General features: G+C 46.4%; 2 protein-coding genes across 4 annotated transcripts; one reads left to right on the top strand and one right to left on the bottom strand.

Annotated features, from left to right (window-relative positions):
- Window positions 1-59,163: 59,163 nt before the first annotated feature.
- Window positions 59,164-59,715, top strand: LOC144103268 (uncharacterized). The gene has a single exon (XM_077636031.1). The coding sequence runs from the start codon at window positions 59,164-59,166 to the stop codon at window positions 59,713-59,715; it is 552 nt and encodes a 183-aa protein (XP_077492157.1).
- Window positions 59,716-74,721: 15,006 nt separating this feature from the next.
- LOC144104126 (carbohydrate sulfotransferase 14-like) lies at window positions 74,722-116,766 on the bottom strand. 3 transcript variants are annotated; one of them, XM_077636952.1, is made up of 5 exons: window positions 116,705-116,764; window positions 116,394-116,594; window positions 96,767-96,961; window positions 94,437-95,089; window positions 74,722-75,308 (listed from the first exon to the last, which is right to left on the bottom strand). In XM_077636952.1, the coding sequence occupies exons 2-5, from the start codon at window positions 116,568-116,570 to the stop codon at window positions 75,047-75,049; spliced, it is 1,287 nt and encodes a 428-aa protein (XP_077493078.1). In that variant the 5' UTR covers window positions 116,571-116,594; window positions 116,705-116,764; the 3' UTR covers window positions 74,722-75,046. The 3 variants fall into 3 exon arrangements, with proteins under 3 accessions (XP_077493078.1, XP_077493079.1, XP_077493080.1); XM_077636953.1 differs by lacking the exon at window positions 116,705-116,764 and having other exon boundaries at window positions 96,767-97,046; window positions 116,394-116,569; XM_077636954.1 differs by lacking the exon at window positions 116,394-116,594 and having other exon boundaries at window positions 74,726-75,308; window positions 116,705-116,766.
- Between the last annotated feature and the right edge of the window lie 5,334 nt (window positions 116,767-122,100).

Genomic DNA, 122,100 nt, shown 5'->3' on the forward strand with positions numbered 1-122,100 from the left:
GCAGCCGGACAAAAGCGCTGGAACCTAACTTATACAGAAGGTATAGAAGATGCTGCCTCATTAAACCTCGTTATAAGTGAGAGGTTCGCAAAAAAAAAGCTGCGATAAATTCAGCATCCTCTCTAAGAAAACCATATTACATTGTTGCGCATTGTGGACGCAGGAATATAACATGAAAACACCCAGATATAGCACGGATGCACAGCCGGGGTGCGCATTATTTTAAATACTTAGCTGTGTAACTTAACCTTGCCTAGCAGCAAACTTCCGCCTGGCTTCTTCATAAATGTTAACAAATCGCAGAAAAACTAGCACGCCATACTGATATACAATTGCAACACGAAAAACAGCAAGAATATTTTTCAGAAAAGGTAGAAACATGATCACTTGAAAGAACGTCAAGCGTATTCTAGACAAATTTACTTGAAGTAACTTTTAATGAATATTATGAGTAATAACAATCTTTAAATGAAAGAGCAGGTGAATGGAAAGTCTTTGCGTTTACTATATTTCTTGCTTCAAATTATTCCATTTTCAAGTTATTACAGGAAGAGTGAATTTCGTATGCCTCAGTTGGATATGTATTGATTTATTGAGAACCTATAGCACCCGTGGACATTCCTGTGAGCAGCGCGGGGCGGGGGGGAGGGGGAGAATGAGGGGGCGACTAGGAATTCTTACATCACAGGTATAAAACAGGTCACCTCTTGTTACATGGGAGTGGAATACTCGTTATACGTAAACTGTCATGATCACAACAATAAACGTCGCAAAAAAGAGAGAACAAATACTAAGAGCCACCATTAGGAATTAACCACGATTTCATGACGTCTTCTAGATATCAGTTGAAAAACTGACGTTGCAAAATTAAGTTCATAGGTTGAGCTCTGAGCTAGTCGGTACATAATCCGTTAAAAACGGCAGCAGAAAAAAAAATTAAAGACCAAGAAGTAGCGCACAAACGAAGAAGACGATGCGGCTTCTCGTCGTGTGGTACCTCTTTGTATTTGTTCCTCTCTGCTGCCATTTTTAACTGATTAAGTTCATAGCTCTCAGTACACAGCAGGAAGTGTAAAATTGGAGGCAGCGCGTCAATTATGCTCTCGAATAGAACAGCCTAATACAAAACAGCGAAAAGCAAAAGCACCAGCTTTCCCAAAGTCGCTTTTCGTTTTTGTCTACATCTATTTTCTCTGTGACCGAGCTAAGACTGTGCATTGTTGCCTCCTTTATTTTAAATAAGCGACATAAGCTGCAGCGGTCTTTGCAGTCACGTTGCAATTACATGGACTAAATAACAGCTTCATAAATAAGGCTTCCTTTTTTCTGTTGATTACGAAACTTTATCAGTATTGGTGAGTACCAGCGGCAACCCATCACAGGCATAACATTATCGTCATTCTTAGAGTAACAGCTTTCAATGCAAGAGAAAAGCCTCTGCTGCAGAACTCGCAGTGTCGAATAGCACGCCAATGAAACACTCCTGTGAAATCCTAATTTGTACCGCCCTTCTTCATTCACAGCCATTTAAGATAAAGATCAATGCCTTACTCTACTATTATGTCATCCTCTTTTCGCATTACATGCTCTCCTCGTTTCCAGTTACCTTCATAAACTTGGTGTCAGCAATAGAAGTAAAGCGTAGTATACGTACACATAATATTGGCAAGTCCCCTGAGGCACCAAGTCAAGAACACCTCTAACCCATAAATAGGATAGCACTGATAGAACTGCCAAAGATAATAAACGTATCTAAGATAGCCGAGGCTCTGAAGTATATTACGGAAAGTATCGAGCATGCTCTGAAGAACTTATCTAGCCTAAACGCTGTCACGTTGAAACAAGGCATAAGCATAAGCATAAATCAAATGTACTGGTTATGGGAGAACGAGGGCAATATTATTACGAATATGAACAACATTGTTAAAGTAAAAGCCCCGATAATTGAAGTATTGTTGAACAGCCTCGAAAGGAAACTCTAGTTTATTGACGTTCATAGTATTCCAGCGCAACGGCACGTAGCCAAAGAAAACAAGACGGAAAAGAAGAAGGACGAACACAGCTGTTGTTGGTCTTACTTGCCCAGAGCACGAAAAGAGCTTTTGCCTCATAATTCATTCCACTCAAAAATTGTTAAGAGAGTGTTCGCAAATCTCCGCTTAGAGTCTGCACTCCCAAAATCTTGTGTGCATAATATGCAAGATAGTTTTGAGAATCAATTGGCTAGGCATCAGGCAGCCGGTTTCCCTGACTCGGCTGTTGCCGCTGTTGCAGAAGCGCTATTGAAGAAGTTGAAGCCCGGAACTCGGAAGGAGGCAATAACCCCTCCGCAGGCTTAAGTAAAGCCTGAAGTGATGCCCTACGTGCACAAATTATGCCATGGCCTCAAAAAGGTGGAAAACCGGCACAATGTGCCGTTGATCTTTCCAGCCGCTCGGAAGCGTGGCCAGTTGGCCCGACGCATCACAGGTGAAAACCAAAAACCTGGGTGTATTAAGAGGCACGGGAACCGTTATGCGGAATTCGCCACAGGCGTTGTGTACGAAATCCCCTTGACGTGTGGGAGGTTGTACATAGGGCAAACGGGGCGCTGCGTCAACGACCGCCTTAGGAAACACGCAAGAGACCTAAGGAAGAGGGAAGGTGCTAACCTTGTCGAGCACTGCGCAGCTTGCAAGGATTGCACACCGTTGTTTTCGGAAGTAAGGATTCTGAGCAGAGGCAAATTAAAAACGACCCGTGAAGCGATAGAGGCATACTATATTAAAAAATCTGGCTCAGGATGTGTCAGCGGTACCTCAGTTTTTGTATAATGCAGAAAAGGTGTTCCATTCAAACTTTTTTGCGATAAAGATGTGATGAGATTGTTTTCCCATTTTTTCCTTTTTGGTTCTTTTACGGTGTGCGCTTACGCTGGTCTAAGAGCATTTGAGCTGTGTGTGCGTCTCTGATTAAACGGTTGTCAGTCAGCGCTGTGTTCGTCCCTCTTCTTTTCTTTGGCTATGTGCCGTTGCGCTGGATTCCAAGAATGGATTCCAAGAGAAGGGAATCATAGTCGGTACCAGCGAAAAGAAACGGCGAGGAAAGGGGGGGGGGGAGGGGTAATGCGATTAGAAAGTTTGCAGGGAGTAGGTGTCGGCTGCAAGCACAAAAATGATATTCATAGGAGGAATCTACGGAATGCATTTGTCCTGCAGTGGACGTAGCCTGATGATGATGACCTTAATAGGGCGATTATTGTGAGGTCCTAGTCTCCCCGTGTCTTTTAAGGTTCCACCTACTCTCCTTTTAACACCTCGATGCGCCATTTTCACTTATATCTAACTCTTTCTTTTTTTATTTGCTGCCTAAACATTTTCCTAAGAGAGGGGTCAGGCTAAAGGCTAAGGCCAGCTGCTATGTCACTTACAAGCATAAAAACTACAATAGTGCAGCAAGCTGGCACGCAAGAGCATTCTTGATCAGGACATCTAGTCATAACTAAAATAGACAGAAATACAAGGAATGTACATAAATGGACATATTATGTTACTTTCTGGAATTGATGAACGTACCTCTCAAGAATTTACACCTGAGTACAACATATAAGTATATAAACAAACAGCACATTCTACACGAAGCTTAAAACACTGTATAAGTAATGCTGTACCTGTCCTGTACTCAGAAAGACATTGAAATGGCTTCCAAAAGATTCTGTTTATATTGCTGAGCCGCGCCCGCAAAGAACTGAATGACTCGTCGGCCGCGTAGCAGCAAGCATGGTCGGTGGCCTCGAACCGAATGGGTGCATCTCTTGGCCACGCTCAGTTTAAAGCTGGATGACAAATATAGAGAAGTAAGCACTTGGGGTGTATGTAATGATCCTACGTGTCAGGTACGAAAATACAGAGATGCGAACGGAAAATAACTGTTCGTTAGAAAATATGCTTCATCATAATTGGGCGGACAAAATTTTGATGACTAGCATTGGCAATAGCTACATGAAATAAATTTTTTACGATCGTTTTGAAAGGCGGAAAAGAGGTAATCTTTGTTTTTTGGATATATTTCTTCTGTAAGCATATTGTAAATGCGGAAACTAAGTGTTTGGCAGCCATAATTCGTTCTATTTTCTGACGACCTTATTTTGGGACCTCGCGGTGCATGAGCCTGCTCTCTCAGCACATGTGCCGTGCGAACGAATAATATGTTTCCGGTGTAGCAGCCTAGCGTACTATACTTTTTCTGCCGACAGTATATTGTCCTGGATAAAATGGTGGGGATGCCTGTTTTTAATTTCTGGTTCTCATCAATGTGACATTAATAAAAGCAGAAGAAAAACAGCCACATGCCACCGGAGGTATAATAACCCACGGCCTCCGAAATTCGCGTCCGGTGCTCAGAAGAGCACCCGAGCATCAGAGGTCACCTAGCCAATATATTTTGGCACCTAGTTGCAATTAGAGACTTGTAGCGGGCCATTAGTGATCGCCTTATCAGTTTTTAGAATTTCGCAAACTCGATTCAAGAGGCCTGTGTGTCGTATTCGACGCGAGGAATGAACGAAGAATCCCTTAGGTGCCTCAAGGATTGATAACTGGTGGGCCACCAGGTGCAATATGACAATGCAGTAAATGACAGGCCATGCTTTATTATCTGGAGTTAATATACTTTAGCATCTGACGATGGTCAAATGTTGGAATGGTTACGACAATAATTTTTTTAATTGATTATAGTTTGGCAATGTATCCAGCGCAGTGTGGGGACAAGACCACTGAAAGGAACTCAAGGAAAGGCCCTACGACGGTTTCATATGAAGTTAACCTGCCTATTTCAGTTCAATTTTGTAGTGTACGTTGTATGCTCTGAAGTTGTTTTTTTTCTTTAGCGTCAACGTTGGTGTAGCATTTTGTGAGATGAGCAGGCGACTCCCAAGCATATTAATGCATTGATGCCTGTTCAGTGGTATACGTTATTACAGTAAATGAAACGCAACAAAAACGTTTTGACAAGTAAACTTCATAATTACTGTTCTGTCTATATCGATAGCCATTTCCCACTTTTCACTGCCGTCGCAAAATGTAGAAATAGTGTCGTTTAAACTGCGGTGGTCTTCACCTTTCTGGATAACCAAGTAGAGGGCGCAATCGTCAAAGTATAAGCGCAGGTTTATAGGTGTTTCGTATACTATTTTTATGGCGTCACAAATGAAAATAATAAACAGAAAGGGATCCAGAACCTAGCCTTGAGGCACAGAAAATATAGCGTCAAATGTAACACACTGTTCCCGATTAAATGTAACAAACGAGGATTTCAATTATAGATAGTCTTTTATTCATTCTACTGATGTGGGGCTACCTCGAAAAACCTCGACTTTTTATTAAAAGTTTGCTGTGACGCACCGTATGAAACGCAGCGCCGTAATATAAGAAAATGTCAATCTGGCTCCTACGATTAAGCGCTGATAAAATGTCATTAGTAAATTAAATAAGCTGGCTGACTGTTAGACTCCAGCTCGCAAACCATGCTGGTGACTTGGATTATTGTTGCTGCATATCTCAACAGCGGTTTCCTAATGAATACAAGGCCTAAATTCGCACCTTTCCTGTTGGAGACATTAAAATTTTTGTTAACTCAAAAAAAAACAGCGACGTCAATTACAGTCATAGACTGCCTTATCGCGGGAGGTAGATGTAAGTGAGCGCCATTCGAGTTTTGGGACATCAAATTCACCAGCGATGATAAGTTTAAATGTGTGTTGCCTTACTTCTGAAAATTATTCAGTGATCATACCAAATGAAGCCGCCGCGGTTGCTGAGTGGTTATGGCGCTTGGCTGCCGGCCTGAAAGACGCGGGTTCGATCCCGCCCGCGGCGGTCGAATTTCGATAGAGGCGAAATTCTAGAGGCCCGTGTGCTGTGCGATGTCAGTGCACGTAAAAAAACCCCAGGTGGTCGAAATTTCCAGAGCCCTTCACTACGGCGCCCCTCATAGCCTGAGTCGCTTTGGGACGTTAAACCCCCATAAACCTGGTCATACCAAACGTATCCTCGCTGATATTAGTGGGATGGTTTATAGCATAGACGAACGTGACAAAGCCGCGGGCAGAAGTCTTACAGGAAGCACACTCGACTTTGCACTTTTAGGTGTGCAAGCAAAATTTTATTGTTTTTGTTAAGCAGTGCTACACTGCCATTACGTCCTGAAGAAGTAATTTTTGCTTCCAGCAGAATGGCGAGGAGGCAAGAATTCAGTGTGTAAGGTTGTGTCCTTGAACCAGGCTTCTGTAACAGTTATTAGTGAGGGATGGTTACATTCAACGAGCAAGCTAAAATAGACCCTTTTGTTTACAGGCTTCGCGTATATACGTGTTGAAGTGCTAAAGTAGCTGCAGTGTAGGGTCATTCGGTGTTTTGAGATTGAAACTGCTCGGCTGTGAGAGTAGTTTTGGTTGAGATGCTGTACGCAGATATTTTCTAACTAAAAAAAGTGAGGCGGACATCGAGCGTTTAGCGCGAATAATTGGGAAGTTGTGAATCATTTCGAAAAAAGTACTTTTTGCTATTGTTTCAAAACATGAATATGAATGAAACAAATAGTCGACAAAATACACTGCGGGAAATCGTAGCAGTTTTTTTTTTCAAAGACTACAGCAATGAACCTTCTGAAAAACCTTGGACGTGGTAATCTTTAGAGCTTCAGAGATATCAGTCATAAATATAAACATGACTTAGACCTAAAGGTGTATAATTAAGGGCACGAATGCATTGGACATCACAAAGCATGCGATGGCTTTAGAATCGTCATTATAAATCACGCTCACTGGCGCCTGCAAATCATGCCTCTGAGATTACTGCAAACTTCACAGCACTCTAAATTGTGCAATATATATCTCACCTTTGTTATAGATGACTCCGTTCCTTGGAAACCCGAAACTTCCCTGAGGCTTTCAGCGAATGTTTTGTATCAACTGTGAAACCAATGCAGGATAGAACAGGCGGAAATGCGCAGGGAGCCATGGAGAACATTGACATGCTTTTCCGCCTAAAGCGTGGGCGAAGCCATGCAAACGAGGCAATTTTTATAGCATGCGCGTACAGGATGTGCAGGTAAAAATTCAGAGATAACCTCAGCCATAACAGCCTATAAAGTTATGAGCTACCCGGATAGAGCAGTAACGCCGGAAATATTTGCTTTTTATGTTCATCGACGACATTTTCTTTATCAGCCAAATGTTTTAGTATTCAGTGCATTCTCGCAATATGCTAAATAACAGCAATGCAGCGCTTCGAAGTGTACAGTATAGTGTATAGTATATAGTGTCATAAGACAAACACTGTAACAAGAACCTTCCAAATCAAATGAGAGTGTTTAGAAGTAAAGGCTAAAAAAGATGGCATGCTGCCTTCAGCCGGAGTTCAGTCTGTATGTCCATGGATGAACGAAGTGTCATTCGCGACTTTGAAATCCGTTTCTTATGGAGAACGCAATCAAGAAATGAAGAAAACATAAACAAGCACGCAAGAAATTCGCGCCCTTCCTTAAGGAGAAAGACTGCCATTCCAAATGAACACCACCTGCTAGAAAGGGCTATCCTTATGCTCCTCAGAATGAAACCATGATATATTTCTTGAATATTGACAAAAGAATAGCAAGTACAGCGTCTTGAACGCAGGTTTAGGGCGGTAAAAATCGCAGGAACTATAAGGAAGATGTTGATAAGTGACAAAAAAAGAAAGGGCACACGCCTTAGAACCTCTTCTGTGCTGTAATAAGTACTGCCTCTCTCTTCTTCAGGAGTTGTAAAAAAATTGTGCTAGTTAGCGAGAACGGTTTACAGTTGCTATTGAAAAAAGCAAGTGGATTTTAGTTATTTTCAAAAGCTGGTAAAACCAGTTCACTCTTTTTCTTGGACCTTTAAGAGCAAAACAACATTCATAACCAGAAGTTTTAGCAAAAATCGAGCTCTCATTATCCTGTGTGATTTGAAAATTATCATATTTGGCTTCCACTGGAAAGCTTCCAGTAAGCAGTCAAAGCATAGAAACGAGTCAAGAGGTATTGCAATCACGTTTTGGGGCCGAACTTCCTATATCCGAAACGGCTGAAAGAAATCGCTAACCAGAATGACAGTCGGCATTTCCTGTAGGTTACACCGAACATCTTAAGTGTAGGTGCCAGTAAAAGAAGGCAGCAGAAAGATTATCGTCGCAATAAGAAAATTTTCTTGACTTCTTTTTTCTAAAGCAGGTGCTAAGCAGAAACAATCATTGTGTTGCGGCAGACCCTTCAGCGGTACTACAGGAAAGTTGTATGCCACTAGATACGATGCCGGTTCCGCAGACAATTTTCGCACTATGGCTTGCACGCCGCCGAAATCGGCATCTGACGTTGCACTTACCTTTCAGCGGCGTCATTTAAAGTTTAGTGCACATATTACTGCGTACTTTGATAAGAATGTACATTAAAAATGCGTTCCCTCGGGCTTTGTATCTTAGGTACAAAGACACGACAGTGAAGGCTGCGTGCTGCGCTGGCTCAAAGAGATGTGAGCGTCAAGAAAACGCAGTAAGGCGAAACCAACCAAAGCTTTCCCTTAAGCTAAAAATGCAGTTAACCGTGAAGTTTTACATGAAACCGCCCCTCCTGGGAAACTTTCTCTCACCAGCTGCTCGAATAGCTCGAGCTGTGACTCAAAACGATAGGTTCCAGTACAAGTGAAGTGGAACGTGGCTGGTCGCAAAGCTCATTTATGGGCACATAAAGATACAGTCAGAGCGAAATAACAGGAAAATTAGAGGGCGCATTAAGTTTTCTACTGAATGTGAAATTTTCTACGGGTGCGGGCGCACACATGTCGCTAGACCATTTTTGTCATGCGGTCGATAGAACTCGCTTTATAAGGGCATAAACGAGATGTTGAACAGATTGTAAAAGCAAAAATTCTTGTTTTTCGTTCTACGTGCTGGTGCCCTCTGTCTGCGGCTGCGCTCCAGTCGGAAGTTCGACCACATGGCGGCATTGATGTCCGGAAGGGGGGAGGAGGGCACCCCCCCCCCCTTAGAGTTTCGGATATATTTATGCACTAGAAAAACATCTACTGAGTTTTATTAACACGCTTAGGTCTCGCATATCCGTATGAAGCGTCTTCAGGATTGCGAGCCAAATTTGCATGTTACACACTATGACTAGACACTGCTGCTGACGAAGCTGTCATCGTGTTTGGTCCAGAGAAGAGTCGTCACATCGTGCCAACCGATTATGCATTTGTATGTTAACAGAATTCTATTGCTTTCACATATACAGTGAAGCCCACTTATAGCAATACCGGTTAGAACAATATATCCGATATAACAATGAACAACCGCAGCACCATCAGCTTCACCATGCCTTCTATGGCCAAATAAACCGCTTATAACAACACTGTCATAGCAGAATATCGGTTATAAAAATTTGATCTGTTCACTAAGAGCCAACCTTAAAAAACAGGAAGCCGTGGAAATGCAAGAACAACACCAGCCAAACCACGCTCAACGAAAACGTGCACATTGTTGTGAAAAAGCATAGACCTCCAGTTTCAGGAATTAACCAGGCCGCTCTTCTTCCTTTTATCCGGACGGCACTGGGGCCCTGAAAGACAAATTAGCCACTTCAGCGTCGACTGGCGAGTCACAGGGGACCGCTTCAACGAAAAAAAGCTTCCTTCCTTTCTCCAACGTTCTGGAATCCTGCTTCTGCAGACTTCCACCAAAACAGCCTAGAGTGTTCATCGCAGACCACCCCATTCAACGAGCAGCGCCGGCCATGGCGAACAAAATGTGTCCGTTTCAGGGTCGACACGTCACTAGCTCCTCTTTCTTGCTTCGCTGCCCACAATGCTCCTGCCCCTCCAGGAAGCTCGAGACCAGGAAAAATGCCGAGAAAAAAAAAACACAGCCAGATTTATTTATTTATTATTTATTTATTTATGTTACAGGTACTGCCAGCTTTCTGCAAGGGCTTGGGCAGGAGTGGGTGGCCCTGACCATACAGAATATATACATATGACAAGAAAGCGCACTTCTAGATAACAGATGGCTGGCAGCGACAAAATTCGCCCGGTTCTTTATACAGAGTTCGATGTGAGCGGAAAAAAAATCGTGTCAAAGGTGTAAAATGTGTACACGTGGCACAAGAACAGGCTCAGAGCCAGTGTTGGCGGTAACGCGTTACAAGTAACGGCGATACCGGTAACGCTTTAGTTTTTTGGTGACCGCGTAACGTACTCGTTACCATTTCGGAACTGTAACGGTAACGTACTTACGTTAACATTTCTCGGTAACGTGAGGGGTCAGGTTAGTAGTTACTTTTTTGTTCCAATTTTCCCCACTCCTTCCTTTTTTAGAAAAAACTCAGAGCACATAAAGTGATGTTGCAAACAAACAAAATGTGTAGATGCTCTCGAGGACCCTTATTGTGGCTCGCATGCATGCCAGAAACACCTGCCCTTGACGACTCACACAACCACAAAAAAAGACAGAATAGCCATAAAGCACGAACACGCGATCACACATTTGGCTTCAGCTACCTCTCCTTCCGAAACTACTCACACAAACAACTCTCTTAAATAGTGGAAGCATGCCGAGCATTTTGGAACATCATATTTTTCAGAATTTCTGCAAATGTGTTCAGAGTTCAGGGATGTTTTCTTTGTGAACTTAGAATTGATGATGAAGTGTCATATTGTGTTTATAATGTCAGCTAGAGAAAATGTCTTCACCATGTGCCGCACAGTAAGAAGCCATCACATGTAAATCTACAGGCAACTTTCGGCCACTATAACATTGCTAAGTTCCTGCACATTTCTGCAAAGTATTCTCGTTAAATCGGGATTTCGCGTAATATCGTATTTGGGGCTAGAAGTTTTCTGTGAAATATGAGCTTTATAAAATTGTTATCCTGAGTATTTAAGGCCAAGACACACGAACTAAATTTAATGACCATAAAATAAAGACATAGTAACGTGCGCTACTATTTTGCGGTAACGGTAACGGTAGCACGTTAACTTTTTTGCAGGTAACGTAGGGCAGTAACTCGTTGCTTTTCTTTAGCGTAACGAGTAACGTATTTAGTGACTTTTTTCGGTACGCCTACAACACTGCTCTGAACAGATTACAATACATTTAGTTTTTTTTTTACTCAGGAGTGCGTCCGTGAATGCATCAAGAGGAGCATTCAACAGTTTGGGCATCCAGTGCATTCCAGTTACGTATCGTCCTGGGTAAAAAGCGTTCTTGAAAACGTGGGTTTTACACGTTAAATCCTTAACCTTTTGCTGTGCAGGCAGGACAGGCAGCCGAGGAAGGAAGGAGCGCTAATACGGCTGGAGGAGCTCACCGGATGCGATGGTAGGCGCGAACATGGCGGCGTGAAGCTGTCAAAAACCGGGTGCGAACCGGGGGCGTGCAGCGGCAAGACGAAGTGGAGGGACAAGACAGGCAGGATTCCAGACCCGGTGGGGGCGACGTTGCGTGCGTCGAAGCTTTCGTCCAGTGCGACCAGATGTGGAAAGTGATCCGCATTTACTGCAGGTCCCGGTAGCCGCGGCTGGTGAGCTGGTGGAGCGGGCTGTCGACGTTGCTGGCCAGGCCGACTGCCGAGAGCGTTCTGTTGAGCGCGAGCGAGCTCTCGCTCCGAGTGTCGTATTCGGCATCAGCGCTGCGGCAGATACCAGCGCCGCTACAGAACGATCGGGTCATACGCGCATTTGCGGGTACAAAGGCAGAAGAGAATGGGGAGGGGGGGGGGGGGGTGTTTCAATTGAGAAGTTTATTATTTTCGGGTGCGCCGCTCATATAAAATGCGCCGATGCAATTTTTTTTTTGTATTCTGTACGGGCACTGGCCCTAAGAACTCAAGAACTGCCCAATCCTCCTTTCCTGGTTTCCCGATGCCACCACCGCCGACGGCGCGCGCTACGTTGATGCTCCCTATGCCCCATCATCCCGCTGAGGCAAGCAGTGTGTGCGCGGTTGCTCGGCTGCGTGGTCAACAGCGAGGAACTCTCCAGCCAGCTTTGCCTCGAGCAGTCCCAGATGATGGACATCGATGCTTCTTCGAGTGTCAGCGGGCGTCTGACAGAGTTTTATCCAGCTGCCCGGCCAAAATTCTAGCGTGCCACGTGACAGCGCTCTGGCATTTGACCAGAATTATGCAAGCGTTCATCAGCGGACAGCAGCCGAGGCCGTCGACTCCATGAAAGGGATTCCACCAACATTGAACTTCCGTGACGTTGTAAACCATGATTCTGGTGTCGGCCTCGACGGCCGCAAGAAGTGAGTCGGGACACAACGAAACATGACGAATGACGTTTTATAAATGGCGGGATGGGTTTTTATATAACACGATCACATGACAATCCAAAGTACCTACTTAGACAACGGCAAATCCAATCCAAGTAGAATGAAACTTAAACTGAAACCCAGGACACAATATACCCCCTGCCTTTGGGCAAAAGCAAACATTGGTAAAAAAGTGAAATTGAATAAAAAATTTTAAATACGAAGTTATACAAATACAGCATGAACAAATATCCGAACAAAGAATTAGCTTACTCATATGTAAACTTAAAATCTGAAAACAAAACTTCATACCTCATCCCGAAAGAACAACGAATGAATACTTTACTCTTCATCACAAACTAGCATTTCACACGTTACGAAAACAATGCACTTCATCAAACAACTGAATATTTGAAAAGAATAATGAACACTTCATAGAAAACAAGTAATATACCCATCCGAAATATATGTTCTTCCTTTTTTTAGAAATAATGAGGGGTCTTAAATGCATGGCAAGCAGAAATCGTCAAAAATGCTCATCAATTGCCGCTAGGGCAGTGTCACTGAAGCCCACCAGTAACGTCAGATACTGGAGCCCACGATATATCATTAAGGTTTCGATTAATTGTCTATTCCCTGAGCGTCCCCAGAGAATCTCCTAATGGGTGTCCCCATGACCAGTGAATCGTTCATCCAAATAAAATGATATCTTATAAAATGCTCCTCCTAGCTGTTTCTTTATGAAATTACCTTCAAAATCGGCTAGTTTCAATTGGCCGGAAGAATCTTCCTACTCAATGAAAACTAAAGGACCACACGACCATAGAACATCGGCGAGCTTTATTCAACCGGAATATACACACATGAACATCGGGCGATTCTACTAGACCGGAATAAACATACAAACGAACAGCAAGCCACCTTCTAAAGAAGTCACATGACACTGACTGAAATGACATATAATGTCTGACATGAAGCACTACTAAGTGCTTCTGTCTGCACGAAGAAAAGGAAATATGCATAGTAGCCTGAAATCGTGTTAGAATGAAGGAATGCAACCTCACAATATTATACTTAATAATCCTGCAAACACAATGAAAGGAATAGAAATATCGAAACATGTAACATCATAATATCAGTATAATATTATGCACTGAAATATATTACATTCACCTCCCATACAATAACTACTTGGAAGATGAAATTGCGAACGACAGAAATGACATATAAAAGCATGTAAAATACCCGGTTGCATTTCATGACGAAAGTTCGAATTATATTACCCAAGAATTGAAATCTCAATGCAATGCCCCTTCTTATCAAGAAAGAACAATGCAAGACAATTTACTGGAACACATAGTCCTTGAACCAGTATGGCTTGCGAGCGTTCTTTCTTGGTCGCTCCGGTGCCAAACTGGATTCTTAAGGAGATGTCCTCAGTCAAGGTTCCGAAGGCTACCGTCGGCGTCGGGTGCTAGTCGGAACAGCTGGGACTGGCCCACTTTCATCAGGCAGCACTGAACATTGGGTACGCAAGGCAGGAGGCACATCTTGCCTGCCCACAGACAAATCACTTGGACACTGAGCACTTGTTCCAGAACGCACATCACACCCGTTCACAGGTAAATCACTCATATCACTGTGGAGGTGAGACAACATGGATTGTACAGCTGGTGGCTGTGAAGAAAAGAGATTGTGTCACCATCACTCACTTGATGCCAGACTAACTGAAAATGTCCAACTAATACACAGTAATCTTATTTGAGCAGGACAAATAGGTGCGGACGCTACGTGGCGATCCGATCCACATCTGTAGCAGTAGCAGTGTGGTATGTTGCGCGTTAAGCATCTGTTCGCGTTTATTGACGGAACATTGCCGGAAAAGTTGTGTTCATTCAGAACGCTGGCGCAACGCTGCTGAAGCTGCGTCTATTCGTAGACGGTGTTACTATGTGTTGTTGCGCTGGACGTCTTGAAGGACGGGCGTGTTGAAACGGAGGCATGGTTTCTTGGCGTCGGGTACGAACTTGACGTAAAGACGAAATTTCCCTTTGTACTTGCGGAGGAACTTGTGGCAACGATGGCGTTGCCTGGCCCTGTGAACGAACTTCTTGTATTGGTGCTACGACTTCTTGAGCGTCGTGAGCCGTTTGCTCATACCACAAAGCAGTATTCCAAGCTTTAGAGAAGGAGATACCGGATCCTTCTAGCAATAGGCGTTCGCGTAGTGATGAGACGCCAGTCACTAACCTGTCACTCATTGCTTCATCTGGGGCGCAAAACTGTACGCGTTTGCCAGATCTCGGAGTGCGGCTATGTATTCTGTGACCGACTCATCTGGCTGCTGCACGCGGCTGTTGAATTTACGTCGTTCTACAACCAAACTTGTCAACACAGAAACCTCTTGGGCAAGTAATCGCACTACAGCCTGATACACATCTGGCGCAGTGTCTCCCGTATCTGTGGACGCTCCTCCGGTTGCGCCGTAGTACGTGAAAAGAAAATTCTGAGCCCTTCTTCCCCTAAATTGTACAGCAACATCAATTTTTTCTTTCAAGTGATGCTGAAGATCCACCAGATAAGTTCAAATACAGTTCAAAATGAAAATAAAATAAAGTTCTAAATAGAGTTCAAGAACGACGCAAGGGTTCTCCGGCGTTCAGGCGCCCGAGCCTTTCCTTCAGAGACCGGCATGCCCGGCGGCGCATTGGGCACAATAGATACAGACATTTTAACTTCATTTGAACTTCTCTGGTGGTTCTTCAGCATCACCTGAAACACTCTTCGAGCGTCTAAGAAACGCGGGTGATGAAAAAAGTGACTCGCTTTACAAAGTTTCAGTACTCCGGGCGAACGCGGCTCCTCGGCAGTGGCCCTGTCCTCAATAACGACGCAGGAGGCAAGCAGACGCCGGTCCAAAGATGAAGAAGTTGAGTTTGCCGCTGAAAATACAACGTGAAGAAAAGAACCGAAGACGACGCAACGTCGTCTCATTTCAACTAATTCATAACGGCCAACTCACGTTAAGGCAGTGGGCTTAATAAATCTCATCCTCGTCGCCAATGTGGTTTCGGCCTGGACAGCCGCAAGAAGTGTGTCGAGACTCAGTAAAACATGACGAATGACGTTTTATTAATGGCGGGATAAGTTTTTATGTGGAGCAATCACATGACGACCCCAAGTACCGATGCACATAGATAAGACCAAATCCAATCCAAGTAGAACAAATCTAAAACTGAAACCCACAACACAACAATGATGATTCCCTTTCTACTTGCTTGTAACTTAATTGTGTTGACAGCGGCGAGAAAGCAACTAACCTGTCTCAAGAATGTGGCTTGGAATAGTTTGTAGGCAAATGTAAACACACAGAGGTCCCGGACTGTTTGAAGTTAGGTGCCTTCTTGCTAACCCATGATCGCCAAATGTTAGACACGACTTCAAAAAAAAAATATATGACACCTTACAAGAGAACTTATCACTACTAATGGCTGGCAGATTACACTCCTTGGCTTGCGTACTCGGCGACAGCGGAGACGCCCTTTGTCGTTTTTGCGTTAATACTTATCCTCCGTACGTTCATCGGGGTATTCAAGGCAGTTTTTTCCGCGCGCGCTTTCGGTAACTACGAAAAACCGCACCAGGCATGCAAGGATCACGTAAAATTCCAATGACTGGAAAGAAACTACCCGTTGTACAGCAGATGAGCAGACCACTACATGGACAAGTTCAAAGAAACCGTAAGAAATTATTTACTATAGTTTTCACCATTATCTTTTGCACTTCGCATGACTTGCCAATTCGCGGGAATCCGCCTGACAGTGGAGTCTTCAATGATCACCTTAACTTCCGAATAGAAGCTGGAGATACTCGATTTCATTAACACATTGCTTCTTCTGTTGACAATGCTATGTACTCTTCCGCCCGCGTTCAGAACGCGATCATCACAATCTGTGGCGACATGCTGAGCGAGCAAATAGTAGCCGAAGCTGACGTAGCGTTTGCATTTTCCGTCCTTGCGGACGAAACTGCAGATATTGCAGGAGCAGAGCAGATGTCTATAGACATTCGCTTCATCGACTATGCAAGAACCGAGGTTTGCGTTCGGGAGCAGTTTTTGGGATTTGTAGAGCTGGAGCCAATGAACTCTGCTTTAATCACCACTGCTATCTTGAAGCATTTAACGAATTCCGGGCTGATTCATTCAAACCTGATAGGACAGGGGTATAATGGATGCTCTACAGTGGCTGGAAACAAGCTGAAGTGAACAGAATAATACAGAAAGAGCCTCCAAAGACACTAGTCTTCCACTGCGCAAGTCAAAAATTGAAACCTGTCGTAAAAGGTATGAACAATGTCTCCGAAATTCGAAGCACAATAGGGATCATAAAACAAACCTAAACTTCTTTCCTTAGAGCGTGCTCCGAAGGAGATTGATGCCTAACATTCCAGTGCTGTGTGAAACAAGACGGTCTGCAAAATACAAGTCAATTAGAACCTTCTCTCAGTACTGCGTGGCCATAGTCTAAGCACTCAAGGAGCTCGCGTCAGTGGAATCAAGCTCGAATGCTGCAGCTAGGCAACGAGCTCACAGCTTTTATTGCGCAACCACAAGCCCATCTTTCGTCGTTTGCTTGCACATTTTAGTGAAGTAAACAGCACAACTTCTACTAGTTACGAACGTTCTGTAAAGTGTACGCATGAACTTCCATTCTGTACACGACCATATCACTCAGTTACAGAATATTTTTCACGGCCCCCGGACTAACGCTGAAGAGCATATCTCTGACAACATGAACACAGCAAGTGAAACAGCCAATTGCTTAAACGTGTTGATATCGATACCAAGACAAGCCTCTTGTCAGGTCCACTGAGACAACTACTGGATTCAGTCTCCGGAGGCACACTATGGTGTGGCAATATAGGTGCCCTGCTTGGTTCTCTCACTGCCTTTTTGGCTCGCCGTTTTTCTGAAAGCAGTGCGAAGTGCTTCAATCTTCTTTAGCTGCTTTCGACAAAAATTAAGTATTTTGGCCCTGTTCAGCTTGTTGCCCTCACTGAAGCACTCCAAGACATTTAGTGTATCGAAAACTTTAAGGAAGAGGCTATCTCGTGGCACGAGATATGAAGCAGAACTAGGGACTCGTCAGAAATAATACACTCTGAACTTATGCTTGAGGCGAAGGCATTCTTCTCCTCGTGAAGCGGTCGTAAACGTCGAACTGTGTCCTCTCCTCAGTTCCTCGTCCGTATTTTTTGCGCTGCCTTCTTCACAACAGCATTCTTCCCCGCTGTTGCAAAAGCCATTTAAGTGGCTCTGGCTTTGCTAGTTAACACTTGCACTGTCGAATGCTACTTCAGCACAATGAGGAGAGCAAAAGCGTAAAAACGTTCTACAATGGCAAATTGCACGCTGGACGGCGATTGGTGAGTGTCCTTTGAGAGAGTGTAAAAAGTACAAGTATGACTTTATCACCCGTGTCAACACGTAATCTTACAAGAAAAAAAAACTTGGCGGTGTTTTAGCTCTGCTTAAACCTGGAGTGACGCGATAGCTACAGCTGGCCGAGTGGAACTTGCTCAGCTGAAATGCGAAGTAAGTCTTTCGCCGCTCCATTCCTCTGGGCGTTCCTTCATCATCTTCGTCCCACTTAACACGGCGCGTGCGCACAGCTGGGGCAGCTCGGTTTCGGGCGCGCCGCGCCGCCGGCAGCAGCAGCTGCCCCGCACAACGTGGGTGGTCACGTGACGAACCACGTGATCAGCCATGGCGCCGCGCCGCCGGCAGCTGCTCCGCACCACGTTACCAACCACATCACAGCATGGCGGCGCAGCCACAGGAAGGCTCGAAATGCTACCGTAATGTTGCTATCGCTAGAAAACCCAAGATGTCTGCAGCTGCTATTGAAGCAATACTGACAGACTGCAGTAGCATGCTGGTGATAAAATTGTGGTGTGTGCTGGTCATGAGTTCACGTTATCCGAGAACCGGCACGCAGCGAGACTGACGGTCCTTATTCACGAAGTGCTAGTAACTTTTCGCATTTTGCTTATTAAGTTTAATTCTTTGTTCACTAACAAACTCCAATGTATGCTCGCCGAGCCTAGCACTAATTTCCTGGTTGTAAGTTTTTGTCATGTGTTTAGTTTGGAACGTAAATAGCATCTTTTTTGGCGCTAACCTGCCGAGTCCCTTATCCACGGCTTCGGGTGCCCCCCCTGCAAGAAGTTCTGCGGACGCCCTTGCATGGCTTTATTCCTGCTCTCTCATTATTACATTCTCTTTGTTCCTAGAACAGGCTGCCAGAGCGAGGGGTACGTGCATACAAGATGCTTTTACTCAAAGCTGTCCTAAATATTACTTTGCATTATTTGTTAGAAGGCAGGGTGGGTGCTGCTTTCAAAGACTAATGGTCGCTAATTTTTTCCTCAATTTCTGCAAAAAAGTTTTCTTCGTTTTACATTTTCTTTTATGAACACGGTCCTCTATGGATCTAGAGGGACAAAACATTTGAAGAGAAGTATGCTGCCTATTATTTCTCATGAGATTTCTTATAAAAATTTGTCTCCTGGTCCACTATACTCACGCCAAATAGCTTGAATGAGAGCACCACATCCTATCGCCTACTAGATGTTACGATTACGACGACAGCTGTGCATAAAACTTTTATATCTGAAGCTGCCTTTATGTTTGAAACCTACGCTGAAAAGGATCGTGAAAGTGACTATTCAGTTCACGAAATAGTCAAAATTAAAGCAATGGTCTCTCCATACGCAAAACTTTGACCTCTGTTGACTTGTATCCTGGTGGCGTTAGCAGTCACGCTTCTCTGAGTGGACGGCCTTAAAGTTCAAGAGTCATCTACTGGTGCGATAAACAGGATAAGAAGGCTGTCGTGAGTGCACCCCGTGTCTTAAGTGACCTCCTTGTGTTATCATATGTGCCCCCGCTTACACTTACCCACACTTTCTAAGTGGACGCGGCCACAGGATACGAGCATGTTGCGCGGCATTCACGGCGCTTATTTTCCTGAACGATAGATACAAATCAAGACAAGTATCCTACTTTAGTGGAAATATTCAGGACCGCACTTTGTTAAGCTAGTGTTAAGAGGAAGGCATGCTACCAGATAAAGTTAGTTTCCAGACTTACGATACTGTAACCCTTTTTCCGGAGGTAACGAATTACCTCAATAACTGTAACACACCAGACGTCGAATACATAACACAGCCCCCTCAAACACCCGAATATTGTTCACAAAGATTATGTGATCACCGAACAGACACGGTGCAGGTGCTAAATTTGTGGTGAACTTAGTAATGTTAGGAACAAAGAAGGATGCGAATTAACAGAGTTGTGAATGAAATGCAACACACGTGTGTCCCCACGTTATTTTTTGCTCCATTCATTTCTTTTTCGTTATGCCGCGTATCAATCAAACAAATAGCCTTATACTATGAACTTATTTAACTGTTCCAGTGACCGCAATGGGAACATGAACACTTTTAACTTTCCTTGCTTTAGGCGCTCCAGTTAATTTCGTTTTCAAACTGAATAGAATTCTGCAATTTATATTTCTTAAGTTTTGAGCCAGAACATGTTATTCACTCTAATGCAATTGGGGCACCAGTGTTTAACACAGTGCTGTATCCCCTCCTGAAGGAAGCGTCAGCAAGATTTAAAAGGGGTTCTTTTATATCAAAACACAATTCAGCTTAGGACAATATAGAAACAAAAAGGCCGCACTGAGAAGGAGACCCATGTTACCTTTTTCCACAACTTCTATGCAAAACAGGATGTAGCGGCATGCTGGTACAAGCGTTGACTGACAGGATATCCATGCACAATAAATCCCTCATTAAAATAGGCACCGGTGATACTTGAAACGAAGTAATGTGGGGATAATGTTCGCCACGGCACATCCCTTGCAATCATCATTCACTATGTACGTTTCCTTTTCACACCATTTTTGAGTTATGTCTTCCGCCTGGAAGGCGTACGTTTACACTGAAGCAATATGTGCCTGAATACAAGTCCCAGCATCCCATTCCTATTCTTTAATTATACTACGATATGACTAACTAGCATCAGTGGATTAATGCTAAGGTAAGACTCAACAATAAATTGATTGTTCTACTTGTTCAAATAATGAATTGATTGTTCAAAGAATCAACAATAAACAATAAAATAAACAATTTTGAGAGTAGCAGATACAGATATGCTCCCTAGGGTTGTTCAACATTGGTCGGAGAGGTCTAAAAGTATAAGAGGAGGAGATCCATGTTATACGGGCTCCAGTTACTTCGCTCACAAATTTCAGCATATCAAGACGCAGGGAACTGCGTTGATCTCAGCGTCAACTATTTCTTCCCTCATCGCTGGCGAAGTAACTGAAGCCCGTATAATATGGATCTCCTCCCCCTATACTGTTAAAGCTATCCCACGAATTTTTAAGAACAGAAGGACGCATTGCTCTACCTGCAACACTCTCAATATTTTATTGTTGATTCTTACCTTATCATTAATCCCCTGATAATAAATCTTAGAGACGCCTCGGAGACTGTGCTGCGTAGCCCGTACCATGAGCGCCAGCTCCTCACCGTCCGACTGGCTGAAGAGGCCGCCGGGATTCAAGAAATCCAGGCCAGCATCTGAAACGCCGAGCCTGTTCACCCCAATCCGTCCTGGCCCTCTTCTCTCGACTTAAAGGAAGGAAGGAAGGAAGGCCTCAGACGTTGCTGGCACATACCCACTACGGGGGAGTGGCCAAGACACAGGCGGTTAATTACAGGATACAGGAAAGTTTTGACGGGAAAAGGAGTGGTAATAGTATGTAGTCTGAGAGATTGGAAGAGGGAAGGAAAGGGGTCCAGTTAACTTGGAGGTCAAAAACGGAACAATTGCTTAATGTGCATAATAGTACACAATGCCGGTAATGTTGCAATGTCGTACTGACTGAGGGCGGGAAAAAAATTAGAATGGGAGTCGCTGCGTTTCTTGAAGAAAATTTTGCACAGCAGAGCGCACACTCCTGTCGCTTCGTCCAAGCAAAGAAGCGCCAATGGAAAGAACAACCGCGGAAGACACAGGCAAGCCCAGTTGATGAAAAGGAATTTGCAAAAGACGCTTCCTCAAATGAGAAAAGCGGCGGCAGAACAGCAGGAAGTGGTCTATTGTCTCTGGTTCGGCACAAAAAGGGCACAGTGAGGAAGCTGCCAGGCCAGATCTGTGAAGGTAGAAATTTAGAAGGGGAACCCGGCAACGCAAGCGCGTGAAAGAGACCTCTAGTCTGCGTGAGCGCCAGTCTTTGCTACTCCAAGGATGCAGAAGATGCTGATATTCGGGAGATGATGTAAGAGCCGAGGCAGCAAATTCCTGAAATATTGTGTAGCTGCGAAACCTCACCGCAGCTGTATATGCAGACGATGGCAGGACAGCAACAATTGGGCCGCTGAGAGAGGCTCTTGCTAAGGAATCTGCAACCTCATTTAAGTGAAAGCCCATGTGACCGGGTACCCAAAGCAACCTTACCGAATTCAGATGGAGCGGAATCAGGAACTTAAAGAGGCGTAATGGCGGAGAGTCAGTGGGGGAGGATAAGGAAGAGCAAATGGACAGAGAGTCTGTCATAACCACGACCTGGGAAACGGTAGATTCTAATTTTCGTAAGGCTAAGATTACTGCTAATAATTCAGCCACAAAAATTGGAGTGAAGTCAGGAAGACGGAGAGAAAAAGACCAATCCAGTGAAGGCGAAAAAATTCCCACACCTGCCTTCTCGCGATCCTGCCAGGCATCGGTAGCAATAAGAACATGAGAGGGAAAGGACCTTAGGTGGTCCTGCAATAGACCCTGAAGAAGCGGGAAGGGCTGCAACTTTGCATTCGATGGGAAAATGTCATCGAATTCAATCTGGACAGACGAGGAGCTGTTATATATTTGGCGGACATCTGTGAAATGAATATTTATGCAATCAAGGAGGGACTGCACGTAACATATCTGCGGGGTATGAAATCGAGACCAGGCAGCACTAAAAAGGGCGGAAGGTTGGCTAAGAAATATTATACTGGAAGCGTGAAGAGGTGAGTCGCAAAATTTTAAAAATGTTTGAACTGTTAAAAGGCGAAACCTAGCTGATAACGAAGGAATTCGCGCCTCAAGGTGCAGAACAGCATTGGCGACATATTTTGGAAGCCCCAGACAAAGGCGCAACGCCTCATGCTCCAAAAGCACAAGAGGGCGAAGTTTATAGGCAGGAGCTCCTGAGAATAAAACACACCCGTACTCCAAAATTGGGCGGACGTACATTTTATAAATCATCAGAAGCGTATGCCTTCTCATGCCTGACCTGGCACTACAAAGCCTGCGCAGGATGCCAATAGCCTGAACTCCTTTTGCAGAAACTTGTTCAATGTGTGGCCGCCAAGAGAGAGTAGAGTCGTATATTACACCGAGATACTTCACCGTCTGAACTTGAGGTATTATGTTATTTCTATAGACCAGGCAGATATTTACTGGAACAGAAACTGGAAATACTAACAATGCGCATTTCTTCACATTAAGGGACAGATGAATTCTTCCTAGTCAGTTGTCAAGAACATTGAGGTAATTTTGCAGGGTTTGATAAAGAGTGTGAATGTCACCTGCTGATGCAAAAAATGCGATTTCGTCGGCGTACACATAAGTTTTCACATTTTGAATGCACGGAATTGAGCTTAGAAAAATGTTAAAAAGAACAGGTGAGAGAACTGATCCTTGCGGAACACCTCTTGTCTGTGGAAATCTCCTTGAGGGAACACCATTTTGGCAGCAGTAAAATTCTCTATTTTCCAAAAAAAAACAGAAATCCAGGCTACAAAATAGCTTAAGAAGTTGAGTTCCTGTAATCTTTATTAGAGTCGAGTGCTCCACGCGGTCGTATGCTTTACTGACATCCAAGGTGACAAGCGCAGCAAGTTTTTTCTATTGCGAGCTAATTTAATACGACTCTCAAGGTCAGTATGAGCAGAGCAAATTGAACAACCCGGCCTGAAACCAATTTGGCATGGATTCAATACAGCATTTTCTGAAATGAATGACCTGACACGGCTGAGAAGGACCCTTTCCATCAATTTCACAAGGTTCGATGTTAACGAAATAGGGCGTATATTGTCTAAAGTTAAGCCATCCCCTTGCTTTTTAAGCAATGGGACTATTTCAGCAAGACGCCACTCATGCGGTATCCAAGGACCTTTAATAGAATGGTTAATTAGAGCCAACAGGTCAGCAGGAGATTCATTGAACAATATTTTGATCATAGATGAAGGGACCTTATCGGGGCCAGGAGCCGCTGGGGATAAGCGCAGAACCATTTGCGACAGCTCAGGCATAGAGATCTCAGTGAAATCACTTGAGGTGCATGTGAATATAGTAGGAGAAGGTAAAGCAGATGTAAAGCGAAGCTCTAGGCCACACGCAATATCCTCTAAGGCCTTTGCGATGTCAGCAGGGGACTGAACAAGGGATTCCAGCCGGAGGAATCACCTTGATGCGCCTCATGAAATTAAACAAAGCTTGTCTATTTCCTGATTAGGAAAGGAAATCATAATGATTTGTATTATACTCCTCCTTTGCACGGGCAACAGTGCGCTTAAATGTTGCTGCAATATACCTATAATCCAGCCAATTTTTTGGGCATTGATTGATGAGAAGTTTCTTCCAAGCTGCTTTCCGTCGTCTATATGCACGCGTGCACTCAGCATTCCACCAATTGTTCGCGATTGCACCCTTTGTTCTGTTAAGCAAAAATTCAGAATTTTGCATTGCATGGTCCAGTACTGAGCATAACTGTGCAGCCTTGCTTTCGGCGCTTCTCTGAGCGCGAGTGTCTGAAGTGATTTGGAGGGCTGATTTTAGCGTGTCTTTAAAGCAATTGTAATTTATGAACGTGCGCTGATGTCGCTCAGGAAGAGTTAATTTACACGCAAACTTGAAACTAATCGGTAGATGATCACTGTTTGTTGCACAGTCAACAGGCGCTCAAGACATAACAGACTCCTGGGGAGGAAAAAGTTAAATCCAAGGCAGAGCGGCATTGACTGCGAACAAACGTAGGCAATCCGGGATTGTTGCAGATCAAGTTGTTGCCAGAAGCCCAATCAAATAGTCTAGAACCAAAGCTGTCTGTTTTAAACCCCCAAGTCACATGGTGTGAATTGAAGTCGCCAAGTAATAGAACCTGAGATCGGCTACTAGACATGAGTGAGTCAAGGGGCCGAGTGTCACGCACACCAGACGGGAAATATGCATTAGCTACCGTAAAGGGCTGTTGACCTGGGACACTGAGGTCAACCGCAAGGATTTCACATTCATTGTCCGCATATTGAAAAGAAATGCATGCCCTGTGGCAAAACTTTGTAGATATGAGCACTAACAACCCTCCCCCTCGTGATGACCGGTCAAGCCGGAACAGATGGTAATCCTTGAGATGATAATTGAAATTTGAAGTTAGCCATGTTTCCTGTAAAGCAACTAAATCTGGTAGAAGCTGATTGCATAGGCAATTTAAATCTGTTGAAGCGGAGAATATAGATCGACAATTCCACTGGAGTACACTTAAGAACCCTATCTTGGCGGAAGTGCCGCAGCCGCGACTGCCTTTTCTAGAATCCTGGTCTTAGCGTTTTGACTAGCGTTACTTTTCTTTGTCTCTGACTGGGGGCAAGATGGACCTGCAATATTCAGAGGAGACCCACTTCGTTTCTGGGCGCGGAGATCAGACCCCATATTCATACAATCCATAGAGGATGCGTCCATAACGCTATGCGAAGGAGAGGCCTGAGAGGTCTTTTGTTGCTCACATTGTTTGTGGCCCCGTGGAGCGGAATCGATTACTACAGAAGAAGGGGTAGCTTCCGAAGCCAAAGAAGACAAGAGCGGAGCGGTGGACGCCTGCAGAAGATTGGTCATCTGAGCAGCTATGACCTGCGAAATGCACGTGGACACGGTTTCCATAATGCGATCTATTGCATTTGCCACAGCTTTCTCAACTGCCGCTGTAATAGCCTGGGACCAACTAGAATCCATTATGGGTGGACATTTGGCGGCCAAACTAGAGTAGGCTGAGGCTCTCTCCTTGCCTGCGGCAAAAGCCTCTCTCCGCGTGCATCTGCGCTTGTCTATAAGCTCGAGCACCTGAACTTCTTGTGCTCGTGCAGGACAGTCAGGCGAATCAGCAGGGTGAGCACCGCTACACAAACTACATTTCTCTTGCTGTTCAGGACATTCCTCTCTGCAATGACGTTCCCCACAGGCACAGCAGCGTAAGGCCGATTTGCAGGCTTTGCCGCTGTGGCCAAATCGCCAGCAGTTTTGACACTGAAGGGGACGAGAGTTAAAGGCATCTACGCGAAATATCAATGGCCACACCTTAATCTCTGATGGGCAAAATATTCCTGCAAATGTGGCAATGACGGACTCCGTAGGAATTTTTTCTCCGTCAACCATCCTGCTGCATCGATGGACAGCAATCACTCCCGCAGGCGAGAGGTTCTCAAGCGTTTCCGCAGGGCTCAATCGAGAGTCGACCCCTCGGACCAAGCCCTTGGAACATGCTAGATGAGGCGGAATGAATGCGCTCACCGGGTGGTTGGCGAATGACGTACACTTCAGCAGGTCTTGAATACAGGCTTTATCCGGCGACCTGCACAAAATACCACCCCTGCCGAACTGCCGGACGTCGGTAATGTGCATGAAATGCTGCGATGTGGACCTAACAGCCGCCTGCACGGCCTCCGGATTGTTCAGTTGGATAGCGCCTCCATCGGAAGGCACTAATGCGACTGGAATGCTTGAAACACCGCTGTGGAAAAAGAGGTCAATTGGGAGCTGGTCTTTAGGAAGAGATGCTGACCAAGGGGAAAACCCCTGGCCAGGAGAAGAAGTAGACATTAAGCTCTCGTCCCGCACCCAATCACCCCAGAACAGGAGCAAACAGGCACAGACAAAAAGGAGAAATTTAGCAAGCTAGAGCAACACCGCCAGGTACTTAGCCACTGCCCCGCCGCCTGGGTAGCTGAGCCACGATGAGGTTACGATGAGGTCGTCTTCTTCTGTTGGACAGTAAAGTATTTCACTCACTTCCCTCATCGCGATCTTAATGTCGTCTTCTTCTCTATGTTATCGCAGGGCGTGGAGTCGCTCGCTGGAAGAGTCAATTAAAACGCCGGCAGAGCCCGACGCACGTACTGCGCTTCGCTCCCAATAGCACTTCTTCCTCAAAGCCGGCCTCCTCGGCAGGATGAAACCTGAATTTATTAGCCCTTTTGATCCAACTATTTCTTTACCTAGCTCCTAATTCTATCTTTCTGGCTCAAGATTTTCCCCTCCTCCCTGTCTCTCTCTGCGTCCTCCTAGTGTTCCGCAGAACAGAATACAGGGTCGCTGGACTTTCTTTCTGAGGCTTTAATCATCACTCCACGGACTGTATCGATAGATGTTTCAAGTTGTTGCCTTACCAGTCTTTCTAAGTGCTCCTTACAGTAGACGGCCGTCCACACTGCAGGCTGCCGTGCTGTTTTGAGGACCGCGCACAGGCACATGTTTGACGATATTTAAGCATGGCGTTCCGAATAGAGATCATACTTCATAGTTCAATATCAGGGATTGTGGACCGATGGTGCTTCTTTAAGTTCATCTTTATTTCTTTGCGCTAATAATCCTTATTTGTTCACGGCGCCTATTTTTAACGCGGGGTATTTTTGTGCTAACGCTTAGGCAGCAAAACATATGACCTTTGTCTTCCGGGAAGACGGGCATTCCTCCTGCCAACAAGCCGGAACACTTCCTGGACACGTAAGGGCAGCTGTAGCTATTTTACTAATTTGAATATCATGGCTACTGACATGTGTGCTTAGAAACTCATAAAGAGCTTCCAAACTGAAGTTCGGAGCGGTCGAGAGGCATAGCTATTTTATGCGGACTTACAGAGAACATCTCACTTTTATCCACATTGTCATCAAGTGTTCTGGAAGATTGCATTCTCGCGCAAAGACTATGGGCGGACACGCATTTCCCATGCATTACTTAGCGTGCTCCATGATTTAATTTTTAGGAACCCTGCCGGTAAATGTTTAAGTAATCAATATATATTTAATATTTTTTGTCAGAACTAATTCTTATTACCGTTAGCTGTGCGTTTGGGTTATATCACCCATGCTTGTAAACTGCGAATCCTGTTTAAGTTCTCAAATTTGTTTGTTCCAAAACTTCCTTCATTTTCACTATAAATATGTATTGTAATAGAGTACAGGCAACCGCCGAAGGGGAGAAAGATGGTTGTGACCAATGCTCGACACCTGCCTGCTGAACCGCCTTTGAACTAACTCGACATCGCGCTTACGCCGCCATGTGCGGTGCCTTGCCGCTGCCCTCTGGTATTCGCCCAGAACTCCCTAGCCCCCATACATCTGGTGAAGGTGTGACTGGATCCCCACCATGTAACTTCGTAGGGGAACCTTGCCGGCGGCAGCCGCTATGCCCGACGAACGCAGCCAGACCTCAACCATCCTTCCCGCTACCATCATCTGTTCCGGTACCCCTCGGCAACGCGACTCCCATCTCTTCCATGGCCACGCCGATGAAGACGTCGACGACTCGCTCTCCACGTATGACCGCGTGAGTCGCTATAGTAACTGGGACGACACAGTTAAACTGTCGACTGTCACGTCCTACCTGGCGGATGTTGCCATCAGTAGTTCTGAAACCATGAAGCGGTCCTTCCGACTTGGTCGGCGTTTAAATCTGCCCTTACGGACGCATTCGGCCGGTCTGCCGTTCGCAAGCTTCGCGCCGAACGTCTTCGTGGCGGCGCCCAGCAAACCGGCGATACATTCGGTGGATGGAAAAGTGGATGGAAAAGTGACCAATGTCTATCTTCAACCACTCTTGACGTATTCCTACACCTGGAAAAAGGACAAAGCCGGATTTTTGCACTGATAGAGACAATCCCACACCTTGAAGGGAAGCTTGTACCAAAAGTAGAGCCTGTCGAGCTATCAGGGCTAATCGCTTGTGTTGGTAGCCGGTAATCCGAGTACAAAAGTCGTCAGCGTATATTGATATGCCCACTTTCCTGCATTTTTTTGCAACGAATCAAGAAGGCCAGCCATCACGACATTTAAGAGCGTGGGGGAAAAACACTTCCTTGAGGCACACCTTGTGATAGAACCCTTTCGGTGCTTAAGGTACTCCCTAACCGTACACAATCCGCATGATCACTGATAAACATGTAGATAAATATTAACATATCGCTCTGTATGCCCATTCCTTGCAATCTGTTCACAATTGAGCTCTAAAACATGTTGTCATAAGCTTTTGCAGCGTTAAGAAAATGGCTAATGTGGATAGGCCGCAAGCTCTTTGGTGTCCATTGTGACTCACCAAGTCTAAGACGCTATCTTGGACACTAAGACCTCCGCGGAATCCTGTCATACATGTTTGCAGCGCCTTGCGGTCCTCAAGCCACCACGATAAACGTTCATTCACCATTTTCTCCATCAATTTATCTACACAGGAGGTCAATGATACATGGAGATAGGAGGCAAGGTCCGTCATGTCTTTGGCAGGCTTCAGTTCAGGAACCTAATATGCCACCTCTCATGACAGAGGAACATCGCGTCTCCCAAACTCGATTGATGAAGTTTAAGAGCTCCTTCTTGAGTTTCATGGGCAGATTTTGCAGCATTTGTTTGGTGATACCATCGGGATCTGGTGCACACCGGCGCCGCAGGCCACTGAGCGCAGTTTGAAGCTCACGAAGCATGAACAGGACGTCTATGGTAGACATGGAGGCCGCAGGGAGTGTGCATATATCAATTCGACAATTAGCACGTACAAGTGCGTCTGTAAATTCCTCTGCGAAGCGCGCAATAGGTTTTTCCTTGCGTATTGCAACAGCTTCAAAAAGCTTCCAAGGGCGAGATTCTCCAGCAAGGCTGCCAATAACTTACCATATTCTCGCCATCGATGTGAGCAGATTCAAACTAGCGCAGAATGAGGCCCATTGCGACCTGTAGAGCTTGTTCGTGCGCCGTCGAATGGCAGAATTCAGCCTATTCAAGGTCGTCTTCAAGTCCCTGTCGCCCTTCTTCCGCATGCGTTGTCGCTCCGCCCTTCTTCTCGCTGCACAAAAGTTCCCGAGTTTTAAATCCGGGGCCAGAAAATGATCACTTAACTTGACCGCCGTAGTTGCTACCATGTTACTAGAAATAATTTTCTCAATAACATCCCCAGAAACATGTGCTAGGGGCTCTCTGTACTTACCCCAGTTGACCACATTGCTGATTTTAGCATCACGCATATGAAAGTCGGCAGTAAACACAAAAATCGAATAATGATAACTTGCCATGCGGTGAGACGATGTTGACCACCACACGCGGACGTAAGGTGAATGCAAAGTCAGGCCTATAGCTGTCGCTGAGGCTGGAGGTTAGAAGGAAGTGGTGCTTCCGTCATTGGCAACACACAGCTCCAAACTGCCAATAACGTCTACGAGTTTGCATCCACGGGAATCTGTGTTTATCTCACCCCAGACGGCACGATAGGCTTAGAAATCACCGCAGATGATTCGAGCAGCAGGGCAGCGGTCGAATAGCTGCTGTAGAAACAAATACAGTGCTACCTTCTTCAGCGAGGACAAAGGCACGGATGCAATAAAAAAGGTTCGACGCTCTCGTCTCTTGTCCCTTGTTCTGCACTATTCCGTGACAAATGAGTAACCAACATGTCTAGTCTGATTCCCTGGCTTATTTAATAACGCGCCTGTGTCCAGAGATATGTAGTGCGTCTAAATGTCCAGCCTAAGCCATATAATCATAAATGCGAGAAGATGGCACTTAATATGAGGCTCCTGCCTTGTGTGACGCAGGTTTTGCGTATGGCGCTCGGCCTGATAAGAATATGGGGTTGCCTTCGACGGTGATATCTTTTCGTTCTTGACCACTTACACCGAAGAATCACTGCGCTCGTGGAGAGGGTCGAGCAATGTTTCTTTAAGCAGCTCCTAATAGTATTAGTGCTAAGAGTGGTGCCACTCGTGAGTGCGCATGCTCTCAGACGTTGTGATACCATACTGCTTGCAAAGAGCTAAAACGTTTTAACAATTGCCTGCAAGTCCAGTCTATCAAATCAATAACGTAGAAAACGTCCTGAATAGTCACTGTGGCAGTGCACACAGAGATGGGGTCAATGTGGTGGGAAGTTGCGGTGCGGAGGGAAACGTTGAGGACGGACGTAGTGACCTTGTGAAGCCGGCGACAGAATGCCTAGCTTAGAACCGACGCAGCAGCTGCGGTGCGAAGGAGCACGAAAACGGCGATACTTTCTAGATGTACAAGCAGAACGTTGGTAGGGGAAAACGGAGGACTTGTAAGGCTCGATGAAAGCGCAATGCTTGCTCCGGCGTTTCGGCTCTTAGTTTCATCGGCAGCTGGCTGGGGTCGACGTATCATGGTATAGAGTGATCGGCGGCGAGCTGAAGGTGGCCGGCGGGTGGCGTAAAGGTCACGGTCCGAAAAGGTAAACGCCGGAGGAGGGTCAGAGAAGGCTGGCGCGGGTTCATCGTAGCCACATGGTCGCGCTGAAGCCCGAAAGAAGTCATGGCCACGTGATTACTGTACTTGTCCCCCCCCTTATTTAATGCCCAACCCAGGGCCCTTAAGTGATAATTAATGATGATGTTGATGATCTTGATGGGCAGCCGCGGGCGGCACAGCCTGCCCACGTGTCCTGGTGGACCTCGTGCGTATAGATAGGGCGGTTATACGATGTGTGCCACGGGTTAAGAGTGGGAGAGCGAAGGCGAGGCACCAGTCGAAGAGGTAGCGGCAACAGTGCAGTGAAGGCTGGGGAACGAGAAAAATAGGCGTTCACAGAAGCGTAGGCGGCAGGCACGGGAGAGCGCCGCGGTTGTGCCAGAACTTCTGTGAACGGGAGCGGCACGCTCACCTGCGTGACATACGAAGTAGGAGGAAGCACCTCGGCAGGCATGTTAGCAGGCAATCTCTTCAGGAAAGAATTGCTTCTGTTCAGTTAGCAGTGAAGGCTGATAGAGGCCACCAAACGAGGAAGCAGCAAGGGGCTCCCCATAGTTGTAAAGGCGGGGTTGGGAGCCGTCGTCCTGGATGCCCTTCGTGATATGCGAATTTTGTCTGCTTCGGACATCTACGTTGCTACGCGGAGGACGTTGTAGGGTGCGAATGTATCGCCGGTTTGCTGGGCGCCGCCACGAAGACGTTCGGCGCGAAGCTTGCGAACGGCAGACCGGCCGAATGCGTCCGTAAGGGCAGATTTAAACGCCGACCAAGTCGGAAGGACCGCTTCATGGTTTCAGAACTACTGATGGCAACATCCGCCAGGTAGGACGTGACAGTCGACAGTTTAACTGTGTCGTCCCAGTTACTATAGCGACTCACGCGGTCATACGTGGAGAGCGAGTCGTCGACGTCTTCATCGGCGTGGCCATGGAAGAGATGGGAGTCGCGTTGCCGAGGGGTACCGGAACAGATGATGGTAGCGGGAAGGATGGTTGAGGTCTGGCTGCGTTCGTCGGGCATAGCGGCTGCCGCCGGCAAGGTTCCCCTACGAAGTTACATGGTGGGGATCCAGTCACACCTTCACCAGATGTATGGGGGCTAGGGAGTTCTGGGCGAAGACCAGAGGGCAGCGGCAAGGCACCGCACATGGCGGCGTAAGCGCGATGTCGAGTTAGTTCAAAGGCGGTTCAGCAGGCAGGTGTCGAGCATTGGTCACAACCATCTTTCTCCCCTTCGGCGGTTGCCTGTACTCTATTACAATACATATTTATAGTGAAAATGAAGGAAGTTTTGGAACAAACAAATTTGAGAACTTAAACAGGATTCGCAGTTTACAAGCATGGGTGATATAACCCAAACGCACAGCTAACGGTAATAAGAATTAGTTCTGACAAAAAATATTAAATATATATTGATTACTTAAACATTTACCGGCAGGGTTCCTAAAAATTAAATCATGGAGCACGCTAAGTAATGCATGGGAAATGCGTGTCCGCCCATAGTCTTTGCGCGAGAATGCAATCTTCCAGAACACTTGATGACAATGTGGATAAAAGTGAGATGTTCTCTGTAAGTCCGCATAAAATAGCTATGCTTCTCGACCGCTCCGAACTTCAGTTTGGAAGCTCTTTATGAGTTTCTAAGCACACATGTCAGTAGCCATGATATTCAAATTAGTAAAATAGCTACAGCTGCCCTTACGTGTCCAGGAAGTGTTCCGGCTTGTTGGCAGGAGGAATGCCCGTCTTCCCGGAAGACAAAGGTCATATGTTTTGCTGCCTAAGCGTTAGCACAAAAATACCCCGCGTTAAAAATAGGCGCCGTGAACAAATAAGGATTATTAGCGCAAAGAAATAAAGATGAACTTAAAGAAGCACCATCGGTCCACAATCCCTGATATTGAACTATGAAGTATGATCTCTATTCGGAACGCCATGCTTAAATATCGTCAAACATGTGCCTGTGCGCGGTCCTCAAAACAGCACGGCAGCCTGCAGTGTGGACGGCCGTCTACTGTAAGGAGCACTTAGAAAGACTGGTAAGGCAACAACTTGAAACATCTATCGATACAGTCCGTGGAGTGATGATTAAAGCCTCAGAAAGAAAGTCCAGCGACCCTGTATTCTGTTCTGCGGAACACTAGGAGGACGCAGAGAGAGACAGGGAGGAGGGGAAAATCTTGACCCAGAAAGATAGAATTAGGAGCTAGGTAAAGAAATAGTTGGATCAAAAGGGCTAATAAATTCAGGTTTCATCCTGCCGAGGAGGCCGGCTTTGAGGAAGAAGTGCTATTGGGAGCGAAGCGCAGTACGTGCGTCGGGCTCTGCCGGCGTTTTAATTGACTCTTCCAGCGAGCGACTCCACGCCCTGCGATAACATAGAGAAGAAGACGACATTAAGATCGCGATGAGGGAAGTGAGTGAAATATATATATATTCTTCTTACTGCGCGGTTCGTAAGACCAGCCTTTGCTTCCTTACACTTCCTCTCACACAAAACTGGTACAGCGTGCCGTAGCTATGTCTTGCTTCACCAGTGCTCTAAGTAAATCTTCCTTTCATTCAATACAAAACAGTTTCGATCACCAAACCCAACGTCGATTGAGGGCTGGGTATCCCAAACAACTGCTCGTCGCTATATCGGATTCCATCCTTAGAAGGTTGTTAGAAAAAGAAAAACCGACTAATCCCGTTAACAAGGAAAAATAAAAGACTACCGTGGTTCCCTACACTCAGCGTTTCGCACACAGGCTGAAAAAGATTGGCAAGCGTGGAAATGTTAGAGTCGTCTTCTCGGCTCCCGATAAGCTAGTTGAGATTTGTAAAAAGGATAATTTACCCTATGTCGCGCAAGAATGTACCAATAATCACGAGAACCGATTCGTAGCTTGCCAATAAGGTGTTGTGTATGCCATTCCGCTAACATGCGGCAAACAATATATTGCCCAGACAGGAAGATGCCTTAACGAACGCCTCAGAGAACACAACAACAATGTGTATAACACCGTGAAAGGACATCTGGCCATTCATTGTAGAGATTGCGAAAAGAAGAATTGCCGTCCCAACTTCAAGAAGACCAAGGTGATAAGTAAGCGCTTGTCCTGTGTCCCTTCTTTTCTTGTCCCTTGTAGTTCGCGCTGTTCAAGTCATGAATATCTACCAACTCGCCCAAATGAACGTTTTGCTAAACCATAAGTAAGCACACGAATCAGCTAACCTGTGAAATCGTCGAAGCCGAAAAAATCGCCAGATCAGCAGATACATGTGTCAGCAGCCCCTCATTGACAATTTCACGCAAAGAACTTGACTTTTTAACCACACGCAAGTGACATAGCGATGGCTTCCTCGATGATGTGAATGAATTGTGAGTGTGGTGCTTCTTTTTGTTGTTTGGTGGCACCTATTTATTTCCCTGCTCCCAGCAATAAAATTTCAGTTGTAAGTCAGCGCCCGTCTGTTGTCCTCCTTCTGTCCGTGTTCAAGCTCGCGCTGTTTTTCAGGAATCTGAAGCAGTTGCGCCACTGATTCTCAAATGATTAGCACTCCAATTTCAAATCAAACATAAAACAAACATTCCCCTGTGATTTTTTTTTTTGGCTTCAGTGACTCTGAACTTTGATGAACTTTCAGTGGCGCCAGTCGGTCTTGTGTTCGCGACGAATGTAGCACCTGTGAAGTCACATAGATTGATGAGGATGCCCGACGAGGACTTGGCGGCGGCTGTATTGTGATCAGTGTGTCGCCAACAAAGGGACCTGTCCCGGCCCCGCCTGCCCTTCCTGCAGCGGATGTCTTTGTTTTCTTCGCGCCGTCACGGGCATAACCCGTCTTGAAGAAGCTTAGGCAGGTACAGCGGTCGACATGTATGCGACGTCAAGGGGTGGCCGAGACTTCGGGAATGCAGGAGATATGTCTGAGTAGGATCGAGTGACCATGACGCGCTGACTTCCCTTGACGACTGTCTTCTTTTTTTCTGTAAAGAACTTCAGTAATCGTCTCTTCGGCATACGTTTCTCTCGCATCCACTTGTGCGAAAGAGAAAACAAATGTCAAAGTTAGGAATGTAACTTCTGTGCGGTGGGAAATGGTAGTGTTGTTCGTGCTATTTGTGTGTTTGTTTGCAACATTCCCTTTTCCAAATGTTTGTCTAGTAGAAAGAATTGCACAGCTCTGGCTTTCCTTTCCCCGACCATTGTTAAATCAATATTTTTTCCCCAATCTGTGAATAGTTGTGCGGAAACCTTACTTTCCTTTCCTTAACCACTGATTGGTGAGAGGGTCGCTTGTTACCTTATTGGCTGCTGTCTCCGGTAAAGGAGGAGACCGAGGGGTAAAAGTAATAGCTATGGGTTGAACGAGGGCTAAATTTGTCTGATCAACAGTTTACTCACGTTCTAAATTGTTTTCTCCTTAATCGTTTCTTCTTGTTTTATTCATGTCGTAAATATATACTTAACCTTCTCCTTCCCTACATTAACGTGAATGTTTGCAAGTTCGAACCACCGGATCATCACGAAATCTTGATTTCATCATCAACAAGGTGGTTCCTCTCATCGCCACCTGAAAGGAATTGCAACTGGCCAACACTGAAGAAGAAACTCAACTGTTACTATTAGTATTTTCTTATGCACGCAGCCACTAGCCCTGATTTCTTTGACCATGTTTGCTAAAAAGTTCAACCGATGGCACGACGCTGTACTGATGGAGATTGCTGTACTTGGTTCTTGAGCAAGGCCGCTTCTCTCGAAACTTTGAATGAATCCACAACATTTCTCACTCTCATACGAAGACACATATATATATATATATATATATATATATATATATATATATATATATATATATATATATATATATATATATATATATATATATATATATATATATATATATATATATATAGACGAAGGAACAATTTTTTTGCAGTTTGTATTGCAGAACAATCCGACAGTAATGCTTCGATTAATGTCTCGATTAAAAAAAATTTATTCTAATGCACCAGAAAAAACGCCCATACCGCCGATGAACTCCGCACCCGTGACCGCGATATATATATATATATATATATATATATATATATATATATATATATATATATATATATATATATATATATAGTTACGTAAGGGGGTTTATTCAGACCAAGACCACGACGGGCGACAAAAGCTGGTGGGGTCCGCTTGCCAACCACGAGACGCAACCAACCACCACGTTCTCCTCTTCTGCGTACTCAGCGATGCCGACCAAATAGACTACGCTCGCCCCTTCATGGGCGTCACATTTCCCACTACGCAGCCTAAGCCCGCAGGGTGAGTCAAAAAGCACCGCAAGAATGGTAGGGCGTCAGCAGAGCAACGTGAGTCACGTCAGCTAATACCTTAACGAGGGTCTCGGTTCTGGCAGTCTTGATGCCATAGTTAGCATAAGAGGAGTCTCGCACAGTTTCCGCCCTCGGCGTTAGATGACATTCCACGTCACACTCGCGGTAATACAGGACGTGCTACGTCCGCCGCTATTGACGAGGGTGGCGCTGGTGAACACTCTCAAGGTTCGCTAACATGCAAAAGCATAAATACGCACTAAAACAGCAGATTAGACAGCCGTCGCCGTAGCTCAGTTGGTAGAGCACCGGACGCGATATTCGGAGGTCGAGGGTTCGGATCCCACCGGCGGCATGGTTGTTTTCTCTGCTGCTCTGTAAGAAAATTTCTTTAAGCGACATATTAATTGTGCACATTGGTTTCGGTGACTGTTGGCTTCCTTATGTTTGTCAAACGAGCCCCTCATTTCATTTGCCTTGTCTGCTTTTATATATATATATATATATATATATATATATATATATATATATATATATATATATATATATATATATATATATATATATATATATATATATATATATATATATATATATATATATATTAGCAGACAAGTTAAAGGAAATGAGGGGCCCGTTTGACAAATATTATGAAGGGAGCCAACAGTCACCGAAACCAAGGTGCATAGGGGAACGTTAATTTTTTTTTTTAATGTGTTATGCTTATCAGTGGGATAATAATACTTAGAATAATAAATCGCTTAAAGAAAATTACTTATAAAGCAGCAGAAAAAACAACCATGCCGCCGGTGGGATCCGAACCCACGACCTCCGAATATCGCGTCCGGTGCTCTTACCAACTGAGCTACGGCGACGGCTGTCCAATCTGCTGCTCTCGTGGGTATTTATGTTTACTGGGTGTAAGCGAGCCTTGAGAGTGTTCACCAGCGCCACCCTCGACCATAGCGGCGGACGTAGCACGTCCTGTAATACCGCGAGCATGACGTAGACCGTCATCTAACGGCGAGGGCGGAAACTGTGCGAGAGCCCTCTTATGCTACCTATGGCATCAAGGCTGCCAGAACCGAGACCCTCGTTAAGCTATTAGCAGACAAGTTAAAGGAAATGAGGGGCCCGTTTGAAAAATATTATGAAGGGAGCCAACAGTCACCGAAACCAAGGTGCATAGGGGAACGTTAATTTTTTTTTTAATGTGTTATGCTTATCAGTGGGATAATAATACTTAGATTAATAAATCGCTTAAAGAAAATTACTTATAAAGCAGCAGAAAAAACAACCATGCCGCCGGTGGGATCCGAACCCACGACCTCCGAATATCGCGTCCGGTGCTCTTACCAACTGAGCTACGGCGACGGCTGTCCAATCTGCTGCTCTCGTGGGTATTTATGTTACTGGGTGTAATCGAGCCTTGAGAGTGTTCACCAGCGCCACCCTCGACCATAGCGGCGGACGTAGCACGTCCTGTAATACCGCGAGCATGACGTAGACCGTCATCTAACGGCGAGGGCGGAAACTGTGCGAGAGCCCTCTTATGCTACCTATGGCATCAAGGCTGCCAGAACCGAGACCCTCGTTAAGCTATTAGCAGACAAGTTAAAGGAAATGAGGGGCCCGTTTGAAAAATATTATGAAGGGAGCCAACAGTCACCGAAACCAAGGTGCATAGGGGAACGTTAATTTTTTTTTAATGTGTTATGCTTATCAGTGGGATAATAATACTTAGATTAATAAATCGCTTAAAGAAAATTACTTATAAAGCAGCAGAAAAAACAACCATGCCGCCGGTGGGATCCGAACCCACGAGCTCCGAATATCGCGTCCGGTGCTCTTACCAACTGAGCTACGGCGACGGCTGTCCAATCTGCTGCTCTCGTGGGTATTTATGTTTACTGGGTGTAAGCGAGCCTTGAGAGTGTTCACCAGCGCCACCCTCGACCATAGCGGCGGACGTAGCACGTCCTGTAATACCGCGAGCATGACGTAGACCGTCATCTAACGGCGAGGGCGGAAACTGTGCGAGAGCCCTCTTATGCTACCTATGGCATCAAGGCTGCCAGAACCGAGACCCTCGTTAAGCTATTAGCAGACAAGTTAAAGGAAATGAGGGGCCCGTTTGAAAAATATTATGAAGGGAGCCAACAGTCACCGAAACCAAGGTGCATAGGGGAGCGTTAATTTTTTTTTTTAATGTGTTATGCTTATCAGTGGGATAATAATACTTAGATTAATAAATCGCTTAAAGAAAATTACTTATAAAGCAGCAGAAAAAACAACCATGCCGCCGGTGGGATCCGAACCCACGACCTCCGAATATCGCGTCCGGTGCTCTTACCAACTGAGCTACGGCACGGCTGTCCAATCTGCTGCTCTCGTGGGTATTTATATTTACTGGGTGTAAGCGAGCCTTGAGAGTGTTCACCAGCGCCACCCTCGACCATAGCGGCGGACGTAGCACGTCCTGTAATACCGCGAGCATGACGTAGACCGTCATCTAACGGCGAGGGCGGAAACTGTGCGAGAGCCCTCTTATGCTACCTATGGCATCAAGGCTGCCAGAACCGAGACCCTCGTTAAGCTATTAGCAGACAAGTTAAAGGAAATGAGGGGCCCGTTTGACAAATATTATGAAGGGAGCCAACAGTCACCGAAACCAAGGTGCACAGGGGAACGTTAATTTTTTTTTTTAATGTGTTATGCTTATCAGTGGGATAATAATACTTAGATTAATAAATCGCTTAAAGAAAATTACTTATAAAGCAGCAGAAAAAACAACCATGCCGCCGGTGGGATCCGAACACCCAGTAAACATAAATACCCACGAGAGCAGCAGATTGGACAGCCGTCGCCGTAGCTCAGTTGGTAAGAGCACCGGACGCGATATTCGGAGGTCGTGGGTTCGGATCCCACCGGCGGCATGGTTGTTTTTTCTGCTGCTTTATAAGTAATTTTCTTTAAGCGATTTATTAATCTAAGTATTATTATCCCACTGATAAGCATAACACATTAAAAAAAAAATTAACGTTCCCCTATGCACCTTGGTTTCGGTGACTGTTGGCTCCCTTCATAATATTTGTCAAACGGGCCCCTCATTTCCTTTAACTTGTCTGCTAATAGCTTAACGAGGGTCTCGGTTCTGGCAGCCTTGATGCCATAGGTAGCATAAGAGGGCTCTCGCACAGTTTCCGCCCTCGCCGTTAGATGACGGTCTACGTCATGCTCGCGGTATTACAGGACGTGCTACGTCCGCCGCTATGGTCGAGGGTGGCGCTGGTGAACACTCTCAAGGCTCGCTTACACCCAGTAAACATAAATACCCACGAGAGCAGCAGATTGGACAGCCGTCGCCGTAGCTCAGTTGGTAAGAGCACCGGACGCGATATTCGGAGGTCGTGGGTTCGGATCCCACCGGCGGCATGGTTGTTTTTTCTGCTGCTTTATAAGTAATTTTCTTTAAGCGATTTATTAATCTAAGTATTATTATCCCACTGATAAGCATAACACATTAAAAAAAAAAATTAACGTTCCCCTATGCACCTTGGTTTCGGTGACTGTTGGCTCCCTTCATAATATATATATATATATATATATATATATATATATATATATATATATATATATATATATATATATATATATATATACGGGAAGCCATCAGCGAGTGAAACCAGGGAGCATATGGGGGGTATTGTTATTTGTGATGGTGATGAATGAAGTTTTTATTGAGTACTTTATTGCTTTACGATAATTGATTAGAAAAGCAGAAGAAAAACAACCGTATGCCTCCGATGGGAACCGAACCCACGACCACCGAATTACGCGTCCGGTGGTCTACCAACTGATCTACGGCGACGGGTGTCAATTCTCCTGCTTTCGGGGGTATATTAAATTTACAGTGACCTAAGCTTAAATATCGTTCTTATATATATATATATATATATATATATATATATATATATATATATATATATATATATTATAAATTTTTATATACAGACAATGCAAATGAAATGAGAGGCTCGTTTGACAAACATATTAAGCAAGCCAACAATCACCGAAACCAAAGTGCATAGGGGTGTAGGCTTAACGCCTCAGGAGCGAAGGAAACGAGACAACAGCATGACAACAGCTACGCGCCAACACCAGGACAGAACTGCCAGCCGTGGCTGCACGAGCCACGACCAGGTGCCGTCTTTATTCTCTTCGCAGGGTGGCGCGCGCTAGCCGGGTTGTCGGCGCCCCCCAAGAGAGGGTGCTACAGGGCCCCCCGCCTAGACTGGAAGTCGAAACGGACGGAGGGCCGGCGATGGCACTCGAGCACTAGGTCAGGCGGCGCTGGGAGTCGATCCAGGGCGGTCTCCATGTAAGCCGGTTTAAGGCGGTCTAGACTGACGGTCTCTCCGCGGCCGTTTTGGAGGATGGTGGCGGTTTTCGGGGTGCGGCGGAGAACGCGGAAAGGTCCGTCGTAAGCCGGTGTGAGTGGAGCTCGGACAGCGTCGCGGCGCACAAATAGGTGGGTCGAAGTGGCCAGGTCGGGGTGTACGAAAATGGTATGGTGGCGGGACGGACGTGGGGCAGTAGGCCGGAGGTCTTTAACGCAGTCCAGCAGGCGTTGGAGGAATTCTTGGGGCTGGGCTGGAAGCTGCAGGGGTGTAAAGAAGTCGCCTGGAAGACGCAAAGCACTTCCATACACGAGCTCTGCAGCTGAGCACTGTAAGTCTTCTCGGATGACGGCCCTTAGACCAAGCAGCACAAGGGGCAAGGAGTTGACCCAGGAGGCGCAATTGAGGCGGGCAGCGAGGGCGGCCTTCAATTAGCGGTGAGGGCGTTCCACCATACCGTTAGCACACGGGTGATATGCAGTGGTACGGCGATGCCTGGCGCCGAGAATATTATGAAGGGAAGCAAACAGGGAGGACTCAAACTGGCGTCCTTCTACAAAATGCCGAAAGTGCTGGATAGCGGAGTAGATGGCTAGGAGCTCTGGACCGAAGACGATGTAGTGGGTCTCAGCAGGAAGTAGCTTCCGAGAGTGAATATACAATGGCCTCCACTCGCAGTTAATGTACTGCTGTAAGACGGCTCCGATGGCCACGCTGGAGGCATCCACCATCAATCTCGTAGGGGCGTCGTTGCGCGGATGGACTAGAAGCACGACGTTAGCGACTGCTTGCTTCGCGGCAGTAAAGGCGGCCTGGGCTTCTGATGACCAAGAGATTGCGGAGGACGGGCCAGCGGTTGACCGGAGGAGGTCGGTGAGCGGGCGATGTAGCTCTGCACAGTGCGGGATAAAGCGGCGGGAGAAATTCACCAGCCCCAGGAATTGTCGCAGGAGGCGCAGGGTTGTGGGCAGGGGAAAATTCTCGATGGTCTGGACGTGGGACGCGAGAGGGCGGATACCCACTCAGGATATGTGATGACCCAAAAACTCGAGCTCAGAAGCAGCGAAAACACACTTGGAGGCATTCACAACCAGGCCGTAGTGCTGTAGGCGCTTGAACAAAGCACGTAGGTCTTGCTCATGATCATGAGGTGTAGGGCTGGCGATGAGGACATCGTCAAGCTACGCGAATACACTCGGTAGGCCCCGCGTGACCTCAGCCATGAACCGCTGGAAGGTTGGAACCGAATTGCGTAGTCCAAAAGGCATCCAGACGTACTCAAACAAACCAAAGGGCGTCGTGATGGCGGTCTTAGGTATGTCGGCGGGTTCAATAAGAATTTGGTCATACGCCTTAACCAGATCAACTTTGCTAAACATGCGCAGCCGGCGAGGCGCGATGTAAAGTCCTAGATGTGGGGCAGCGGATAGCTGTCGTGGACAGTGTTGGCATTCAACGCCCGATAGTCGCCGCAGGGACGCCAGTCACCGGGATCACGCTTGGGCAGTAGATGCAGCGGAGACGCCCACGCGCTGGACGACAGGCGTATAATGCCGAGCTCCAGCATGTGGTCAAACTCACGTTTGGCGATAGCTAGACGGCCTGCAAAGAAGCGGCGCGGTCGAGCAGCTGCGGGTGGACCCCGGGTGCCGATGTGGTGTGTCACAGTATGTTTAGGCGCCTGAGTTAGGTTGCATGGCTTAGTGAGCTCCGGGAAATCCGCCAACACTTTTTCGAACTGAGAGGAAGGTATCAGCGTGCGAATGCCCATGGGAGCAAGGTCGGACGAGACTCCCGAGATGGAGAGATGAGTCAGACCGTCGGTAAGGCGACGATGCCGCACGCTGACGTCTAAGTCGAAGTAGGAGAGGAAGTCTGAGCCGATGATCGGGCGAACCACGTCTGCGATGACGAAGACCCATCGAAAAGTGCGGCGTAGGCCGAATTCGAGGGTGGGAGATCGTAGCCCATACGTGGGTATAGACGAGGCGTTGGCAGCACGGAGCGACAGTCCTGATGGCTAGGAACGATCTGCCTTAGTCCGTGGAACCACGCTGATTTCCGCGCCCGTGTCGATAAGAAACCGGGTTCCGGAGAACTTGTCAGTGACCATGAACAGGCGGCTCGAATGACTGGGGGAACAACACGCCGCCGTTAGCGATCCCGGCGGGCGTTTCCCGGCCACGAACAGGGCGGTGTACACTTCGTGGCCCGGTGGCAAAAACGCCTGTGGTATCAGCAGAGAGATGTAGGGCTGGGACTCCGAGCTTGACGTGAGCGCGAAAGAGCGCGATGATCAAGACGAGACAGACGGGTCTCCAGAGGTTGTCTCCAGAGTGCGGCGACTGAGGCGGCAAGCTCCTCGAGACGGGCCTCAAGGCGCGAAATCGCTGGGTCTCTTGGCGGCAAAACAGCAGTGACGGACGGGGAGGTGGCCTCATGAGCGTTATCTGCGAGCTCAGCCATGCGGTCGAGGGTGACGTCACCGGCCGCCGCAAGGACGAGGGGGATGGGCTGGGGAAGGCGTTGGAGGAAAAGCTCTCGAAGCAACGCTGAGTGGTTGGGGATGTCGCGCTCCCCGAGAAGCTGTTGCATGCGGCGCAGAAGCTGGGAGGGGCGCCGGTCGCCAAGGTCTTCTTCGGTAAGGAGCTGCTGGAGGCGGGTGCGGTCCGACGGCATAAATCTCTCCAGCACCTTGGTTTTCAGGTGCTGATATGGTGTAGCACCCATGGGGGCGGAGAGAACGTCGGAGAGCTCACCGGCAACGTCAGGAGGCAGGCTTGAGGCAACATGGTAGTAGCGCGTCGTCTCCGACGTGATGCGGGCTAGGCAAAATTGCGCCTCAACCCGGTGGAACCAAACTTGCGGGTTCTGGGGCCAGAAAGGTGGAAGGCGAACCTGCAGCGACGAGACGTCCTGCGGACGCGAAGCCTGCTGCGTGGATGTTGCGGTATCGGTCATTGCTCGTCCTTGGTCACCAATGTAGGCTTAACGCCTCAGGAGCGAAGGAAACGAGACAACTGCTACGAGCCAACACCAGAACAGAACTGCCAGCCGTGGCTGCACGAGCCACGACCAGGGGGCCTTTTCTCGACAATTCGCCATTTTGTTCAAATTGTGACGTAGGCGTGACGTAACCATCAAGGCGATGCCAGGTTACGTACCCACAGAATCTAATTACGTGAAGAGAAAAAAAAGTAAAAACTGATCTAGAAATAAATACCGTCGTCTGCTACTATTGGCGCGAAGTACGGAACAGAACGCCGCTCCCGGAGCTTGCGCTGACCCTCTGCGTTGCAATCTTCGGTGCATACGCGTCGAGGGGCAGTGCGAAGGAGTGAAATATGTTGCGGCCTCTTGCGTATCATGTCGGATGTCCGGCAGCAGCCGACTTAGGCTACTCAGTGCGAAAGACTCGCACGTCGGTTGTCAAAGGATTCATCGAGTTCGATGCGGCGGTGCGAGCGAGGGCGCAGCCTAGACGACTTTGCAGTCGAGGTGAACTGATGGCGTACCCGCGAGTCACGAGCGGCGTCACACGCGTGCGTACTGTTGCGCAGAGAAGCTGGCGCACATAAGGAACGGGGCAGGGTATTCGTAATGGCGTACGTGCCGAATGGGAGCGCAAAGTGAAAGCTTTGGCCGGCATGATGCCTTTGTGGCATTGCTCCTCATAACGATCGACGACAGCTTCGCACATTCGCTTACCAGCCACAGTTGAATGCAGGAACTGAGACTAAGGCAGTTTTCTGGGGGAAAAGTAATCTCGTCCGGGACAGGAAAGGGAGCAACGAGAGCTATATTTTTAGAGTGGTGCCGCCACTGCTGAAAAGGCGCCCGAAGTGGCGCCTAAAACCGCGCAGGCCAGCAGTCCCTGCCCGAGGACAACGCTCGCATACTTAGCGTTGTAAACTCTGCGGAAACCCACTATTTCCTAGGCGCCGCGTCAGCTACCGGTCTTCAGGTCAGCAAGGGTGCTAAAGCTTTTAATCGCTACGTATCGGCTTTAACAGAGAGCGGGGTGCAGCGGAGTTGTATCTGTGTGCGCTTGGAAGGCCTCCAAGATGTGTTTAGTGCTGAAATGCATGCTTGGCAAGGCAAGCCGATATGCACATTTTAGACAACGCGTTGCACCAGACTCTGTTGTTAGTCATGTTTGCATGCACCTGCGCACGAAACGAAACTGCAAAGCGCGGAATATCGGAGTAAATCTCGTCAAGGAGAACGCACCGAGTGCGCATCCCTTATTATCAACTTCAATGTGCAAAGCCGGGGAAAAAAAAGATTCTTTTCTGACATTAATAACAAACAACTTGCTTCGCAAGCCTGCACGCATGCACTTTTGTGATGTAAGCGGCACATATATTACTTCATAAAAATTACAAATGCTGTCAGCAATTTTGCTTGTTTTTCCCTTCCTAGAAAGGCATGAATTTTTTCTACTTGTTCAAGTGAATGCGTAACACTCACGACCACCACACAGAAGCAGCTACACTATATGTGCGATGGAAGTAAGCACAACATTCTTTGAGGTGGGGCAAAATTATTTTCTTGAGCACTTACAGGCCGCCTCACCTCCCTTGCTGTATACACAAGCAACACGAGTGAGGCAGCGTCTTGAAGTTTCTTCGTTGTAGAATAACAGTTATGAACCTACCATAAAATCAAGCAGCTCCTTTAGATGCCTGATCAAGTACAGTACAGCACGCTTCCAAGTAAGAGAGAAAGATATATGCCAGAAAAGGTGGAGAGGTCGGATAAGGAAAAGTTCCTTCACTTGTTATTCCGCAAAGGGGCAGAGGAGGAACATAGAAGTAGAGAGTAAATATTGGTGGTGGACACCATATTACAGTTAGACACATGAAATGTGCAAGATACTTGCTTTATTTGCTTTGTTTTATGGGGTTTATGATCCCAAAGCGACTCAAGCTATGAGAGATGCTGTAGTAGAGAGCTCTCGATAATTTCGACCCCCTCGGCTTCTTTGCCGTGAACTGGCATCGCACAGTACACGGGCCTCTACCGCTGCGCCCGGGATTGAACCTGCGTCTTTCGTGTCAGCAGCCAACCACCATAACCACTGAGCCACCGCGGCAGCTTTATTTGTATGATGCAAGAAACTTAACTTAATGTTCATGTATGCACATTCATTGCCTAGTACACGTCATACAAAGCCCGAACATGTGCTTTGGGGCCAAGCATTCCAGTTGATCTTGCAAGCAGTATTTAAAGAGACAACTAAGTGGCACCATGAGCCGAAGAGCTGAAGGAGAACAAAAACATGACAGTAAACTTAAGAGCACTACAGACAAGGAGTAAATTAATTTATTTCCATACTCTTAAGGCCCGGAGGCATACAAAGAAGAGTGGGGGAACACATAAAATTGGTAACCACTTTTTCGAATTTAATACAGCCAGATATTGCAGCTATAGAGGCAGAAACATGGCAGGAAAAACAAAAACATAAGATTAGAGAAAAAATAAGCAAGGCATTCAATGTTGATGTCGCCCACAGGACAAAATATGGGAGGCACCAATACAGACAGCGGTAGTGTTCTGGTTAGGGTACTATTAAGATAAAAGTCTTCAGGATGCACAAAAAGCTATCTAGCCAGCGACGGTAGCCACTGGCTTTCGGTAGGTTTTTTAATGTGTGCACCACGTAGGATGTATACATGATAATTAATAAAACATAGGAGATTGTTCAACACGAAATAAATTATTCTCACAGCACCATACAATACACAGCTAAAAGGAGAAGTCAGCAGTAGGAATTGCAACGATACGGTGCATGTACACCCCTACGTGAAGACTTCACGCCACAGGGTTCACTTTTTAGCTGTGTAGTGGAGTATTCAAGGCACCCATCATGCTATAAACTTCTGCAAGGTGAGGAAAACCCTTATTTTAGCCTTTCAAGGCCCTTTAAGCTTCAAGAACACTGAGTGTTGCACTTCGGGGATCAAAAGCAGACCATGTGGCCTGAAGACTTGACTACAACCCTGCAATTCATTACAATTGAAGACAGCTGGCGCACCATTAAAAACCAAAACAGAAATGCCAAATACGAAGCAGAACAAGCATTCCAATTTTTGATCTAGGTATTGTTTACAAACATACATACTGGCGCAGTTGCTATGCTGTTGTATTCTGCCAGAAAAATATGTGCTGCAACCATAAAAAGCACCCTACTTAGAGAACGACGGACGCTAAATGGGATTGAGATGAATAAATCAGTGACAACTAACGCAAACCCCGAGAAAAATGAGTTCGCAATGTACGCAGTTGTGTACAAAGTGCCCTGAAGGGTTGAGTGCAATTTTCTCATTCATTTAGTCATTTGTATCTTTTTTTTGCCAAACATCAGCACAGCCACGCATTTACATATAATTTTACACAGAGGTGGGATTAGACATTGCTGGCAATGACACAGTTAATCACAAGGGATGGCCTGAGTACTGGGTAAAGTAGACGATAATCTGGTGATCAGGATAGATGTAAGTGAAGCTGGTGCATTTTATTGACTAAACAAATCAGCTGTAATACAAAGGCAGACAGAACTGCAATATCTTAGTGGGAATTGAGTGCTCTGGAAGATATATTGCACAAAATTTGAGCCCCCTGAAATATTAGCTTATTTTAAAAAAATAATTGCTTTGCTTCCAATTTGAAGCTCAAGCAAAATTTCGGAGCAAGTCAGCTGTAGAACAAGCTTCCTTTCTGCAAAGTATCACAACAAACACATTTGTTTTTGATACAAAAGAAAATTTCATGACTGCTGCAGTACATTTTATGGCAATGACAGTAATGAGCCGATTGCTGCTGCCACACAGCAAAAGTGCTAAAGTCCCGCACACATCAGGGTCACAAAGGCAGATTTCTCCGGTAACAAGACAAGTTGCAATGTGTGAAAGAAGTGTGATGCGGTATATGTGCGCATTGATAATGCCCATTTCACGAAGTGCCAAATCCGGTAGATTCCTGTGTTGAATCAAAAAATAGCAATGCGTCCATTGATGCCCCAGTGACACCAAAGAAACATAGGTTGAACAGATTGTCTAGAATTTTTGTCAAATTCGCCTAACAGCATTAGCAGCCGCCAAGAAGCAAAGTGCCAGCAACAAGGTTGGTAAAAGCAGGGCCTTACACAGCGAAACTGGTCGAACTAGCAGACAGCTGCCTTGTCTTTCATTCATACAACCTTGGCAGATGGCAAACATGAGAGAGGTGCCTAACTTTTTGCTCAGAGGAAAACTAGTGGATTGCTGTATCACTACACATAGCATTTAAAAGCAGCAGTAGAAAACAGGCACAGAGGCAAAGAAATGTCAGGAGACAAGGCTTGCTTTGCTCTGTGAGCACACACAGATGACACATTAGGGACCTCCTATCGGACGAACAGTTGCCTACAAAATCAGACTGCGCCCTGAGCAAGATGTGATAAATGACTGCATACACATCCCTATGTTTCGTGCATGTCAAGAAATTTCAGTGAAGCAGTAATCACGTCATGGAGCACAAACTTTTAACATAAATCAAAGAGAAGTACTGGTTCAAAGCTCTGCTGGCAGGAGAAAAACATTTTGGTGACTTCCTCTGTTTCACTGCCCTAAAGCACCAACATGCACATTCTGCATAAAGAGAGCACACAGCAATGCAGTACATTAAGTATTAGCAACTCTTCAGTAGCGTTAAAGCATGTGTTTAAGCACACATCCGGCCAATTTGCAGATGGTAGGAGAAACGTTCCGCTTCCTGTCACGTGAAGAACTGCAGCACTAGAGAAGAGCCTATTCTACACGTCAAACACACCTGTCATTACACACTCTAGTGACAAACTGAAAGTAAAATTTGGTCCTGTTTAAAGAGCAGCACAAAAATCACAGACTTGAACAGCTTTCTTGCTGTGTGCAATGAAACTTGAAGCATAAAAAATGTTTACATAGACTGATCATAGCATGACTACAGGTGAAAACTGTGGCAGTGAGTCCTGCAGCTAAGTGCGGATGCATGCAATGTGTCGCACAGTGCAAGTTGTGATCGCCTTTGAAAAGAATCCTGTTCAATATGTACAGCACTTGACACCTGTGAAGACATCCAATGCAACCCTTCCAAAGAATGATTCTTTGCTTGAGAAGCACTCTAGCTGAGAGGTGAACGATGTTGAACCTTGCAGCAGCATTCCTCAGCACATGACTTGCTAGGATAGCAGTGATGCATCAAAGAGGCACAATATACGCATGTCACCTGGAAGGCAATCAACACTGTCTTTAATGCGTGAGCTTGAGTGCAATGCAAGTTTCATACACACAAGAGAAAAGACTTTCAAATACGAGACATCACAGGGCTGTAATTATCAAACTAATGTTTCACGTATAACTGTAACTACTACTCAAATAAACTGCTTTTGTAACAGTTATATTTTATTGGTCATCTCTATCAAAATGACGGAGGAAGTAAAACAGAACTGTGAAAACAGCTTGACTACAGCCAGTCTGATGGGTATAAATAATTATTACATATTTATTTTTATTGTGTTGCAGTGAAGGCAACTGCTGCAAGGCACATTATAGGGGAAGTCCAAGGTTAACTTTACCTCAGAATATTTAACTGCACTAAAATCTCACTACACGAATGCTTTTACAACTGCATTTATCAAAATGCAGATGCCTTGAGCCATTGTGTTTGTGTGCAAAGAAAAAAAACCATAGACAGGCAGACGCCCTACGAGTCACCCACATCCGCATGTTGTAGTAATCTGAAAACTCATGTGTTTTACTTTACAGACAAGACTATTTTGAAATGCCGTTTTTATTTCCACAAGGCTTCCTCGCTTAATACGCTACAAATAAATGTGCCATGAGATTCATAGCTGTTTGCATGTGACCAAAAAAGGGTAGGAACATAAGGGACTTGTTATTACACACCCGACGAAAGCCAACAGCCATCTATATGAATAACCTTGCATGCAGCCATCTGAAGAAAGTCAACAGCAATTTTTCATTGCTGTTTCCCTTACCTCATCGATGCTCGAGACGATGTACCCGGCACATGTACGCTGCCTTGCTGACACCGCTGTTTTCCGAAACTGCCCTTATGCAAACAGACACTGATGCACAGAAATTAAGCACACAGATGATGCACTGATGAGCACAGTCCCGCCGACAAGCCGAACACATTCTCGAAGCATGTTGCTCAGCCGGCAGACAACCTTTTGTGCCACCCTCTCATCACTCACGCAGTTGAATATCAGGTCAGCGACAGCGTGCAAATAGAGGCAAACACTGAACTAATTGGTGTCCAGACGTTCACAGCTACCGATCGCGCCTTGAAACACAGGATCAGAGTAACGGCCGGAGCACCTACATTCTCATGTTTAAGGAAGACCAAGGTGCTCACGCGCTGCCTCTTGCCGCAAAGCTTCTTGCACAGCCACCACACCATATATCACTGGCCAGGCCGTCAAACTCACGAACCGTACAGTCCTTCGGAAACACTGAGGCGCACTCACGAATTCCTCGCTTCTCGCAGCCCGCGACAACAAACGTCAGCTACGGACGCCACCATATCCGCGCTGTAGCAACCGCGACCGCGCGGACCGATAATTTCTTAGCATGAGAGGCGTTTGAAACTTGAGCGCAGCTGGAGTCCTCACGCGGGTGTAAAATTACGCTTTGATAATTAAGGCTCTAAAAGGTTGCTTAATTAAGAGGTACCATTATAACACCGTTTCAATGCTTCTACATTCAAAACAACCCGAGTTTCTGAACAGTTTATTACTTCAAATAAGCGCCTACCAAACTACGGTGAGCTAACAGCCGTATAAATCAGTGTGGACATAATTCGACTATGTCCACCATAATTCTACCATCTTGCGGCCATCTCAAATTACGGCGGCCAAATGGGGCATTTTTGAGCAATGGCAGCATTTCCTTTGCGTCAAACGTCATTTTGACTTCACTGAATTACGCTTGCGTATCACGTGATTCACGTGACATTCCCCCAGCCAATCACATTCTAGGAAGCAGCCCTTCACAGTACGAAATTTTTTTCTCAAAATTGCTAAAACGAGCCAAGTTCTTTCTTTCCTGCCAGCTGTAGCTTCGTTCCCCTCCACAGACACTTAAATTTACCAACCTGGCACCAAGTATAACTGTGCTAAAAATCAGTCTTCAAGGGCACGTCATTTTGATGTCACAGCAGAAAGCGATTTCGAAGCCTGACGGTTTCGCGCCACAAATTTGAAACTCGTGACTTGCACGTGATCGCCCTATGAGCCAATCAGAGAGACAATATGGCGCCGAACGGCGGCCATGCGTGTCGAGAATAGGCCCCCTGGTGCCGTCTTTATTATTTTCGCAGGGTGGCGCGCGCTAGCCGGGTTGTCGGCACCGCCCAAGAGAGGGTGCTACGGGGGAATTTTTCTATTTTTTTAAATTTCTAGTGTCAATAAATTGATTTAAAGAAAATTACCTATAAAGCAGCAGAAAAACAACCATGCCGCCAATGGGATCCGAACCCACTACCTCCGAATATCGCGTCCGGTGCTCTTACCAACCGAGCTACGGCGACGGCTGTCCAATGTGCTGCTTTCGTGGCTATTTGTTTTTCGTGCAAGCGCACCGTGAGAGTGTCCACCAGCACCACCCTCGTCCACAGTGGCGGACCTAGCACGTCCTGTAATACCGCAAGTGTGACGTAGAACGTCATCTATCGCGAGGGCGGAAACTGTGCGAGCGCCCTCTAAGCTACCTATGACATCAGGACTGCCAGAACCGAGACCCCCGTTACGCTGTTAGCAGACAAGGCAAATAAAATGAGGGGCTCGTTTGGCAGGCATATTCAGGAAGCCAACAGTCACCGAAACCAAGGTGCGTGGGGAATGTTTCTATTTTTATTTTCTAGTGTCAATAAATTGGCTTAGAGAAAATTACTCTTAAAGCAGCAGAAAAAACAAACCATGCCGTCGGTCCGATTCGAACCCACGACCTCCGAATATCGCGTCCGGTGCTCTTACCAACTGAGCAACGGCGACGGCTGTCCAACCAGCTGCTTTCGTGGCTATTTGTGTTTTGCGTTTTAGCGAACCTTGAGAGTGTTCACCAGCACCACCCTCGTCCGTAGCGGTGGAAGTAGCACGTCCTCTAATACCGCAAGTGTGACGTAGAACGTCATCTATAGCGAGGGCGGAAACTGTGCGAAAGCCCTCTTAAGCTACCTATGGCATCAAGACTGCCAGAACCGAGACCCCCGCTAAGCTATTAGCAGACAAGGCAAATGAAATGAGGGGCTAGTTTGACAACCATATCAAGGAAGCCAACAGTCACCGAAACTAAGGTGCATGAGGGATGTTCGTATTTTTTTTTAATGTAAATAAATTGGCTTAAAGAAAATTACTTATAAAGCAGCAGAAAAACAACCATGCCGCCGGTGGGATCCGAACACACGACCTCCGAATATCGCGTCCGGTTCTCTTACCAACTGAGCTATGGCAACGGCTGTCCAATCTGCTGCTTTCGTGGCTATTTATGTTCTGCGTGTAAGCGAACCTTGAGAGTGTTCACCAGCGCCACCCTCGTTCGTAGCGGTGGACGTAGCACGTCCCGTCATAGCGCAAGTGTGAAGTAGAAAGTCATCTATCGCGAGGGCGTAACTGTGCGAGAGCCCTCTTAAGCATCCTATGGCTTCAAGACGGCCAGAACCGAGACGCCCGTTAAGCAATTAGCAGACAAGGCAAAAGAAATTTTCTTTAAACGAATTTATTGACACCAGAAATTAAAAAAATAGAAACATTCCCCTATGCACTTTAGTTTCGGGGACTGTTGGCTTCCTTAATATATATATATATATATATATATATATATATATATATATATATATATATATATATATATATATATATATATATATATATATATATATATATATATATATATATACTGGTGACCTAACCTGAAATATTTTTCTTATATATATTCTTATATATATAAAGTGCGGACCGCTTCCGGGACCTCATCGGCAGCCTGGCACTCCAGGGCGATGTCTTGGCCCATGTGGCAAGGTGCGCGGCAGCAGCCACCATCACCTGCGAGGTCCCCACTGTCCAGCCCGTTCCTGACCTCAGACTACTCCACCTAAGGGCCCAACGACGGCAGACAGAGAGAAGGGCCATCCGCACTGACAGAGCCGAGGACTGGACTGCATACAACCGTCTCGACGCCGCCTTCAGACGCCACCACAACAGGCGTCGCAACGAATCTTGGGAGGGCATCTGTGACTCCCTCGTGACTGCCGCAGCCCAGCCATTGCTTGGCGGCTCTTCCGCTTTCTCCTTGCTCCTCGGACCCAACTCAAGGCCCACCTGGCCATTGCTGTCTCTCAGGGTATCTCTTGCCACGAACTGGCGGATCGGCTGCCTGATGCCTTTTCCCCTGCGGGGACTACCGCCTACCAACCCAGGCACCGGCTCCGGCTATACCTGGCCTACACCAACGACTGCAACCTGGGGCAGCGGACAGAACATCTACCTGTACTGCGCCCTCCACCCACCGGGAGCTTTCTGCAGTACTCAGCCGCTCCAGGAGACGCACAGGCCCGGGCATAAATGTTATCACGTACCAGATGCTGCGTAGCCTCGACGAGGACCACCTGGCTAACCTGCTGTCCTCCTTCAACAAGGTGTGGCAGACAGGGATCCTCCCCGATGCGTGGAGAACAGCCCTGGTCGTTCTCGTCCTGAAAACAGGCAAGCCGCCATCGGCCATCAGCTCCTGCCGGCCTCTCTCCCTCACTTCCGTTCCTGGAAAGATCTTGAAGGTCATGGCCCTGGAACGCCTGCCATGGGTGGGCAACGTCACCGGCCACTTCCCAGAACAGCTCTCAGGCTTTCATCACCATCGCTGCACCGGTGACTCCATTGCAGACCAGGTGTCGACCCTGGAGGATGCGAAGCTAAACCGCCAGATAGTGTGCCTGGCTCTCCTCGACATACGAGGCGCCTTTGACCACCAGGCACGAGGCCATACTGGAGACCCTCAACATCATGGGCATCGTCAACAACCTCCTCCAGTATGTCCGGGGTTTCCTCGCTAACCGCCGGGGGTGTGTCCACCTGGGCAATGTCACCAGCTGTCTGCGGCACATCTGGCGTGGTGTACCACAGGGTAGCGTCCTTAACTCCCTCACTTCAACGCCGTCTTGGCCTTCCTGCCCAACTTCCCGCCTAAGGACCTCCGGCTACCCATCCACGTGGCAATCTACGCGGATGACTTAGCCATCTGGTGCCGTGGGCCCCGCAGATACATGGTCCACACCATCAAGAACGTCCAGCGGGCCATCGATGCTGTCGTCGCCTTCATGGAGAGTCCAGACCTCAGGATCTCGCCCCCCAAAACTCAGGCGATGCTCCTTAACACCAGGGTCGGTGCCCGCCCTGGCCGCACGTTCCTCCACGTTGGTGGCCGTGACCTCACCTGGAGCCGCCAAGTGAAATACCTTGTTCTCCTCATCGACGTCCGACTCACATAGAGCCCGGCAGTGCGCCAGTTCCTGGCCCAGTCCTCCAGGATCCAGTGGGTCATACGGTCCTCGTTAGCCAAGGGCAACGGCATCAACCTTGGCTGGGACTCCAGATCTGCCAAGGCATGGCCGTCCCGCAGTTCACCTACGCTCTACCCCTGTGCGGCTCACTGTGGCCCACCACTTGGCCATCGAGTTCAAACTGCGGGTGGCCACACGACTATGCCTGGGGCTCCCTCGCTCCTCTCCTGTGGCTGCCTCCCTGGCAGAAGCAGGTTCATGGCAGTTGGAGCTCCTCTCCAGACGCACTTCCCTCCACCACATAGAGCGCCTTCACAATGCGCCCAATGGGCGCCCCCTCTTGGACCGCCTTCTCACCAGGCCCAACTCCAAAATGGGTCACGTGGCCCAGTACTTTGAAGAACTTGCCGTGGGACAGCCTGAGACCTTCCCCCTTTCTCCTCGCCCAGACCTTGGAGACCTCTACGAGGTCGACCTCTCCCTTTCTGGTTCCCGGACGAGGCGGAACACTGCTGCTGTGGGCCTACGGCAGGAGGTCGCTGCCGTTCTCCAAGCCGAAACCCCTGGCACTGTCCCTATCTTCACGGATGGCTCCGTCCTCCCAGGACCCTGCCCATCTGCGGCTGCAGCCTGCTCTGCCCCATCGCTCCTCGTGAGCAGACAAGCCAGACTCTCATTCGTGGCCTCGTTCACAACCGCCGAACTGGCCGCCATTCACTTGGCTGCTGACATCTTGAGCGAATGCCTGAATTGCATTGAGCGAACGCCCTGGGATCAAGGAGGCAGCCATCTGTACTGACTCCAGGGCAACCCTCCAGCTCCTCCAGAGGCCCTTCAAGAGCCCACCCATCGCCCGCAGGCTGTCTTGGCGGCTTGACGCAGTTTGCACCAGGGGAACCCGCATCCGCCTGGCCTGGGTCCCGGCACATGTCGGAGTCCTAGGCAAGGAGCATGCAGACTCCCTGGCCAAATTGACACACTGCCCTGGAACTCCTCTGTCTAGGAACTTCTGCCCAATGGACATGGCAAGGAGCATAGTGGATCGCCACCTCCTCCTCGATCACCCAGATCCCAGGGTGGCTAGTGGCCATCCTCCATACCCTCTCCCATCTTTTGGCTTGGACTGCAAAGAGCGCAGCCTCCTCCTGACGCTCAGGGTAGGCTGCGCCAACACCGGCTGCCGCCTTTTCTGCCTTGGCCTCTCCGCCTCCCCTGGGTGCACCCTCAGCAATTACCCAGAGAAGACAGCCCAGCATCTCCTATGTGGGTGCCTTGCCTTTGTGCCCGCAAGGACAATCATAAATTCGGGCTACCGCTCCTTAGGCCTCGCCTGCAGCTCAGCGGACCACCTTCTGTTTCCCGGCGGCCACCATCCTGCCAGGGCCTTCCGGCACCTCCTCTTCTTCCTGGAGACCACCGGCCTCTCTAGCCGCCTCTAGGCCTGAGGGGGCAGCACATGTCACATGACATGATCATTGCGGCTGCGCGCCTACCCTGTCCTTTCATTCTTTTTCCCGTCCCCCTCCTCCTTCTACGACACGCCGGCAGTGGGCGTGGAGGCTAGCCCTCCAGAAGACAAGACCGTGTCTTCTCACTTTTCATCCTTCCTTCAACCACAGAAGATATATATATATATATATATATATATATATATATATATATATATATATATAAAATCACCAAAATTGAAGAAACATAACAGGATTTAATTCACGACCAGCCTTTTTCGAAAAAGGCTGGTCCTCCGGCCGAAACGTCGTGATTTAAATCCTCTTATGTTTCTTCAATTTTTGGTGATTTTATATTATATATACCAAATCAGCTGCCAGAAATCACTTTTGGTGTATATATATATATATATATATATATATATATATATATATATATATATATATATATATATATATTGTCACCCGCCTTCGTAGACGGAAGAGGGAGCAGAACAACGGTTGGACGGATTGGTTGAGGTAAAAGGGGAGAAAGGGCAGAAGGACGCTCGTAGGCATCGTTGTTCCTTTTTGCTTTCTTCTTCCTTCCATACCATTCATGTTATTTTTGTCCAGGAAATATTTATCTGAAAAACTCTCTGCGCCCCCAATTCTTGGCCAATTCCCTATGTGGATATGTGCCATAGTATGAAGATAACAACAACAACGCTCGTAGGCTACATCGCGGTCCTGCTTCGATCAATTCTGTAAATTAACCCGTGTGCGTGCTAAGCTCTTAACAGTTTTGGTGAGAGGTACCGGGCATCGACCACGGAGCGTTCCATCTATCGAAGGAACCATAGACTCGCTGGCTTACCACCAATGCCATCGGACATGACTGGAGACGACAATGCCAAGCAACCAGGACCATCCAACAACTGGCCACATAATCGAGAGCCCCGGACACTCTATGGAAAACGTGAGGAGGACGTTGACGATTGGCTGAGCACTACGAAAGAGTGAGCAAATATAAACGCTGGAGCGCTGCTGCTAAACTGGCTAACGTGGTGTTCTTTGCCGCCACTGCCTCCGACTGGTTCGACAATCATGAGGATTCATTAAGTACAGGAACTACCGTTACAAGCGAGATGAAGAAAAATTTTGGGGACGAATCGGCCTAGAAGAAGCGTGCGGAACAGACTGCTTCTCCGGGCGCAAGTACGCGGAGAAATTTGCACTGGATACATCAAACCTATCTTAAAGCTGTGCATGTTATTGAATTCCAGCATGCTTGAAGAAAACAAAGTCGGCCACCTCCTAAAAGAAATTGCGGAAGACGTTTATAATTTGCTGATAAACAGAGAGAGTCCGAGCACCTACGCAGACGTTATAAAACATTGTAAAACACTCAAGCTGCATCGAAACACTTCTAAATTCCATAGACTGGGAAATGACACCTCTGTAGACAGTGTTGAAGCCTGTTCTCTACATTCTATGACTGATATGATACGAGAGATTTTGCGCGAGGAATTGTCCAGACCCAGGGACACCTTCTGCTGTGCAGAATATCTGCGACACAATTGTGCACCGCAGGGAGATGACGCCGCCCTGTTCACTCCGTGGGCCCAACCTAGCGGCGTTACGCATATGGACAATCGGAGCAACTATGCCCAACGTTATGCCCACCAGCCGACGGGAAGGAGGCCCGCCTACCCTGAAGACGTGGTTCCAAGCAGCGAGAGCCTGCTACAACCAGTGTCGCGACTTTGTTCGCCAGGAATCTTATGGCGATCGCTGGCGCTCTTAAGATTTGTGTTACTTGTGTGGCATTGCCGGGCATATCGCTAGATATTGCCGCCGCCGTTTCCCAACTGCTCAAGACTACCGACCCCCGAATATTTACGCAAAGCTGCACACCGAACAGCAGCACTCCCCGACTATGTCCGCTTGGAACATTTATCATTCGACCCATCTGCAGAGTTCATCACCTGCATCGGATCGCAGACCGCTGCGCCTCAGCGCCAACGGCGGTCACCTTCACCTCGACGTCGAGATTCCCCTCCGCCTACGGGAAACTAGGAGGCGCGGCGGATGGAGCTGAGGCCGCCGGCGATTTGACGACCATACTTCTACCCGTGTTTATGTTGAAGAACAAAGTGGAAGTGGTTATTAAGGGTGCGAAAACAGTGGCTCTTGTAGACACTGGCGCTATATTATCCGTTATGAGTTTGAGGTTTAAGAACCGTTTAGGCAGAAAAATAATGTTTAGTGGTGACAGTGCAGCGTTATTCCGTGGTGTCGCTGGTGAACTTTTGGTTCCACTTGGTGTGTGTGGTAATGATTATGTTATTTATGGCCTAACGTTTCGAACAGAACTCGCAGTGCTGCCTCGGGGAACGCATGATGTGATTCTTGGAATTAATTTTCTGCAAGAGTGTAGTGCAGCTTTAGACTGCCGTATGGGAGAGATAGCTTTGAATTTTTCACAACTTTAGGCTCTTTTGGATGACCAGACGACTGATTTGGGAACATTTGCGGTGGAAGAAGACGCTATTCTATCAGCTCTGTCTGCAGCGTTCGTGCTGGTTTTCTCTATTCGCAATCAGTGCGAATCTTTTGAAGCTGTAGTAGAACCTATGACACTCGTCTGCTATAAGAAATGTATCCCAGTGCCTGGTTGCGCCGCTCCTGTGTTCAGAGGCCGCGCCCAGCTGTGGATAGTCAGCCACTCTTAAGAGCCAACTGTTTGCCTCGGGGCATAATACTCGACCGTTTCGAGGAAGGCGTTTCAGGTTCCGTCGCGTCTTTAACCAGCTCTGTCATTGAGCAGCTCGTGCAACGAGATATGGAGACCCAAGTTTAGGCTATGATTAATAAGTCTATTTCTACAGCCTAGCGTCGCATTCTAGTGGAACTACTTCTGAAGCACATGATCGTGTTCGACTTCGCCAGGGATGACTCAACACCGCTGCCTACCAGTCGTATTCACCACACGATCAACACCGGGACCGCACCTTCAATACGCAGGAAGCCCTATCGAGTCTCAGCAACTGAACGTAAGTTAATAGATGGCCAAGTTGAACTCATTCTAAAATGGGACACTTTTCGAGAATCTTCTAGTCCTTGGGCAGCTCCAGTTATCCTTGTTATACCGCATTTACACGTGCGACCTTAACCACAGTAAGGTAACTACGGTTCCTCGTAACTCTAGTTAGCCGCGCTCACACAGCAGACGAAACTGCAGTTAAGGCACGTAACGGCGTGCCCCAGGGCAGCCTTCTGGGGCCACTCCTATTCAACATATATATTAATGACGTATGCAACATCAGTAATTTAGTTAAATACATCATATATGGGGACGACACCAGTCTGTTTTTGTCTTCACCTGACATTAAAGAACTAACTAGCAGCGCAAATACAGTTTTGTCATCATTATCTGAGTGGTCATCTTTGAACTCATTAAAAATAAACAAACTAAAAACTAAAGCTTTATTGTTCCATCCGAAGGGGCAACATATAGGCAGTGTGCCACCACTCTATTTCGACAACGCCCCCATTGAGTACGTGGAAACCTTCACATTACTCGGAGGGGTATTTACTGCTACTATGTCGTGGGACGCCCACGTAAGCAAAGTGTGCCTATCCCTTTCCAGATATATTGGGATAATTTCGCGGAATAAACATATTCTACCCGCCAAAACCAAGCTTAATCTGTACTATGCGTTCTTTTATTCTTATGTATCGTATTGCTTCCTTGTATGGGGACAAACCACATCATCTAACATCCAGAAGCTTCTAGTACTGCAAAAAAGAATACTTCGCGTAATTGCTAATGTACCGTATGATGCTCCGACACGTCCTATCTACCAGCAGTACAGAATGGTACCCGTAACAAGAATGTTCGATTACAGGTTTTCATCGTTCTATAAAAAAATAATAGCCGGAGACGACGCATTTTTTTCCGGCATTGTGACACTTACACCACATCGGACACCGTATGTGACACGACAGCGTATGATCTATTCATTACCACGATGCAGAACAAACTATGGCTTTTCCACACTAAAATACATTCTTCCGAAATACTTGAACACACCATTTTACGACACGTTACACAGCATGTTTGTCTCGGCTATTCGAAATGTGTTTTCAAGCTAGGTGCCACAGTATGTGTACCCATGTATAGAACTCTATTGCATTGAACTGTAAATTTTGTGTAAAACCTTTATTCTGTTGTGCGGAAATACTACTTGTCCATGCTAATAAAAAAAAAAGTTTCCTTTCATGCATGTATTTGAAAAAAAAAAGTTTCTTTTTATGCACGTATTCAAAAAAAAAATATTTCCTTTTGAGCATGTATTTTACACGCCTTGTCTTTCCATGTCCCTTTGCGTTACAAGTGTATGTAACCATCACTGTCGCTACCAAACTGCCTCTTTGTAGGGGTGGCGAGGCTTGTCAAGCGGTCGTAATGACTGCTTTTTTCTTGCCACCCTCAGTTTTGTAAAAGAAGCTGAAATAAAGTGATTGATTGATTGATTGAGCTTGCCGACCTCCGACCTCTGTTTGCTACCTTAACCGACAAGATGGCGGCGCCCTTGTTAGCAGCAACATCGAACGACTCTTCCTCTCAGAGTTGTGTCATCATCTCTTGATTCAACAATCGCGGCCCTGATACGCATCTGATACGGATTTGAAACGGTAACACGCGCAACGATCGGATATATGCTGCGATTGTAGCGGAACTGAACGCCGGGCTGCCGCCTGGAGAAGGCCCATACACCAGCAAACAAGAGAAGCTGAAGATCGAAAACCTCAACAAGAAATACCGGTAAGTGCGACCTTTACCGAACGATGCTCGTGCCATCGGGTTCTTGGCGCTGTTTTCATTGTGCAGCTGAACTGCTTAAGTGAGCCTCGCATGTGCGACAGTAGCATGTGTTGTCGCTGGAGCAACGCGTCGATTCTCTTCGCCGTCGTCGCACAGTTCTGGAGTGTCGAAGACGATCTTGAGAATGCATTGTTGAGGTAGTAAGGACTCGAGAGTAATGAACCCAGGCAGGAGCAGCATACGCAGCACTTAGAATCTTCACTCGTGCACGCGTGCACGGCGCTGCATGCAAACTTCGTCTTCCTCGTTACACACGTGTTGTTCGCCGTTTTCATTTGCAAATTGCGAGCTGCAGCGCTTACAGTATTGCTCTGCGCGTCACTATTTCTGGCCACCTGCTCGAGGAACATTGTAGTTAATTGAACTTCTGAATTTATTTCATATTTATTTACCGGGGTTCACTGTGTACTAGCAGCATTTGTGAAGTAGTGTACACAGTGCAGCCTGGGAAAGATATATAAAAGAAATAAATCTAGAAATTAACCAAGTAAGATATTGCTAGAATGGCGATAATTGAACCATAATTCACAGTCGTGGCGTCAGTTGCGTAGCTGCTACTAGCAGAATTTAGTTTAGCCACATTGCAAATGCAAACTGTATTAATTAATTTCACCAGTACCTGTGCATATGCATTAGACACTTATCTATGAAATTCTTAGTCTTGCATTGAGAATGTGTACAGCGAAGCTTAATCCACACAGAGAAATGCTGTGATCACAACCTTCAATTGTTTTTTTAGCAACATGTTTAATAGCTCACATCATTTTAATTTGTCCAGGCAGCTAAGACGGACAAGGAATTCAACTGTGTCGCCTGGTGTCCCATGGATCTGCTACTGGCAGCTCCACAGTTTCCTCGGCTGCCTTCCCATCAACGATGATGGGTGAGTCGAGGAAAGTTTAGAGATAATTTGGGATTTATAACATTGCGTGTTATCTGTCGTTCAGATCATTTCAGAATTATATTGCTGCTCATTTCACAGTGCGATACTTATACTCATTATAAAATGCTGGCCAACAATAGATAATAAAGAACAGACTCAAGGAGTTGTGTAAACCACTTCCACAAACATGGGCACTGGCCTCCACGTCTACATTTTTACCTCGTGCCGTTGTTCTTTGTCATGAAGCGTGAACCAACTAGCCAAGCAACTCCCACTGCTTGTGCATAAATCCGTTTTTTTTTTCTAGCCATTCTCCATATCAGTTGTTAGCTGGCTGTCTCCTCATATACTCAACGTTACTATGCCAGAGCAAAGACCGCTTTCTTTTACAGGGAGTTCAATGTGCGTTGCTGGTTTAGGTTACGTCCTTTCTTTTCAGGTGGTGATCATATGTCAAAAGGCACACACTGCGAATGGATACGACTTAAGTCTCTACTAAGATGTAGTTATGGTACGCACCAGAATTTCGGTGCCTTTATTTGTGTGATACATTAATATTCCTAGTACTGTATGACAATTCATCGTTCACACCTGTGAACATGCAGCTTCACCTCCATTCTTCTCTCTTGTATATACTCATATTCGTCCACTGATTTCATTAGCAACTGGGTTTGAATAGATTGGAGTAATACAGCAACCTATGGATCCTAAGCTGTTATTGCGAACTGTTGTTGCTCTACAGGGACACCGAAGGGAAGTAGCAAAGTAGATAATAAATTTCTATGTGATATCTGTAATGTCCAAGTAATTCAATAAAACTTAGTGGTGGGCTAGTCGGGGATTCACGCTTGGAGTGAACGACAGCGTAAAAAAGGACCACCACAGAGGAGAAACGTTCTTTGTGTCGTGTCCTCTTCTGTGATTGTCCTTTTTTGCGCTGTCTTCGTTCGCAGTATATAAGTAATATCTGTATTGTATTGATTTTTGTCAATAAGGTCTTTGTGCATGCTTTCTGTATTTATCTCCATTTCACATGAAATACACTAAATTGCAGGTTCAGTGCTGTCTGTTCTTTCTTTATCATCCCATTTTTCGTGCTGTTTTTAAGCCTTGAATGATAAACGAACTAACCCAGCAATACTTCCTTTGGGACCATTGGACAGACACAGGGGGAGGGGGGATGTAGAGTAAGCTACTCCCACAACCATGGGCATTAATGGCAAAGGAGAGCGGAAATGGCACTTGCGTCTTCAAATCACAGTGCCTTGTCGTGCCAGAGTTCGCACCTCACCTTCCATGTACTTTTGTTCAACTCAACCCCATCAGCTCGGTTTAGCCTTGGTCAACCATGCCCCACATGCTTGCAGCTGTTTAACATATTGCTTCTTATTGACTTCGATCAGCGTGGTATGCTGTCTTGTTCAGCTGTTCATTCATTTATTTATTTGTGTATACTGCGGGCCATAACTTTGGCCCAAGCAGGAGGCGCATACAATTATAAAAGCCATAAAACAATTAGCCGCAACAGCCACAAGTCAATTAAAGGACATAAAATCTAACATTAATCACAGCACCAACACTAGGAGCCGTACAAACATTCTACAACTCCTTCCCAAAATATCTCGAGTCACATAAATCTAAAGGAAGGCGATTGCACCCCGCAACAGTATTGCGGAAAAAACTGAACCCATTGGTTCATGTAAACTTAGGGCCAGGGAATGCTGATGTACCATGTCGGGATCTTCATATATCAATCTAGTTATGTTCAGGAAAACAAAACTTTTTACCGCTGCCTTCTTTCCAGTTTGGCCATCGCAAGTCTGTGTTTTTGTAATATATTGTGGAAGCGGATGATTCAATTACATTAGGACACATTTAACCTCTTTTCTGAGATGATAATATGCTGTCTTCTATGTTTCATCAAGTGCAGCTGCCAGTTGTCAATGAGGAACCAGACGGCTCAGAATTACTTCTGTCATGGGAAGACAGCGGGCCTGAAAGAAGCAGAAGAGACGACCTCTCACAGCTTGCGGCCAGCTCCCCCATTTGCAGTGCCAGTGCTGCAGTACGTGTACTGCAAAGCACAGGCAACAGCAGCGGCAACACAAGCAGAGCCAGTGCTGGCGTCAGCAGCAATGCCACAGCAGGGGCAAGCAGCAGTGCCGGTGCTGGCACAAGCACCAAAAGAAGGGAACCCCAGAATAGCCGCCACAAGCGACAAGGATCTGCTATAGAGAAGCTAGTGGCCATCTATAAGCGAGAAAGGGAGGAAGCAGCATAGACCGACCGCAAGGCACACAAAATGCGCAAGAAAATGGTTCGCCTCCAGAAGGAAGCGAATGCCATAAATGCAAGCATGGTGCAACTGCTTGCAAAGTTTTCAGACAACGAAGAAAATAATGACTCGCTCAATAAAGAGTGATAAAAAGAGATGGAAGTTATTTGATATTATATCATGTGACGAGATGAAAGGTCTTTTACTGCTGAAAGTTTTGTATTGTGTTTTAAACAGTGAATTGTATTGTGTGGGCTGGCTACAGTGGTAGCTTGCAGTATTAGTTATGAACAGAGCACATGCATACACTGCAGGGGTACACAAGTGCAATAATAAAGAAAGTCTGTTGAAAGTACATTGCTGCTGCTCTCGCAGTAGTCCACCACCTTCTCCTCCACTCAGAACCAATGACTGCTGCATGTTCACCAGGAACTGTTTGCTACAAGGCTGATATATTTCTTGCAACGTAACTGGTTTTTTTTTTTTTTGGGGGGGGGGGGGGGCGGGGGGGGGGGGCTAAAAGTGGGGAATTGACATTAAATTGTTCACAGAAGCCGTACTTTGGTTTAACGAGTTGGGATGGGAGTGTAATGAAATTTATCACACTGTAAGTGTTTCAAAGCTGTCATCATTGGGTCACATTTACGTCACATTTTTGTGTTTGTGGATGATGTGCGCAAAAATATGAAGCTTCCACCTGTGACCGACATGATTTCGTTACCTTCATGAGCAAAAGGCAAAAATTTCTTGCAACTATTGCTTAATCTCCGACAAGATGTGAAATATTCACTGTAATATGATTGTAAGTACCAACAGCTTTTTTTGGTCAGAGGTATCCGCTTCCACTGGGGCCAGCATCAGGTGCATGCAACAGCCCAGCGAAAAAATATGGTGATACCCAGGGGCCCTTAGTGGAACGATCTATATAGTGAATGCATTTCACTCACTATACTGCTTTCAGAATAAAGTTGAATGGTGCAAAGGTACAAACACTGGAAGGCACTGAGACAGAAAAAGCGCCATTGCTGTGTCTTCCTGTGTTTGTTCCTTTGTGCCATTCAACTTTATGATGAACCAACTAGCGCCTCAGCAATTACTTCTGCTTTCAGAAGTAGGAATGCAAGAATAAAAGCTTGTACTGCTTGACAAGGTACCAACAAGTTGCTGATTGGCAATGTGGCAAGACGATGGCCAGTTATACACGAAAATCATAAGCTAGCAGCAAATGATAGAATAGCAGCCAATACGCAGACCATGTGAGACAAACACAACAATGAAAAAGGTAGTACAATCGCAATGAAACAGCAACATGAACAGTAGTGCTCAACAAGAATGAATCATATAAAAATGGAAGGCTGATGCTGGGTTTTACTATCGTCTGCGAGCAAAATTGTTTGAAGAAAGATTTCTTTACAGGAAGTAATGAAATCTTCATTAATAATTCATTAGAGATGGTTGCATGTAGGTGAAGGTTTGTTTGTCATACGGAGTACTAGTACTTGGTACGAACCACTTCGTTTTGTAGCTTAACAAGAATCAATAATTTTAATAAATGACTGGTGCAATAAGTGGCTGATGCAGCTTAATATCTCAAAATGCAGGTTTATGCAAGTTTCGCGCAAACGCTCTAACATCACCCACGTGTACTCTTTAAACTCAGTCAATATTTCACAAGTACTTACGTATAGTTACCTCGGTATTCTAATCTCAAGCAATCTAAATTGGTCCGAGCATATAATTAAACTGGTCGCGGAGTGCTCCAAAACACTGGACTTTATTCGAAGAACCTTATCGTTGTCTCACCCGGCCGTCCGTAAACTGGCATATGAAACCTTCGTAGATCCAAACTAGAATACGCATGCGCATTCTGTTGTCCACATCAGACTTATCTCATCAACTCTTTAGAATCTGTGCAGAACCGCGACGCTCGCTTTATATCTTCAAAATACAACTAAAAAATCAGTATCAGCAGTATAAAATCATCGCTGGATCTCCCCTCATTAGTCTTTCGCCGCAAGATATCACGACTATGCCTCTATCACAAGATATTCTATCATTTCACGCATCTAGGCCAACCTTTTCTTCATCCACCAGCACGTTCATCTGGACTCTTATTTCAATAGCTTAAGTATACAGCGCCTGCATGGATCAACATCTGCTTTTAATAAGTCATTTCTACCAATCGCAATACAAGAATGGAATGAATGGCCAGATTCTACTGTCATGGAAAGTGGCCCTGTCAAATTCAAAGACCGGTTACTGTCTGTCTTTGAACATTAAATTTGTCTATATTTATTTTCTCGCCCATAGTTTGATGTGCTTGAGCAACTCGTTTGTAAATCCTCCTTCTCTAATCGATTTTTTTTTGTAACTGTTTTAATTGCGTTCTCATTTGATGTTACTGATTGTATTCGTTGTCCTAATTGCCCTCATTATATATATATATATATATATATATATATATATATATATATATATATATATATATATATATATTACTAGATTTGTTCTTTTTTCTCAACCTCTGAATTTGTTCTTGTACTGTCCTACGTACGTCGCCCCACCCCCCTTATGTAATACCCCATGAAGGGTCCCTAAGGGATCAATAAATGATGATGATGATGATGATTAGCAATATAATGCAAGAATATTTTCTGAACGCCTGGCCACGACGACGGCTTTTCGAAGGAGGCGTAACGCAAGACACTCGTGTACTGCATTATGACTAAAAAACCGCAACAGACGCAGGACAGAGAGAGAAGACAACACAGGGCGGTACTGTGCAATGTCAGTGCATGTTAATGAACCCCAGGTGGTCCAAAATTCATAAGCCCTTCACTACAGCATCACTCATAGCCCAAGTTGTTTTGGAACGTTAAACTCTATAAACCAAACCTATTTTATGAAGCGCATGTAGGTTACGAAAATTACACTACTTTTAACCCTCATTACCTTCACCCCAGTTGGGAGTATGCATTATGTGTATGCAATGGTAGCCATTTCTGGTGAGCCGAACCCAAAGCCTGCTCCTTCAATAATGTATGTCTAGCTCTGTTCAGGGCTGTTCCCTCTTGGTAGAGGTGTCCGTCTTAGCTGCTCTTGAGTTTCCCACGGATTGGGTTCTAGCTCAAGGCAAGGTGCTTGGCCAGGGCGTTCCCTATGGCCCCACCTGACGTCCCTTACCAGTTGCTTGGGCACACCGACTGAGGCCGCCTTTCATCAGCGCTCTGCACCCCAGCAAACTAGCTTGAATCACAGTGGTCACTGAGCTGCTCACAAATGTTGTACAGCACATAAGCAGCACGGATCACATAACTGACATTGTGAAGTCACACTCAAGGCCCTTCAGAACCATTCTAAAGTGTGCCTTGACACGTCCAAAGGCATTTTCGATAACACGTCTGGCACTCTGGAGCCGGTAGTTAAAGGTGAGTGAGGGGAACCCAGAGGAACCTGGAAGGAGAACAGCTTCATCAGGTGCGTCAAGGGGAAAGCTTGATAACCAAGAAGAATTGTGCCAACTTCCACACCCTCAATGAGTTTTGTTTCTTGTCGGAACAGCGCACTAGCCACAGCAGCTGGCAGTCGAGACTTCTGAAGCAGTGCCGGGTCATTGTTCCTACCAGGGCTGCCAACATTCGTGCATAGGAACCTGTATGTGTGGTCGACGACAGCAAGAAGAATGACACTGTACCACCACTTATGATTGTATTATTCAGCAGCTTCTTGCTTTGCGGGGCGCACCTCGATATGACAGCCATCCAATGCACCGACACCTTGAGAGAAACCACAGACTGCTGTGAATTTACACATGTGCTCGTAAAGCTCAGCTGGCGTTGGGAAATGCACAAATTGTGCTTCCAACTACTCCACTACCACGCCGCAAAATTCGTGAAATATTAAATTAACGCAGTGACTGCTGTGAATTTACACATGTGCTCGTGAACTCCGCTGGCGTTGGGAAATGCACAAATCGTGCTTCCAACTGCTCCACAACCACGCTGCAAAATTCGTGAAATATTTAATTAACTGACGCAGTGCTCACGCCAAACATGTTGGCAGCAGTCCGCTCTTGTGCTGATGTTGCGAGGCGGTACAAGCCGATCGCCACGCGTTTCTCCAGCGGAATCGCTTTCTCCATGTTTGTATCTTGACGACTCATGCTTCCACAAACAGCCACCATGTACCGGAATGTGCCGCGGTTGATCCGAAAGTTTTCTCGGAGTCCGCTGTGCGGAAGGTGTGGAAGCATGGTCTCGTACTACGGGTCTGGGCACGGGTACGCCGACAGATTTCGCTCACGGACGGACAGGTGCGCCGCCGCCGACAAAAAGAGCTTCGGCTGCCCTCGGTGTCGCTTCCTCGTTTCTTCAAACATGACAATTTCAGCACTCAGAGCCGGCATCTGCACGCGCAGGCGTTGTAGCACTGCCTGATGCGCCACGAACGCAGCCCAAAATTGAGCGCCGCCCTCGTTCGCGACAGGCCTGCTAAGGGCCAACATAGGCTTTACACACAAGACGTCTGAAGCATCTTAACTACACAAGCACAGCACTCACTGTGAAAAAAAAGCCACGAAAATAAACAAAGATAGCTGTGAGCAGTCACGGGGAAAAGAGGCTTAAGAAGCCAAAGTAGAACGAGCAGTCGGCTACGGAGTCGCCTGTGATCATTGTTTAAATCTTCTTTTTAGATTTCGGCTAACGACAGCCAAAAGTACAAAGAAAAAAGTTTTTAAGCAGGCCTTAGCACAAGAAACAACTTTTTTCCTCTTATGTGTTCTTTTCAACACAGACCTGTTTAATAATACGCCTCAGTGGGCGACGTTTTAACTTCAGTGAGGCGAGTATCATATTATCTGTTTTGTCGCCCTAACCGAGATGGCTAAACTGCGTGTAAGCGGCGACCAGCAGTTAACTCTAACCGCGGTTAAGCGGCTTACCTGCAGTTAAGCTTAACCACAGTTAGGGCTGCCAGTGTAAAGAGGGTATTAGGCAGAAAAGATGGCACATAGAGGTATTGTGTTGACTACTCTCGCTTAAATACAGCCACGAAGAAGGACGTCTACCCGCTTCCTCGTATATACGACGCACTTGTCTGTCTGCACCCAGGTTCATACTTTTCTTCTATTGATTTGCGATCAGGCTACTGGCAAATCCCCATGAACAATGCAGGTAACGAAAACACGGCATTCATAACACCAGACTGCCTTTGAATTTAACGTTATGCATTTTGGATTATGTAATGCGCTTGCAACATTCGATTGGTTCATGGATACAATCCTGCGTGGATTAAAGTGGAAAATTTGTTTGTTATTTGAACGACATTGTATTTTGGCAAAACATTTAGTGAGCACAACAGCCGTCTGGATACGGTGCTTGTTTGCTTGGAACGAGCTGGTATTGTTCTGAATTCAAAGAATGGTCATCTTCCGAACCGTGATACAATCGTTCTTTGTCACTTAGATGATAAGTAACGTCTCCAACCAGATCCCAAGAAAATTGAAGCTGTCAAAAGTTTCACGGGGCCCCAAACAGTAAAAGAGCTGCAGAACTTGTTAGGGCTCTGCTCGTACTTTCGACGTTTTATGCCAAGGTTTTCGGACATCGGTTAGCCACTCACAAGTTTGCTGCATAAAGATGCACCATCCAATTGGACCGGCGAATGTGACGCAGCATTCTGAAACCTGAAATTTATTTTGACCTCGGGCCCCATCCTACGCCACTTCTGTTCATCAGCACCAGTTGAAATACACACTGATGCAAGTGGTATCGGCATCGGCGCTATACTTATACAACGCCATGACCTCAATCAACACGTGGTAGCATATGCCAACCTCATGAGGTTGATAACGTTGCAGAAAAAAGCCATGTGATATGTCGAAAATCTTGCGTATAATTATCACACAGGTTTGTACATTTTAGAGCACTCCGTTCTAAAGGTGGATTAATGAATTTAATTGAAATTCCTTTGTCATATGTTTAACGAATGCAAACTATATTCATAAAATTATCTTGAATTATATTCAAGTAGTAATGCTCCTTATAAGTTGACACAACTACCGAATGCCACTTGTGCGAACGAACTATGGTAACCTAATGCTTTCGTATTTAATTTTCAGTATTAATAAACACGCACGGGCCATAAAAATTATTCAGAATAATAGTTCCAAGAAATGTTTTAAAAAGAATACTACATATTACCTCCTTTCTTGTTCTTGCGATTATTCGATTGTTGAAAGATATATTCATTGTTTCTGATATTTCGTTGACTGTGTAAATTTTCTTGCATTTCTTATTTTTATTCACACTTTGTAACTGTGTAGTTCATAATTTTGTCAGTGCAAAACTACGCACTTTCCTCTCATTATTTACACTGTTTTAAAAGTGCATTTTCAGTGTAATAAGTGCATGAAATTCTTGTTCCTTTTGCTGCCTATTCTGAGCTGTGCGACGGTTGCTTGTGCCCCGTAACGGCAGATCACATCTGCTTTTGCCCCTGCACCCGAAACCTCGCTATCTGAATAAAAATATATCTATCTATCAAAGTACGAAAGGAATTACACGGTTACCGAGAAAGAATGTCTCGCCGTTGTTTTCGCTGTACAGCGCTTCCACTTTTATCTGCCCGGGAATGCTTTCACCGTCGCGACCAGCCACCTCTCGCTTTGCTGGCTCGTGATTCTTCGTGGCCCCTGTGGACGTCTCGATGGGCTTTCCGCCTAAAAGAATTTAATTTTACTATGGTGCATAAAAGCGCCCGTAAACACTCGGATGCTTTTTGTCTTTCGAGTTTGCCGCTTCAAAGCACTGATGACGACGCAGAAAACTTGGATGAACACTTGGCTTCAGTTTCACAAGCCTTCCCCCATCTTCGAATTTTCTGAACTGAGCAACGCAGAGACCAAACATTAACCTCATTGTGCCACCAAAGATTCTGTACAGAGCACTCTTTACACTCTTTATGAGAATAATTTCACTTCTGGGGGAGCCCGCATGCTTCTTGTCGTGCCAGAAAGCCTACGCGTCACAGTTCTTGAAATCTTGCACGATGACACCATGTCCGGGCACTTGGAAGAGACCCGAACACTCCACCGCACACACGAACGATATTACTGGCCTAAGATGCGTTCAACTATCCAGTGCCATGTAGCCAGCTGTGTGCAATGCCAGCGCTTTAAGCTGCCGACTTCCAGTCCACCGGAAAAACAGCGACCAGTCAGCCCCGTTTGAGCAAGTTGGCATTGACCTTCTTGGACCTTTCCCAAGGTCCTCCAAAGGAAACAGATGGATTCTTGTGTGCGTAGATTACTTAATCAGTTATTGTGAGACAGCCGCGATACCAGCTGCTACTTCGTCTGCAGTATCTCATTTCCTACTTCGATTAGTCATTCTTCGCCACGGCCCTGCTGCAGTTCTCATTAGCGACCTTGGACGCTAATTCACAGCGTACGTTATCTAAGAACTTCTCTGCCTCAGCGCCTGCAGTTTTCGCGACTCGACGCCATATCACCCCGGAACGAATGGTTTGGTAGAACGCACAAATCGGACGCTCACCACCATGCTGGCTATGTATGTCGCTGCAGATCATAAGGAATGGGATGGCGTCCTCCTGTTGATTACTCATGCTTAGAACACAGCGCAACATGAGACAACTGACTACAGCCCCTTCTACCTGCTCTATGCTTGCCTGCCTCGCTGTGGCCTCGACACCATACCGCAATTTTGTATTCATGATGAACTTTATCTTGCTACCACAATCTGCAGAGCTGAAGAAGCTCCCCAGCTCGCCCGCGCTCGGATTTTATCTACTCAAGAGCGTTCTAAGAACCACTACGACGCCCGATACCAACAAGTTTCTGATGGTCCTGGTGACATGGTGGGGTTGTGGACACCTCTGCGCAAGCGTGGTCTTTGTGAGAAACTGCTGTCACACTACACTAGACCGTCTGTGTGCTAGATGGCATAAGTGACCTGAATTGCGTTATGGCACGCCTCACTGCAAGTGGTCGACGGTCACGCCCGGCTCAGGTGGGGCATGTAGCCCGCTTGAAGCGATTTCGTCCGAAAGGATCTATTTAACTGCCCCGACGGACTTCGGCTGCGAAGAGGAAAATTTCAGGCGTCTTCGTAGACGGAAGAAGCACCTATAACGGTGTGAACTTCTCTACAGTATGACTAACACATTTGCCAATGTAAAAAATGTTGATGTAGTTTGCGCTGCATTAACTGCAACATTAGACCAATACTTTCCTACCCAATTACTGATAACACATCGGAGCTTCTCACTGCATCGCTTTCTTGAATAAGGTGCAAGCATTCTGAGATTGAGAGGAAGAAAAGCACTGTCTAAATGTGGTTTGGTTTGCTTTTTGGTGTTTAACGTACCAAAGCGACTCAGGCTGTTAGCGACGCCATACTGGAGAGCTCCGCATAATTTAGACGTCCTGGGGTTCTTTAACGTGCACTCACACCTCACAGTACACGGGCCTTTAGAATTTTGCCGCCATCGAAATTCGAGCGCCAAGACCGGACGCTAAACGTGTTTTATAATCCCAATCTTCTTTTGTTCACATCGTCATACCTGTATCCATCTCATCGCGGCTTTAGAGCCTTCTGCAGTACCAAGGGCGCTTATGTCATATGTTCCTGCTGCCATTGAGATCACTCTACATGCTCAGTTTGGAATAAACGTGGCTACAGCGTTTGACACCCCACACAAATATCGCTCGCAAACAAGGGTTGCAACCAGGCACATGGGCTTTTGTTCAAGCTTCCCTGCCGGCTTGATACGACGCGCACGTACGCCGCTAGATAGATAAAGAGAGAGGTGAAGTCAGGAATGTTAACCAGAAAGGCTTCCGGTTGGCTACCATGCACTGAGGAAGGGAATGAGGGGATAAAAAGGGAAGATATAGGGAACGGGAAACAGTCACAATCTGTCAATTAAGGCAGTCGTTCGTAGAAAACAAAACAGCGCCTTGTAAGCCTTGATGGCAGTCGGCTGTTGTGGCCCCGGACCGGGGATCTTATCGTCTGTGAAACGGCGAGGATCAAGGCGGTCCAGAGCACCACACAGCTTGCGTGTATCGTTCGCAAAGGCAGGGCACTCACACAGGAGATGACCGGTTGCATCTTCCCAGATGCAGCTTTCACAAGAACGGCTGTCGGCCATCCCGATCCGTACAGCACTGTTGGTTCGCGACGCGCTATGTCACACGGAAGACTGAGACGCAGTCTGGGGTACGCCGCTAGTATTATGCAGAAAATGTGGGCCCCGGAACGGTTTCGCGCCGCAAGTTCTTGCTTTCACACAGAAAACCGCAAACCATGGTTCTTTTTTCAAGCGGGGTCAACCGCCTTCATTGCCTTTAGAGTGGCCTCAGTCATGGTCATTGTGTCTGCCATGTCATAGCGAAAACGTGAACTGTAAACTAAATGCATGCCTGCCATGGGGAGAGATGTGGACATTTTGACAGTGATAAGAAAAGCTTAGGGTATATAAAAAATCATCTTCATAAGCTATTTCCTCTAGAAAAATGCGCTTGTTCAGAACATCTTCGTATGGTATATCTTTATGCAGGTTCCCGCAAAGCGTGGAGACGCTTATTAGGAATATTTTCATCAGTAGAACTTCATTCGGAGTCTATGTGATAAACAAACAATCTCAAGCGGCATGAAAAGAGTGCATTTCTGCCTATTCGAAGCTTTTGTAAGTTGGGCTACTCCGCTCTTCTAGTCTCTTGGAAACATTTGCGGCACGTGAAGTCGCCGCTGATTTGTGGCATGACTATGGTTTCGTCCATTCACTGGCATAACGTTTGCAACAGAGACCTTATGCCTTCCCTCGCCTAACACACCTTGGCTTAGCTCTTTCCTCTCGCAGTGCTCAAGGAGTAATATATCTATTATGTCTAAAAGTAACGTCATTGGTGTCCCAAGAAGTAACCTCGAACACGGGCAATGATCCATCGCGTCGTAAGATATCATACGCTGCTTTAAATGCCATTATTCTAACTTAGTTCGAAACGAGGTAAATGGCAAGAATTGGGACGTTTATAATCAAAATGATGCAAGACAAACTTAGGTTTAGGATACGTAAACTACCACTGGTGTGGGAAGCAGGTCTGCCTAAAGTGAACTTATTTGCTGTTGGTAACCAAGATGTGTTCTGCACGGCTATTCGGTGCGCACTTTCCCTTGCCCCTACTACTGTGTATGTTAGCGCAGGTCTGTCACTGTCTGCAGCATGAGCCGTGGTGCCGCCGTAAGCACTGAGTGGCAGTATAACGGGTGGTGTTACCATCACAGCGCTTATTCTTAAAATAAACGACGCTGCTGTTATAAAACTAGAATCAGCAACAGGCACTCATTCTTCAACTCCTGGCGTTTCTTAAAAGTAACATAAATGCTTGTGTTCATATAAAAATATGGTAGAGGTAACAAAACATCGTTTCGGTAGCAGCTTTGAATTTGCCTCAGAATGCTGGCACTATCCCTGGCATCTGAAGTCAGAGCTTGATAATTTTCTAGCGATCTATCTTGTAACTGAAATCTTAACACTACACTTCTGCATGTTGCTTCCAACTTGATTACTTTGATGTTACACTGTGGCGAAATTCGTTCCGTTAAGATTGTACGGTCTTAGTCCGAGGGCAAATCATCATCGATAAATATGCTTTCATCAAAGCCTGTGTTACAGTGCACTAAAGCATACATTATTACTTTAAAATCAGCCGCACAAAGGGAAGCCTTACAGCAGTATATGCGCAGGGACTTTGATCATCAGCAGCTAAGAATAAAAGTCGTCATTGCCGGCATACCCACAGTCCGACAACATGACTCACAGCCTTAACCCCTCCATACCCCCGTACCGCCCTCCACATGTCCTTTCGCATCACAGTTCTCATCATTTGACCTCCTGCTCTCCTCATGCATACATGAAGACGCAAGCTGCAGCCCCCAGTCACCCCTGAAGGTGCCGAGCCGGCATCGACACATTGGGTTTCCAATAAAATTGCTTCTTTGTAGATGTGTTAGAGTTTATTATAAAGTTGTTTACATTAATACATATCTCTTTAAAGCATGCATGTTTACCTGTAACTACGCAATACAGACTTGATAACACTTTTCTAGAGCGCCAGCGCTATGCACTGCAGTACAAGTAATAGCGAATTCATAGACCAACGGCTGTCTTGAGGGCATTGTTCTTATTGTTTTCTTGCTTGTTTTTCTATGAAGGTTCGTTCAACGCGAACGCTTTTCGATAAAACGAAGTACATTTTCTAAAATTTCGCATTATATTATATCATCCGCACACGTACCGCCTCAGCGCTATATAGAAACCTGCTACCATCCGTTCATCTCGAACTAACGCAATACTGCAGGGTCCACATATAAATTGTATCTACAGAGCACTATTAGAATCGTTCCCATTTCTACTAACTCCACACGACAGGACTCGCGAATCCTTTCAAAGTATATCCAAACAGCTCGAAGTCGTACATGTATATGGCGTACAACTGAAGCACCTGCTGTCGTGAAAGCTCCGCGAAATAGCGCATAGAGGACTCTTTCGATTCATGTTCGTGTGTCCTGCTTTTGGCGTTCTTCCTCGGAAACGACCAGCCGGCGAGCCCAATTTTGGGCAGCAGGTGCTGCAGGTCAGCATCTATGGTCTCCACTTTTCCGATGATATCGTACCTGCAAGAAGAGCGTTTTTCTTTGAATATATTCCAACAGTTTTATTCTGAGGACATGCAGGCCGGACATTGTTGAAATATGGGCAGCAAAAAACTAAACATGCAGATTTTTTCAGCACTGTCCCATCAGAACCCTGTCTACGAAAGACCAATAACGGAACACTGTGTAGCATTATACTGTAAGAAATAAAATTTCTGTAATTTCTCATGCGCAAACCGTGAAAAGAGTGGTTAAAAGATAAAATTATGTGCTTTCTGGTAAGCATGGTTCTTTTCGATTTATATGGGTTAACCTAACAAAACTACTAATGCTAAGAAGAACGTCGCAGTGGAGAGCTCCGGTAATTTTGACCACGGGTTGTTCTTTAACGTACACTTACATAGCACAGTACACGGACCAGTTGCTTTTCGCTTCAATCGAAATTGGACCGCCGCAGATGGGATCAAACGCCGTCTTTAAGGTATTTAGCCGAACTCTATAAGCACTTAGCTGCCACAGCGACTTATGTGGTACCTTTGCTTGCCAAACGAATCATTTTAGAATATGCCGTAAAAAATGATTCTCATAATTTGGGTGCTTTTCTCTTGAAGATTGTCTAAATCTTGCAGTGCACCCCTCGCTTTTGCGAGGCTGACATACTTGAATTCTATTCACAATGCGAATTAAACACTTGGCTCATAACGCGCTCTTTAATAATTGATGTACTACTCATGTCTTCACCCTACAGGCAGGCAAAATAGTGAAGCATAAAGTACAAAAACAGTCACGATGCCTTTGACAACGCCAGCGTTTATCTCGCAGCACGTTTTGTTGGCTAACGCAACCAACATAACCGCATACACAGAGGGATGGTGAAAAGAAGAACGCGCGCTGTGCGACGTCAGTAGACGTGAACAAGTGGTCTATGTTAGCCCTGAGCCCTTCACTTTGCGCTATTTCATTGTCCACTACAGATTCTGTGCGCTAAGCACATCTGTCATACCATACCATACCATGCAGGTGGGCTATGCGTTCTATATACCAGCTGCTCAGAATGAATTAAGTTTACGTATTACTTAAAATTCATCTCTGATTTCTGTACAATTGGGGGAGCATGAGGCAAAAATTAACAGTAAATTAACTTTACGTTCTAAATTCCATTAAGATGGAGACGTTTCAGGAAATAAATATAAAAAGGTGCACCTAACACATGATCTTACTTTGCCGTGACAGATCAACTACAATATAATAATGGAAACCACATTATTGTGTATCTACGTTCGGAGATATTTTTATGCACCTAATATGTTCCCCCGAATGAATTCAGAATCACAAGGTAGAGTTCCTCTTATGTATCTAGAACCGAACGCCAGCGTATCAGCTATGAAAAAAACCGTGTCACTTCTTGAACACCGCACAAAGCTATCTCGACACGACTTACTTCACAAGAGCTATCACATTCCCCTTTTAATCATGCATTCATCTTTTGCCATTTTACACCAGACCATTCATTGTACATAATCGCAAAGCTTATAGTGACACTTGTGCCAGCATCTCTTTCATTCAAACTTTAACCCATACGCTGACTGGAACCAGTTTTCATATGATATCCTGACAGATCCTGATGATTTTCACAATCCACTATGTCACTTTTTTCTGCAGTAACCTGGATTAGCTTACATATTTTTGCTAGCATTGTTTGGTTTCGTGCTTTTTGTGATTTTGTGCTAAAACCGCCGTCCCCAAGACGCCTGGTCGGTTTTAGGCATTGTTCGTCACAATGCACCATCCCACCTCGCTGCAGTACCCTGTTTCATATTTCTATCCCACTTCGATTTTGTATTTTCTTCTGTTTCATTTCTTTATTCATATTTGTTCGCGAGTTTTGAATCTGCCCTGCATTTCAATTTGTATATCGATTTGTTTGATGGTTTTTGAGGTTTGGTGTTTTTTCTTCCACTTCTCTCTGTGGTGGATTTATGCGATTTAGAGTAATTAAGACGAAATGATAGTTTTTCACCTCACGTGTGATAATGGTGGAGCCGTAGAGCAACTCATTAATATCTGCACCTGCGCCAGTACTGCTATAATAAGACGTAGAGTTTCCCGGCACCAACGGGATAACACTGCATTATCACACCTTTACCGGAACTCCTCAATTCATTTCAACATAAGAAAGCTCCACGACTAGCAGCAACTATGAATGTTCGAAATCACACTGTAATGGAAATAAAAGCAGGAGCGTAAGGTAGCCAATAAATACTGCCCGGTATTGAATGAGCAACTGAGTAAGCATTTTATTACAATGGTTCTTATCCGTATTCCGACGAACTGGAGCCTGTTGCCTAACAGAAGAGCTTGAGAGATCGCACTAGGTTTCATATACGTTGCGCCTTGCTAGGCGTGGCTAGAACACGAGACGAATAATTGATTCGAGAGGTGTGCTTCAAAAACTCGGGCCTTACCTGTTCGTGTCAGGCGAATGTCTAAGTAATCAGCTAGCAGTCATAAAAATGATAAAGTGCATTGAAGAACTGTACCACTTATGACCTACGTTTCTCACCCTGCCGCATAGCATCCGTAGTTTAAAGAATGTTATATGAAGAAAACTATTTGACTTGTTGGTACGTAGTGAGGGAACCTACAAAAATTTTTATTCACCATTCAGAATCCATCTATTGGTATTTGGGCTGTGCTTACAGGGGTATATAGAGGACAATATCTATGTAACAAAGACCGTTCCATCTTTTGAACACTTCTGGAGGATGAGCTCAAAATTAGGAGGTACAAAAAAAGACAAGAATGTCTTGTTTCCTTTCTTTGTGAAATAATAACCTTGTGAAACTTTTTCGTATCTTTTTCATAAAATTCCTCACATAATGTTAGTGAAAACTGTTCGGCTAGGGCGAGTAACTATCTTTATATGATGCTTATTCCGTTCGCCTTTGTGATTTCATGTTTGCTAGGAGCTCATGATGACAGTGTTGTAATTTTTAACAACTGTGATTTAAACTTCACGTGGATGCAATTGTGTACTTTGTACCCAAAGCATCTGGGTTCGTGCAGCGTAAACTCACGATGTGACACAGCACTTGGTGCCGTTGTCCTGCCTTGAACATCTGCTCCTATAGTATTTTGCCTCAACGTCTTTATTTAGCGAGAGTATGTGCATGCGAGCCGTTTCAAATCACCTGATTTTCATAGGAACGCTATACTAGAGCAACTAAATCATTTCACATCACGGAAGAAGCGTCATACGCGTACGTTTCACCATCATTGAGAGAATCATCGGAATTTTATGTACGGTTGGCGCTGCCAAAAAAGGCCTTTTTTATCTTCCCTATGCTTGAAAACACCGCATATCGTAAGCATTGAAATAAAAAGTTAATTTCGATGCAATTTTCGGCCCTGCCCGCTTTTCTAAAATAGTAGCAGTTCATGTTACCAGATTCCTGTCCAGAAACTCCACACGCCAAAAATATGTGCTTATTAAAAACAAATTTGTATTGCTAAGCTTACAGGCTTAGCGCATAATTCAGCGAAAGCTGGATGGAATTGGCGGCGTTGCCGGCACGTAAGGTCTTTCTGGCGCATTCTTCTAACGTGCACGGTAACACTGTCACGAGCATATTTAGAGACATTTATGCACGCGACGCGATAACCTGACACAGAGTGTCTACTTGGCTTTGCTTTTCTATTTGATGCATGTTTGCCTCCTTGTCTTCGATTCTCTTCTCGAGCATGTATAGCTACTTTCCCATGGCCTGTTTGCTTCTAGCACGTTTAGGTGCTTGGTTTAGCCTCTTTGTTTCGAGCACGCTTGGCCATCGGGCTTCGCCGCTTTATGAGCCAGCACAATCGTTAACTTTGCGGTCTTGCACGTTCAGCTGGGATAGCAGCACTCTTTCGACATTCCCATGCGAATAGAGAATATCCATTTCTGCCGGCCTAGCGTTTCTACCAGCTTCTCATGGCGCACTTTCACGGAAATCCTCTTCGCACCTCGTCTACTCGCTACAGAACTCTCCAGCTGAATCTTTTGAGGTAGTGAAATTGCGCATTTAGTGTCTCATATGTCGGTGGACACCTTAACCAAAGGCACAGCTGGCTTGCGAAGAGGACAAGGAGAGAATGAAAGACGCAGAACAACGCCGCGAAGAGAGGAAGGAGGGGGTAAGCAAGAAAGTTGAAGTATACGAAAATAGAAACAGGAGTCGCGGTTTGCCGAGCCCAACCGCCGCGGTGGTGGTGGGGAAACTTTTATTCAGTGGAATAGATTTCGAAGCCACAGAGTGGCCCCGCTACATAGTCGACTTCCCTAGTCCGGGACACCGCATCACAAGGCCCCGTCTTGCACCCGTTTCCCCGGAGCCCTTTGGAACTCAGGCGAGGTGCAGTTGAGGACGGCAGCCCCAATGCCTCTCGGGAAGGGATAGGGGAAGGGGGAGGTGGGGATTTTGAGTACATTCCCACACAATGTGGAAGATATCACACGTCCCTCCACAGTGCGGGTATCGCCCATGGGTGTTAGGATCGTAATGTTTCATGATTGCTGGACAGTAGAGTACCTTACTGCAGGCACCTTAAAATTCGCTCCTCCGTCTTACTCAGCCCCTTTGCAGGGGCTGGGAAAAGGCGGCGGTTGTCGTTATAATGTGTTATGATTTCCCTGAACCGCAGCAGCGCTTGTTTGTCTCCGAACCAGAAGAGCGGGCAGGAGGAGCCCGGTGAATAATCGCTCGGGCAGCCGCGTCAGCAGCCTCATTACCTCGTGAGCCCTGGTGGACAGGAGCCCAAATGATTCTTTTCGGTGTTCGGTCAGTGGCAGTTTGTCTTAGAATACAAGCGGCTAAGGGGGAGATCTCCTCTGCCAAGTAATGATCGCATGCTCTTAGGGAGTCCGTAATGAGGATTCTCTAATTGGTGTGGGCGGCAGCAAGCGCTATCGCTACTTCCTCGGCTCGCATTGAATTATGGGCTCGGAAGGAGAGTCCATCAACGTGCCTATCCTGGTGAACGACAGCGGCCGTGTAAGATCCCGTGGGCGATGGCCGTCCTACGTCTACATAGTATACACCGGGTCGGGAGCCGTGTTGTCTCTCAAGGGCCCGGGTCCGCGCTTGTCGTCTAGCTGTTTTGGTGCATGTTTTCGTGCAGAATATGGCGCCACAGTTCTGGGATACGCTCCGCTTCCTCTGGAGTGCAATCATGTTGGATGTGCAAGCGGTTCAGCAGGCGGCGCCCGGCGGCCGTCCGCATGAGCCGCGTGTATTGATTGGTTCACGAGGTGGGCCTCCCGCAGCTCCTGGTAGAATTTTAGCACCACCACTGCCTTGAGATCTGCGTTAGAGGTAGCCACCGGGAGATCCAGGGCTCGATTAGTTGCCTTGCGGATGATGGCGTCCATTCGCGCGTCGTCTTGCTTAGTAGTGCGAAGGTATTGCACGACATATACGCTAGTCACGAAGGCATAAACGAGCCGAAGTGCGAACCTGACCCGAAGACCACCCTGCTTGTTGGAAACGCGGTGGATCATGCGCCCTACCTGTTATTCTACTGTCTTGGGTTTCGCAATATTGGAGTCCGGTCTGAGTCTGTAGTGAATGAACACGCCCAGGTTACCGAGCTCCTCACCTCTCTAATAGGACCACCTGACAGAGAGATGTGTATTGCTGTCCTATCCTTTGGGTTCGCTCTGACGTGCAGAAGCTGATTTTGCTGGAGCACATTGGAGCTCACAATCAATAGTATACGCATCGAATATGGAAACGGCCTGCTGAAGGTGGTCCTCCATGTCCCCAAGGCTCCCCTCGGTGGTCCTTATTGTAAAGTCGTCTGCATATAACACGTGTTGAAAGCCTTCCACCCGGGCCAGTTGGCTTCGGATGGGCGTCATAGGTATGTTGTACAGGAGCGGTGATAACACCCCTCCCTTAGGGGTACTCAATGTTTCCATCATGTAAGGGCTATATCCCTCGTCTTCAATTCGAAGAGAGGCCTGGCGATTAGTCAGGAAATCTCTTACATACCAACAGGCCCTAGCGCCACAATCGGTAGAACTCAAGTTGGCCAAGATGCTACCGTGTTTAACATTGTTGAAAGCACACATATCAAGCGCGGGGATGGCTTTGTCATTGTGTTGCATAATTGTGGGTGGTATTACATCCCTGTGCAGCTGTACGAGTACGTCTTGTGCAGACATGTGGGGCGAAACCCGAACATGGTGACTGCAAAGAGGTCCTTGATGTACAGGTATGGAGAGAGGCGATCCCGTACCATCGCCTCCATAAGCTTGCCCGCACACGAGGTCAGGGATATGAGCCTCAGGTTGTCCGTATTCACGACCTTACTTGTTTTGGTGATCAACGTCACCAGGGACGTTTTTCATTCGGGAGGGAGTGGATACCACGCCCCAGATCTGGTTCATGTATTTTAATAAATGGAGATAGGCTGAGTCCGGTGGGTTCGCCAACAGGTTCACTGTTATGCAGTCCCGTCCCGGAGCCGTACTCCGGCGTATTTTTGCTAAGGCCGCCTTCAGGTCATGCGACACAATAGGGGCGTCTAAATCTTGATTTGGCTTGCCGGAGTACGCATACTCAGGCCTAGCCGGGTCCTCCGTACGACAGAGATATCTGTCGCACAGAGTGTCCGCAAGTTGCGCCGTCGTACCTTCGTACCAATGCAGAGCCCGCCGGAGTTGCTTTTGCGTCTCCCCTCTCGTTTGGGGGGAGTCGATGAGATTGCGAAAGAGGCGCCATGTCCCCTTCAAGCTAATCTGATGAGCTGTGGCGTCGCTGGGTGCTATCCACTTTGAATCAGAGAGCATGCTGCAGAACTACCCGCCTCGGTGGCCCAGTAGCTAGGGATCTCGACTACTGCTCTGGAGTAACCGGGTTCGAATTCGACCACGGCGGCAGCGTTTCGATGGAAACGAAACGCAAAGGCGCCCGTGTTCTCTGCGATGTCATTGCACGCAAAAAAAATACCCAGGTGGTCGAGATTATTTCGGAGCTCTCCGCTACGGCACCTTTTTCTTTCTTTCTTCTCTTAGCCCCTCCTTTATCCCTCCCTTACGACGTGGCTGTGGTGTACGCCGAGATATGAGACAGATACTGCGGCATTTCCTTTCCCCAAAAACCAATTTTTTTGCCGAGCCTCCGGCGAAGCCCTCCGCCACGGCACCTGTCTCTCGCCGCGGTGGATCAGTGGTTAGCCTTTGACTACTGAGCCGAAGTTTCCAGATTCGAACCCGGACGTAGCGGCCAGCGTGTGATGAATGCGAAACGCAAATTCACCCGTGTGCTGTGTGAAGTTAGGGCGCGTTGAAGATCCCCAGGTGGACGAATTTATTCTGAAGCCCTCCACTATGGCCCCTCTTTCTCTCTTCTTTCACTCGCACCTTCTTTCACTTACGGCGCGCTTCGGGTGTCCACTGAGATCTGAGACAATTATTGCAGCATTTTCTTTCCTCAAAAACCACTTTCTCAATTTTACCCCTTCTTCTATTTCTTCTTTCACTCTGCGTATTTTGAAAGCTTGTTGGCTGGCTCGAACTGACGTTGTCAGCACAGCAATCGCGTGTTGTTCACCATGTATCCGCTTTCGCAACGTTGTTATTATAAGTTGGCTTTTTTTATGGCGTTTAATATCCCAAAGCAACTAAGGCTTTGAAGGATGCCGTGGTGGAGGGCTGCGGAAATTTGCGGGACCTAGGGCTCTTTTGCTGCACTGACATCGATCAGTAAACGGGATCTATCATTTATCCAGCATAGAAATGCGACCACCACGGCCGGCATCCGAGCACGTTACCCACTGAGCCACCGTTGAGGCTCGTTATTAGACGTAATATTAAACTCGTGCGTAGTCAGCAAAGCAAACTTCGGAGATAACAAGGACGGGCACTCGGAATAAACAGTAAACAGTATTTCCTCACACTTTTTTAAGCAACAGCTCCTGCATGTAGCGGTTCTATAGAGGTAAACGCCGAGGCTTTCAAAGCCCACCGCTCTGTTGAGGGCGCCTGCAAATGATGGTGTTTGGTATATTTGCAGCGTAGTACCGTTGGGCTCCACCGGCACAGTGGCTCAGTGATTTCGGGGCTTGGCTACTGAGCTGGAGTACGTGGGTTCGGACCTTAAAGCGGCGGCGGCGTTTTCATGAAGGTGAACAGCGCCCTTGTCCTTTTACTTTTTTCACGCGGCAGGGCAGAGCGAACGGTATAAGTGAGCCGCCGGTGAGTTTGAAGAAAAGGAACGGCGCAGTAATTTTCTCAATTATCAGTGAACAGCCCAAGCCGAGTGGCGTTACGCCTTGCCAGTAACGCTTCGTAACGTGTTACAGCTGCCGTTGTACCCCCTAAATGGCTTATGCGAAGGCAATATAGCTTTCCCTGTAAAATTAAAAAGTTAATGTCCCCGCATTTACCGGCTCCGGTCCTGAAAATTAGCACAAGTTTATGCTTCTAGATTCTCAGCCTTTGAATCCACACAATAAAGGCAGGTGGCTCTGCAAATGAACGGGCTGCTTCTCATTTGTTAGAAGCGGCAAATTCCAATTTGTTAGGAGGGCTCACAAGCGACGAACTTTTGTCGCTACGAATTTGTCACTGTGCCTTCTAAATAATGAGATTGCCTTTCGGATGGCCGGATAAAGTGGTCTACTTCGGCAAATGCTTTCAATTAGCGCCATTGAGGGAATCCAGTCAAGCCTGCTTATAATGGCAGCAGTTATACCGATTTCTTCCTTATTGCGAACGACAGTGGCTCAATACGCATTAAGGAATTGGCAGTTTGTCTTAGTCACAGCGAAAACGAAAAATTTCCCAACCACTCGGGTATAGCGAACGAGAGGTGCCGCATAATCCACCCCGAAGTCTCAAAACCCACGCTTCGCGTAAGCGTAGAGACAGACGATCATCTCTCAGCCTCCGCAACGCTGCCAGGAAAGAAAATGGTCACCAAAATGTAAAAAAGGCATTGTAGCTCTAGAAAACCACCGGCTAAGCGCGCACCGATGGCATATAAGGTCAATCGTTGGATACGCGTCTGCTGGCTTGGAAAAGTATCTAACTAAAAGAAGCGCGCTGGGCGCGAGACAGAGGCAGCATCGGTCGCTAAGTACTGCACAATCGTGGATCGACCAATTGGAGCGATTTGGGAAGTTTGAATGTGTTGGTGGAACAGGCGGTCTTCAGCTGGATATTTTAGATGGTCATGTGTAGTCATTCCAGCTTGTTATTATGCTCATACATATTTCATGCCTTGTTCTGTGAGTAGCACTTCACTGGCTTTTATGTATAAATATGATGTTTTTCTGTACACATATTTTTTCCTTGTTAGCTTTTCCTGGATATAATAACGCATTTAATTGATGGTGATAACGTACTGGTGTATAAAGGTGGTGTTTTCCGAAAAACTCGGTAGTAGGCGCTCTCTCTGTCTCTGTGTCTTCCTGTCTTTGTTCCTTTACCATGCTGTAATGAAGCCATTGTACGCAAAGTACGCGCTTTCTCCTAACGTCAGAAATATTATCAAGCAGGCCTATCTGGCACCAGCCGACGTGAATGCTCCGACTGCGATTAGTTACATGGCGTCCCTAAAGCAAAATCTTGGCAGCAAGCATTTGATGAGAGAGAACATGACAGCGCTCGATTGCTTGGAAAGCCCCCGATACAGCCTGCTTCCACATAACGCCCTTCGGAAGATATATACCTCACTTTTGCAGTACTAAGTAGTTTTACTCTATTATGACAAGCCTGCATACAATGCGCATTGGATGCAATGAACACAATCCGCGTAACCATCGGCTTCCTTAGAAATGTGCTCGACTCTACATGCACTTGCGTACCTGAGCTTGAGAAGAGGATGTATCTTAACATCCCAGTCTCTTTGAGTCTGTTGCAGCTGTATCACGAAGTAAAAGTATTTTATGTCCATCGAGGATATTGACGTTTTTGCTCACCTCATTCAAAACAATGACCTTCCGAGAAAAAGCGCTTCGTAAAACCGGTTACTGCTTGCGTTCAACGATGACACTTCCACAAAATCCTACTAAATCCTCGTGATTCACAGCGAACCTTGCCGCTAAATATTTCATATTGAAGGCGTATGGCAGTGATAAATCACGGCCTGAGCATAAAGTAACCTATTATACAGCAGCATCGAAGGTACATGTATCTCCGATATTTTTCTTTGATACATTTTGTGTACCTTTATTAGGTAGGTATCACTCACCAGAAGGAAATGAAGGTATCTGAGTATCGGTATCCAAAATAAGTTTAAGTGTATTGTGTATTGTGTATTTAAGTGTACATTTTAAGTGCATTGTGTATTTTAATGACACCCGATACTCAAAAAAAACAAGTGTGCCGCTGATTTAGCAGCTGCTGTAAGTAAGACTTTGGACCGGCAGTGCTCTCTAAACCGGTGGGGTACTGAAGGAAAACAAGATATAGGAAGAGACACTGGCAATTTCATTGGTCCTGTCAGGCGCCTGCATTCCTACGATCGTTGACTCAGAGGCGGATAAAATATATACTGCTCTTCTGCACACTCGGCGAAAGAAGGGACAAGGAGACAGGCTCACCATTAGCAAACCTTGAAAGTTTAGAATACTGCACAAAGGTAGATAGGCTGAAGTTTCTATACCTTTTAATTCGTGGCCACTTGAATATCAGCACACCACCATATTTTACAATACACCCTAATGAGACATCAAGACGTCGCCATTCCTTGTACATTCCTGTGCCGAGTTCTTATAATGATTGTTTTAAGTACAGCTTTTTTCGTCGTGCTATTGAAGAATGGGACATGCTGCCTGATTCCGTTGTAATTATTAACTCCCTCGATGCCTTTCTAGAATGCCTGAAATTTTGCCAGGACCGCAGTACACAAATGTAATAGTTCTGCCTCAGCACATGCGTTTTCTTTACTGTTTCATTTTCTTAATGTCTTTTGTGTCGATGTCGTAGTTGTTGAATATACCTTGTTTTGAATATGTATTTATTAGATTTTCCACTCCTGTAATAGCCTGAGAAAGGCTGACAGTATCAATGAATGAATGAATGAATGAATGAATGAATGAATGAATGAATGAATGAATGAATGAATGAATGAATGAATGAATGAATGAATGAATGATAGAAAGAATGCTTCTAAACGACTACTTCAAGTTGCGCTGGTTGGCTACAGAAATGGAAGCCTTTCGCCTTTATACTGCGGAGTTTACAGAGCATTTGTTGTTCACTTTGTAAGCACGATAAAAGTGACGCACACCTCCACGCACGGATCAAATGGGTCATGAGCGCCGGTAGCGTGAAATGCATCAGCTAATGTATTCCTTCCATTTTCAGGAGCAACGCTAGAACAAGCCGTAGTTCTCAAGACCCGCTAGTGGACTGTGAGTTCCTTAACTAATCGCATAGATCCCAGAGTGGGCGTGTCTATGCTTCTCTCTTATCTATCGATAATAATTCGGAGGAAACTTAATCTCCGCCTTAAGCGTAGAACGCGCTAGCGTCAATTGCTCCCTTAAGCGAATTGGGGTCCTCTTTGCATATCACTTCGCAGACACGGACACTTCTTTATTATATTTCATTTGTTTTGTAATATAGCATGCCAGCGCAGGCCAAGTGCAGGAAAACGCCGAAGAGGAGAAAGACTGCTGTGGCCGATGCGCGAGCCCTGCATGCTGAACCACCTTTCGAACTTCTAAGCGTTCTTGTTTGCAGCAATTCACCGCCTGTGCCTTGGCCACTCCCCCGTAGTGGGTATGTGCCATCTTTGTTTGAGGCCAAGCAACCAACTTTTTAACTAACTCGACATTGCACTGGCGCCGCCTTGTGCGGTGCCTTGCCGCCGCCTTCTGGTCTACGCCCAGAACTCCCTAGCCGCCTTACATCTAGTTAATTGAGTGACTGGATCCCCATCTTGTAACTTCGTAGCGAATCCTTGCCGGCGGCAGCCGCAATGCCCGACATATGCAGCCAGACCTCAACCATCCTTCCCGTTGCCATCATCTGTTTCGGTACCTCTCGGCAACGCGACCCCCATCTCTTCCACGGCCACGCCGATGAAGACGCCGACAACTGGCTCTCCACGTATGACCGCGTGAGTCGCTATATTAACTGGGACGACACCGTTAAACTGTCGACTGTCATCTTCAACCTGGCGGATGTTGCCAATCAGTGGTTCTGAAACCAAGAAGCGGTCCTTCCGACTTGGTCGGCGATAAAAGTCTGCCCTTACGGACGCATTCGGCCGGTCTGCCGTTCGCAAGCTTTGCTCCGAACGACGGTACCGGCAATCCTGCGAGACATTCACTCGCTACATCGAGGACGATGTGGGCCTTTGCAACCGCCTCAACCCGTTGATGTACAATGCAGAGAAAACTCACCAGACCATGAAGCGCTTCGATGATGATGCTTTCCAGATGCTACTGGCGAAAATTGCTCAGACCGTTGCCGAGGAGATCGAACTTTGCCTCAGCCATGACGAACTGCGTCGGCAACGCGCTTCCACCTGCAGTCCTTCGAACCCTGGGGAGACCCTCGCTGGTTTGTCGCTTGGTCGCCTCGAACAGCCGTCATTGCTTACTGAACAGAAGGATTTCATTCGTGAAAAGGTTCCCGGGAGACTGTCCCTCTTGCCTTCCATCTCCAAGCGCTCGTTGCGCTCCCGTTCGATTTCCGTCAATCCGCCGAGTCATCCAAGAGCAGATTACTGAGGCGATTGTTCCTACTTCACCTGTCACCCAGGCGAGTGCGCCGCTCACGTACGCAGAAGCCCTGGTACAACCGCGGCCCCCTCCCGTTCCCGCTGCCAACCTTTCTTTGAACTCCTGTTCCTCTCGTTCCCCAGCTTTCGCTGCACTGTCGCCGCCACCTCCTCGACAGGTGCCTCAGCCTCGCTGTCCCGCTGTTGACCCGTGGAGCACATCGGATAACCGCCCTATCTGCTACGGTCCGCCAAAACACGTGGGCCGGCTCTGCTGCCAGCGGCTGTCGATACCTTATATTCGGGAGCCGTCACAACCATATGGCTACGATGCGCCAGTGCCAGCTTTTTCTGACCCTCCTCCGGCGTTTCCCGTTTCGGATCGTGAGTCTTACGCCCCCCACCGGTCACCTTCGCCTTGTAATTGTAGCACACTCTAATAGAAATATTGAAAGTAATGGTTTATTATTTTGATATGTAGCAATTTTTTTCTTTTAAAGTGTTTCCAGCGACCGCATCGAAATGTTATGACTGTAATAGTACACCAAAGGGAAACGCTTTTGACGAAAGTGAAAACGGGAATAGAAAAAGAAATACAAACCTGCCGTCGGGTGATATGCAGATATATTGATTGTTTCAGAGAAATCTTACATTATATGGAAAAATTGCGTTCAAAAATGGTTGCCTGCTAAAAAATGTTTTTGTCCAGAATTGCTCGGTGTGACTTTCTACCTTGATCCGTCGACCCCCGCCAGGTGCTGAGGAAAACAGAGCCGCAGTGCCGGAGGCAAGCACTGCACTTTCGTCGAAATTTACAAGTCCTCTTTTCTTGCCAACGTTCTGCCTGTACTTGTCGAATATATCGTCATTTCCAGGCTCGTTGACACCGGATCTCTTGTGTCGGTTCTAAGCGAAGTCTTCTGTCGCCAGCTTCACAAGGTCACTACTGCCATCTCCAACCCTCCCTTCGCGCCGTAGCTTCCCACCGCATTCGCCTAATTGCTGCGTGCACTCTGCGAGCCACTATAGAGGGCGTTTTCTACGTTATTGGGTTGATTGTTGTTCCGCACTGTACACATGAGGTCAATTTAGGCTGACTTTCGTTCCACGCACAAGGCCGTGATAGACTGTGCCAGTACTGCTACCGCTCATTCACCGCTAAGTCACCCACCCTCTTGCGACGTCCCCGCGCACTCCGTCAAACTGATCGTCACTGCCAACACCAAAATTCCTTCGTTGTCATCCGTCGTTGTGCCTCTATGATCTCCTTCTACCCCTGATGGCACCTTTCGTTTCATTTCGACGTAACCTGCAATGCATCGCAATAGCCTGCTTCTTCCGTCCGCAGTATTGACGATCCTTAGTGGCTCTAGAGCGATTTACGTGCCCAACCTGTTTTCCTGTCTATTTTTTTTACTCCGTGTTGCATGCTTTTTCCACATTGAGGCCTTATATCCCGCCTCTCTTTATCCTCTTCCCCACGACACACATCCGCTTCATGCCGACGCCATTAACCCTACTTCGCCTACCCCTGCCCCTGACTACCTTGCCCGGTGTTCGACCGCCATGGACTGAAAGCTTTCACCTGCCCAACGTAATCAGGTCGTCACCCTGCTTCACTGTTTCCTTGCGTCACTTGACTTCCCAAGCATGACCTTGTGCCGCACGTCTGCCGTCGTCCACCAAGTTGACAACGGTATGAATGCCCCAGTGCGCCAGCGCCAATATCGCATATCGTCTGCAGAGTGCCAAGTGATCAACACCCCATTCCCGACATACTTGATTGTGGTCATGCTCACAGCCCATGGGTCTCCTCTGTGATCCTTGTCAAGAAGAAAGATGGCTTCATCAGCTTTTGCTTCAACTAGCGAAGGCATCTACCCACTTCCCCGTATTGATGACGCTTTAGACTGCCTGCATGAAGCCGAATTCTTCCCATCCTTGGACTTACGATCAGGCTACTGGCTGGTCCCGATGGCGGGAATTTAGAGCGCATAAACTGCCTTCGTCACCCCAGACGGCTCATATGAATTCAACGTCCTGCCGTGTGGGTTACGCAGAGCGCCGGCGACATTCGAGCGAGCGATGGACACTATGTTAAGCGGATTCAAGTGGCTCTCTTGCCTTTTTTACCTTGATTAAATTATCGTGTTCTCTTCAGACTTTCCTACCAATCTCCATCGCCTAGAACGCGTACTTAATTGTCTGTCTGCTGCTGGACTTCAAATAAATTTGAAGTGCTGCTTCGCCGCTAGGAATATTCATATATTTGGCCATGTATTCTCAGAGGCTGGTGTTCTTCCCGATCCCACAAAAGTTCGTGCCATTGCTGATTTCCCCAAAGCATCGAATCTTGGAGAACCGCGAATATTTATTAGTTTATGGTGGTATTTTTGGCGCTTTATTCGAATCTTTGCTTCAATAATGGCCCCGTTAACACTCCTCTTCGCAACCACCAGCGACAATCTCTTGACGTGGACATCAGCTTGCGATGAATCCTTAACCACCCAACGCCGCCTTCTCGCCTCACTCCCGATTCTACGACATTTTGACCCTAGTGCACCAACTTAAATTCACATTGACGCCAGCGGAGTGGGTCTTGGCGCAATGCTCGCCCAGCAGAAACCAGCTATTGGTGAATACTTGGTGGCTTACGCGAGTCGCACCCTGCCAAATGCTTAGTCTAACTATCCGCTGACAGTAAAAGAATGCTTTGCCATCACCTGGGTGATTTTACAATTTCGACCTTACGTGTATGGCCGCCCGTTTGACATCGTCGCGGATCATCACGCGGTCTGTTGGCTATCTTTACTGAAGGATCCGTCTGGACATCCCGCTCGCTGGGCCGTCCGCATGCAGGAATACGACATTCATGTCGTTTACCGCTCCGACAGCAACATTCCATTGCTGACGCCCTTTCCCGTTACCCAATTCTGAGTGACCTGTCTCCTCCATCCCTCACCACTTACGATTACTGGTCCCTTGACATCTCGGACATGCCGTCCGAACAGCGAAAAGGCCCTTGTATTGTCTCCCTTACTGCTTTGCTGTCTCTTTCCCACCTTTCTGTTTCTCGGGCTATCTGACGCCAAGCTCGCTTCTTCGCCGTTCGCAATGATCTGCTCTAGCGCAGTAACTACCTCTCTAAGGGGCGCAAATGGCTTCTGGTTATTCCCGGCAACCTGCGCTCTGACATCTACGCCGGTTTCCACGCTTATCTCTAGTGTGCTCATACCGGTGTGCTGAAAACATATGCACGCTTGTGTCGGCGGTAGTACTTGCGAGGCATGTACCGCTTTGTTCGACAATATGTGCTTTCTTGCCCAGCTTGCGAACGCCGGAAGACACCGCCTCGCCTTCCCACCTCACCCACGCAACCACTCACCTGTCCTGCTCGGCCATTCTACCGCGTTGGGAACGAGCTTAATGGCCCGATTCCACCGACTCGCTTTGGCCATCGTGATATCGTTGCCATCGGCCACCTCGTCCATTATGCGGTAACTGCGCCGTTGGTATCTGCCTCCTCGAGTGGTGTTGCACCATTCAGCCTTTATCCCCTCATCCTTCGACATGGCGCACCCAGAGGACTTCTTAGTGACCGCGGCCGCGTTTTCCTTTAGAAGTCGTCGAGGCAGTACCAAAGGAATGTCAAATTATTAATCGCACTACCTCTGCTTACCATCCCCATAAAAACGGCTTACTTGAGCGTTTCAATCGCAGTCTCAAGACATGCTCACTAAGTATGTTTACCGCCACCATTCTATTTTCGACAAAATCCTTCCTTTTGTTACATAAGCGTACAACACCGCTGTGCAAGCTACCAATGGGTTCTCGCCTTTTTTTCTTCTCCACGGTCGGAATCCTATGTGCACCAGTCTCCCTTATCGCCCTGACGCTTCCTAGTCTATGCCACTTTCTCAGGCTGCTCAGTACGCCAAAAAGTGCCGCCAGCATTCCCGTGAATTGACCACAGAAACACAGCAACGCCAGCAACTCCGCCGCGGTAGCTTCCGTTCGGCGCCTTCCTAGCCTCCCGACTCGCTCGGCTGGCTCTGGGCCCCTTCCTCCACATCCGGCCTCTGCACGAAACTTTTAATCCCGCTATAACAATCCCTACCGCGTCATTGAGCAAACTTCGCCTGTCAACTAACTCGTCGAGCCGCTTGCCACCTCATCGGATCTGCGTCGTCGTGGCCGTCAAATAGTCCACGCCAACCCACTAAAGGCTTACTGCGACCCCCAGGTTGTCTGCTCGTATTCAGTCGACAGGATGGCCCCTTCTTTCCTGTCGGGTGAATCTACTATAGACGGCCATCGCGGGCCCAGTGCAGGCAACCGCCGAAGAGGAGAAATACGGTTGTGGCTACTGCGCGAGACGTGCACGCTGAACCGCCTTTTTGAATTAACTCGACGTCGCGCTGACGCTGCCTTGATCGCTACCTTGCCGCTGGCTTCTGGTCTTCGCCCAGAACTCCCTAGCCCCCTTGCAGCTTGTTTATTTCAATGCTTTTAATTTTTATTTCTCACAAGGCCTCCTCCCTTTAACCAAATAGAACGAGCGTTTAAGAATCCATGTCATGATGGACAGAGACTGCAGCGAAGAAATTGTTCTCTTGTCTCGAAATCTAAGACAACTCAAAATTATGGAGAGCACTGAGGACTGCATACGTGTTTTGAATGCAAAAGCGTTGTCTAACCGTGGCCTGCGTTGCAAGGTTCAATAAAAATTCCTACGTTTCTAATGACCCATCTACACATTAGCATTCAGTAATAAGGGAACGCATACACTGGGTTTACCTTTATTCGTAAGAAGTGACGCGGTTTTGTGGCATAAATCGAAGACGCCGTAGATCAGTTGCCACTTTGAAAGACATCTGGGCCGGAATGCCTTTCTGGAAAATCTCGCAAGGCCTTTAGGCCCCTCTTGATTCCATTTTTCATAAACTTGTCACTCTTAGTCTGAATATTGGTGTTCTGCCACAAACGTTATTTAACTGTCATTGTATTCATACCCAACAGCACTGATAAAAATATTGCAATATGTTGAGCGCTATAGGCCCATTATGCTACCTAATGTAAACTCTAAGATTTTTGCAAAACTCATGGCGAATTGGCAACAATTCGCAATGTCAATTATCATTGGACCTCATCCGACATGCGGTTTGAGGTGCCGTTCCCTTCAGATCGATCAGCACATTGCCCCAACAGTGCTAGAGTTTTCCAACAACTCACAGGGACAACTGCCAATTCTCCAAATTCACCTCGCGAAGGTCTTTGATCTTTCATGAAACAATTTTATGTTGTCAATTTTAGAACGCTTTAATGTCGGTCCAGTTGTCTACGAAGGAACACGCTTTTGCTATATTAATCGCTCTACCCGCTTGACTGTCAATGGTTCTGTTTCAAAACCCGTGTCTAACTTTTAGTCTGTCATTCAGGGGTGTCCATTATTGCCACTTCTCTTCACAATCTAATTAGAGGTATGTATCAGCATTCTGCAGAGTACTCCCATTCGAGGATTCTGTATCATAGAGTGGGTTAAAAGTAATCGCTTATGCAGATGACCTGGTTTTTTTTTTTCTGTGCAGACAAGCCTAGCGATAAAAAGAAGTTTTTCGCTTAACTGAGCAGTTTGGGACAGTTTTGAGTGCCTCGATGGTTCCTATTTATTGGTCCCTATTTTAATGAACGTGGCAGTTTCAGGGCTGCAATCGTATCAGGGCCGCCTGGGCTTCATGCATGTACCTCTCGCGAAGCGGCTGATGTCCAAAGTCGCGCTGGCGGCTTTTTTAATAGCTGCGGGTGCAACTGCGCAGGCCCGGAAGATGCTGCTCCTTTGTAGTTGTCCTCTGTTGTTCTATTGCGCAGTACATATTCGCCTTTCGCTAACTTCGTCGCCATCAAACAACAGGGCGAAGTTTTCGCGCGGCCTCAGACGCGATGCACGGGCTATCTGCACGTGACCACGGAGCAGTAGAGATCACTTGTCTACGTAGCAGTGGTTGTTCTGAGCATGCAGCGGAATCTGCATTGTCACTACGAAAGCTACTACTACGTGGACGCCGCTTCGCGTTCGGTTTCACAACTAGCGCTCTGAAAGTTTTCGTTTCCTTCCTCCGAGCTCAAGTACTTCCACAGGTACTAAGCCCTCATTAGAAACTTAGAAACATGAAAACTAAATATAATAGGCGAATATGAGACAAGTTGATCAAGCTTGAAGGCCTTTCATATTCTGCTGTCATCATAAGAACCAATCTCGCTCAAATGCGTTAATTACACTCTATTTAAACTTAAAATAAAAACCCGCTCCAAAATACTAATTTTAAAATTGTAGGTGAACAGGAAAATCTTTCATTGCACGCGGGTTTTTAACAGGGCTGATCAGCATGTAAACGCTAGTATATTTTTCCCGGGCGGGTAAGGAACGAGTTACCTCATGGTGCAGGGCTGGCATCGAGGCGTGTAGGGTGCCCAGTGAGGGTCCCAGGAAGTCACCGGCTCTTTCAATATGTTCTCTACAAACTCTGCGAACGTGAATGTTCCGTTTGGCCCGCTGCCTACGAATCCTCTTTTGTACATCCTCTTGGCTCCCCAGACGTACGGACGGGTAGTTCTCACTTTATTCAAATACGCCGAGACTAGTCTTTCGAACGGATGCCGTACTATGATCACCTTAGTGAAGCTGGACCCAAGCTTGTCTCTCCAGTAGGCCCCGGGAAGGACGGCGCGATGTTTCCTCCGGAATACCGAGAAAATGTCGTCCGCGGTGTCACTCGAACTCAGGGTCTTGTCAGCTTTCAAGACGAGTGCCTTGAGACTGGACGTGGCTGCCTTCGGCACCGAACAAAACGCGAAGTGATGCGACATCACCACGTAGAGGGCACACGTCGTCCACGAGCACTTAGGTTCCTGGGTGACCCCTTGGCTGCCTCCAGTGTGACGTGAACGAAGCGTTCCACCGTATTTTTTGCAGCCTGAGTCCATTCTGGCCAGTCTTGACGCCAGATCGTCCACAATGTTTTCGGGACGGGCCGCCACACTGTGGGTGAAGCGGTCGCTCGAAGCGCTGCAGTTGCACGGCGAAAGCTGCAGCATGTATAAAAACATATTTTTGTGTGGGAATCAAAATACCTTGGTTCCATAAATTATAGCAGATGTGGTATTCCCAAGGCATACCAGCATATAATATCCCATCCCTTCTTAGTTCATGACACGGAGAGAGTTTTACAGACCAAAGAAATGATTCCAGAAGTTTTTCGAATCCCTGAAGCCTGCTCATTAAGAAATGCATTTTTTCGGCACCTTGCGCGACATTTAACTCCTTTTGGCGAACACTGTGCACAGAGTACTGAAATTCTATTCGCGCTTATCTCGTCTTAAGAGCTGAGACGGGCCCCCAAATTGTCGCACAAGCCTCGGAGTGGTCGCGTTCAAGTCTGCGGTCTATATAGAACCGAGTTATCAGTCGTAACTTGCATCAAGCATCGGTAAGGAGTCGAACTGTACACCAGCAAATACATGGGCGTCTATGGGAGCCACTCTGCGTTGCCAGTCGGGGTCCTTTTTGGTGGCATGTTCGGGCCCGGAGGCGCGCATGGCGCCATTGCCGGTATAATGCTATCACGCTGTCCACACGTAATTTAAATAAGTGTTGATTGCCTTTCTGCTAGAAGTTAACATGAACGAATGGACGAAAAGGGACAGTTTTCACTGTCCTCGGAAACGTAATTTCGAGCACAAGGTTGTTCCACGGCAGCTTCAAGTGTGCTGCAAATACGCTGACGCGGACTACAAATTTGTTAGAGTTGAAGTATACTACGCACGAGTTAATTCGTATTTACGAAAGTACACTTAAAATGCATTGCCAGCAAGTCATTTCCCAAGACGCGATTTCGAGCATAAAATGTTCAACGGCAGCTTGAAGTGTGCTCCAAATGCGTTTACGCGGAGAGCTCATTCGTCAGAATTGAAGTGTACTTTGGACGAATTAATGTCGTATTTGCGAAAGTACACTTTCACTACATTGCCAACATGCAAGGACCACTTCGCAAAACGCGATTTTGAGCGCTAGAATATTCTACGGCAGCTAAAAGTGTGCTTCAAATATGTTTAAAAGGACTGCTCGTTTGTTAAAACTGAAGTATACTTGAGACGAATTAATTTAATATTTACAAAAGTACGCTTTTAATACATTGACAAGATGCTAAAACCGCATAGATATTTTTTACACGTTTTTCAACTGTGCTCGAAACACGCTTTAAGTGACATATACATAGGATGCATTAACTTAATATTTCTAAAGTACACTTTTAATATTTTGACAAGATGCTAAAACCGCATTCATATTTTTTCACATGTTTGAAACGTGCTCGAAATATGATTTAAGTGACGTGTACTTCGAAAGCATTAATTTCTTATTTACCAAAGTACACTTATAAAATACTGACAGGATGCTAAAATCGCATTCATATATTTAAGGTATTTTAAATGTGCTCGAAGCATGTCTTAAGTGTCGTTTTTTTGGAAAATTTTAAGAATATATTTCGAATACCAAGCATAAAATTTCAGGAACCTATTTCCGGCATATTTTTAGTGCATTCATGAATACAAAATATGTTTAAAATTCATTATAAATATCCTGAAGTATATTGTGAAAGTATATGTTTTGGCTAAGGGACAGGTCTGTGCTTTCCGGCAATTACACTATAAATGTGCTTAAATGAAATACCGCCCACTGGCCCAGTGGCATACACATTTACGCACCTGCGGGTAGAAGCGAGAGTGGGTGAGAATACCGATGTAAGGGAACACACCAGCAGCCACGACCAAAGAGAGACCGAGGGCTTTTGTGGACGCTTTTGCCATTGCCGGAACACGAGTTCGTCGGAAAAGGCTGCGGCCCCAGCAAGCCCAGGACATGTCAGCGAAGACCGCAGCCGCCGTGTTTCTTGCCCAGTTCTGTGTGTTAGATGAAATACGCGCGCTTCGTGCTTCTTTCCTAAGTCGTCGCTTTTGTCCCCGCTTCGCTCGCTCAAGCAGCCACCTGGATACGACACGCAGCATTCCGAATGAAAAGAGGTCTTTTTTACTCACTTGGAGGAAATTTTTCTAAAATTTTTAAGAGCGTTGGACAATAAAATTATCCACGTATAAAAATCTTAACTAAAGAAATTTTACAGGACAATGTCCATATATGAACAAAGCACCGCGTAGCATTTTAAGATCTACGTGTAAAAAATGTGCCAAAGTGAGTGGCTTCTTAAGGCAACAACTAACTCCAGCTGGAGAACAAAGCGCAAGTAAAAATAAACGGAGGCAAAGATAAAGCGCGTCCGAAAAAAAGTTTTGGCTGATAGCTAGCGATGCAAGGTTGTGCGTTTTTGGCAGTGAATAGCCATCCCAATATTCGCTTAACTAGCTCGCAGATTTTTCTCCGACAGAAGGACCCCCCTTACTGCTTTCAGCAAAATCAATCATTTTAAACTAGACAGGAGGGTCTTCCTTCCTCCAGACAAAACATTTGATAAGGAGCAGGAGGCCACCTGGAGGCGACTCTAGAAGCGATCCATAATGTCTCCTTAATTGCTATCAAAAATCTATCCCGGTGATTACGGCCCGGAATGTACACTATGTGGCGAAAAAGCCACTTACGATCGCGTATTGTAGGACTATATAGAGGAACCGCTACCGGAATCTCTAATACAAGTTCCTACTCTCGAGAAATCAGAGGCAGTGATGGTGAGCTAACACCTGGGTGTCCAAACCCGGGCCATTGAATGGCCTGCTCAGGTCGCTGTCAGTCGTGAACTGATGGCCACCTTGTACGGAGCATCTGCATTTTGCGTTCTGCCGGAATAAATGCTTTGCAATCCAATCTCTGGCTGCGATACTAGTAGTTTGTATAGTTTATTTCTTGATAGTTCATTATATCCGTTCATAATGATAAACAGTCGGTCTATTATTAAGCTCCCCGAATCACTTGAGCTTGTATCGCTCTATCAAAACATTGCGTTAGACGAGTTAGCGACGATTCATACTGCTAACAGAAAGAAAAAAAATACGAACTAAAGGAAAGAAATACACACGAGAAGCGCAGAATATTTTCGGCCCATTTGCCAATGCTCTTCAGTATAAGTATTTAACACCTTAGCTGCCCACCTGTTATTGTCGAATTTCCACAGGCATTCATGTTATATATTTTTTGCTCTGATCTTCCCGTGCTTCGAACAATGCTCAGCCTATATCGCGCTCTTCTGCCTCGTTTGTTGCTTTGCCGTGGGCACCTAGTGCTACTCTGTAAGCCATGCGACGGTTCACCTGCGCCACCGTTCGCCATAGCTGCGCACAGATGTAAAGTCCTCTGATAGCGCAAGTGCCACGCAGAACATGATCGTAAAGTGAGGGAGTTAGCTGTGTGAGAACCATATGCTTCCCAATGCATCGAGACTGCCAGTACTGAGGCCGTCGTTAGGCTAAAAGCTAATCCCCAAATAAAGATAGACAGGGCATCTAACAACATGCATATAGAGAAAACCAACAGTGACATGTGTGCGTGTGCGTGCGTGCGCGTGTGTGCGCAGGTGTGCGTGTGTGTGTGCGTGTCTGTGCGTGACAAAAAGTGCAGAGCCTGACCTTCTTCTTTCCTTTGATGCAGCAAGGAAGAGAGTGGGTCTGAGCAGCTTAGTATCTTGTACATCCTCAAAAGAGGATTTGCTGTGTATTGCCCCGCCGCGGTGGCTCAGTGGTTAGGGCGCTCGACTACTGATCCGGAGTTCCCGGGTTCGAACCCGACCGCGGCGGCTGCGTTTTTATGGAGGAAAAACGCTAAGGCGCCCGTGTGCTGTGCGATGTCAGTGCACGTTAAAGATCCCCAGGTGGTCGAAATTATTCCGGAGCCCTCCCCTACGGCACCTCTTCTTCCTTTCTTCTTTCACTCCCTCCTTTATCCCTTCCCTTACGGCGCGGTTCAGGTGTCCAATGATATATGAGACAGATATTGCGCCATTTCCTTTCCCTCAAAAACCAATTAAAAAAAAGTGTAGTACTGAGCCCCTTCATCTAGGGGCCACAATTTAGGAGTGTAGTAATTGCAGGAAGAGTAGCCAAATGCCCCTCTCCAAGAAACCAGGATCTACTTCTTCGGTTTTGCTCACGATTATGTTTTAACGACTTTAAATATTCTGGCTAAATTATCGCAGCCGCTTTGTCTACTCTGTAACCTGTTCTTCATGAAGCCCATACTATAAACGCCTTTTTAAATAGGAATAATTTATTCCAAACTTTAGAGTGGTCATTCTATAATAAACATTTAGTACCGCTCATCGTAGGACCTCTTGCATGAATAATAATAAATATGATAGAACGAGGCGTAGTGTAGAAGTCCTGCTTTCACGTTACGATCCTTCCGTTCCTCTCAATGTGCGATATCATGAATAATCTTAAGCTTGGTTTTATTTTATATCTGGTCGAGCGTCACTTCTTTTATCTTATTCTCTACTGTAGACTTTTCGTGATATTCGCTGATTTTCAGTCAAAACATAAAAGCAAATTGAAGCTTAGCATTTTTCCCTAATAATTATAGAAGGATTATCTTTGAAAAAAGTGGACATGGGATGTAATAGACGCGGTAGAAAATGGTTACACAAAGTTTTATTTATTTATTTCTGAAGTTAAGCCCTCTGGATTTATTTGCAGAGCACTCACATCGCTCAGCACACAAATGTGTTAGCATTCGCCTCTGCGGAATGCGGCCACGAATGGGGACTCGATACCGCAACCAGGAGCTGAGGAGCGAGACGCCAAAGCCAGTACTGCCTCCAGGGTGCATAGCTGCAAAATTCAGTCAATCTTTTCCAAGCACGGCTTCGAGAATTCAAGCGAGCGATATTCCCTACGCGAGCAGTTTAGAGCGACCGTCGTTTTCTACCCAAGGCAGCGCTCCGAATTCAGTATCTCGAGCTTAAAGTGAGGCGTAATAACCTGACATGCACAGGTGTGCTTTAGTTCCCCGGTGCATTCACTGGTGCATGAATGGAAAATTTCACGTCAGGACGAAATTATGACAACAGAAAAATATGGCATTGATGTTTTCTCGGCATGGAGTGTTTAGGTTTTATATCACTCGCATTGAAAGAGTTTGGCATTTACTAGCGATAAACTGCTCCACTTTTTCAGCTTCGGTGAGGATTTTATTTTATCTAGCGGCTGCGATTCGTGCAGGTTAAAAAATGAAAGACGAAGATGTATGCGACATCGCATGAAATCCAGAAAACTTGGAGTGATATTACTGTTTCAATTTGGCAGCCATTATATTCGCGCATAAATGGAAGACCTAAAACTACAAATATTCTCGCCTCATGACAAGTGTCTGAACTCTGAAACTCAAAACTATAAAAGTGTACTTGATGGTTCAGGAATCGGTCGTCAGAAATAAGCCTCGAAAGAGCCGTATATGACCTCAAATCACAAAAGCGAACAATTTCGCGGCTGTGCGCATGCCATTCCCACACCGATCGCCCTTTGTTCCTGCCTTTTATTGCGATATCATTAGAAGAGCCCTGTCCGGCAGCTTCTGCGGTGTCTGTGTACTCTCCACCTGTTAGGTGTTATTCAGGCCTATTTACCTCTCTGTCTGCCACCTGTCCACCGCCCCCACTCCTCCTGATCCTCCACCCTCCTCTTCTCCAGTTGTAACAGAAAGTAGGGAGACGAAGAATAACTCGCCAAAAATTATCTACGATCAATTCGGTGAGCCCTGTCCGGCAGCGTCCACTGCTTCTGTGTAAAGTGTCCACTTGTTAGGTGTTGTTTAGGCGGATTTGCCGCTCCGCCTGCCACCTGTCTACCATCCTCACTCCACCTGCTCCTCCACCCTCCTATTCTCCAGTTGTTAGGAAGAGTAGGGAGACCCAAGACGAAGAGTACCTCGCCAAAAATTAGGGACGATCATTAGGAGAGCCCTCTCCGCCAGCTTCCGCGGCGTCACTTTAAATTCTCCACACATTATGTATTTTTAGGAGGACTTGCCTCTCCACCTGCCACCTGTCAACCGCCCCCACTCCACCTGCTCCTCTACCCTCCTCATCTCCATTTGTAAGGGAGAGTAGGGAGACGCCAGACGAAGAATAACTCGCCAAAAATTAGGGACGATCAATTATTAGAGGCATGTCCGGCAGCGTACGCGGCGCCTGTTTAATCTCTCCGCCTGTTCAGCGTTGTTTAGGCGGATTTTCTTCTCTACATGCCACCTGTTCGCCACCCCACTCCACCTGCTCCTCTACCCTCCTCTTCTCCAGTTGTAAGGGAGAGTAGGGAGATGCCAGACGAAGAATAACTCGCAAAAATTTAGGGACGATCAATGAGGAGATTCCTGTCCGACAGCATCCGCGGCATCTGTGCAAAGGCTCCACATGTTAGGTGTTGTTTAGGCGGACTTGCCTCTCCACCTGCCATCTGTCCACCGCCCCCACTCCACCTGCTCCTCCACCCTCCTATTCTCTAGTTTGAGGGAAAGCAGGGAGACGCAAGACGAACAATACCTCGAAAAAATTAGGGACGATCAATTAGGAGAGCCCTGACCGCCAGAGTCCGCGGTGTCTGTGTAAAGGTTCCACCTGATAGGCGTTGTTTAGGAGGACTTGCCTCTCCACCTGCCACCTATAAACGCCCGCACTCCACCTGCTCCTCAACCCTCCTACTCTCCAGTGGTAAGGAACAGTAGGGAGACGCAAAACGAAAACTACCTCGCCAAAATTTAAGGACGATGAATTAGGAGAGCCCTCTACGGCAGCGACCGTGGCGTCTGTTTAAATTCTCCACATGTTATGTATTTTTAGGCGGATTTGCCTCTCCACCTGCCACCTGTCAACCGCCCCCACTCCATTTGCTCTCTACCCTCCTCTTCTCCCGTTGTAAGGGAAAGTAGGGAGACGCCAGACGAAGAATAACTCGCCAAAAGTTAGGGACGATAAAATAGGAGAGCCCTGTCCGACAGCGTCCGCGGCATCTGTGCAAAGGCTCCACCTGTTAGGTGTTGTTTAGGCGTATTTTCCTCTCCACATGCCACCTGTTCACCACCCCCAATCCACCTGCTACGCCACCCTCCTCTTCTCCAGTTGTAATGGAGAGTAGGGAGATGCAAAACGAATAACTCGCCAAAAGTTAGGGACGCTCAATTAGGAGAGCCCTGTCAGACAGCGTCCGCTGCGTCTGCGCAGTCTCCACCTGCTAGGCGTTGTTTAGGCAGATTTTCCTCTCCACCTGCCACCTGTCAACCGCTCCCACTCCACCTGCTCCTCTACCCTCTACTTCGGTTGTAAGGGAGAGTAAAGAGACACCAAACGAATAATAACTCGCCAAATGTTAGGGACGATCAATTAGGAGAGCTCTGTCCGGCAGCGTCCGCCGCGTCTGTGTAAAATCTCCACCTTTTATGTGTTGTTTAGGCGGATTTTCCTCTCCGCCTGCCACCTGTCCACAGCCCCAACTCCACCTGCTCCTCCACCCTCCTATTCTCCAGTTGTATGGGAGAGTAGGGAGACGCAAGACGAAGAATCTTCGCCAAAAATTAGAGACGATCAATTAGAAGAGCCCTCTCCGGAAGCGTCCGCGGCGTCTGTGTGGTCTCCACCTGTTAGGTATCGTTTGGGCGCATTTGCCTCTCCACCTGCTACCTGTCATTCGCCTCCACTCCACGCGCTCCTCTACCTTTTTCTCATCTAGTTATAAGGAAGAGTATGGAGACAAAAGACGAAGAATAACTCGCCAAAAATTAGGGACGATCAATTCGGAAAGCCCTGTCCTGCAGCGACCGTGGCATCTGTGTAAAGTCTCCACTTGTTAGGTATTGTTTAGGTGGATTTGCTTCTGCACCTGCCATCTGTCCACCGCCCCCACTCCACCTGCTCCTCCATCCTCTTCAGTTGTAATGGATATTTGGGAGACGCATGAAGAAAGAATAACTCGCAAAGAATGAGGGACGATATATTAGCAGAGCCCTGGTCGTTAGCGTCCGCGCCGTCTGTGTAAGGTCTCCACCTGTTAGGTGTTATTTAGGCGGATTTGCATCTCCACCTGCCACCTGTCAATTGCCTCCACTCCACCTGCTCCCCTACCCTACTCTTCTTCAGTTGTTAGGGAGAGTATTGAGACGCAAGACGAAGAATAACTCGCAAAACTTAGGGAAGATCAATTAGGAGAGCCATGTCCGGGAGCGTCCGCGGCGTCTGTGTAAAGTCTCCACCTCTTAGATGCTGTTTACGTAGATTTGCCGCTCCATCTGGTACCTGTCCACCCCCCACACTCCACCTGCTTCCCTACGCTCAACTTCTCCAGGGTTAAGTGAGAGTAGGGGGACGCCAGACAAAGAACTCTCCAAAAATTAGGGATAATCAATTATGAGAGCACTGTCCGCCAGCGCCCGCGGCGTCTATGTAAGGTCTCCACCTGTTAGGTGTTTAGGCGGATTTGCCTCTTCACCTTCCACCTGTCAACCGCCCCACTCCACCTGCTCTTCTACTCTCCTCTTCTCCCGTTGTAAGGGAGAGTAGGGAGACGCCAGACGAAGAATAACTCGCCAAAAATTAGGGACGATCAATTAAGAGTGGCCTGTCCGGAAGCGTACGCGGCGTCTCTTTAAAGTCTCCACCTGTTATGTGTTGTTTAGGCGGATTTGCCTCTCCACCTGCCACCTGTCAACCGCCCCCACTCTAGCTGCTCCTCTACCCTCTACTTCTGTTTTAAGGAAGAGTAGGGAGACGCCAGGCGAAGAATAACTCGCCATATGTTAGGGACTATCAATTAGGAGAGCCCTATCCGACAGCGGCCGCGGCGTCTGTGTAAAGTGTCCACCTGTTAGGTGTTGTTTAGGTGGATTTGCCTCTCCACCTGCCACCTGTCAACCGCCCAAACTCCCTCTGCTCCTCTACCCTCCACTTCTCCACTTGTAAGGGAGAGTAGAGAGACGCCAGACGAAGAATAACACGCCAAACTTAGGGACGATCAATTAAGAGAGGCCTGTTCGGCAGCGTACGCGGCGTCTGCTTAAATTCTCCACCTGTATTCTTTAGCGGATTTTCCTCTCCACCTGCCACCTGTCAACCGCCCCCACTCCACCTGCACCTCTACCCTCCACTTCTGTTATACGGGAGAGTAGGAAGACGCCAGACGAAGAATAACGCGCCAAAAGTTAGGGACGATCAGTTAGGAGAGCACTGTCCGACAGCGTCCGCGTCGTCTGTGTAGCCTCCACCTGTTAGTTGTTTAATAAGCGGATTTGCCTTTCCACCTGCCACCTGTCAACCGCCCCCACTCCACCTGCTCCTCTACCCTCCTCTTCTCCAGTTGTAGGTGAGAGCAGGGAAACGCCGGACGAAGAATAACGACAAAAAATTAGGGACTGCCAATATGACTGATGCGGAGGAAATGGGATATAGACTTATTTCACTTGGCAGTCATTTTCAGTTCTTATCCTATTATTATTCTGAGTTCATGGTCCAATTCTCATTAGATATTGCAATTTTCTTCGAAAATAGTCTATGCGACTAGGCAAAATGTGGTAAATTCAAAGATTGCAGCCACTCCTCATACTAGTACCAGCGGTACTATTTTGCTCTTGCCGAGCAATGCTAGGAGGAGCAGTTCCCGCAAGCTTCATGTTTGCATAGACAATTCTTCGGGAGAGTGCCTGCTTTGAACATAGGCCTACTCTTATGTCAATCATTTTCTTCTGAGTCACATTTTCCTCGCTGAGTTATTATTCTCGCGGCATCTGTCTCTTTTTCTCACAGGTGAATTTCACCCTTTCTTCTTCTCCAACTGTCGGAAAGAAGAGGGAGATGCCGCAGAAAGAATAACTCAGCGAGAAAAATGTGACTCAGAAGAATATGATTCAGATAACAGCAGGCCTGCGTACAAATTTCTCTAAACACCAACGAGCAGGTGGAGGCTTCACATAGACGCCCACGCCACCGGACAGTTTTCGCCTTTATGGCACTCCTATGCCACTGTATAAAAATGAAAATGGCTACGGTGGAAACGATTTAACCCCTATTGTAGAGCTGTGTGCAAACTATACAGCACAAATATACGTGCAAAAATGAGGCTACTGAGAGCTATGCCTTCTCACATTGTTCGAGAAGAGGTACCTGGGTCTCACAAGCCCCACCGGCGGCTGCGTTTAAATCAACCACCTCCGAGTGCGCGGGTGCATCGCTCAACCACCACGCCACTGCGCCGGTAGTGGTATGAGGACCCGCTGCGATCTCTAAAAATTGCACATTTTGCTTAGTAAGGTAGCCTGAATTGGAATAGGATCAGAAATGGAACACATTGAGGAGGAAAAGATAATGACCTAGAAATGTCTAATAACATATGAGCTGAAATCGATAAACGAGAGAAAGAAGCATGTTATCGCATTCCTCACGATCACTCCAATTGATCGCCCCTAAAATATATCAGAGTAACACCTAAAGTCGCTGCAGTTCTGCTTGCCAGCAAGTGAGACTGGGCGGCTAAGGTATTGTCGACTGAAAAGCGGAACTGCCGTGTTGCATGTAGCCCTCTTATGGCGATTAAATGCGGTCACCATCGCACTTCCACCTCTTGATAGTAAAATATCTCTCTGCTTGTGGTATAGATGTCGCGCATAGAGTTCCGGTTAAAGAATCAGGACTGCCAAATACAATTGTGAAGTTACACTCATGGTGTGCGCAGGACAGTTTCTTTCAAGGCGCCAAGAAAAACCGATTTAACACAAAGATGCTTGGTTTTGAGGATAACGACCCAATCTTTGTGAACGACCACCTCTGCCCTGAGAAAAATATCTTGCTAGGCAAGACCATTCAACTCAAAAAATAAAAAAGGCTGGAAATTTGCCTGGGTTTAAAATGGTAAAATGCTGGCAAGAAAAGCAGACAATTCGAAAGTCGTCCATGTGACTTGTGAAGATGATCTTTCAAAAATTGTCTAATAACTGATTCCTAGCCGCAGCTTCCTCATGGCAGAGACATGGCGTTCACGAAGATGGGCAATAGAAGCTTGTACATATTCCACAGCAATATACGCAGTATAAGAAGGAATTTGAAATTGCTTCTTGCGTGTCTCTTTCCGTACCAAAAACATTACTATGTCAATGCAATATCTGAACGTTAGCTCAAAAAGGGTGAAGTTGTTATCCCTGATTATCTCACAATTTCGCATCCTCGTGATTCACTTTCGCGTGGTTGTGGTGTAGCCCTTTTTGTTCACAGCAGTCGCACCTACTCAGCATTGGCTAATGTCTCCTGCAGCACATCTGATAACGAAACCATGTTTATCAGACTGGACAACTCTGATAGCATAGATGTCGTGTATCGGCCTCCTAATTCAGCTGTAGCTTTATTTCTTAAAAAACTTTAATCTATATTTTTCACTCTAGTGTCACGACACAAAGGACCGGTTGTCATTTGTGGGCAATTTAACATAGACACCAGTCATACAAACCATAGCGACTACACGTATCTGCTAGAGTCCTTTAATTTTCAAAATCTGATCACTGTCCCCACTAGAACAACAAGAACATCCGCAACTCTCATTGATCACATTTTAACTAATATTACTTCGAATATTATTGCCGGGGTATGCAGCCAACCCCTCTCAGATCATCTCCCCACCTATGTAACTGTCAGCAAACTCATAAAACCTAAATTAAAGCACGCCAAAGTTCGAGGATTGACTACGCTTTGCTGAAATCGAATATCCAGGTAATCAACACTAGTACCATATACCACGATGATGTCGCCATTGAATTCTCTAATCTAATTTATATCCTGACTAGCGATAAAACTAGCAGCAGAACTAAGACGTCTGTTCCTTCATATAAGGTGCCCGTCTCACAATGTATGACGGAGCATATTTTAAAAGTATTGCAGCAGAACTTTTGGTATCATAAATGGAAACAGCATCAGGATAACAGCTACTACATGGGTCAGTACAAAAAGATACACAATAATTCCGGGGCAGTTATGCGTACAAGAAAAAAAGAATACTATACACGTTTAATAGGAACAGAGCTCGGTAACTCAAAAAAAGCTCTTGGAAATTGTGAATAGTTTTATAGGCAAGTTACACAAGCAGACGTTTCCTGATGGTTGGTCAGAATGCTGTAAATAGCTTTAATTCATATTTTACTACCGTTGGAGTTTCTTCAGATACCAACGAATGTAACAGATATACTGAAAGAAAGATTTTGCGCCTAACACAGACCACACACAGAAAGAAGACGACACCACGGGCGCACACTTCAACTGTTTATTGAGGGTGAAGCACTCGAATTATATAGGCCACGAAACAAAACACCGCGCATGTGTACAAGGTAACATGAAAAAAACACACTAGCTGATTAGGCGCGATAAAAACTTGCGCTCAGCCTCATAAAGAAAAACCGATGTACCACTAACACAGTTAGGGCCCGTTTTCTTGATGTAGAACGCTTCCAGAGTTTCTCGGGATGTCTGACACCTGCCTCTACCCAAAATCCTCGCCTCACGGAACCGTGGGAAGCAATCGGTGCAGGCTCTGCAGTGAACCACAAGTCGCTCACCTTCGTTATTTTTTATATCTAGTGCATGCTCCCTAAGCCGGTCATTGACACAACGCCCCGTCTGTCCAATATAGGATTTTCCGCAGGACAGAGGAATTTCATAAACCACATTTGTGGCACACTTCACGAAACGCTGGCCATGTTTCTTCTGGCAGCCAAGCTTTTGCCTATCGCAAGTAATGCGACGGCTTAACTGGGAAAGCTTTTGGGGAGCCGAGAATACCATCGGTACATTATACCGGTTAGCGACTTTTTTCAAGCCGTGCGTGACCTTATGAATGTATGGGAATACTACAGGCCACTCTTTCTTCTTTGGTTCTACCCTGCTTACCCCAGCCTTCAACTTCTTCAAAAGCGTTTCAGCCACCCGGACCAATACCGACTCAGGGAAGCCAGCTGCAACGAGCCTGCTCAATTGGTTGCAAAAACTTGCCTGCATTTCATGCACACACGACTTCCGGAGCGATGACTCCAGGCAGAGGTTGGCGATGCCTCTTTTTACAACTTTGGAGTGGGCCGAAGTGGGCTTACTCCCCTCGTGCGAAGAAAGGGCTCCTGCCGTACAATTCGGCCCACTCCAAACTTGTAAAAAGAGGCATCGCCAACCTCTGCCTGGAGTCATCGCTCCGGAAGTCGTGTGTGCATGAAATGCAGGCAAGTTTTTGCAACCAATTGAGCAGGCTCGTTGCAGCTGGCTTCCCTGAGTCGGTATTGGTCCCGGTGGCTGAAACGCTTTTGAAGAAGTTGAAGGCTGGGGTAAGCAGGGTAGAACCGAAGAAGAAAGAGTGGCCTGTAGTATTCTCATACATTCATAAGGTCACGCACGGCTTGAAAAAGTCGCTAACCGGTATAATGTACCGATGGTATTCTCGGCTCCCCAAAAGCTTTCCCAGTTAAGCCGTCGCATTACTTGCGATAGGCAAAACCTTGGCTGCCAGAAGAAACATGGCCAGCGTTTCGTGAAGTGTGCCACAAATGTGGTTTATGAAATTCCTCTGTCCTGCGGAAAATCCTATATTGGACAGACGGGGCGTTGTGTCAATGACCGGCTTAGGGAGCATGCACTAGATATAAAAAATAACGAAGGTGAGCGACTTGTGGTTCACTGCAGAGCCTGCACCGATTGCTTCCCACGGTTCCGTGAGGCGAGGATTTTGGGTAGAGGCAGGTGTCAGACATCCCGAGAAACTCTGGAAGCGTTCTACATCAAGAAAGCGGGCCCTAACTGTGTTAGTGATACATCGGTTTTTCTTTATGAGGCTGAGCGCAAGTTTTTATCGCGCCCAATCAGCTAGTAATGTTCAACAGCCAAGCAAGGGAACAACAGTTCACAATTGGCAGCGAGAGCCTAGAAATTGTGCCGGAATACGTCTACTTAGGGCAGGTAGTGACAGCTGATCCGGATCATGAGAGGGAGATAACTAGAAGGATAAGAATGGGGTGGAGCGCATATGGCAAATTCTCGCAGATCATGAGTGGCAGTTTACCAATTTCCCTCAAGAGGAAAGTGTACAACAGCATAATCTTACCGGTACTCACCTACGGGGCAGAAACGTGGAGGCTAACGAAAAGAGTTCAGCTTAAGTTAAGGACAACGCAGCGAGCCATGGAAAGAAAAATGATAGGTGTAACGTTAAGAGATCGGAAGCGGGCAGAGTTGGTGAGGGAACAAACACGGGTTAATGACATCCTGGTCGAAATCAAGAGAAAGAAATGGGCTTGGGCAGGGCATGTAATGCGAAGGCAAGATAACCGCTGGTCTTTAAGGGCAACGGAGTGGGTTCCAAGAGAAAGTAAGCGTAGCAGGGGGCGGCAGAAGGTTAGGTGGGCGGATGAGATTAAGAAGCTTGCAGGCAAAGGGTGGATGCAGCTGGCAAAGGATAGGGTTAATTGGAGAGACATGGGAGAGGCCTTTGCCCTGCAGTGGGTGTAGTAAGGCTGATGATGATGATGATGAAGATGATGATGATGATGATGATGATGATGATGATGATGATGAATCAGCTAGTGTGTTTTTTTCATGTTACCTTGTACACATGCGCGGTGTTTTGTTTCGTGGCCTATATATGTCGAGTGCTTCACCCTCAATAAACAGTTGAAGTGTGCGCCCGTGGTGTCGTCTTCTTTCTGTGTGTGGTGTGTGCTAGGCGCAAAATCTTTCTTTCAGTATGCAACACCAACTAGCCGAGCAGTTAACTCTCCTAAAGTAACAGATATAAACTCTTTGTTACCAAGCACACCCTGAATCTCTTTTTGTGTGGATGACATTGAACATAACCAGATATACTAAAAATTAGCAACTCTGGATATAGCTTGAGGTATAGATGAATTTACATTACGTATGTTACAAGAAAATGTTGATATTCTGGGTCCAATTTTATGTCACGTCTTCAATTACTCACCTCCAACCACCACGTACCCAACACGTCTAACAAGAGCCTGAGTTGTTCCAAAATACAAGGACGGTGATCGCTCAAGCCCTTCTAGTTATCGACTAATATTCGTGCTCAGTGCCGTTAATATACTTTATAAAAAAATCCTGCGAATCGAATCAATAGTTGTAGACACAAATACCGCACAATTTGGCCACAGCACCATGCTTTTCGGCCAAACCATCCAACCCCATCAGCGGTTCACTCTTTAGCCCACCGTATAAACAGTGCTTTAAATGACAACAAACTTGTAGCTGTAGTCCTCGGTTTAAAAAAGGCTTTCGATGCGCTCGACCATTCCATCCTTTTGTACAAGCTAAAGCACTACGGTTATATGGAACGTATTTTCGATTTGTTTTCTAGTTACTTCAATGGACTATCAGATAGTTGTCATGAATTATGTCTCAGCATCGCACAAAGTATTCATTCAGGCTTGCCCCAAGGGCCTAATTTGGGACTCATGCTTTTTTCTGTATATGTTTTCGACCTGTCATGCGCATTAAAATTCGGGGAAACGCTGATGCATGCAGATGACACCGCTATAATAATTGCAGCAATACCATGGAGGAAATACATCGCAAAGCAAACGTAGATTAGGCAAACGTCTCTAAATGATTTTCAGCAAACAAGCATACTATAAATGTCAGGAAAACAATATATACTATATTTCACTCCAGTAGAAAACAATAGATGTTAACTTTGTAAACATTAGTATTGACTACTCTCCTCTAGAATATTCTCCTTGTTTTAAATTGATAAACATCTGCACTGGCAAGGTCATTTATTAGCAGTGGGGGCGAAGGTTGCATCAGGGTGCTATAAAATGCTTCAAGCGCGTGACTTTTTTGACACAAGTACATTACTTATTTTATATTTCTTTCTTATCCCCAGTAATCTCTCATACAGTCTGGAACCATGGGGATGGACCTACAATAGTTATCTCCAGAAAATCAAAAAATTGCAGGAACGATCATTACGAATATAACACATTATACGAAGGATCAATATAGCAACCCATTATTCTACGACCTACAGATATTACCCTTCGATTCACAACGCCTCCTAAAAACAGCACCTGTCGTAAACACTATCACAAGAAACAACCACCCCTTCCATATGTCCCTCTTCTATACATCATCGCGTACTACCAGAAATGTAGCATTAGTCAACTTTAATCTACCGCCCACGCACAACATTTATGGAGAACGACGGCTCTCTTTATTTGGTGTTAACATATGGAATACTCTTCTACAAGAAATAAAATACGCTCAAAAGTTTGCACTTACAGCAAAAAATTCTTTCAGCGAATTCATTAAACTTGTTAAAAGACATCAATCTGCTGTTCGCATCTCATTTATTATTGTAATTTTGCATGCACAATATTTTTGAATTGAAGTAACTGTTCCTTGTTATGCTTTCCTTTTGTCATTTCTATCATGTATATATCCCTCTATCCGCTGTTCCAAGTTTTTATTGTGGATATGACAAAGTGTGTGCACTACACAGTTTCATTTTCTGAACCGATACCAACCTTACAGCTAGGTGTCCAAACAATCCTGGACACACTTTTATTGTGTTTTCATGAATAAATAAAGAATTTGGATTTGATAACGCACGCAGGAGATCGACACTGATGTTTGTAGCCGAGTGGTTAAATGATAATGATAATTGCAAGATTATAAACAACATTGAAAAAAGTTACCAAGGTAGTCGATTTGATTCCATTAAAAGATTTTTGACGGCCGTAAAAACAGACTTGTGGCTGGACCAAAGTATGGTGGCTCCAAACAACAATATGACTGGGCTGCTCAAACAAAGGCGAAGCTGTTGTAGTGGCTTCTCTAAAATTGTCGTCTTCTCCTCAGAGTGTAGCAGCGAAAAAACAACAAAAAAATGGTCTATGGTTTCGTGCTCACCACAAAATACGCAGACGGGATTAAGCGCCAACCCAGACCTGTGCAAATAAAAGTTTAAGGGTAGGATCCGGCAGCGGAGCCTTGATAGAGATACCTCAAGATGCCATGACTTGCATGACTTCCTGCTCCATGAATACCTCAGGTGCAGGTAATCATCAGATCTTAAAAGAGATCCGGTTGTCATTAGCAAAATCTGTCTTCGAAACCTCTCTGCTGTGATGTACGCTGTAGCCGGAACGATAGGTAGCACGGGGCCATTGAGGGACACCTTTGCCAGGCAGTCCGCAACTTCATTGGCTGTCACGCTGCTATGACCTGACACTCATATAATGTGAACAAGGCTCAAACGCAGAGGCACTAATGAATGGAAGGTATTCAAGATTGGAGAATCCACAGCCGAAGCAAAGGACGAACACAAAGAAAGAGCGTCTGTAATGACATCCACTGAAGCGAAAGTGGCTCTAGTTTACGAAGAGCAAGCACCACCGCCAGAAACTCCGCTTGTAAAATTGGGGTTAGTCGGGATGCCACACAGAAAAAGACCAATCTAGAAGCGGGTAATATATTCCCACCTCTGCCTTTTCATTACATTTGGAGGCGTCAGTAGCTATCGTTAGGCTAATATGTAGGCTTTATAAATGCTCTTTTAAAAATACATTTAAAATGCGGGGTGGTGAATGCTTAGCGTTTTTTGGGAAATGCTATCATAGACATTTTATGCAGAGGCCCCACCGTTTTTGTCGGAAGGATGTTATACAAAAGAACATTTAAAGGATCAAGGAAATTTTCTACCATTGCTACCTGCGGGGTATGAAGTCTAAGCCAGTGGGCTCCAAAAAAAAAGTCGGCTGGCCCCAAAAACAGACAAGAAGCGGTGTAAATCTGATTCATATATCTTTAGGTACGTCTGAACAGTTAGGAATTGAAGTCGAGATAATAAGGGAGGAATACGGGCTTCAAGACAAAGCAAGTTATTGGCCAAAAATTTGGGGAGGCCAAGGCACAACCGAAGCGCTTCCTGCTCCAAAAGAACGAGCGGATGAATTTTGTAAGCAGCTGTACCAGAAGAGAGCACAGATGCAAATCCTAAATTTTGTCTGACATACAGAACATAAACCAGAAAAAAGTGCATCTCTCCGCATTCCAGACCGGGGATTACTTAACCTGCGCAACATGCCCACAACAGATGCAACTTTCGCTGCAACATGGTCATTGTGAGAGCGCCATGTGAGGCAGTCATCATAAATGGCACCAAGATATTTTAATGACTTAACTTGAGAAATATTTTGTCGCGGGTAAAAGAGAGACAGATGCACAGGATATTTCATTTGAAAAACAAGTACAGAACACTTGTTCACATTCAAGGTGAGACGTAAGTCAGACAACCAACTTTCAGGCAAATTCAGGTATGATTGCAGGTGCACATAAAGAGATTGAATGTCAGCTGCAGCAGTGAAAAATGCAATGGCATCCGCATAGACGTACGTGCGAATGTGTTGATAGCTGGGAATAGAGCTCATTTGAATTTAAAGAGCACCGGCGACAGGACTGCCCCTTGCAGAACACATCTGTATTGTTTATATCTTTCAGAATTTAAACCATTTAGCATACAAGAAAACTGTCTGTTTTCCAGGAATGCAGATATCTACGGAAGTAAGTAGTTCAGAAACTGCAGAGTATGCATTCTTTGCAACAATATATAGTGTTCGACGCTGTCATAAGCTTTGGCTGCATCTAATGTCACCAACGCAACACGCATCTTTTGGTGCCGCGCAAGAAGAATATGACTCTCAAGGTCGGTGTGAGCATTCCATATAGAACGTTTGTGACGGAAACCAATTTGACAGAGACTAAGGATATTATTGCGGTCCACAAACTCCTAATCGCGCAGAAGTATGTCCCTTTCAATCAACTTAAACACGTTCGATGTCAATAAAATGAGTCTAATATTATCCAGAGAATAGCTGCCTCCATTGTTCTTAGCTAAAGGGACCACTTTCGCGATTTTCCACTCAGGAGCAATCCATGCATGTTTGATGGCAAAATTAACCAGCTGCAATAAGGAGGTACGGGATTCCTTAAGAAGATCCTTAAATTTTTTATGTTACCCTATCAGGGCCAGGGGCAGCAGTTGGTAACCTCAACACTCTCGGGAAGGGTAATAGTGGGAAATGCTGACTCTGCTCTACTGACGCCACAAACGGGGAGCGCAAAAGAAGCACAGACGAGGAACGCTTATATATTCATTTGGCAATTGCCTCAATTGTTTCCATAGCTTCTTGCGTAGTCAAAACACATGGAGAATTTTCTGAAACCAGAATCGTTTTCGCGATCTTAAAATCCGAAAAGTGCGCGATGGTTTCCTGATTTTGTTAGCAAATCCAAATGCTCGGATTCATAATTTTCGTTCCCTTGTGAGATTGTGCGTTTAAAAGTAACCGCAATGAGCTTATAATCATGCGAATTTTTCGGGCACTGATTGTGTAGGAGCTTCTTCCATGCAGCCTTTCTGCGTCCGTAATCCCGCGAACAATATGCATTCCACCATCTAGCTGAAGTGTTCCCTCTTGATTTACGTACCAAACCTTGGGATTTGTTTCAGCATACCTCAATTGCCAAGCAGTCTTTTGCTGTATGCTCTTCAGCAGAATTGACCGCTCAAGAAAGAGTGGAGCGCCAAGTGGACTGAAACTGGTCATAGTTTATATATGACCTCAACTGAGAGCACGCCGGAGTTAGGTGGCAAATAACCTCAAAAACGATAGGCATGTGATCGCTAGATATTCCACAATCCGCCATCGACCAATTGAGAGCAGGAACACAAGGGCTGGTGAAAGTTAAATCTAACACGTATTGGATTTGTGCGCGGAGAAATGTGGCCGAAACCAAATTCATGCACGGAAGGTTGTTATCAGAATCCCAAAGGCGCTTACCACAGAAATCTGTCTTAAAGCCCCAAGACCCATGATGAGAATCAAAGTCGCCGGCCAAAAGAACTGACTTCTTTTAATTAAGAAGCCTGCTATTCTGCGCACCACAAGGAAAGCAGGCATTTGCCAATGAGAAGGGATACCACACTGAAATTTCAAATTCTAACGCCAATAACTCACAGTCTATAGTAGAGGACTGAAGAGTAATCTTAGCCCTGTGACAAATTTTAGAATAATCTAGTATGAGTAAGCCTCCTCCTCTTGACTGTCGATCCTGTCGAAATGAAAAATTTTGCAGATGGAAATGCTTTTCAGAGGTAATCCCGGTTTCTTGTAAAATAAATATATCCATTGAATATGCTGGGATATAAGGTACAGTAAGCCTGTTGAAGATAGAAGAAGTGACCAGCAGTTCAACCGGAGAACTCTTAACACACCTATGGTTGAGAAATCCAGGCAGCAGCAGCTGCCTGCCTCAAAATAGTTTCTTTTGGTTTATAGGCAACTCTCTGCTTCTTTTATTTCGGCTGAGGTTGTGGGGAAGGAGGATTAGACGTGGTAGATATACTGCGTTTAAGGATTCGCGTATCTGAATCCACCATGTCTGCATCATGAATAATTTGAAAATGATCTGAATTAGTGAACTGAGGAAGTGGAGAAACAGCAGTAACTTGTTCCTGGGGTTGAGACAGCGCAGGCAAGGAATGTTAGGTCATTAACGAAGGCATGACTGACATGCCAGAAGTAGTTCAAATCTTCATGGTCTGAGTAATCTGCGTTGCAAGAGCATTAGATATGCACTCTGTGACAGTGGACCTTATCCTGTCAACCATCTTAGCCATAGAGGCTTCCACAGCAGTCACTATTGCCTGAGAAACAGACGAATCTAGTGTCACTCCTGAACGGGCTGACACACCTGCATAGCCGTGAACTCTTTCTTTAATTTCTGATACTGCCTCGCACCGCGAAAAGCGTTCACGGTCTGTTATGTGTAGAATTTGCAATTCATGATCCCGAGAAGGACAATTCATCGTATTTTCAACGTGAGATGAACCAGAAAAGCAACACTACTCGTTTTGATCAGAACGTAAATTCAATGGATTGGTCATTCCCGCATTTGCAACACCGCAAGGTGGACTTGCGGCGATGAGAACTATGGCCATATCGCCAGCAATTGCTGCACTGCAGTGGCTTAGACGAAAGGGGATCTACACGGAAGATTAAGGGCCATGCTTTTATTTCTGAAGGGCAGTCAGTACCCGCAAAAGTGGCAATAACCGTTGGCACCCGCACATTGTTCACCTCCCGGCTACAGCGATACACTGCAGACCCCCACTGCAGAAAGAAGGTCGAGTGTTTTAACTGGAGACAAGCAAGAGTCCACACCGCGAACCAAACATTTTGTGCAGGCCAGATGAGACAGAACGAAACTGTTTGCGGAAAGAGACCCAAAGATAAGCAGTTTAGAAGATCCTTTACGCACGACAGGTCTGGCGAACGGCACAGAATCCCGCCACGTCCAAACTGCCATACCTCAGTGATTGCCTCATAAAGGAAAGTGGCCGGCTGGAGAGCAGCTCGAACAGGCCCTGGATTATTAATTTGGACAGCAGCACCATCCTTTAGCACCAGCGCCACAAGAATGCTGCGGACGCCGGAGCGTTGAAAAGCTTCCAGAAGCATCTCATGAGGTGATAGGGATGCCGACATGGAGGAGTTCCCCTGGCCAGGAGACTGCGTAGACATTACCTCAGATTTATAACCTCACCGCGTGCATTATCTACATAAGACAAAAGGCGCAAATGGTCAAGAGGAAAAGAAAAACAGGATTAGCAGCCCAATACTTAGCCAATCCTTCGTCTTCTTCCAGCTGACCAGGCCGGTTGCCGAAATCGTTCTGTGTTGCGCGCGCCAGATCTTCATCAGCGCCGCTGGCGATGCCAGCGCCGCTACAGAGTAAATGCCTCATGGTAAAACTCTGCGGTTAATGCCTTCATGTTAAATGCCTTTTGGCTAAAAGCCTTTAGGCAGAAAGTCTTCAAGGTAAAAGTCTTTCGGTAAATTGCCTTTAGGAACCTTAAGTGCTCTCCCTATAACTAGTCCTACACCAGAAATAGAGAGAGAGAGTTTATTGACTGGAAAGGCAGAGAGGTTGGCCTGAAAAATAAATATCTGACCTGCTACTCTGCACCAGAGAACAGGAAGAGGAGAAAAAAGAGGATCACGATGGGCGATTATGAGGATGGGAGGAGGCAGCTACACCGCAATATTCCGCAGTAGTCTATGTTACCGCTAAAAAAAATACGAAAATTAGTACACCGTTAACATGACTAAGTGATACACCACAATACTCCGCACATAGCCATGCTAAGCGGTGCACTAATTTTCGTATTTGTTTAGCGGTAACATAGACTACTGCTTAAATTTGTAATTTAGCCGTCCAGTGCTGCCAAACTTCCTTTCCGTAGTTTTTGAACCTCGATGCATTTTATGTTTAGAACTTTTCTGACTCTTACATAGAAAACTGCGAAGGCCCTCGAAGAGATCAAGCGAGAAATGAGAGCTGAATTACATTCCCTAACAGATAGTGCTATATTTTGTGTGGCAGTTGTGACGACGCTAAAAAAATCACCATTGCGGTAAAAGCGCTTAGGCAATATAACTGTGAAGTGCTTAATTTCAGTTCAGTGAAAGCCAGATAGCGGACAAAAAGCGTCTCACGCTGAAAGTAGAGTACCTTGAACAACAATAAGTAATAAGTGATTTTTTTTCTTTTAATGCATCACCGCTATCCCTCATGTGATACCTTATACGTGGGAAATCTGCGGTGTAGATTTAAATAATTAAATATGGACCCTCGATAACATTGAAATAAAGGTCTGGAAATCGATCAAGGGTACTGTTGACATCTTGAAGGAAATCGGCGATGTTTGTGATCGAATCAATGACTCAGATATTGGTATTTTCCACGCGGGTAACAAGCAAACCTCTGAACAGAAAAACAGTGCAGTTCGTTTTGTCCGTCGAGATAAGCGACATGCCCTCCTAATAAAAGTTAGGAAGCATAAGTGCATCAAAAAGAACCTCGACTTGCTAGATAATGTTCTCAGGATTCTCGAAATTGACCACCTTAATGACAGACTCAGATAAAATTCTGTACTGACTTTTATTTCTGCTCAAGGTGTATCGTGCAGTCAAGCTTTATACTGCAGGTTGTGATTAGTACAACTCAGATTATTTTTATTTGCGTATTAATGCTAATTGAAACTTCATTTGCCGTATGTGATTTTGTGCACATGGCCAATGTCGTCTATTCCATTGATTATGCACTTCTCCTCCTCAAAATTACTTGTCATTCCTGGTACCGCATTCGATTTAATTGAAGAACACCTATGTCACAGAAAGGGATCTGCGCATGTTAGTAGCACGGTATGTGTTGTCTATGCTATTTAGGTAGTCATCAAGAAGCATCTCTGGTTCTCCTTTGGTTAACATTTTCGACAATGGTCGAATTAATAGTGATCCCGGTACCACGTACGTTACGTATGTATGTATGTATGTATGTATGTATGTATGTATGTATGTATGTATGTATGTATGTATGTATGTATGTATGTATGTATGTATGTATGTATGTATGTATGTATGTATGTATGTATGTATGTCAATGATACCACGCTTGTGTTTTCATCCAGGTCTCCCGCTGAATTAGCCTTACACACGCAAGATGTATGATTTTTCAAATACATCAGCGGTGCATCGAGAGCGGCGTAATAACTCCTCAGAAATAAAGCCCTGCCCTTTAATCCAAAAAACATAAATGCTGGAATATGTGGCTACAAAACACTCCACGTATCTGCTCTAGTAACCAGGGGTATGACAGCGATCGACCACTCAATTACACAACACTCACAGATCCCACGCGTCTTGCTCGACCTCCTGCCTTGGTAACGAGGGCAGGGAAGTATCTTCGTGTTGAATGTGTACAGTCGTTGCAAAAAGCGGAAGATGAACGTATTTGAAGAGCTCTTTCAAGACGCCCAGGTCAAGCTGGCCAAGCCATGTCAGAACTCGTTCCTCGTTATGGTGTTTTCAACGCGTGTCACCTTTAGTGGGGATGCATGACCGAAAATCCTAAGTGCTTTAGGCCGGTCTTGGCCATCGCCCGCACAAACTTACTCTTCTGGATGATCCCGAGCATCCAGCCTCGCAGCAGCGTGAACCAGGACACTAGCTAGCACCTGACGCTAGTTCGTAAGGAACACTCGTGCCCGGGTCCAATCTGGAAGAGAATATGGGCAGCGATCGTTTTATCTTTGAGACGGGGATACAAGTGACAATGGGCCGTGCTTCTGACCGTAGGCTGCACCACCGTCTGGGACGCCTTCCGTCCACACAGATTAGCTCTGAAAGACGGCGAACGACACTCTCTGGCCAAACGGGTGGTACAGCTGCGAGCGTAGATAAAGAAGGTCACTTTTCTAGTTAAGACCACGGAAAAGGATTTTGAGATCGACCGACACCTCCTCTATCTGTGGGAGGCTCTAGAAGTGCTTGTCAGAAGGTGGCGGAGGCAACGACACAATCGCAAGCTACGCCAACGCATAGCTAAACTCACTATGGCAGCAGAGGACAACGCGGAGGAGCAGTCGTGTTGCAACCGACACAGACTCTGCACCAGGCTACAGGGAACACTCATTACGAGAGAAACGTGGTCGCTCCTCCGCTGCCTTCTTTACCCGCCCAATACCAGACAGGGGACTTCCACAGCGGTCGCCAAGCTCAGACATAACAAAGCAAATGACACCACCGCACTGCTGCATGGCCTGGAGGATCGCTTAATACTGAAGGGTTCCAAGCCGCAGTATCCAGACCGCCCTTTAGTAGCGAACACACTCCCCTGGACGGCGAGATTGATAGTCTGAGGTCCGAACAGTGCTGGCGAACCTGACAAGGAACAAAACACCTGGGGCGGACACGTAACTTACAAGATGCTCCAGAACCTTGACGATGGCTCAGTAACCAAGCTGAAATATTATTATAATAAGCGTAGAGGACCGACATACTCCGAACAAGAATGGCGCCGCGCTGACATTAACCTAATTCCTAACCGACGCAAGCCGCTGGCCCTCCAGAACCTTCGTTCTATCTCCCTTACGTCGTACGTTCGAAAATTTATGAAACACATTGTGCTCAACCGGCTCCACCCACATTTAGAAATGAACGCCTTCTTCCTTGGCATCACGTTCGGCTTCCGGCCGCATATCTCGACCCAAGACATGACCTTCAGCTAAAAGAGGAAGTGATATACCATTCCGGTACGACCTAGGCCCGTACTGTGCTGACCTTAAACGTCAAGGGGTTGTTCGACAACGTGTTGCATCATGCCATCTTGGCGGCCCTATCGAGGTCACACTGTGGCCAGCGCACTTACGACTGTGTCAGGGCGCTCCTCCGAGATCTAACTGCTACCCTTGGCGTAGGGGACGAGCGCTTAGAACCAATCCGCCTCAAAGGTCGTCGGAACACCCCACAGGGCTCGGTGCTGTCGCCCGCGTTATTCAACGTTGCGATGGCTGGCCCTCCCCCACTGCTCTGTAGAATTCCTGATTCCCTTTACACCGACGACATCACGATATGAATGACAACAGGTTCGGACGGCCACATCAAATATCGCCTTCAAGAAGTCATAGAGGTGACGCAAAACGTGCGACTCAGAGCGCACTTACATGCACACCTGAGAAGCTGGGACTGCTCGCTATCCGCGCGCGTTCGAGAACCAAAGTAGTCGACTCCGATGTCGACCTCCACCTCGAAAGCATGCACTCTCGTCCTTAGAGTAGACAGGCTGAGGGCGCTGGGTCTGTGCCTACAACCTAACGGCCGAGCTACCTGCAATGTACAGCGGCTCTAGGGGCAATTTGCGCAGGTGGCACTCTTGATCCGCCGCATCCACAACAGACCTAAGGGGCTCAAAGAATGTGACACCATGCGAATCGTGCAGGCTTTGCTACTCAGCCGTGTTACGTTCCACGCCCTTTATCAGCCTTATCAAAGATTCAGTCGAAGCAAGGTGAATCGGCTGAACGTTCTCCTGCTATCAACGCTCAAAACAGCCCTCTCACTTCCCCCGTACACCTCGATGCACCGCTTGCTCCAGCTGTACCTACACAACACGGCAGAAGAGTTGATGGAAGCACAAAGGTCCAGACAGCTCAAACGTCTCCGCGTTACGAGAATAGGCCGCACCGTTCTTCGCCGCCTAAACTACCCGGTGCACACCACTCCTTTGCAGCAGAAGTACCACGCCAACCCGCCCCCACTCTATGCTAAGGTCAGATTCGTGCCAGTCCCGAGGAATATGCATCCACAGCTCCACGCCGGCCCTAGGTCCGCCAGAGTCAGGGCACTCTTGCGAAAATATTCCTCTGACCAAAACATCTCATATGCCGACCCGTCCGGCACAGACGCTATGAGACTAGCGGTTACAAATGTCACTGGTTTAATTCAAAATTGCGGGCTCCGTTCGAGGCATGAGCTCGAGAAGACGCTAGCTACTGCCCTCAGTCACCCCTGATGAAGGAGCCTAGTCGGCTTCGAAACGTTGGGTTAAAGTTAAGATTTTGGTTGAAGATGTGCAGTTTATTATAACTCTTCAAACGCAACCTAGAACGGCAAATCTGTCAAAGTGTTTAGTTTTTGACTTAGTAAGAAGATAGCGAAACGGAACCAGTTCCCAACCGGAAGTGGGTGCTGTTCAATAGTGTGCGTAGGCGGCGCCGCAAACGTTGTCGGTACTTCGCGTTTTGTAGAAAAGCTCATGAAGGGACTTTATCCCCACCTTGCTCACTGTTTGGACCCCTGGTCACACCTCCCTTCCCGGCAACGAGAGCGCCCACGCGCTCTTCCGAGCAGAAAATTTCCAGGCGCGGTCGACAGAAGCAGGGGGGGGGGGGGGTGGAAGAATGCACAGAGGGCGCCTTCGCGGTGGCTCTGCACACTTACACTAGCGTCACCGTAGACTACCGCACACAAAGAAGAACAACGCCACCATCACACCGAACTTTCACAAAGGCCGAGTCGGTGGCATGGCGTCAATTTCATACTCACGTGTATCCTAACCTATATCACAAACACTTGTTCTTCCCCACCCTCTACCCAAGGAAATGTTCAAGCTAACAACGACACCGGCCTATTCTCTACCTTCCGTTTGGGCCAACACAACGCCCCCCTGTGGCGT

Source organism: Amblyomma americanum, chromosome 9 (genome assembly GCF_052857255.1).
Source record: "Amblyomma americanum isolate KBUSLIRL-KWMA chromosome 9, ASM5285725v1, whole genome shotgun sequence".
NCBI classification, from domain to species: Eukaryota; Metazoa; Arthropoda; class Arachnida; order Ixodida; family Ixodidae; genus Amblyomma; species Amblyomma americanum.

Excerpts from the sequence above, each read along its gene's own strand:
- LOC144104126 (XM_077636952.1), bottom strand. The coding sequence starts at position 116,570 with ATGTCGGCATCCCTATCACCTCATGAGATGCTTCTGGAAGCTTTTCAA. Across the intron at positions 95,090-96,766 it reads ACTCTCGCTTCTACCCGCAG|CTTTCGCCGTGCAACTGCAG; the intron begins GTGCGTAAATGT and ends TACATGCTGCAG. Across the intron at positions 75,309-94,436 it reads TGCCAGCCCTGCACCATGAG|GTACGATATCATCGGAAAAG; the intron begins GTAACTCGTTCC and ends CTCTTCTTGCAG.
- LOC144103268 (XM_077636031.1), top strand. The coding sequence starts at position 59,164 with ATGTCGTGGGACGCCCACGTAAGCAAAGTGTGCCTATCCCTTTCCAGA.